General features: G+C 57.8%; 8 protein-coding genes and 1 long non-coding RNA gene across 29 annotated transcripts; 3 read left to right on the forward strand and 6 right to left on the reverse strand.

The window, feature by feature from the left end:
• Positions 1-2,818: 2,818 nt before the first annotated feature.
• NES (nestin) lies at positions 2,819-10,921 on the reverse strand. Of its 2 annotated transcripts, none has more exons than XM_074318545.1 (4): positions 9,995-10,921; positions 8,850-8,974; positions 7,095-7,168; positions 2,819-6,833 (listed from the first exon to the last, which is right to left on the reverse strand). In XM_074318545.1, the coding sequence occupies exons 1-4, from the start codon at positions 10,775-10,777 to the stop codon at positions 3,289-3,291; spliced, it is 4,527 nt and encodes a 1,508-aa protein (XP_074174646.1). In that variant the 5' UTR covers positions 10,778-10,921; the 3' UTR covers positions 2,819-3,288. The 2 variants fall into 2 exon arrangements, with proteins under 2 accessions (XP_074174646.1, XP_074174647.1); XM_074318546.1 differs by lacking the exon at positions 9,995-10,921 and adding an exon at positions 9,070-9,331.
• Positions 10,574-29,594, forward strand: LOC141568460 (uncharacterized). 6 transcript variants are annotated; one of them, XR_012491598.1, is made up of 8 exons: positions 10,574-10,711; positions 11,283-11,401; positions 11,847-11,928; positions 23,100-23,234; positions 24,520-24,635; positions 25,015-27,043; positions 27,211-27,283; positions 27,459-29,594. It is a non-coding gene; the product is annotated as an uncharacterized LOC141568460 (long non-coding RNA). The 6 variants fall into 6 exon arrangements; XR_012491597.1 differs by having other exon boundaries at positions 11,283-11,928; positions 27,208-27,283; XR_012491600.1 differs by having other exon boundaries at positions 11,283-11,928; positions 27,208-27,283; positions 28,316-29,594.
• On the reverse strand, positions 24,087-28,670 carry CRABP2 (cellular retinoic acid binding protein 2). The gene is made up of 4 exons (XM_019711184.2): positions 28,538-28,670; positions 25,221-25,399; positions 24,901-25,017; positions 24,087-24,512 (listed from the first exon to the last, which is right to left on the reverse strand). The coding sequence occupies exons 1-4, from the start codon at positions 28,605-28,607 to the stop codon at positions 24,462-24,464; spliced, it is 417 nt and encodes a 138-aa protein (XP_019566743.1). The 5' UTR covers positions 28,608-28,670; the 3' UTR covers positions 24,087-24,461.
• A 10,877-nt stretch (positions 29,595-40,471) lies between the features above and the next one.
• ISG20L2 (interferon stimulated exonuclease gene 20 like 2) lies at positions 40,472-45,487 on the reverse strand. Of its 2 annotated transcripts, none has more exons than XM_019711182.2 (4): positions 45,235-45,487; positions 43,816-44,645; positions 41,822-42,022; positions 40,472-41,208 (listed from the first exon to the last, which is right to left on the reverse strand). In XM_019711182.2, the coding sequence occupies exons 2-4, from the start codon at positions 44,530-44,532 to the stop codon at positions 41,095-41,097; spliced, it is 1,032 nt and encodes a 343-aa protein (XP_019566741.2). In that variant the 5' UTR covers positions 44,533-44,645; positions 45,235-45,487; the 3' UTR covers positions 40,472-41,094. The 2 variants fall into 2 exon arrangements, with proteins under 2 accessions (XP_019566741.2, XP_019566740.2); XM_019711181.2 differs by having other exon boundaries at positions 45,228-45,487.
• Positions 45,488-45,564: 77 nt separating this feature from the next.
• Positions 45,565-51,309, forward strand: METTL25B (methyltransferase like 25B). Of its 8 annotated transcripts, none has more exons than XM_019711163.2 (8): positions 45,565-45,925; positions 47,867-47,991; positions 48,222-48,329; positions 48,701-48,842; positions 49,078-49,221; positions 49,656-50,137; positions 50,496-50,680; positions 51,001-51,309. In XM_019711163.2, the coding sequence occupies exons 1-8, from the start codon at positions 45,815-45,817 to the stop codon at positions 51,120-51,122; spliced, it is 1,419 nt and encodes a 472-aa protein (XP_019566722.2). In that variant the 5' UTR covers positions 45,565-45,814; the 3' UTR covers positions 51,123-51,309. The 8 variants fall into 8 exon arrangements, with proteins under 8 accessions (XP_019566722.2, XP_019566721.2, XP_019566723.2 ...); XM_019711162.2 differs by having other exon boundaries at positions 45,583-45,925; positions 48,137-48,329; positions 48,780-48,842; XM_019711164.2 differs by having other exon boundaries at positions 45,589-45,939; positions 48,177-48,329; positions 48,780-48,842.
• Positions 51,310-51,624: 315 nt separating this feature from the next.
• On the reverse strand, positions 51,625-55,585 carry MRPL24 (mitochondrial ribosomal protein L24). Of its 2 annotated transcripts, none has more exons than XM_019711165.2 (6): positions 55,453-55,585; positions 52,810-53,053; positions 52,640-52,735; positions 52,358-52,461; positions 51,968-52,098; positions 51,625-51,866 (listed from the first exon to the last, which is right to left on the reverse strand). In XM_019711165.2, exons 2-6 carry the CDS (start codon positions 52,990-52,992, stop codon positions 51,730-51,732), a joined length of 651 nt encoding a protein of 216 aa, XP_019566724.1. In that variant the 5' UTR covers positions 52,993-53,053; positions 55,453-55,585; the 3' UTR covers positions 51,625-51,729. The 2 variants fall into 2 exon arrangements, with proteins under 2 accessions (XP_019566724.1, XP_019566726.1); XM_019711167.2 differs by lacking the exon at positions 55,453-55,585 and adding an exon at positions 55,319-55,446.
• An 898-nt stretch (positions 55,586-56,483) lies between these two features.
• HDGF (heparin binding growth factor) lies at positions 56,484-65,954 on the reverse strand. The gene is made up of 6 exons (XM_019711183.2): positions 65,561-65,954; positions 59,491-59,567; positions 59,216-59,354; positions 58,397-58,585; positions 57,978-58,201; positions 56,484-57,814 (listed from the first exon to the last, which is right to left on the reverse strand). Exons 1-6 carry the CDS (start codon positions 65,645-65,647, stop codon positions 57,808-57,810), a joined length of 723 nt encoding a protein of 240 aa, XP_019566742.1. The 5' UTR covers positions 65,648-65,954; the 3' UTR covers positions 56,484-57,807.
• Positions 65,955-74,478: 8,524 nt separating this feature from the next.
• Positions 74,479-94,011, forward strand: PRCC (proline rich mitotic checkpoint control factor). Its single transcript, XM_019711149.2, has 7 exons — positions 74,479-75,216; positions 83,535-83,582; positions 85,968-86,534; positions 88,817-88,912; positions 90,378-90,521; positions 92,291-92,356; positions 93,641-94,011. The coding sequence occupies exons 1-7, from the start codon at positions 74,755-74,757 to the stop codon at positions 93,725-93,727; spliced, it is 1,470 nt and encodes a 489-aa protein (XP_019566708.1). The 5' UTR covers positions 74,479-74,754; the 3' UTR covers positions 93,728-94,011.
• A 3,874-nt stretch (positions 94,012-97,885) lies between these two features.
• On the reverse strand, positions 97,886-104,984 carry SH2D2A (SH2 domain containing 2A). Of its 6 annotated transcripts, none has more exons than XM_074318835.1 (10): positions 104,852-104,984; positions 104,095-104,255; positions 103,255-103,439; positions 102,579-102,668; positions 102,223-102,391; positions 100,836-100,985; positions 100,411-100,716; positions 99,623-99,805; positions 98,786-98,929; positions 97,886-98,431 (listed from the first exon to the last, which is right to left on the reverse strand). In XM_074318835.1, the coding sequence occupies exons 1-9, from the start codon at positions 104,883-104,885 to the stop codon at positions 98,789-98,791; spliced, it is 1,419 nt and encodes a 472-aa protein (XP_074174936.1). In that variant the 5' UTR covers positions 104,886-104,984; the 3' UTR covers positions 97,886-98,431; positions 98,786-98,788. The 6 variants fall into 6 exon arrangements, with proteins under 6 accessions (XP_074174936.1, XP_074174935.1, XP_074174934.1 ...); XM_074318834.1 differs by having other exon boundaries at positions 97,886-98,197; positions 100,836-100,988; XM_074318833.1 differs by having other exon boundaries at positions 100,836-100,988.
• Between the last annotated feature and the right edge of the window lie 7,139 nt (positions 104,985-112,123).

Raw genomic sequence — 112,123 nt, forward strand, 5'->3', positions numbered from 1 at the left:
GACAGCATCAGGCTGGGCTGGATGGAAGCTCAGCCCTGACCTCACCATCCACGGCCATCAGCCTGACAGCCTTATAAGGAAGTGCCCCAAACAAACGAGGAAGCCACCTCCGGCCCCCCACCCTGCCCCCACCCCACTCAGAGGCTATATTTATGCAGAGGAGGCCCCAGAATAACCTCCCACTTGTGCTCCTGCTGGTGGGGGGAGGGTGCTGCCTCCTTGTTCCCTGGGGTGGGGGGGACTCCACCCTCCAAAGTGCTTCCTGTTGCCAGACTTCATTCATTTATCCGGTCCATGTTTACTGAGCACCCTCTGGCCCCCAGGCACTGGGCTGACAAAGGCCTTGCTTTCCAGAGCTTTCTACAATGACAGGGTCTTCCCAGATGCCACAGCCCTGGGTCCTCCTGCTTTCTGGCCTCTCCTTCACCAGCAGCTCAAGTGTCTCCTTTCCGCCCAGAGCTCCCTGGGGACTCTGTCTGGGTGATATCTAAGCCAATGATCCTCCAGTTCTGGTCCCCTGAGCTGCACCCTCCCGAGGGCAGCCCCCCTTGGAGCTCAAGGTTTGCTGCTGGGTCCTCCAGCTCAGAAGATGGAACTGGGGTCTCCTGGCTGCCATGCCGCAGAGAATCACAAGTCCTGACACTGCTGCCCTTCCATCCTCCCCCAGCCCGGCCCCCAGCCCCTGCCCGGACCCCTGCAGGAGTCTGCCGGAAGCACTCCCATCCACCCCAGGCCAGCTCACAGCAGCCAGGTTTTATTTGAAAAGCATACCTGGCCAGGTCACCTCAGAGGCTCCTCATATCCATCAGAAAGTAGTCCCTATTCCCTTGGCGCCTGACCCCCACTGTGTCTCCAATCTCACTGTCAGCCGTCTCTCCTCTCCACCCTGTGGCCAGGCAAGCGCAAGCGAGCCTTCTTGCTGTTTGTTCCTCAAATGCCCACACTCTCCTCTTGCCCCAGGATTCTGCACATGCTGTTTCCTCTGACTAGAAGCCTTTTTCTTCCCACCCCGCTTGCTTCCCCCACTGGCCCACTCCTCCCATCCTCGCCCAGCCCCGTCCGTGAGGTCTTCTGCTCTTTGCTCCCCTAACCTCCTACACTTCTCTGTTTCCAATAGGCCCTTGTTCAGTCAGGAGGTAAAGCTCCCGGAGGGAGGGGCCCTGGGCCCCCTGTGCACACTCCATGGCCTGTAGTGGACGCTTAGTCGGTATTTGCTGGAAAACGAGAGTAACTCCTGTTATCACCACCGGGAATGTTTCTGTCCCTGTCCAGCCTGCATTTCTCTCGCTGTATAGACAGATGACCATTTCCAGAGAGGACACACCTCCCTCTCCACCCCCAGCCCCCGGGAGGGTCCTCAGACCTGTCCAGCTCACACCCCAGCCACTGGGGATAGGGGAGCAGAATCTGCTGGTTTGGTTAACTGTAGGGGTCAGGGGCCTGGGTGTGGGGGGCAGGACGGGCACGCGGCACGGGGAGGACTGCTTGGCTCGGCCTCTGTCCTTGGTCCCTTGCCCAGGCAGGGGTGCCCAAGGCCTCCTGTGTCCCACAGAGGGCCAGGGAGGGGTGCCAATGGGCTGGCCCCCAGCCCGTCAGCCTGACGCGATGACACGGGGCCCTGTTAGCAGCGGGCCCAGGAAGGACAGTGGAGGCTCAGGCTGCCAGAGGGTGGGGAGACACAGGATCCTGGCCGCCCAGGGCAGGGGTGTGGGTGAAGTGGGGCCTGAGTGCTCAATGGGGAAAGGAAGGAGGAAGGCAGAGGCAGACAGTGAGACTCTGTCAGGGGCCTCCTGTCCACCCCTCTTTGGCCAGGAGACAAAGGGGGGCCGGAGCGGCTGGGACGGCATCCTGTCATCTTCCCGCTGCTCTCAGCCTGAGGCCTGAGGGGGAGGAAGAGCCTACTCTCAGCTTTGAGATTGTCTCTAAATGTGGAACATTTGTTTGGCAGGCCTGACCCCCCACCCGGGATGTTTAGAGGTGTCGCCAGACCTTCCTTCCTGGCTGAGCTGAACTGGGGAGTGGTTTCCATTTGGGTCTCCTGACTTCAAAGCCTTCAGCCCCTCCAATCCAAGAACCCAGAAAACTCCTGGGGAGGGGGGTGGGGAGCTGTGGCTGGGGGGCCCTCCCCCATCTGACCCGTTATCCACACAGCACAGCTAACACCCCCCCAGCTCTTCTCCCACCCCTGCGGCTTCAGTCTATCCCCTCACTTCCACTTTCCTAGCTTCAGCCTGAAAGGAAAGCCCCGCTGAAGATCAAAGCTCAGTCCCCCCGCCTTCCTCCTGCTCTCCCTGCCCTGGGAGGCCCCCACGTTACCCAGCCCAGTGTCCCTCACTGTGTGGCTGGCTGAGATCCAGAGAGGTTCAAGGCTGACCTGAGGCCACACAGCCAGGTGAAGACAGAACAGGCCTCCCTCCCTCTCCACCCCACCTGCTTGGCCCCAGCCAGTCGGAGCACACGGGCACACCCCAGACAACTGTTTGGGTTTGGGGCAAAGGGGCTTATTATGCTGGCGGCACTGAGGGGCCAGGCTGGGGGTGGCACAAGCCCTACCCCCTGTAATCAGGCCTGTGGCAGAGATGATGATAATGGCCGGGACTATCTCAGGCCCTGAGGTCACCTGGATTGGAAGCCCCAGCCCTCCCGGGAGCCCTAGCACCGCTGCCTGCTGCCTGAGTCTGTCTGCCTTTGTCCCGCCCAGTAGTCCCCCAGGGACTCTCCCCTCAGGAAGCAGCCCTTCCCTGACAGCAGCATCTCCTGCCTCCCCAGCTCCCATGCCCCTGAGGACCCCCTGAATTGAGGAAGGAAGAGTCCAGACTTTGCAGGTGGAGGCATTACTTTATTTAGGCAGGGCCGAGCCAGACAGGGCCATCAGGGCAGGAATATGGGGAGTCAGGCCGTAGGAGCACCCCCATAGGGTGCAGTGAGGAGGGGCAGGGCTGGTGAGCCCCCTTGCCTTAGAGGAGCCACCGGCCCAGGCCTTTCCTGCTGAAAGGATGGGGAGGAAAAGGGGTGCAAGGAAAAGGGGCCTAATGCTATAGGGATCAGCTGGCTTCAACTTCATGGGACACTGCAGGCACGGTGTCCCCGTTTGCATGGGCTGAGGGGCTGCTTTTATTCCTGGAGGCTCCATTCTCAGGACAGGTCCCTTTGTCACACCCACTCACCTTGGCCACCCAGGCCTTTCAGACAGAGACCACAAGTGAGATCATTTGTTAAGGTGCTAGCCCCGAGCCGGGGTGCGGGGGCCTGAGGACATGTCCCCACCCACGTCTGTCTGCACTGTCCCTAGTCCTCCCCCGAGGACCAGGAATCTGTGTCTCCTTCCCTCTGGGTGAACTGCAGGAACTGGCCAGGGCCCAGGTGAAGAGGAGCACCTGCCCAGGGGGTCTTCAGGGCACCCCCCTCCTCCTCCTCCAAAGGGCTCCCTCGGTCCCCCCCAGGGGCCCCCAGTTTCCCCTGCCCTGCTGTGTCAGGCTGCTCCAGCCAGCTCACCACCCCCCCATTCACGTGCTCCAACTCATCCTTCAAGCTGGGTCCCTGGCCATTGACACCAGGGGTGTCCATGGTCCCACTGAGGGTCCCCAGAGGGCCAGGGACTGGGTCCTCCCTCTCCAAGGGAGCAGCCTCAGACTCCTCCTCTGAGCCCGAGGGTTCAGTGCTGTCCTGGGACTCAGCCCCCAGGGCAGTCACGGGGGGACAGGCCGCTGCGCCCCTCAAGCTCTCGTCCCAGGGGATGCTGACATCCACTGTCTCAGAGCCCAGGAGCTTCGCTCTCTGAGGGCTGCTCAGGGCCTGGAGGCCGCGGGCAGAGGAGCTGGGCCCCCACTGCCCAGCCCCGGGCTCCCGCCCCTCCTCCTCCTCTCCCTCCTCCCCACTGGCTTCCTCATCAGCAAACCCATCAGACTCCCCATCCTGACCCCAGGCTGCAGGCTGCAGTAGCAGCTGGGACACCTGGCCCAGAGGTCCCATCACCTCCCCGGGGTCCCCAGGAAGGAGAGAAGCCTCAGTGCCCAGGTCCTCAAATTCCTCCAACAGGTCAGAGTCCTGGCCCCGTTCCTCATCGTCATCGTCATCTCCCCTCCCCTCCTCCTCCTCCAGGTGGGCCCCTTGGCCCTCAGAGGCCAGGACAGCAGGACCCCAGCCTTCCTTCCTGGTCTCCCCTTGAGGGGAGGGCCTCTGCTCTCCAGCCGGGTCCCACTGGGGTGAGGCAGGGGACTGGAGGTAGAGGCCCAGGGGGGTGGAATGAGGAAGGGTCTCCCCCAGCCCATCAGCCTCACTCTCCTCCCTGCTGTCCTCGCCCTCGCCCTCGTCCTGGAGGCCCTCAGGGAACTCCCCGGAACCCAGCTCCTCCTGCTCGTCCTCCACCTTTCCCAGGCCTCCGGCCCTGCCCTCCAGCCCCCAGATAGCCTCCTGGTTCCCCTCAGTGGGGGGCTGGGACCCAGGGGCATCTTTGGGGATGGGGGTGGGGGCCCCCAGCACTGGTTCTGCACCCCCCTCAGTTCCCTCTGACCCCGGGGGCCTGGGTAGAGGGGCATCACCTCCATCATGGCACAAGTTCTCAGCAGGGAACACCGTCTCTGCTCCCCAGGAGACCTCAGGCTCCAACCCCTGCCCAGCCCCAGGGGACTCCAGGGGGGCTCCGCTCTGCATGGGCAGCATGGAAAGTTCTGGTTCCAGAGCAGCTGCCTCCTCTAGGTCCTTTCTGGGCCCTTCCAAGCCCTGCACCCCCTGTGCCTCCAAACATTCCTCCCCCAGGAGTGGCTCTGTCACCTGCTCTCTGCCCAGGTGGCCTGGGTCCTCCAGCCCCACCGCCTCCTGCTCGGGTCCCTGCTCGGCTCCTGCAGCAGACTCACCCACGGCTGTCTCCAACCCCAAGGTGACCTCTGGGGAGGCTCGGCCATCCCCTGGGGCCTCATCCTCACCTTCCAACACAGGCTCTGTCACCTCTGACATTTCCCAGGGAGCTCGGAGACCTGGGTCCCCCACCTGCCCTGGCTGCCCTTCAGTGTCCTGGAGGCCCTCAACGTCTCCCTCCCCACTGGATCCCTCAGCTGGGACCCTCTGCTCCTTGGGCTCAGGGCTCCCTGGGTGCTCCTCACCTGCACTCCACGCCCCCCCTGCGGTAGTCAGCTGCAGCTCTCCCTCATCCACACAGTCCTCCTGTGCAGCAAAGCCACCCTGCTCCCTCAGGTCCAGCTCTGCGTCGTCCTCTGTGTCCACTCCAGCCCTCCCAGGGGGCATTTCCTGGCCCAGTTCTTGATCCCCCACCACCACACCTTCCCACCTCTGCTGGTTTGCAGACAGCGGCAGCTCCTGTCCTTCCTCTCCCAGAGATCTCAGTGATTCTTGATTCTCCTCTTCTAGAGCCCTCAGGGACTCTTGGCTCTCTTCCACAGATTCCAGCTGTTCCTGAATTTCCTTTTCTAGAGGTTTTGCTGTCTCCGGATTCGCTTCTTCTAGAGACCACAATGGCTCTTGAGCATCTATAGATTTCAATATTTCCAGATCTTCTCCTGCAGACTTTAGTGGTTCTAGATTCTCAGTTTCTAAACATCTTACTTCCTCTACACTCTCTTCTTTTAATAACTCTTGATTCTCTTTTTCAAGAGGTCTAAATATCTCCTGGTCTTTTCCAGGAGACTTCAGTGGCTCTGGTTCCACCTTTTCCAGAGGTCTTAATGTTGTCTGGTCTTCTCCTAGAGACCTCGGTGGCTGTTGAATCTCCTTTTCAACAGGTCCCATGATCTCCTGGTTCTCATCTCCTAGCGACCTCAGTGGCTCCTGGTTCTCTTTTTCTAGAGGTCTCATTGTCTCTTGGTCCTCTTCTTCTAGAGACCGCAATGGCTCTTGATTCTGTTTTTCTAGAGCTGTCAGTGTCTCAAAGTTCTCTTCTAGAGACCTCACTAATTCTTGGTTCTCCTTTTCTAGAGGTTGCAATGTCTGTGTGTCCTCTTTTCCTATCGGCTTAAGTCGTTCTAGAGTCTCTTTTTCTAGAGTGTTCACTATCTCCATCTCCTTTTCTTCTAAAGACTTCAATTGCTCTTGCTTCTCCTTTCCTAGACTCCGTAGTGTTTCTAAGCTCTCATCTTCTAAAAACCTCAGAGATTCTTGAGTCTCCTTCTCTAGAGAGCTCAGTGTCTCATGGCTCTGTTTTTCCAGAGACATCAGGGGTTCTTGAATCTCCTCTTCCAGAGACTTCAGAGTTTCTTTTTTCAAAAGACCCTGGGCATCCTGGATTCCCTTCATGCCCATATCCCCCTCTGGCGGTGTTTCCTGTTGCAAGCTGCTTACCACTTTGACCTCCATGGCTGTTTCTTTCTCTGCCAGCTCCCAGATTTGCCCTTCACCTTCCTCCTGGAATCTGCTGCATACTCTAGACTCACTGGGTTCTCCATCTTTGGCCTCTAAACTGGGGTGGTCAGGACCGAGGGGTTGGGCCAAGGAAGCATGATCCTCAGGGGACTGGCCTGTACTGGCCTCTTGCTGCTTGCCCCCAGGCTCCTCTGGTCCCGGCAGGATGCTGGCGGGCATGGCCTGTGCAACCTGTCGACTCCCAGCCTGTGAGTGGAACACAGAGGGAGGGCCACCCTGGGCTCTGATCTCTCCATCTGTAGCAGGGAAGGGGGCCTGATGTGTGGGTGGGATGGGAGTGCTGGCCAAGGTGGGGGTACGGGCCTGGAGGGTTTCCCGGCTCTTCAGAAAGGTTGGCACAGGTATCTCAAGGGTATCAGGTAAGGGTGAGGACAGGGGAGTAGGGCTCAGGACAGAGAGCAAAGGACCCAGACGCCGGCTCTCTGGGGTCCTAGGGAAATGCAGCTCCAGCTTGGGGTCTGGAAGGGCAGAAGAAAAGAAACAGAGTCAGTACGTCCTGGCAGGGGGCATGGTGTCACAGATGAGCGACTACTTCTGGCAAGAATGCCCATGGGCCCTGCCCTCGCCCCCTCTGTCTGGGCTGAGTCAGCCTGAGCTGTTGTTGGGGGGCAAGGACTCGAGACTTAGACTGGTACCTCTCAGGAAAGGCGTGACTCTGGGGTGTAAATAGCTAAGGAGGGTAGAGTTTCGGGGAGGGGGAACCTGGCCCCAACTCTTACCCTGGAAGCTGAAGGAAGCCTTGGAACCACTATCGGGTGTCTGCAGCCGGGAGTTCTCAGCCTCTAGGAGGGTCCTGGGGGTGAGGAATGGAAAGCTGGGTCAGCTTTCTACCCACAGGCCTGTGGGCAAGCGCACCAGGGAAAACCCTGGCAATGCAGGCCTCGTCATTTTCACAGCACCGCACAAAAGCCACAGAGGGGGCTCTACGGGCTGTGTACACAAAACCACAGGGTCACATACCCAGACATCACATACTTGGTCACACAGTCACACATATTTGGGACACACAGCTGGGCTCACAGACACACAAGCAGATTCCCACACAGCGGACACAGTGTACACACACCCACATATTGCTTAGGCTTGTTCCCCCCCTCCCCACCCCAGGCCAATGACCTCATCCTCGGTGTGGGGGGGCCATTCTCATGCTAATGGCTGCCATTGTCCACAAGCCATCTGGAGGGTCTGAGGAGGGGGCTTCCCAGGGGAAGTGGGAATTCTCAGGCTGTTCCCATGGGATAGGCTCCCTCCTCCTTCCCCAGGGCCCCCAGAGCTAGTCACAGACAAAAGCAAAAGAATTCAGCTCCCTCTCTCCAAATCCTTTTCATGCCTCAAAACTCAGAGGTTAAGCTGCCCAGACCCCTCCCCTGAGTGGTTTGATTGGGGTCAAGGCCCTCATCTTGGGGACCTCTAAGTGCTCTGGAGCCCAAGCCTCCCAGCGCAATGGAGGTCTTTATGTCCATGTCCCTGCCTCAGTGCCCCATGGGGACTGAGGAGGAAGGGACCAACAGGCAGAGGGGGAACCAATCAACTCGGCAGGGTCCACTCAGCAGCGGCTCTCAGCTTTTCCTCATGACCAAGTCTGGCTGGAATTGTCTGCGGGCTCACCTCCCTACTTCCGCGTAGCACCCTGCCCTCTGAGCTCCTGCAGCTGCTCCTTCCTCCTCTCTGGGCCCTGCCTCCCCTCCCCATCCCAGGATGCCTGCCTTTGTTTGCCAGTGGATTCTGGGGGCATTTCCACATAGCACGTCCAGCCCTGGGCCTCGCCCTGGGGGCTTGGTAGATGCAGCCCTTCCCAGTGGCAAGGCCCCTTCCTCAGGCTCCTTCACTGGAACCTCAGCCAACCAGGCCAGTTTCCCAGAAGAGGCTGTGAGTTTGCGCAAAGCCACACAGCTAAAGAAGCAGCACCTGCTCAGTCGTAGCCTTTCCTGAGCCAACTTGGATGTGGCCAGAAGAGCTGGGCAGGGCCAAGGGACTCGACAGGGCTCAAGAGGAGTCAGGACCCAAGACATTCAGGATGGAAGGGGCCTTGGTCGTCACCCAGCCCGTCTTCTGTCAGTGCAAGCCAGTGCCACTGCCTCACACCTGCAGTTCCTCCCTTCTGAGGTTGCCCAAGGCGGTACCCCGTTGGTGCGAGCACACACATACAGATGGGGCTTTTCAGTCCCTGGGGGTAAGGGTCTGGATGCGGATGGCCCACACGTGCCCCGTCTCTCCTCGGCCGTTTCACTCAGCAACATCACCTCTCCTTGGGGGATTTCCTGGGCACAGGGTACTTCCCTGGATCTGACCCCATGGGGAAGCAGGTGGGCTCAGGTGGGACCTGTCTTGGTGTGGAAGGGATCAGCCTGGCGTCACAGAACCTAGTGGTGGCAGAGCCGCTGCCCCTGTGACTCTGGGCCCAGTCGCGGAGGAGCCTCTGCCCCCACATGTGTGTGCACCTGTGTACCGGGCGGGTTGGGGTCAGCCCGTACCTGTACGTGGCCACCTCCAGGCTGAGGGACATCTTGAGATGTGCCAGCTGCTGCCGACCTTCCAGGATCTGGGCAATCTGACTCTGGAGGCCCTGTTTCTCCTGCTCCAGGGCCCCCACGGCCAGCTGTAGAGCAAGCCAGAGGCAGTCAGTGAGGGCGGGGGCCTGCCTGCTGACTAACCTGCATCCCCCCCCCCCCCCCCGCCCTGGGGCTGCTGCACCTTATGGATTTGTCAGCCCAGCAGATTCGAGAACCCCCTCGCAGCCTCCCAGAGAGCAGGGGCCCCTCTCAGCCTCCCACGGCCAGGATGCAGATTAAGGGGCTGCACATGCTCTCGGAGTTCCGCTCCCACAGGAAGGGGGGGCGTGAGGGAGGAGAGGAGACGGGTTACAGAGAGCAGGAGAGGAAAAAAAGTGGGAGCAGAGGGAAAAGTGATTAATCAAGAGGCTTGGAGCCTGCAGCCTGGGAAGCCAAACCGCCCTGGTCCCAATCACTGTCCTTTGCTCCTCACACCAGGCCCCCACCCCCGCCACTTCCCACATGTTCTGGAATCTGTCTCTTCTGAGAGGAGGGGTGGGGAGGTGGCCAAGGAGAGATCTGTCTGCCCCAGGCAGGGGGCTGTTTTCTCAGCTGCTGGTCACATCTGTGCAGTGTGTGTGTGTGTGTGTGTGTGTGCAGCTGTCCCAGGCTTCTGGAATGTGCTCAGGGAGTCCAGAAGCCATGACATGGACAAGCGCGGGTGGCCCCTCATCCAGGGCCCCACAGCCCCACCTGTCATGGGAAGGAGGGCGGTTTGGAACTCGGAGATTGATACTCAGCGCTGAGAGGGAATCTGGGCATCTTGCAAGTGACAGCAGAGCCTCGGGAAGGCCCCAGGGGCGTCTGAAGGGGCCATCTGGACAGTGGGGGACTGCTGCACCTTCCAGGGGGTGTGATTTGAGAAGGCTCTGAACCTCATCATTCATTCCCACCCTACTCTAAAGGGAGTTGTGAAAGTCTAGGGCCTCTGGCACCGGCCCTGAGTTTCCTAAGAAGTGGTCCCTGAATGGCCAGCCACCCCACCCCCCACTCTCTACCCCAGAAGGTCTCTGAGCCCCTGTAGGGACTTTTCCAAGCCTAGTCTCGCCGGCCCCCCACCTCCTCACCTGGAACTTCTCAGTGGCCTGCAGCCGCTCCTGCCAGCGGCCCTCCAACCTCTGCTCCAGGGCTGCCCTGCGCTCCTGGAGGCCGCCGCGCTCGGCCTGCAGCTGCTGCAGCTCCAGGCGCCCCTCGCGGGCGCCCTGCACCACGCGGCCCAGCCGCTGGCGGGCCTGGCCCAGCGCGGTTTCCATGCGCGCGACGCGCTCCTGGTAGCCGCGCACCGCCCCGCGCCACGCCTCGCCCAGCCGCAGGGCCAGCTCCTCCACGTCGGGCCCCGGCGCGGGCGACCCGCGGGGCGGCACCGGCAAGCTGGGGGCCCCGGCGGCGGGCGCCGTCAGGTCGATGCGCTCCTGCTCGTGCGCGGCGCGCAGCTCCTCTAGCTCGCGCTCCAGCTCCGTGGCCCGGCGGCTCAGCCAGGCCTGCGCGCACTTCTCCGCCTCGACCGCGCGCCGGCTGCGGGCCACCTCCTCCGCCGTCCGCTCGCGCGCCAGCCGCTGCTGCTGGCACCGGCCCGCCACGCTCTGCACTTCTTCCTCCAGGTTGTCGCGCGCCACCTCGGCCGCGTGCTTCTCCCGCCAGCGCTGGTCGACGAGAGCACGCAGGGCGGCCAGCTCCTCGTCGGCACGGGCCCGCCAGGAGGCGTCCCCGGACTGTGCCCGGAGACCGACGAGCTCCGCGCTGAGCAGCTCGTAATGCTCCTCCAGCGCCTTGACCCGGGCCAGGTAGGCCTCCAGGCGCCGGTTGAGCCCCCACATCTGAAAAGATTCCTCCCCCAGGCAGCCCTCCATCCTGATCCACCGAAGGTGGAGAGACGCGGGATACCGGGAGAAGCCAGCGGTTCTCAGAGCTTTTAGGACGAAAGGGAAAAGGGACCGATGGGGACAATGAGAAGGAGGGGCAAGGAGCAGCCCTAGCGACCCAGAGTCGGGGGTGGGAGCAAGGCTATTCATACCCCCGCCAGCCTGGCGGGGGGCTGGGGGGAGGGGCGGGACCCAGGCCTTAACCCCTTAGAGGTTGGAGGAACAGCGGCAGCCTGTTCCTGCCACAGGGTGTGCCGGATGGAGAGTGGAACTGAGGGAGAATCTGATCCGATGGTGGTGGCTTTCTGAGGGAGGGCGCGGTGAGGACGGGTCATAACCCCGGGTAAAAGCAGATTATGCACAGAACTGAGCGGGGTGGGGGTGGGGGACCAGGGGATTCAGGCTGGGAGAGGACGCGAGTATCAGTTACTCAGCACACCCAAGAGAGTATCACTTGCTGAATTCCTCTAAGACTCAGTTTCTTCATCCACAGAATGGGAGCAATGATGGAAATCTCACGGACTGTAAAAGGATAGATGTGGCCATGTTTTTTGTAAATAGCAAATGCTCACCCTCCTGAAATACTGGCAGAAGGAAACGTTGCAGAGAGAGGTAAAAGACACACTGCCTGGAAAACGAGAACAGATAGGTCATATTGGGAGACGCAGCACACACGCCCTATGGCCTGTCTCCATCAGGAAATGGAGAGATTGGACAAAAGGATACTTTCCTCATTACTCACCTCCATCCTTCCTGCAGCTATTCCACGTTGCCTGAGGTTCACCCACCCACCTCAGGTAGTTCAAGGCCTCCGCCAGTTCTCAGGGAGCGGCACCCCATCCTGTCCTGGGTGTCCAGGACTTTTGGGCAGAGGTCGCCCCCTGGTGGCTAGCAGGACAGGCCAACAAGAGGAAGCAGAAAGAAGCACCCCTTTCCTTTATCACAACTTGCCCAGATTCATTGAGCCTTTGTGATGGGCCAAATCACCTTGTACCATTCTGCTTACGTTATCTGACTGCATCCTCAAAGCATCCCTTTGATGGCTCTACACTTTCAGGAAGCGGACAGCTCGCTGAGGATAGAAATACCTGGGAAGACCTGGAGAAGGAGGGGTCCTTGAGCTGGATGGTGAGGGACAGGTAAGGTTTGGGGCATGTAAAGGGGAAGCAGGACAGGAGGGGGACAGTCAGAGATAATGAGACCGAGGGGATCTTGGGGAAGGAATTTCTGCTCACATCAATCCGCTATAGCACTACAGGTGTTCACTGAGCACCTACTATGTGTCAGCCCTGTGCCCCAGCCCTGGAGGAGCTCACATTTTGGTGATGTGAGGGCAACAGTAATGGGCGCTCATAGTCTGGGGGTGGGGTAGATATAATAAGATGATTGTACCACTTAGTCAGTTACCAGGGTGTTGTCAGCGAGCTGGGGGAGCACAGAGAATGGAGAGGGCTTTTGGGTAGGGGGTGGGGGCGCCTACAGCAAGGTCAATGCCTCATCCCCAGGCCAGCTGGGCTTCGGAATTCTTTACAGGTATGCGGAATGGAGGCCAGGAGGGCCCATGGGGGCGGAGTGGGGGGTGGCTGAGGCTTCTCCAGCTTCACATCACCTCACAAACCCTGCCGTTATGTTTGGGCTCGGGGCTCCCCAAGAGTTGTGTCCAGGAGAGGTGACTGGGGTCCCAACCTCCTCTTCCAGCTCCTCACTATGGGAAGAGAGAGGCTGAATACTTGGGATCCCTGGGGTCCTCAAGGGGGTCCCGTGGAGAGAAGGGGTGACATGGGGGTGAAATTCTCTCCTGGGCTCCTCAGTCTCACGCAGAGGAGGGACACTTGTGTGTCGTGCAAAGAGCAGTGGGTCTGACTTTTGAACTGTCTCGCTGAATGACCTTGGGCAAGTCACGGGACTTCTCTAAGCGAGCCTCAGTGTACCGACTTGGTCAAGGAGGTTACTACTTACCCAGGCCCATAAGTTTGTTCTGCGAATCCAACAAGACCAGCTGTGGCGGTCTTTGCACATAGCCTTCTGAGGTTCATCACCACGAACGCCATGAAGCTGGAGCAAACCTGAACGCGCCTCCCATGAGCCACTGTGGGCGAGGTTTGGAGCTCATGGGGGGCAGCAATGGTCCAGAATGAGGGAGAAGAGTTGGTTGTCCCGAGGCAGGAGAAGGTGGGTTCCAGCAAACACTGCATCAGTGCTTAGCACATTCGGAGTGGATAACATGTGAGGGCATTTGAGGCAAGGAGGAATGAGGAAAACAAGGCCTTGCAGGGGGCTGGCCGGCACTCCACAGGCACAGGTGGCCCCGGTGGCCTCGCTCCCCCACGCTTGCACCAGACTACAGGGACTCTTGTGAGGCGTTTGGCTGCACATCCTGTGTCCCTTGACCAGGTGACACTACACTGGCGGGTGCCAGGGATGTCCCCAGAGGTGTCCATGAGCCAGCTGAGGAGAGCTCTGTGGACTGCCCCCCCCCAGGTTCTGTCCTTGGTCCTGACTGTCACGAGTTTTTATTCAAGACTGGAATGAAAACATAGAAGCTGCATTTATCAAATCCATAGATTATGCAAGAACTGAGGCTTAGATTTTGACAGAATAGGAAAAAAAAACCACCAGATGACATTTAATAGGGATAAATGGAAAATTTTACTTTTGGCTTAAAAAAAAAGCATAAAAAGGAAGAGTAAAGAGTACGGCTTTTCTAGTGAAGAAAACCTGCGGGGTTAGCAGCCCACAGCTTGTTATGGACTGGCACGGGAAGTGGCTGCCTAAAAAGTGAGAAGGAGGGCCGGCCCGGTGGCTCAGGCGGTTAGAGCTCCAAGCTCCTAACTCCGAAGGCTGCCGGTTCGATTCCCACATGGGCCAGTGGGCTCTTAACCGCAAGGTTGCCAGTTCGATTCCTCGAGTCCCGCAAGGGATGGTGAGCTGCGCCCCCTGCAACTAGCAACTGCAACTGGACCTGGAGCTGAGCTGTGCCCTCCACAACTAAGACTGAAAGGACAACAACTTGACTTGGAAAAAAGTCCTGGAAGTACACACTGTTCCCCAATAAAGTCCTGTTCCCCTTCCCCAATAAAATCTTTTTTTAAAAAAAAAAGTGAAAAGGACATAAGTGACCAATAGTTGGACTGTGTCCAGATCAGAGGCGGTGACAGTCCCACTTCCCGCCACACCTGGAGTGTTGTTCTGGATACTGTATTTAAAGAGAGACCTTCATGGGTTGGCATTGACCCCAGAGGAGGCTAACCGGATGGTAAGGGAACTTGTAATGATTTTCGATGAAGACTTTTGGAATCTATTCAAGTCTCAGGATTGCAGCTAAGCGCCAAAACTAAACATAGCAGCTTCTGATGCCAGCATGTCCCAAACAAAGTCTCCGGACCCACCCTGTAGGACTTACCTCTGTCCCATTCTAGGTGAGAGAAGGCAGGTGGGATGTGGAGAGGCTGAGAGAGAGTGGTCAGCCTAGCAGACAGAAGGCTCAGCCCCCGCCCCCCCAGAAGTCCGGCTTTCCCTGAGAACTCTGGGTAGGGGCTGCCTTTCCCTGCTGCTTTTCCCTGTCCCCAGGAGGGAGGCTTGGAGCTGGTGCTCGAGGACAGAAGTGCTTCTTCTCTCTTCATTTTCTCTTTCCCAACTGGAGGGATGGTGGGGCTGCCTTCCCTTTCTCTCATGTTCACAGCAAGGCAGTTGAGGTTTTAGCCTGAATTGAAGGGTAACCGGGTAGCATGGGGAGACATGAGGGCTGGAGCCACAATTTAGAAGGATGATGCACGCGTGGGTGGATAACGGAGGGCCTTGAGCATGGACGAGGTTGTTCAGAAGGATGAGATGTCCCTCTGGGTCTGTGATTTGGATGAGCAACCTGCAAAGAAGCAAGCTGCCTCATCCTGCCTCAGTTTAGGTCTTTCCATGTTGCAGCAAGTAGAAGGGACTGCAGCGGGGCATGGCCACCAGGGGTCGCTATTGGCCCAAGAAAAGCTACGTTCCCTGGAGAACGGGATTTTTTTTAAACTTCGAAAGATTTAAAGTAGGGAGGCAGGTGTTATCATTGTCTTCTATGGTTGTCTGTCTGAGGAAACAACTCAGAGAGGTTAAGTAACCTGTCCAAGATCACACAGCTAGGACCTTGAACTCAGAGTTCAGAGTAAGCCTGGGAAAGAAGGTGATGATGGCAGGAGGAGGACGGGTCGCCGAGAACCTGGTAGGAAAGCATCCCACTGCTGCGCATGGTCTTGGCACTGTCAGGGTTTTTAATTTTTCACGATCAGAGGTGCGTTTATTCAGCGTAAGTGTGGAGACGCATCAGATGAGGCTGGAGGACGTGGTGCTGAGAAGGGAGGCAGCCACAGTAAACACGCACAGCAGACGCCCGTTGACCTGAACGCTGCAAAACAACGTGCTAGTTGGAGATACGTACAGGTGTAGTAAAAACATTTCTGAAAGGCGAAGTACTGATGAAGGTAAAGGAGAGTACAGTGGTCTGGGGAGGTGGAAGGGGACGCAAGGGAGTAGAGGTAGCCCCTGTGTGTAATATAATTCTTTATTGATAGAGAACGTGAAATGTTCGAAAATAAATACATAGCGTGAGGCATCTTAAGTATCTGAACGGCCCTTGGGTAAAAGGGCCCAGGCTTCTCTTATGTGGACCCAGGAAGCAGAACATGCCTGCGCGGGGGATGGTACCCGGCCCAGGTGCCAGCCAAAGGAGATTCGTTGCCGCTCTGCGCAGGCTGCCACCAGAGGGCGCACTCGCCCTGTTACTGGAGCACGGACCCGCTAGCCACTCGGGTGATTCGTTTTAGGGGCTGTCCTAGTGGATCTTGCTGGCTTCTTCAATCCCAGGGACTCCAACAATGCAGGATGAACAATCCGTCTCGATCCCAAGGTACCTCTCTGTCCTTCCTGGAGAGCTGCGGTCCCTGCCCGGAGCCATTGCCTGAGGGCCAAAGCAAGAGGCCTGGCGATTAAGTCCGCGAAGAACTTGCCTGCATCCCAGGATCAAAGTGAAGTGGAGTGGGGCAAAGGAGAGGGAGAGGCAGCAGCCCCCACCCCCTGGCCAAGGAGGCAGGTCCCCTGCAGGAGAGGAGCTTGTCCAGCGCCTCCTCCCAGGGCTGAGTCCTGCCCTGCCCACGCCCCCCAGGGATGCCCTTTGCTGGATGTGAAGTCTAAGGAAGGCACGGGGTGGAGCCAGGACAGCAGGACACCTCCCACCTCATCTGTGGGATTTGGGGGTCCAGGGCCAAAGGGGGATCCACAAGGAGGGCATGTGAGGAGAAGGATTAGAGCTGAGTCGGGTGTGAGGAGGCTGGATGAATGTTGGGAGAAGGAAGGAATCTGTGGGAGTGGGGGCGGGGGTTGGTCTGTGCAGGGCAGCTGGGGGAGGGGAGGTATATTTATCTTCTGAGCTGGTGGCATTAAAAATAACCGGGGGCCCTGAGTAATCCAAGCTCCCCGGCCATCTATGGCGGGGTGGGGGCCATCAGTGGGGGCTAGAAGGGCGGAGTGATGAGGAAGCAGCGGATGGGACGAAACAGGCCCCCACCCCCAGCCTGGGCTACAGCAGCAGCGCCTGGCCTGGTGGTACCCCGTGGGCTGGGGGCGGGGGAGGGGACGGGAGCCAGGCAGGAACAATGCTGGCTCCCAGCCAGGAGCTGCAGTGGGGACTGAGGGGAGAGGAGGGAAGGGGAGAGCATGAGGGGTGGAGGAGAGGAAAAGAGAAGAACGGTGAGAGCGAGAGCAGCGGAGAAGTGTCCCCACCTGGGTGCATCCACGGGCCTCCCTTCCTCGTCCCTGAAGCCCCTAGAGGAAAGGAGCCTGTCTTCTGGGTTCCATCCCCAGGGAGCTGAAGCTACAGCAGGAGGGTACTTGAGTTAGCCCTCAGGAAGGACTTCCCTGGAGGAACGGGGGCAATGGGGAGGCTGTGGAGGGTGGACTGGCTTCTCTGTTAAGCTGTGGGACGCAGCTGGGTTATCATGAGACTGCCAGACATGGTGACCTCGCCTTTCTGCCTCTGTGTTTCCACAGGTCCTTGGCTGGCTTCTCAGTCAGGCTGTGATGACAGAAGGACAATCACAGGAAAGTTTCACTGAAAGATTTAGCCTCTGTACACAGCTGTGAGGAAAGGGGCTGGGGCTAAGACCTGAGCAGCCTGAGGCTGGCAGAGGGTGGCAGAGTCTGGCCAAGGCAAGAGACGGCCCTCCTGGCCTCCATGTCCCACAGAGCTTGTCGTGGAGGTCCCATCCTGGCTCTGGGACTGGGGGCAGTGTGAGACGACACACATGGCACCCAGTAGGAGCTCAGGAAACATCCCCTCAATGGATGGAAGGATGGAGGGGAGGAAGGATGGAGGGGAGCTAGCTCTGTGTCAGCGATGGATGTGTGGGCCCCGCTCACCAATGTGTCTGGCACAGAGCTGAAGCTCCATAAATGGTAGGTGGAGAATAAGTGCTGCCCGCCTGCCCGAGCCCAGGCCTGGGCCTGGGTCCTGCCTTTGAAGGACCCTGAAATCAGTGATGACACCTGTAGGGGAGGAGCTGGCCTTGGGTCTCCTTAGACTCAGGCACACCCCTGTCTCTGGTGGGCTGAGGTGGGTTGGGGGCTGGGTCCGGCCCTGAGGAATCTCCTCCAGGGTCCCTCCCCCAGGCTGGGCCCTGGATCACTGGGCTCTCAGGCTCCTGCTGAAACCTTAGCCCCTAATCGCCCACCTGAGCCGGAGGGCCCCACACCTGGCCTGGCTTTCTAATCTGCAGCCCGGAAGGAGGAGAGAGGCCCAGTGAGGGGCAGTGCAGGGTGAGAGCTGGAAGACAGACTCTGGGACTAACATTTCTCTCCACACTGAAGGAGAGGGAGAAGATGTGGGAGGGCCATGCTGCTCTGTAGGGACCCCAAGCAGCCGCCCCCACCCCCCAGGCTACCAGGGATTTCCCCAGGTGCACCACACCCTTTTCTGGTTCTCAGTTTCCTCTCCAGGCATGATCCCCGAGGGCCCCTCCTTCTGGGGCTCTGTTCTCTGGTTCTAGAATTCCCAGCTTCTAAGGTTCAACCTCGGTGTCCGGAAGGGAGGGCCTGAGGTGGAGGACGACGACGGCAGCTGTCAGGCTGCTCCAGCTTGAGTCACCAGCTTGAATCCCAGCCTGGCTTGACACACCTGCTCACCTCCAGGGCAGGGGTGGGAGCTGCAGTCTCCTCCTGCCGCCCCCAGAGCTCCCCTCCTCTCTGCTTTTGGATGCCCCCTGCCCCTCGTAAGTGGCTGGATCCCTGGGGGAAGTTGGGAGAGGCTGGCCAAGCCTACGGCTGGCTGGGAGCAGTGAAGTTTCTGGGACGCTGGGTAGGGGCAGAGGTCAGGCAGACGTGAGATGAGGAGGCAGAGGAATGGAGGAGATGACCTTTTGGCGTCCCTCTAGTTGGATGAGTGGGAGGCTGCAGCTCCAAGGGACGAGAAAGGGACCAGAATGTCCCAGCAAATGAATGGTCCTTCCAGGGGAGGCCATGGGCTGGGGTTACATGGGGTCCACCCCCTCTCACCCTACCCCCTGCAGTGCCAGTGACTGGGCAGAGGGCAGGGAGTGATTGTCCAGGCCCTGTGGGGACCCCGGGGAGGGCGAGGGGCAGAGATGGTGCAGGGAATGGGAAACGGGAGTGGGGTGGGAGGAAGGGGACCTGGCTCCTGGGACACCCAGAGAAAAAGCCAGGGGACAGACCCTGCCTCCTACAAGGCTCTTCTGAGGAGAACTTCTCCAGCGAGAATGGGGCTGGCAAGGCACTCTGGGGGGTCCAAGTGCCACTGGGGGAGAAGGGCTTGGACACTTACTGGGGGCTGGAGCCAGAGCTGGAGGAGGGGTTCCTCTAGGTCCCCTCGTTCTGGAGGAGCTACAAAGCTCGGCCTGGAGCAGGGCAGACTAAGAATAGACACCCAGGGAGTCTGCCCAGGGGCTGGAGGAAGGTGGTACTGGACGGGGGAGATGGTGAGGGAGGGTGGCCCCCTCGGTGGGCCTGGAGTGGGGAGTCTTGGCAGCCAGGCGGGGGGCGGGGGCGCTGTCAGCCTGCCAGGTTTCTGCCGCTGCCTGGGACCAGCCCAGCCCAGAGATCTTTATCCAGGCAGGAACAGAACTGGTTTCTCGACTGGCAGCGCCAAGGGGCCAGGGGCAGGAAGCAGCCAAGAGGTCAGGAGGGCAATGGCAGGCCCAAAGGAGAGGTAACACGGCCTGAGCAGGGGACGCGGGCCTCACTCCGAAGTCTCAGGCACCTCTGCTCGGCTCTATAGGCACTGTGTTTGCATCTTATTTGCACATGACTGATTCACTTCCTATACAGATGGAGGGAACCCCAGGTCCCCCTCTTTACTCTGTCCCCCGTTTTTCTCAGGCATGACTGGCCCAGCCAGGAGAAATACCTGGCTGGACTTGGCTCCTCCCTCTCCCCTCAGCCTCTCCCCCACCCCCACTAACACTTGAAGCCTCCAGAAGTCACCACAGGGAGGGGAAGGGGAGCCAACCGGAGGTGGGGGGCCCTGCTCAGAGCCTGCTCCCTTTCATCGCCCGCCACAAAGGGCAGGGCGGCCCCAGTCCCATCCATCTTGGGCCTGAGGCAGCCTTTTGTGAGACCTGGGGTCAGAGGGCCTGACCAGTACGCCCCCTCCTCTGACCCCACCCCTGGGGCCCTTTCTTCCTGGTCCTCCTCTCCTCCTGGCTGGTCTGCACCTCCTCCCCCTCCTCGCCCCCTGCAGTCTCCCGTGTCCCCATCTCCCAGCCTCCTCACTTCCTCTCCTCCCAGCCTGTCTCTCCCTCAGCGACTCTCTCCTTCTCTCCTTCCCTCTCTCTCCCCCTTCCCTGTCTCTCCCTCTCTCCCCTGTCTCTCTCCGTCTTGCTCTCTCATCCTCCCTGTTTCTCTCTCTCCATCTCGCTGCCCTTCTTTCCCTCTCTCTCCCTCCCTGTCTCTCTTTCTTTCCCTCTCTCCCTCTCCTCTCCCTGTTCCTCTCTGTCCCTCTCTCTCCCCTCTCCCCACCCCCGTCTCTGGCCCCCGCTTCTGCCAGTCCCTCCCTAGTGGGTTCCTGTAACTTCACTCTTCCTGCCACATATAAGCATGGACTTGTCCTTGGGTTCTGGGGGCCTCAGAGATGATGAGACAGGATTGTAATGGTGGCACTAAATCCTCTATTTTGAGATTTGGATCTCTGGTATAATTAGAATGGTCAAAATAGAAGACTTAGTGCCACCATTACAATCCCGTCTCATCAAGAGGCACCACCCTGGGCCTGGGGCTCCCCTCAGGCTTTCTCCTGTCTGGTCTCAGCTGTGCCCTGAACCCCTTGGTTGTGGCATTGCTCGGCCTTTCCCTCAGCACCATGCTCCTGTCCTGGGTGTGTGTGCCCACACGTGCACCTCAGTTTCTGGAAAATGTTGGTCAGACTTTCCCAGGGCCTGTCCGTGCCCCTCCCATGTCCGTGAGCCCCCAAGCCCGGGGCAGAATCACACATGCCCCAGTGTATTTGCCCCCTTCCCCTGGGCTCAGTGCCCAGGCCTCCCTGCTGCCTGCTCAGCCTCTTGGTGTTGGGCTCTGAGAAGTTAGGACTTTAGAGAAGATTGCCCGCCCACGGAGCTCTCACAATTTGGGGGGTGTAGGCTGGGGATGGAGTTTCCTGCATGTGTCCTCACAAACGCACCCCTGAGCAATGCAGGCCCAGGTAACGGAAGAGAAGCCCAAGAGGGCCTTGGGGATGGGCGGGAAGCTGGAGGGCTTTTCTCACGGGCGGGGCCAGAAGGGTGAGGTGGCCCCACCCTGATCCAATCTCTGGGCCAGGACAGTCACTTCCCTGTCTTCTTGAGGAGCGGGGAAAGTGCTGGAGAACTAGAGCCAAGCAGGGAACCCGTCTCAGATGGGCCCTACAGCCACTGCCCTCAGGTAACCCCCACTCTGATGGGGAGACCCAGTCCCTGCCTTCTGGGATCTCCCTGAAAAGAGCAACCCACCTCTTCTCTCTGTCCTTCTCAGCATCTTTGGTCCAGAAAGAGACAAGCTAGGCAGACAAACAAGAGCGGGGAAACTCCTGAGCACACTGGCAGACAGCTGCAGCCCCCTGGGCCCGGGAAGGGGCGGGGCCTGAAGGTCTACTGGATGGAAGGGGCAGGTCAAGCTACGGTAGGAAGGGGGAGCCTGGAGCCCGCAGCCTGGATGGAAGTCAGATGGAGCTGGAGTCAAGGAGAGGGCGACAGACAGGGGAGGAGGGAAGCACAAAGGACAGAATGGGGGCTCAGACCCAGGAGTGAGGGGTCTTCAGGATTAAAACGAACAGAAAACTCACATCCAGAAAGCCCAGGCAGGCCAGGAGCCTGAGAGCCATGTCAGCACCTCCCTGTCTCTCACTCCCCTCACCTGCTCTCTAATGCATCACTGAGGCCGTGCTGCCCCCCCGCCCCCGCCGTGCCCCCCCCCGCCCTTCTCCCCTCTGCTGAGCACCTCACCAGCCTCCTGCTGGCTCTGCCTTCACCCCCCCTTTCTCCCACCCATCTCCACCAGAGACCTAAAAACACAAATGGGATGCCAGCCCATGTTTAAAATCCTTCGATGGCTTCTCATTGCTCTTAGGATAAAGTAAGAAATACTGTGGGCTTCAGATCAGTCTGGCTGCTGGCAGTGGCACCAGCCGCCCTGCACCCCTCAGACCTTTCTCCTGGGGTTCCTCTGCCCAGAGGACCTTCCCCTCTGCTGCACCCCCCCAGCTGCTTCAGGACCCCTGAGTGCTTCTTCCTCCAGAACACCTGCTCTCGCACCCCTCTGCCCACCCCCAATCTAAATAGGTCCCCTCTATCATGCTCTCCCTCTCCCTCACAGCACCCAGTGTGCAATCATTTATTGGTGCACTTATTATTTTTTTTTTTTTAGATTTTATTGGGGAAGGGGAGCAGGACTTTATTGGGGAACAGTGTGTACTTCCAGGACTTTTTTCCAAGTCAAGTTGTTGTCCTTTCAATCTTAGTTGTGGAGGGTGCTGTTCAGCTTCAAGTTGTTGTCCTTTCAGTCTTAGTTGTGGAGGGCGCAGCTCAGCTCCAGGTCCAGTTGCAGTTGCTAGTTGCAGGGGGCGCTGCCCACCATCCCTTGTGGGAGTCAAGGAATCGAACCAGCAACCTTGTGGTTGAGAGCCCACTGGCCCATGTGAGAATCGAACCGGCAGCCTTCAGAGTTAGGAGCATGGAGCTCTAACCGCCTGAGCCCCCAGGCTGGCCCCGGAGCACTTATTTTTTAATTGTCTATCTTTCCCCCTTCAAGGTCTGTCTCCCCCACAGGCCCCATGAGGGCAGAGATCTTGTCCATTTTATTTATTTCTGCTCCCAGCACCTAGCAGGGTGCTCAGCTTCTATAGCGGGATGAATAAGTGAAAGGGCCCCTCACCTCCCTCACCTCCCCCACCCCACACTCAGAGAGGGCTCTCAGTTGCCCAAAGACTCTGGAGGCTGTCTCCCCAACTCCCTGGCCCTGACCCCCCCGGGCACCGCATCTTGCAGGCAGCAGCTCACCTGCTAACACAGGCTGTGAAGCATGACCACTGACTGTCAGCCCAGTGCAGTCAGGGAGAGGCCGCTGCAGGCTGCGCGGGGAGCTGAGCTTTGCAGCAGCCGGGGTGCCAGTGGCCAGAGGGTGGATTGCATGCAGAGCAGGCTGTGGGGGGGTGAGGCCTGCTGGGAGGGGCCCATGCAGGAAGGGGTAGGGGCCACTAGGGCCAGTTTGGACTTTGTTCTGGACAAAGAGGGGCTGCAGCTAAGAGAACTTTTTATTTTTGAACGCGGCACTGACATCAGAAAACTTATGTTTTAGAGTACACCCCCCCCCCCAAACACACACAGGCCACACGGTGGAGGGTGCATCAGAGAAGTATGACCGTCATTTTTGGAGGGTTCTCTATTGTGAAGTGCCAGGTACCTAGTGATGTTTATTTAACTATTACATCACCCTCATGAGGTAGTTGTTAGATAGAACTGCTATTTTATAGATTAGAAACCTAACTCATGGCAGCCCTCTTCATTGGAACAGCTCCTTTCCTCTGGTGGGGCTTGGCTGGGCTGCCAGTCAGTGCCCCGCCTGTGCCTTGGCCATGGCTGTGCCATGAGGTCCAGGCCTAGCCGGTCACTCGGCCCCTTGCCCGTCCAGGAGGAACTAGTCCAAAGGATGGTCATGTGATTTAAGCAGAACCAAACTGAGTTCGTTTGGACCCTGGGAGAGTCCTTCTTCCTTTGGAACTCATGCGTACGATGTAAGCCTAGGGCATCTGAGGCCAATTTCCCATGACTTAGAGGCAACGTCTGTGTCACAGGACTGGCTATGGCCAATGCACAGAAGAAACAGATGAGCAGGACTGAGCCAGAGGGAGAGGTTGACAACCTTCGTCGAGGCCCTGGACTTCAGCAACCCGGAAGCCACACCCAACCAAACTGAAACTTCTCAGTAGGTAGGCCATGAAATCACATTATTTTGTGTTTAAAAAAAAAAACCACACACACACACACACACACACACACATACAACAACTAAGGCTCAGAGAAACTAAGTAACTTGTCTGAAGTGACATAAATAGCAAGTGGCAGAACCAGAATTCGGAACTCTTATTCCAACACTTGTGTCCATTTCACTCGATCCCGCCACATAAAGGGAAGAACAGGACAGAAAACCAGTCAGAAGCTGCTGCTGTGTAAAACATGACGGGCGATGACAAAATCTGGCCTAGGGCAGTGGGCCTGGGCAAGGAGGGCAGGCATGTGAGGCCGGGATGGAATCTGGGAACACGTGGTGTAGACCTGTGTATGGAGGTTCAGGGAGACGGGTGGGAGGAGGCCCCAGGGGCCTGGAAGACGGAGGAGCCAGGCAGAAGGTGTGTGGGAGACACAGCAGAGACCTGGGCAGGGGGCAAGGCCAGCTGGGGTGTCGATGAGCTCATCTGGGACACGTGGGAGGCCGAGGCCAGGCCTGGGTCGCCACCAGACGGAGGCCAGAGGAGAGAGGAGAACAATTGGAGGAGGAAGCTGTGTCACCATCATGGAGAATGTGGGAGGAGGTGGGACTCAGCTCCTGGGTGGCCAGCGCTCCCTGAGAGGTCAGGGGGAGGAGGCCCTGGTGACCTTGGAAGCCAGAGGGGGGACCAAGGAAGCCATGCTCATGGATGCTCATGGATTCCGCAGCAAATGAAGGGGTGGTGGTGAGAAGGGGGAGGGGAAGGGTTGGAACTCATCCCTGCTGCTGGGACCTCAGTTCCCACACTGCAGTTCAGAGCCAAGGTTGAACTTGCCAATGAGCCAAGGACAGGTTATATTTTTTAAAACATTTTAATAAAATTATCCAATAAATATCCTACACGGTGCAGGCTACAGGAACAAAGTGTAGAAGCCAGAGGGCCCTCAGAGAGAGGGGCTGTGCTCTGGGCTGCTTTGGGGCTGACGTGGACGGGGAGTGGGGGGACGGGGAGTGATTCCGGAATGGGTGATCTGGGCTCTTGCAATCCATCCCTTTGTTGGTACAGGGAGGGCAGGAGGGGCCGAAGGAGCAGAGCCCCTGAGGAAGCTCCCAGCACCCTGGGCATGTGATGGGGTGGGGGGAAAGCTAGCCTACAAGGAAGGAATGGGGCAGCGGAGCAGGAGCGTGGGCTGGCGGTGTGTTCGGGCGTCTCTGCACGCACTGCCACTCACTCTCGGACGTACACTCTGGTGCACACAATATCGTCCGCTGTCATGGTCTGGAAGAACAGAGTCGGTGTCAGCCTGGGAGGCCCCCAGGCTTGAGGGGAGGAAGAGAGCTGACCAGAGCTACTCTGCTTGGTCTCCAGACCCAAACCTGCTTCTGGGCTCAGGACTGACAGGTAAGAACTGGTCCCCAAATGCCTGGGAGGGAGGATGGCAACAAAGCCCAGGGGTCCATCCTCCACCCACCAGGGACAGCCCCTGGAGAACTGTGAGGGCCCCTCAGTGTGTGTCTATTGTTTCCCTGAGAAGGGCACCGAACAGGGCAGGGATGGCAGCCCCATGGGGGGGACCAACCAGAATTGTCTTTGAACCCCCTGCACCCAGAAAAATCTCTGCAGGGAGCCACGGGCTCTCTCTTAGCGGGGAGGAGACAGGCCTTACCAGGATCAGCTCCCCATCATTGGTCAGCTCTCTGGTCCACGAGGTCTTGGGACCCTCTCCCTTCAAAAGCCTCTGCTCACAGACCATTTTGTTCTCACTCTCCCATTTCACCAGGCTCTGCAAGAGAGGGATGGCCACGTGCGCTGGGCCCACAGCAGGGACAGTGCAGCGAGAGGGCTGGGAGGTACCCCCTTTGTACGTGCCACCACTACCTGGGGACTTTCTCCCCTGGAAATGGAGAGTGGACGGAGTCCAGGAAAAGACCCAGAGTGGCATGCTGATAGGCGGGGACAACAGACGCCATGTCCCTGGAGCCTCACCTTGCAGGGTCTGCCATCCACAGTCTGCTCCTCGAATTCTTCTCCGATCTTGAAGTTAATCTCCGTGGTCCGCACGGTGGTGGAGGTTTTGATGTAGAAGGTGTCCCCCTCCTGTTTGATCTCTACTGCTGGCTTGGAGGCTGCAGCCACAGCGATCTTCCTCAGCATGACATTGACCCCTGCAGGGGACGACAGAGGCCCCCAGGCATCAGTCACACCCCCAGTGGGACAGCTGGGGCAGGGGACAGTCTGCCTGGGTTTCCCAGAAAGCACCCTGAAGGGAGGGCAGGTGGTGCAGGTGGTGGGGGTCAGGGAGGAGGGGCAGCAAGGCTGTGTCCCGCCCCAGGAACCTGCTCCTAGCCACACCCCACCTGATGAGTCAGCAGGCCCATCGCAGCTTCCACTCTCCAGTTCCCAGGGCAGTTTTCCCCTTCCCCTCGCCCAGCAGGCACCCTCAGCATGGCTCTGTCCACCTCTCTTTTGGCCCTTGGTCCACCCTGCTTGAGCCCTTCTGCTGGGGTGCGCTCACCAGAGCCACTGTGTGTTCACCCCTCCCCAGGCAGGCCTCACCATTTGTGTCCCGGTAGTAAGGACCACTTCCCTCTCCGCCCTATCCACCCGCCCCGGCTGGTGCTAGCTAGGTAGGCCTTCATTTGCCCAATCTCTGTCCTTCCCCAGGGTGAGAAGGAGCAGGGAATTTCAGCAGGGGAAGAGGTGGCCCGAAGCCTGGGGAAGCCAGAGGCTCTGCAGTAAGATGCACTAGGCCAGCTTCCATCTGGCTCAGCCTCCCTTGCAGGCTGGGTGACCCTGGGCAAATGGCTTAACCTCTCTGAGCCTTAGATCCCTCAATTGTCAAGTGGAAACAAAAGCTTCTTCTAAAGCCCAGCAAACGGGATGAGGCGTGTTTAGGACCTGAGGCGCACTGCCAGGCATATCTTTAAATTTCCAGGCAACGGTAGCTATTCTTACGGTTGTTGTTATTTTCACTGATCGAAGGAAGGCAAAGCAAAAACCAGAGCCAGGGCTGAAAGTTCCCTGCATCAGACTCCTGCTCACCTGCCCCCCTGGAAGGCTCCCACGCCCCTCTCCCCTCAAGGAACAGAAAGGGACACGGCCCTCCCCTCCCTCCCCTCCCCTGATGCGTCCCTGACTCCAGGATCACCCAGCTGGGGCCTTCTCATTCAGAGTACCTGAGCCTGTCCCCCATATCCTTTCCTAGATTGGACCCCTTCTCTCTGCTAAAAGGGGTAGGGGAGCCAGGAGCCCCCCTGTGACAGGAAGAAAAGCAGGCAGGGAGGCACCTCTGGCCAGAGCCCAATCTAAGCTCCACACCCCTTGGCCTGTTCCAGCCTCTGGCCCTGTACTGGAGCAGAACCCCTCAGAGAAGCAGTGGGTGGGGACGCGGGGGCAAGCTGGGCTGGGCCAGGTGAGCGGGAGTCTCCACCCTGATCTGGCCCAGACTTCCCGGCCCTTCTCCAGACCTGGGTTCCTAGAAACAAATCCTCTTTCCCCTCAGCCGCCACAGCAGACCCACTATGGTCCAGACAGAGGGAGTGGGAGGGAGGGAGGCCCAGGAGCCCGCTTCTGGCTCAGGCCCAGGGAGAAATGACTGGTTCCAGGTCCGACTGACTTGGTAGAGGAGACACGACTCACTCCATCCCTCTCTGTGGCCACCTGGTAGGTCCATCCTGCTAACATCTACCTGTCCTGTGGCAGAGGCAGAAGCTGCTCCGTGCCATGACCACCATACTGGATGGGCTGGTAACCCTCCAAATACCTACGCGTCCCTCACCAGGAGAGCGACCCGTGACTAGGACAAAGGGGTGAGAAGGGACTAGGGTTTGCGTGGACGCAAGGCTGCTGGGCTCCGAGGAGCCGCCCCTCCAGCTAGCCTCTGTGGCCTGTGGAGCGGGGGCCGGGCTCAGCAGACCTTGGCTGACTCGGGACTGTGTTTGTCTAACGGGTCTGTTTTCAATCTGTCCCCCAGCAGGACCTGAGGAGGGCACGTGGCTCTGAGAGACCCTGCAGGGAGGACAAACAGACGAAGACAGACAGACAACAGGGTTGGGCTTTACATCTTATTCTCCAGCTGGGGCTGGGGGGGGTGGGGGTGGCGGGCAGGCCACTGCCTCATCCACTGTGGGGAGAGGCCAGAACCCAGAGAAGAAGGGGGAGGGAATGGTATCTAGGCTTTCTGAAAGGAAAATTTCTGTCCTTTCGGTCTTTAATTTCTTTAAGGGCGGAGCAAGAAAGACTGCCATGATTGCAAGTACAGTGGTTAGAGTGCAAGAGGAACTAACAGCAAGGAAGGATGGAAACGGCTGCTTCCCCCATAGCATTTCAGACCCTTCCTAGGTCCAGATTCACTCCTACAGCTCCCAGCCCACTCAGCGCACCCCTGCCCCCCGGCCCACCTGGCATCTCCCTGTTCAGTCCAGAAATGGATGGTTCCAGCGCTCCCAGGGGCCCTCCCAATTGCTTAGCTAATCTATCTCTTCCCAGAGCCCCTCTTCAGTCCTTTTCTGCTTTCGCCCCTTCCCCAGACCCCAGAGGGTACAGTTGGGAAGGGCCTTCTGGGTGGGTTCAACTTCCCCCACCCTTATCCAGCACACCCAGCTGGGCTGCAGTGTGTCTCCAGGGAGGGAGGGAAAAGAACTCGGATTCAGAAAGGGGGTGGGGTGGGGGGTTTACACACGAAGCCATTTGTTGAAATTGAAGAAAGTGATAATTATCCAGAGCGATTTTAGGACTTTGGAGCTGCTCACTGTAGGAAAATATTTGTCTCACAGATGGGGTGGGAGGAGCAGAATGGAAAGTGCTGAAGGGGGGAAGAAGGGGGACCAAGAGGGTGCTGGGGTACCGGATCTACCGGGTCACCTGATGGGTGGAGAGGGGAGAAGAGAGGTAATGAACCTGCCCTGGGAACGGGGTTACCGGCAGAGACAGGGGAAGGAGGCTGGGATGTGTCCGAGGGGGCCCGGTGGGGTAGGGACCCAGGCTCCCTGCCCGGATGCAGGGTTTGCAGCTTCTGAACTACAGAGGGCCCTCAGCCCCACCCCAAGGGGTACCGACCTCGGGCTCTGCTTGATTCACAGGCTGAGTCACAGCAGGAGCTGGCATCGGTGGGCGCCCCGCCGGAGAAGGCAGCATTTGGGCGTCCCGGCCCCGCGCCCCGGGACCCAGGTGTGCGGTTCCTTTTCCTGAGGATGCAGGCGCCCAGCCTCCCACGCCCTGCTTCCAGCCCCCCTTTCTTTCTCCTACCCACCTCCGAGGACTCCGGCGTCCCCACTCCTCTCCCCGGCGCTGGAAAATCTTACCCAGCACTTTGAGCAAATCCTCGAAGTTTTCCGATCGAATGATCTTCCAGTTGCCAGAGAAGTTGGGCATGGTGGCGGCGCTGGTGGCGGTCCCCTTAGATCCTTCGGCTGGAGCACTGGACGCTGAGTCTTTTAGTCGAAAGAGATGCGGCCGCCTTCGCCCGATCGTGAGGCTCAGGAAACAGGACACGTCCCAGGACAACCCCGAAGCTGGCCTGGTCTCCCGTGTGAGCAGCTTTTATACCCTGCGCGGTCCCGCCCCTGCCCAAGAGTGAGGTGGCCCCGCCTCCCGCCCCGCCTCCCACCCCACCTGGGGGGCCCCGAGCTCGGGCCCTGCATTCCCACCACCACCCTCCGCCCCCCCCCCGGCCTCAGTATCTGGCCCCGTGGGTGGGTCCGGGGTTCGTTGGGCGCCCAGATAGCTTGCCCCGCGCCAGCGGGAGGATGGGGAGGCGGACAGAGCGCTAGCGCTAGGATTGGGCTCTCAGGACAGCGGGGCGCCAGGCCCGAGGCGCACACGCCGGAGTCTCAGGTCCTGCAGTCCGAATCCCAGGGTCAGGTCATGCAAGTTTCCACCCCTTCCCAACCTGACCGGGTGCACTCGACTCCTTGGTGCCGGACGCCCGGCGACACCACCAGCGGGTGAATCCCTGTTCGCAAGCCGGAGCTGGGGAAGAGAATGGGCGGCCGAACTGCGGCTCCACTGAAGCCTGAACTGGATCCAGTGTGACCCCTACGAACTCAGGGACCCACTGGGAGCCCCGGGGGTTCGGGGCCTGGCACCTAAGTGAGGCAAGGGCGCCCCCTGCTGGAACAACTCGAAGGGGCTGGGAGGGGGCGGCACCCTACCCAGCCCCCAGCCCTGACTCCCCACCGGGTTTCGGGCTCCGGTAGTGTCTGCGGACACTGGAAGTTGGCTCTGGGAGACTCGGTCCTCTTAAAGCGCAGGGTGGGCATCGAAGGGTTAAGCAGGAGCCCGGGGCGCGAGGCTGGGGAGGGCAGAGGTCGCAGCCAATCACTTGACACGAGCTCTTTATTAAAGCGCTTTCTCTGCTGCTCTGCTGCGTAGACCCCCGAGGGGATCTCAGTAGCGGCAGGGAGGGGAGGCGGCGACAGGCGCGGAGCCCCGGCGCGCCGCGTTGCCACGGAGGATGGAGGGAGGCTGGGTGCCCGGGGAAGGGGCGGAGCAGGGTCTCAGGTGTCACCCTTCTCAGCCATAAAACGGGCGGAAGGAGCGGCCGCCCCTCGGTGAGAGGCTTTGAAGTGGGAGATCAAAGGAGGGGGCAGGGCACTGCTTCCCGCGGAGCCCCTTGCGGAGAGGGCCGGGGTACCGAGAAGTAGAAATGGAGGCCTGGCGGGGAGCCTCGGAGACAGGCGGGAGCCCCGAGGCCGCCCACTGCAGAGCAGTGGAGCGGGCCGGGATGCGGCGCCCTGAGCGGGCCGAGCCGTCCCGGTGGGTCCCGCGCGTTGGGACGCTACGGCTCAGGTGCCCTCGGCGAGTCCGCGCACGTGGCCCTGCTGCCGGTGCACCCCTCCATCCTCCCGGCTCCCCACGAGGCCGGGACGAGAAGCCCCACATCTGGCCCCAGCCCTGGGTCTCTGCCCTGGCCCCTCCCTGCCAGCGTGGCCATGGGTGGAGCAGAGGACAGGCTCTGAGATTCTGAGCTGTCACTTACAGTCTTGAACCGGGTCTAGGGGGTTGGGGGCCTTAGCTGGGGAGGAGGCCGGAGGCCTGGAGCCAAAGGACGGGGGCTGGAGGATTTGCCAAAGACTGGAGAACGCACTGGGGGTCGAGCTTGTGCTGTAAGGGAGGAAACTCTGAATAATGTATCTGTAGAACAATAAAGCCCCTAGGGTGAGTGCAGCTGCAGGGATGCAGGTTAGGCTGTAGGAAGGACTTCGTGATGGGGGCCCCACCCAGCAGTAACCAATAAAGCCAGATTTGAAGGGAGCTGGGTGCTTCTGCCTGGTTTGAGGGGTCCAGGTTTCGTGTGGGAGAGCTTATTTGGGGGTGGGGGACCTGGGCTTCTGGAAGTAAGAGGGCAGCAGGCCAGGGAGCTCTCTGAGGCCAGACTGACAGAAGCAGGGGTGGTATTTAGGGCCTGGGGGTGCGGGCTCCGCCTGTGCTCCTCCCCCACCCGCCGGCTCCGGCAACGCTGTAGGTAAAGGGAGCGGTATTAGGTTCTGACAGTGAAATCCGGCTCCCAGGCGAAGGGATCAGGAGAGGCTGGGGGAGGGAACATGGCAGAAACCAGACTCCCGCCGCCCCTCCTCCGCCCCGACGCCCGCCACCTCTTCCACCCAGGTCACTGTGTCGTCTCCACTCCAGCCCTCTTGAGCCCCCAGCCAGAAAAACCCAGTGTCCTGCTCAATAGTCATCCTACTGCAAAGCGTAGGCCCTCGCCTCCACAAGCCTGGTGACTAAGGAGGTTCAAACCTCACCCAGAAGATGGTCACCAGGATGAGGGAACCCAGACCTACAGGAGCATGAGGATGGACATAGTCTGGCTGAGGGTACTTGGGAGGCTGTTCAGGGGCTCCCTGGGGTAGGAGCAGGGAGGCCCGGGCCCACTCCCCTCCCTTTACTTCCGCACTCCCCCCACTGGCCAGCCAGCCAGAATTTCCAAAAAGACAGAAGTAAGACAAAGGGAAGTCCGGCTGGGAGGGGAATTTTTTCCAGATGTGAGTGTTTGTGGTTTGGCAGCTCTGGGCCTGAACTCCAGCCCCTACACCCCAACCCCAGCTGAGGAAGGTGGCTCCAGGGTCTGGGGCAGGGTGCTGAGCAGCTGGCTGGGGGTCTCGGCCTCCAGCAGCCCTGTTATCCCACAGGAGCATGCAGGGGGCTCAGAGCTTAGGGAGGATGCAGGGGAAAGGGTCTGGGGGATGGGAAGAGGAGGTGGGAGGAGTGGGCTGGGGGATGGGCAAAGGGGGATGGCCGAGGAGAATGGGAGAACCTGGAGCCTAGGAGCAGGGGGCAGGGGCGAGGGCCGAGCAGGAGCTTCGCCTGCATCAGCCGCTCAGTGAAAAACAACTGGCTTTAATTTCCCGCCGGGATCAATAAGAAGGAATTTCCCAGTGTCGCTGGCCATTTAATTATGACCAAATCTGCTGCAACCCGTTCCCCCTTTTCTAGGAGCCAGTCATACCCCTCTTGGGGCTCCCCCAGGAATTTGGAGACTCAAGTGGGGGAGGGTGCAGAGTTGGTGAGAAAAACGGGGGGGGGGGGGGGGGGGAGCAGAGGCAGGATGGGGGTGGGGTGAGGAGGAAACGGGCCAGGGTTAGGAAAGGAACTTTCTGGGGCTTTGTTCCCATTGCAGTGTGGCTAAGGAAAGTAGCTGGGTTTACAGCAGAAGGAACGGAGATGAGCAGGCTTCTGAGCGGCTGGAGGAGGGACTGAGAGAGGGTGTAGAATGTACTTGATTGAGGGGTCTGGCTTGGTTAGAGGAGACACCCCCACCCCATCCATCACTCCCTTGAGGCGGGGATGGGAAGGACGGGACTGTCGTGAACCCCTCGCCCTCACCCCCAGCTGGGACCAAGGAAAAGCTCCGGCCAAATTCAGCGCTGTGGCAGGGCCTCGCCCTGAGCCGTGTTATTGCATCTGCTGGGTTGGAGAGTTTGTTGGCTGGGAGTCATGTAGAAATGAAACCCAGGTGGAGCTGGACCCTGGGTCTCTGCCACTCCGAGTAGGGGCAGGAAAGAAGGCAGGACTTGGACAGGGGTGGGAAGTCAGAGTTGAGGAAAGGAGTTGGGAATGTCCGGGCCTCCCTGAGCCTTGTTAGTATTCCACTCGTACAGAGTGGGTGGGCGCATCCCCGTCTGGTCTGACCCTCCTTCCCGATGGGAAGGTTCCGTTCCCGTCTCCCAGCCCTTTTCCAATCTGGTAAGGCCTGGCTCCAAGTCTCCCCAAATAACTCTGCCCTTGCAGCAGGATGGATGGGCCTTAGAGGAGAAAGAGTCTCCGGCAAGCCGCAGTGCGAGCTGGGAGCCAGGGCCAGAGAGCCAGAAAGGAGGCACCAGGGAGAGACCCTGGGCACTAGGGGGGTACGGCTAGAGAGTCTGGGTGACCAGGGGAAAAGGGCCAGTTCCAGCCCTGGCATGGGGGGACCAGTAGGGTCAGAACCACAGAGTGGGAGGAGGGGCTGGCTGCAACGCGAGGCGCTGTAGGACCAGAGAGGACCACACAGCACCCAGACTGCCAGGGCCTGTTCTGTTCTTGGCTCTGCCACCTGGCTCCCAGCTCCAGCTGCCAGTGTTCTCCGAGGGCTGGGCCCGGGCACCGAGGGGGCAGGCTGAGAGGAGAGAGAGGAGAGGGAGTACCAGTGGCCACTGACTCTGTCTCCGGAGAGAGCCCGGCTCTGCTGGCCTCTTGGGGGCGGGGGCCACCAGTAGTCATTGAAGAGCCTGGAGACCCGCATAGGGGCTGCAGCTGCCGCAGGCACCTTGTTCTCTGTCCTTGGGGTTTCTGCTTCTCTGTCCCTCTCCTGCCCCCACCACCCACACTGGGGCTTCTCACCAGCTGAACACTGAGGCGGCGGTGGTGGAGGGTCACCTCTTTCCCCACTCAGTGTTCTCTCTACTACAGCGAAAGGCGCCAGTTTGACTCCCCTTCTTCTGAGCCTCCCCACTTCTTGGAGAACCTCCAGCATGAGATGGGGGTCCATTGTGTCTGGACTATTGGGGGAAGCTGCCAACACCTGAAGCGGGACAGCCTGGGCCCCTTCTCCCCCTCCTGAAGGACCGCCCAGAGCAGCAACGCCTCCTGCAGTTGAACTCCCCTTGGTTTTTATGACCCAGTGACTGGGGCCTCTGCCACTCCCACCCCCTGCCCTGCACGGGCCCCTGAACCCCTGGCAGCCCAGGGCAGGGGGGAGAAGGCTGTAGCTGTGACAAGTTTGGCAGACTGGACACCCAGCTTTGCACGGCAACTGGGGGCAGTGGTGAAGAGCGGCAGTCTAGCCTCGACCCCTGTCTTGTTGCCCAGGGTGCTGGGCCTGGGAGCCCAAGCCCTCTTCCAGCTGCCACCTCTCCCACCCTCTGCGACTGGGGAATGGAGGAAGAGCAGGGGTCCAGGGAAGCCCTCCCCCATTGAGATGAGCTGGAGTTTCTGGAGGAGGAAATAAATCAGCAGGGCTGCAGACGAGGTGGGTGATATGTTCCTCCTGTAGCCCAAACTGCAGAGGTGGGCACTGAAAGAGGAAGGCCAAGGTCCCAGAGAGGAGATGGACGGTTCCCAGGTGTGGGCTCTGAGGTTCTGCCAGGGGTCAGGGTACGAGGGGCTCAGGGTCAGCCTCAGGGAGGGCTCAGCTGGCTTTGGGAGAAGTCTTCAGGACTCCTGAGTGCTTCCACTCCCCTCCTCTCTGGCCCCCGATGCAGCAACTGTCCCCAGACACAGTGGTTGGCTCCAGCCTGGCTCCTAGGGGCCTATAGAAACCAGCTGTGCTAGCAGCTCAGGGAAGGAAGCTGGGGCCCCAGGACGCAGGTAATCAGGAACAGCTTTGCCACCCCAGGGCCTTTCCTGCTGCAGTCCCGGCACGGCCGGCCAGACTCCCTGGAGACAGAATGAGAGGTGCAGAAGGATTTGAGCGGAGTGGGAGGCCCCAGCCGCCTATCATGAGTGGGTAGGGCATTAAGAAGGGGGTCTGGCCCCCTCACCAGGCGAGGGCCTTGTCCTCCCTGTGACCCCCGCCGCCCCTCCTCCAGCAGGCCCCCCTGACCTAGCCCTAATGGCTTTCCCTGGGCAGCCCGAACAAAATGGGAAAAAGATGTGTGAGGTGGGAAGCTCTGATTTCCTTTCCCCTGCGGGCGCCAGCTCTGGAAAATGTTAGCTGTCAAAGAAAGAGCCTGAACAGTCTCCCCGCCTCCCCCTGCCCAGCACCCCCTACCCCGTCCCATCCGCCAGGGTCCCTCAACCTGCCCTCATTCCCAGAGTGCACCGGGCTAGGGCCAGTGAATCTCAGTGAGCCAGGTGGGCACGCCCACTGCCCTGAGCAGCCCCCCGCCTCCCTGGCCCGTGTCTCCTCCACCAGCCTGGGGAACACATGCAGGCGGGAGCTTTGGCACTTGGGGATCCGCAGGGACATGTCCCTGGGGATCAAAGGAGCCAGCAGCTCCTAGATTCCACAGCTGCCAGCCTACGGGCCACGGTCTCACGCCTCCTAAATCCCAAAGCTCTGGGACTGTTGGCCGCAGGTTTCCAGATGCTCCAGGTTTTGGGTCAGTCAGTCTTCCCACTGAGCTGGAAGCAACTAGCCTTGAGAGGGAGTCGTCCTGAGTCCAGGACACGGGGTGGACCCTTGTCGCTGCTTGCGGACGGTGGTCTCGATGGACCGTGGCCTCTTATACGCTCCCTGACGCCCTGGAGCCAGGCCTCCAGGAGCCCCAGGGAGTTGGTTCCAAAGCTGGGAGGAGGCAGTGCCTGCCTTGGAATGGACAGTGTGTGGGGGTCGGGTGGGGTGGGGGTTCTAGCCTCTGAGGAAGGCTCCAAGGCTGCCCTTTCCGCAGCCCCACCCCTTTGCTCCTACCCAGCTCCACTCCCCTTCAGGAAAACTTCCCAGCTCTCCTCAGCCTCAGGCTGGATTGCCTGCCTCTGCCTCCCTGTGGGTCCTGGGTGTGGGCCCCAGCTCCCACGGCAAGGCCCTCTGCCTTCTTCCTCCTTCGGTCTGGATTGGATCCGTCTCATGGAATCTTTCCAAAGAAGCGACCAAACAGGATTCCACAGAGTGGAAGGGAGTGAGGGCCTGGCCTTCGCGGAGGCTACCTGTAGCCAGCAGATGCCAGTCAAGTTGCGTCCTGGTGCTGCGGAGCTCGGGACAGGGTGAGGGCCGGGCACAGGGCCTGAGGGAGGGGCACGCCTCAGAGCCCTCCCTGCCAGAGGGCTCCTCTGCTGCTCGGTCCCTCGGCTCCCAAAGCTTTGCTCTTAACACTTCACAGTGGAGTTTGGTTGGGCCTGGAAGGGGAGTAAGGTGTGCTTGCCTTTCCATGCCAAATTCTTAAGAACACCTTTTCTGTCCGCCTCTCCCCCACGCCCACCTCTCTAAATCCTATGCGTTCTGTATACCCTTTCAAAGAAAGCATGGTGCCGCTAACTAAGGCTAGAAGCCGAAGGCATTAAAAGGAAGAAAGAAACAAGACCAGTAAGTCAGCACAACCAGGACGGGGAGGGCAGAGGGGGCAGGGCGGGGAGTGGGAAGGCCTGGCTCACCATGAGCCCTGCCCTCCAAGTGCCACTACATGTCACTTACCCACGTCATCTCTGCCTGAGCAAGACCATGCTACCTGTTTGCCCAGAGTCTGCAGCACACATGGGTCCCCCACTTTTGAGGGCATATGTACTCCCTGAACACTCTTTGGGGGGCCAGTGTGTACAGGCGCTTGGGTGGGAGTTGAAAGGCCAAAGATATAGGCCTTGATTTAAACACTTGTCCAGGGATATACCCATCAAAGATCATCTGTGTATGTCCCCAGCTGGGCCACTTACCATGTCCACTGCCTTGGCTCCTGTCCCTTGCCTAGGTCACAGCAAGAGACGGCATGACTTCTGTCCCCATTCTCTGCCCTCACAGCAGCCACGGGGAGTCCCTTCAACTGGAAGTCAGTTCCCACCAGTCCTCTGCCCAGATGGCTGCTCCCCGCTTCCCATGAAGCCCTTGCAATTGCCCCTGCGGCTGTCACGGCTGTTACACGCCAACCTCTCCCCCGCTCTCTGACCCCTACTGCAGCTCCCCCCACCCCGCTTACTCTGCTCCAGCCATGCTGGCCTCCTTGCTGCTTCCGGAACACACCAAGCACACTTCTGCCTCAGGGCCTTTGCACCTATCACTTTCTCTGGAATGTTCTCCCCCAGATTCTCATATGACTCTTGTCTTCACTTCTTTCAGGTCTCTGCTCAACCGTCACCTCCTCAGAGAAGCCTTCCTTGAACAGCCATCTAAAATCTTAGGTACATATGTCGCTCCCTCATCCCCTTACTTTTCATCTCACTCATCAGCCCCCAAAGGAAGGGAGTCCCTGGAGACTTTGCTGGCCTACAACGCTGTCTGGTGCATGGTTGGGGCTCCATAAATATTTCTTGAACAGACGAATGAAGTGTCAGTGAAGGACTTCAGCCAAAACCAGTGATTGAGCCTGGAAGAAATACTTGGGTATCTTCGTGAGTACTCGTTTGTGATCTGGTCATTTAGTTAGCTGTCCTTCCTAGGTGCATGAAAGAGGTACTCGGACAAAGGTCAGGTCTGAAAGCGAGAGGGACACAGCCCTGGCCGATGCCGAGACCGCTGGCTGGGAGGGCTCAGAGCTGTCCATGCTTCTCAGTGATGCCTCAGCCACCCTCAGAAGACCCCGGCCCCCAACCCTTTAAGGTTCAGGCTATGTGCTTATTACATCCCCTCATGCCCCCTGTGCGTCTAACCCAGGCTCTGATCTACCTGTTTCTCATCCTGTGGCCACCTGGGGGCCTCCCCACAGCTCACTCAACAGCTTAGCCTCTCAGGAACTGGACCCTATCCTTCAGCTGAGCCGATCGGACGCTCCCTGGGGACCATAGCTGGTCCTCCCGCAGCCGGCGCAGCCCCAACCATTCTGCATTTGGGCTGCTAAATGATTCCGGGGAAACATGGTGAGCAGCCTGCAGTGCCCCTGCAGGTTCAGGTTCTGGCCTCAACCAGGAACTCCGCTGTCGCTGACGGCCTTCCCTGGGTTCTCTGAGCTCACTCTCCCATCTTCTCGGTGGCCCCAAACTCTTTATTCTTTCCAAGTTTCTGCCCCCTGGCCTCCCCCTCAAACTCAGCAAATGACTGCCTCCAATTTAACAAACAATCAAGGTCACTATCCCACTGCCACCCAGGAGCAGCTCCAGCTGCCGACCTTTCCTCTGTCCTTTCTGTCCCAGACCGGGGGTGCCTACTGCTGGCCAAGGCTAAGCCTGGGACCCCTCCCCCTACGCCTTCTGGACCCACTGTAACCTGCCCCTCCTCAGCCATGTGCTCTCCTGGCTTTGCCTGTCAGCACTTCAGGCTTCTCGCTCCGACAGCGACCCTCATCCACGTCTCTTCAGAGCCAAGAAAGAGCAGTGGGCACCCCCTTCTCTCCTTCACCTCCAACCCCCACTGAGCTTCTGCCACTCTCCCCACCCCCACCCCGACATTGCTCAGATGCAGGGCACCAAAGGGCTACAACCAACAGACCCTTCTCTTTGCTCTCATCTTCCCGCCCTCTCCGTGGTGTTTGACACAATCTCTGCCCTTCTCGAAAGTCTCCCAGGTCGTCCTCTTCCTCCTGCAGCTTGTAAGGAGGTGTATTTCCCGAGACTGATCTTGACCTTCTCTTTATATGTATAAAAGCCTCATCCCACTGCTGTGCCGTTGTCTCTAAGGCTTCGTTTCCAGCCTCAGCTCCCACTCTAAGCTCCAGTCTGGTGTCTCCAGCTGCTGGTTGCACGTCTCCGTTGGCTTTCTCCAGGCAGCTCAGTCAGCCCAATCCACACCCACGTCACCTTCCTCAAAGACCCGCTCTTCTGCCTGCCGTATTCTGCCCTGGCCAATGGCACCTCTGCTGTCCACTGTAATTCCACGCCCACCGTTAGCCCTCTTGCCCTGACCTCTAGTCTTGCTGATGCCATCTCCTCAGCCTTCAGATGCCTCTTCCCACTTCATTTCTCCAGGCCCATGTCATGGCTCATCCAAACTATTCACAGAACTCACCCCAGGCCCTTCTGCAGCCCGGTTTCCATCTGGCTGCCAGAACCATCTTCCTGATACACATCTGACCACATCACTCCTGCTTTAAACCCCAGTGACTGGACAGCCAGTGCCCTGGCATTGGCTCACTGGTTTCTCTTCTCCAGGTTGCTGTAAGCAACTCGGGGGCAAAGAACATGCCATCACCCGAGTGCCTGGCACAGAGGGTGCTTCACGACGGAGAGGAAGGACCCGTATCCCCAGATACGTTGAGCGTTAACAGCAGACTAGGGCAGTGGTGGGGAGCAGAGGTCTCAGACGGGCTGACTGGGCAGGGCTGACTGCCAGCACCACCGACCACCAGCTCTGTGGCCTGGGGAAGATTTCTTACCTTTTCCAGCCGCAGTTTCCTCAACTGTCTGATAAGACCATCACCTTTCAGAGAATGGGACAAGGTACCTCAAGGACTAAGCACAGTGCCTGGCGCTGGCGCTCAAATAGTTGTCATTGTTGACAGCCATCACCAGTGCAACATCAAGGTTAGAGAAGAATCCAGGCCCTTGATGCCAGAAACACTGAGGCCCCAAGCAGCAGTGACTTCATGTCACCAATGTGTTTAAGTGGCAAAACCAAACTTAAAACCTAGTGTCAAATGAGGCACCTTGCCGTTCCTCTCCCGCTGCCTGGGGTACATAAGCCCTTCGTGAACAAGACAACCATACATGGATGAGCCTGGCGTACAGAGTACGAGCCTGTCTGTCTCGCTAAACGGACTTGGGCTGGGCTAGTGTGCCTTGGGGCGAGGTCGTACAGTCCTGTTGATGGTTCCTATGGTCAGCCGTCCTCACGTTACACTGGGAATTAAACGATTCCCCCTTGGAGCCTTCACTAGGTCAGTACTTGCTGAGGGCGCCCCCTTTAAGGACCTTGAGTAAGGAAATGTTAGACTACCAAGTGTTAGGTGAACAGTTCCCACACTGTGTGCTGCAGGGGACCTCAGCGCTAGAAAACGTCATTAAGCATGAGGAGAATGTTATGAGGACACCTTGTGTTTTGTTGCAGCATGTGCTCCTCTGAAGGCTCTTGGATTTAAAGCAGGACTTGCTGACAGGAATTCAGACAGCCGTCTGCGATGGGGGTGGTCCATCAATTGGATGAAGCCAGGACCGGGGGACAGAAGCGTGGAGAAGGGACTCAAGGACGAGGGATCCCCAGGCACCCTTGCAGGAGGAGCTGGGCTCTGCCAGCAAGTGGGATGAGAGAAAACAGTGAGGAAACGATTGCAAGGTCTTCTGCTCCCCACATTCTTCCTGGTGAGTCAAGTGAGCTCTTTCCAACGCTGGGCCGAGACCAGGGGCTGTTCAGAACATGTGGTGGGGGGAGGGATGGAGCATAAAAGGCAGGTGCTACTTCACCAAGGCACACAAAGCTAGGTTGTTTCAGCAACAGGCACCCTGAAAACTGAACTCGAATGAGAAGTTCCAGCTCGCTGATCACAATGTAATAAAGACTGACTTTTATGTGTGTCATCTTGGGTGTGGACTTTCTAGATTCTTCCCACCTAGAGGTGTGTAAGGGCGCCTGGCACCTCTTTGTGAAGTGTCCTGGACGTTTCCTGTTGGCTCTGCAGGAACCAACTTGTCAGAGCCCAACAGCTGTCTGTGCGAGCAGGTCCTGTGGCGCAGGCCACGACAGCGGCCGTGTGGGTCCAGTGGCTGCAGAAGTCCCCTGCTCAGGCAGCCATGACAGTGACTCCGGGCCCTGGAGCCAAACTGGCCACTCAAGAGGGCAGCAGTCCCGGTGTCCAGTCTCAAGACAGGACACCGACAGGACGCCCGACAAGGTCAGGCCTGTGACTCACCCGCCCGAGACCCAGCAGTGTGTGTACCACGGAGGAAGGGCAGTGGGAGCTGCCAGGCCAGTGTCACTGAGCACGCTGTGCCTGCCCCCCTCGCCCACTCAAGTCGCTCTGGTCACAGACCCTACCCGTGAAGCTGCTTGTGTGGCCCTCGATTTGTCGTAGCGACAGGGATGAGGCACCAGAGCACAAGCTGCCTGATGATTTCCAGCGAACAAGGGCTGTTAGTGCCACCCGAGCGTCTGCAAGCCCCTTGCAGGACAGTCTACAAGACCTTGTGACAAAGCGATCCAATGTGAACGCAAAAGGAAAACCCCACACAACTATTTCTCCATTATAAAAAATTTTCAAGGGAGTAATCTGAATTTTCAGAGGCTTGCTTTAGCAAAGTAGACTAAAAACCATTAAAACACTTTTTCTTTTTTAACCTACCAAGTGGGATCTAAGTTAAATAAACCCTCGATTGCTTTAGGAGATTGCTTTCCTCAATCAGAAAAGTTGACTTCCACGTCACACACTCTAACCCCAAGAGCTAAACCTCAGCAGGGTGGTTCCTCTGGGAGTCGGGGTGGGAAGAAAGGGGTGCCGTGACCCAGGCTGGATGAGACTCTGAGGTACGTAGTATGATCACACGGCTTCTCACCCCAACAGGGTCCTTGCGAGCGTGAAAGAAGGTGCTGTTAATCACTCAAGAACAAAGGGCGTATAGGGGACATGGAGCCACCCTAGTGGTAAGGCCGTTGGGGGACTACATTTCCCAGCATGCCCTGTGGCTAGCACCATTTCAGAGGTAAACAGTACAGGGCCCCTGTGGATAGGGACACACCCTCCTTTCAGGGGACACTTAACCCGACACAGGACACAACACCCGAGGTGACGTTTCAGTGGGTATTAGCATGGGGTGGTGCCTCTGTCCCAGCCAGGCTAGCTGTGAAGGTGCGGAGCTGGTGGGGCCGCCCACTGCCCACGGCTACTCCCGCTGTGCCGGCGGCTCCTGCCCATCACCGGTACCCCCACTGCTGCTAGTCTTTTGGGGGGTTTTGGGCCAGGTACTCTTCCCACTCGACTTCAACCAACTTGTACAGCTCCATGGTGGCCTGGGCGTCCTCTACAGAGGAATGTCCACTCTTCCCGACCTGGATGGGGCAGGAAGAGAAGAGCATGAAGCGACAAGAGACCGTGTTCTCCCTTCCCGGCGGCTGCCCGGACCCTGTGCTGCTGCTCCTGCAGTCAGTGGGCTGAAGGCAGGTCTACGGCTCCTCTGATCTCCAGGGGTCAGTGCTGGACGTCCTGGCTACTGCCTGCTCTGTCCACATTCTGCAGGACAACACCCGGGGCACAGCCGGGCCTTCTGAGTCGCCGTCCTCCCCAGTTCCTTAACTCTACGTACGACGTGTCACCCCCTCACCAGGCAGGCCACCCCCTCCTCGAATGCCAACGTGTGAAATGCACACGAGGTTCCTGCACCCACGGTGGGGCCCGACCAGCACCGCTGCCTTTCTCCTCTGCTCGGGCTGCTACACCCGCCAGGGCTCTTCTCCCTCCAGGTGCTCCAGACACTGACAGGCAGAAGACACGACTGCTCCGCTGTGCACTGAAGCTACCGGGCCCTCAGACCAACGTGCTCCCGTAAGAGTAGCCCGCCTGGATCTCTCTACGACTGAAGGAACTCTGGGGCCAGAGCCCCGAGAGGCAGCAAGCATGGCTCCACTGCAAGCAGGGGACTGGCAGCATTTGCGGACACGCTACCTGGATGTCCCGGTTGAGCAGCTTCTTGGTGAGATGCTTCAGAGACATGGTGGCATTCTCCGGGCAGTCGGCCTTGCGGTTGAGGGGTGGGATGTGGGAGGTGTCGCGGGTGAGGGCCTTGGGGTGGACGTACTGGAGGGCCTTGAAGTCGTTGTGGACAGCATGCCCCACCACGATCTTCCCTGTGAGTATCTTCAGGATCTGAAAGCAGCGCAAGGGGGTGAGCAGGGCTCGGAGGCGGGGCCCTGCCGCCCAGGTCCTCCCAGGCTCTCTCCAAGAGCCCGCCTGCCGCGTCCTGAAATGCCCCCCGACCTGCTTTCTTCCACCTGCACTCCATCTCCACTTGAGGTGAAAGCAGACTTTTCACAGCGTAACCCTGTTTGGCCTGATGTCGCAGTGGTTCCTTCCTCACCTGCTCATTAATTTCCACCCGAATGACGGCTTAATTTACCCCCAGTCCCAAGTCACGCTCCCGTGTGAGATGTTCATGTAACTATCCAGTGCCGTTCCGACTTGCTACGTGAAGTCCTTTACCATTATCGTTACGTGGCCCTAGGGACAAAGCTGGGACAAATGGAGTCACGATGGACTCTAGGGCGCTGATGCAAGCCCCCCAATTTTATGCAAACAGATACGGATTTTTCTTTTTCGGCTTTCATCAGACTCTCAAAAGGCCACGAAAGGTTAAGAAGCACTTATGGACTAAACTGCAGACGGAACTGGTCAGGTGACCCACGCGTGTGCTGCTTTAACGGTCAGTCCTGTGGCTTTCTAGCGCCTCCTGCTCATAACCAGAGGGTACCTGCCAGCTGTCCAGGAACCTTCCTCACAGTAGACGTGAACCAAGTAACCTCTCACCATTTCAGCACCTCAGAGTATGAGGACACCCCACCAGTGAGGACATCCAAAGGATATGCCATGGACCGTGAAGCCACAATCGTGGACAATCAGGGCAGGGCCTCCCGGGGGACCCTGGGAAGGGGCCACACTCACCTGGATGGCTTGGTCCCACACCCCGGCGTGGGCACTGGGGCAGTGCGTCAAGCGAAAGCCACGTGCAGTGCACCAAGCAGGTATTCAGCGGCCGACTTCACCTGCCCTTTACCGTCCCCCAGCACAAAGCCCTGTGAGAGCTGAGCAGACCCGCCCATCTCCTGCCCACCACGCCTCTGCCGGCTGTGCCCCTGGTGACGGGGCATTCTCCCACTCTTCCTTCCAAGTTCTTTCTGAAATGCAACTGTTTCACCTCTGATGAACCTCCAACGGACTGTTCTGGCATACAAGGAATGATTGGAACAGTGTCTAGAGAAGGTGAAGAGTGTGGAGCTGACATTACAAGACGTAGGCCACGGGCGCCCTCTGGAGGCGTCCCAGGACCAGCCCGCCACCCGCCTTCACTCCCTTCATCTCTCCTTTCCTGCAGTTCATTGGCTGTGCTCCCAGGATCCCGCACAGGGCACAGGAGCAGGTCAGCTCGCCATACCAGCCCTGTGTCTTTTATCCCCGCCACTGCAGGCGACATGTCCCACTTATACAGCTAATGCCCAGCTTCTTCTGTCCACACCCTGCCCGCTTCCACACCAACTGTTCACACCGCCACAGGCTACTTCTGGGTTGAGAAGCCCTTTCTTCCTCTGTTCTGTCCTAGGCTCCAACTGTACAAAGCGTTCCCACACTGAACCCTCTTTCCTGGCGCTGATGCCCGCTGCTCTGTCCCTCGCTGCCTGTCACTTCCCTACACAGCTTCCCAGTTCCCCAGATTAGTATCCAACTCGGGACCTAAAATAAGTCTGAGCCAACGAGGTTGGTTCCATCAGCTACTTGGAACTTTCCAGACTTTCACCACTCCCTACCTGTTCCAACAGGGAGCCTCTTCCTCACCTGATATTCCACTTCCTCCTTTGCTCCCTCCACAATCCTTTGGTGCCTTCCCAGGGCGATAGCCTTGGCTGAAAGCGACGTGGACCTCTCTCCACCCACCCCGCGCCTCTCACCTGGCTCCGAGCAACCTTGAAGGGCGTAGCATTCACCATGTGCTGCCTCCGGATACCACTCCACCGGGTGCGGTAGTCCACGATGTGGCAGGGGGGAAGGACGTACTCGTCGTAGAGTACGTCTCCGCTGTAGTTGACGATGCTACAGCGAGCCAAGGAACTGACATGTCCCTTGGGTCCTGTGCCCACCATCTCGCAGTCAATCGCCACCATCTTCGTTGGCACCTTCTGGGATGCTCCAGAGCATGTACTCTCTGGATGCGCCTGGGTGGAGTTCTGGGCGGCATTCTTCTGGGGGCCCTTCTTCCGGGGGCGAGCTGGGTGGCTCTTGATCTTCGGAAGGGCACTCTGGAACTCCCCCAGCAAATCGACTGCAGCCACAAGAGAACCAGCCTTCTGCGAAGGGGCAGGGGTCAGCCAAGGCACAGTTTTCTTGTCCAGGAACTGCTCTGTCCCACTGCTGGAGGCAGCGGTCTTCTTCTTTTTTGCAAGGGGAGGGACCTTCCAAGTGCCATCCACCTGAGGGCCTTCCCCTTTCCTTGGAGGTTCTGAGTGCGGCTTCGGCACCTTGTTGGGGCGCTGGTTCTTTTTGTTGAGAAAGCCTCTCCGTTCCAAGAACCGCCGCTTCTTAACAAATTTTTGGTGCTTGGCATTCCCCTCTACTGCCTTTTTGGGGGGAGGTTCCCCAAAATCCAGGTTGAGCAGTAAGGTAGACATGAGGACGGTGGCTGGCGGGTCAGCAGCGGGAAGCGAGGCTTACGGAGGCAAGGGCAGACGACTCATGCTCTGCCGAATCCCACACACCAACACGGGGAGGTTGGTAGCATGCCCTGGGGAAGAGAGTGAACCTGATAACGGGGCCCGCCGGCGCGGGAGAACAGCCAGACCCATCTCGGCAGGACTCAGAGCAGCCTCCCGCATGGAAGGGGACGGATCTGCAGTGTGAAATGACGGAAGGAGCACGGTCTGGGCCAGGAAACCCCCCAATTCACCAGCCGTGCGGTCTTAGGAAGGTCGTTTCCTTTCTCTAGGTCTGTGAACTGAGGGGGCTGGAGGGCCACCCAGCGTGAACTCTGAGAGTCTGGGAAGCCAGAAAAGACGAGCTCTACCTCCTGCCCAGCGAGGGGACGGCTAAGTACGCCCGGAAGCCGCGCCGCGCAGGCGGAGACGACCTCGGGGTCGCCCAGGCAGCCCCCGCGCGGGCCCCACATGCAGAGATGCAACGGCAGGGACCCCTTTCCCTCGTCTTCAGGTGGAGGGCTCTCCACGTGCGCCTCACCCACGTCCAGGACGCGCCCAGGAGAGAACCGCCGACAGCACGGAGCGGCAGGCGGGGAGCCGGGGCGGGGACGGCCTACGCCGGCGAGCACACGGGCGCCGGCCGCGGAGCCCACCCCCCGCTGCCCACCTACCTCCTACCTGGGCTCGCTAAGGCCGGAAGCGCCCGGAGCCGGATGCGGAAGCGCCGACGAGGCCCGGGCCGGCGGCCGGTGCGCGCGCTCCCGCTCCCGCTCCCGCAGCGCCCGCGCCTCCAGGAGCGCGGCCCGGGGCTCGGGGCGTGCGCGGCGGCGGCGGCGGCGTTGGCGGGGGCGGGATGCGCTCCCCGGCCCCCCAGCCCCGTGGAGATACAGCTCGGAGGGTGTGGGGAGCCGGCGACGGCCGAACGGGAACTGCCGTGCGCCGGGGCCCCGGGCCTCACTTCCGGGAGGGGCGGGAAGTGCAAGAGAAGGGGCGGGGCCTGGGCGCCGTTGCCCGGCTCGGCGGCGTCACTGCCCCGCGCCCCGCCCGCTCGTCTCCGACGCCGGGGGCGTCGCGCGCTGTGACGTCAGGAGGGCGCCCCGGGTTGCGACCCCTACTGGACCCCCCGGAAGGCGGCGTCGGGGGCCCGCGCTGAGCGCCTTCCTGCCGCCGCGCCCGCAGCGCTGAGCTCCGCCTGCGGTGCCGACCCCGCTTCCCTCCTCGCCGCGTTCTCGCCCCGGCGCCGCCGGCTGCACCCCGGATGCCGGGCGTCTCCGTCCGGGGTCTCTCTTACGAGGGGAGGAGGCAGCTGGCGGTGAACCTCACCCGTGTCCTGTCGCTCTACCGTCCCATCCTGGACGCCTACATCATCGTGAGGCCCCGGGGGTGCGGGCGGGCTCCCGGTTGTGCGCTTGGCTAGGGGCCCACGACGGGGGGAATCTGGAGAGGGAGCTTCTGACCGCTTTTCTCCCAGGAGTTGGTCAGTCTCTACGAGGAGGGGTTAAAACTGGGGCGACCCCCCCTTTTTTTTTTTTTTTTTTTTTTTTACAAATGACACAAATGTTAACATTTCTAACATGTAAGGTGTTTTCCTAACCTTTCCAAATCCAGAGTAATAAAACGCGTGGACATTTGAGCCATGCTCAGCTACGTGGGACTAGCCTGAGAACATGTGAGGGGTTCCAAGAACCTACATGTTCGTTCCTTCACGCTTTGAATAAATCCCTGGTTTTGAAATGTAACGGAGCGTCCCAAGTTTGGAGTCAGACAGACTCGGTCTAGAACCCTGCCTCCCTTACTGTGCTCACCACAGACATTAAAGAAAAATTCCTCCTCGCCCCATTTTCTGGGCTGTGAAATGGATCCCTGTTTGCAGGCTCATTGTGAACAAGAAATGAGATGCTGTGTCAATGGCACCAGCAATCCCCTGGGTTTGGGCCCCCAAATCCAGAAGCCATCCTCGATTCAGCTCCTCATTGATCTACAGTCCAACCTTTCAAGTCTCGTTGGCCCCCCCTCCAGAGTAGATACCAAATTCACCCGTTTGTCTCCATTTCATTGCTGCCACCCTGGGCCACGCCACCGTCTCTCTCCCAGATACTTTCTAACTGATCGCTTGTTTACTTCAGTCCCTACACACTCAGTTCTTCAGAAGCATCCAGACTGATGTCTTTAAAATGTAAATCTGATCATAACACTCCCTTGCTTTCTAGGTGCTTTGATGAAATCCTAACTCCTTACCTTCACCCACAAAGCCCTGGGGGAGCCCGTTCTCTCCTGCCTCTGGAACCCCGTCATGTTTCACTCTCTCCCACATTGTCCACACTGCACCTCCACGGGCCTGACCTGCCACAAAGAAGGCAGGCCCCTGGGCCTTGGCACTTACTGGTCTGCCTGGAATGCTTTTCCTCCGCAGAAAGGCAATGGAGTACAGTGGTTAAAAGCAAGAATTTCAGAGTCAGGTTGATTTCAAACCCCAGCTCTGCTGCATATTAGCTTATAGATTTGGGCAATTTACTTAATTGTTGTGTGCCAGTTTCCTCATCTGTAAACTTGGGGATAAACATGGTATCTATCTTATAGGATTATTGGGGGGGGGGTGAATTGTGTTAATCCATGTAGAATGTTTGGCACAGTGCCTGGTATATTAAAGTACTTCATAAGTATTTGCTATTTATTATCTGAATTGTTTCACATGCCTGTTTCCTGTTCATCATTCAAGTGTCAGTTTGTGTGTCGACTCCTCAGGCAGTGTCCCCTCATTATTCTCTCCAAAGTAGCAGTTTCTCACCCTCTCACCCTCCACCCTTAGTTTGGCACTTGATGTTACCTGATTTTTTTTTTTTTTTTAAATGTAAACTGTGCAAGAGCAAGAGTCTTTTTGTCTGTCTGGTTCATTGTAGCCCCTGAGTCTAGAATAGGGAAAGCGTGATACCTAATCCAAGCTCCAGAATTTGTGTTGAACCAATGAATGAGTAAAAGTACTTTCAGGCATCTCACGGGTCTGGCACGTGTAATGGTAGGTTAGTAAATGGTAACACACTAACACTGCGTGTTAGTCACTGGGGTTGGCGGTGACACCCTCCCTGCCCTTAGGTTCAGTTGAGTGGAGAAAACACACATAAGTAAGTGGGACCCTGCTGAAAGGAGAGGTGTGTCCAGAATGCAGTCTGGGCTCCGAGGAGGGAGGGGGAAGCCAGAGCAGGCTTGAGAGAAGAGGGGACCTGCTGGCTGCAGCCAGTCGCCCTGTGCTGAGAGTGGGTGGGAGAGAGTGGGAAAGGTGTTGCCTATTGATGGCTTCTCCTGTCTGCAGGAATTCTTCACAGACAACCTGTGGGGCACACTGCCCGGCTCATGGCAGGAAGCGCTGGATGGACTGACACCGCCACAGCTGGCTACCTTGCTACTGGAGGTGCCCAGGGAAGGGGAAGTGGTCAGGTATGGTGGGCAAGGGACCCCGTACTGGGGGGCTCGGCACTGAACCCCAAAGCCTGCCACTGCTCAGAGTCTCACAGGGGCTTCCTGGGCTGTGCACTTGGGACGCAATGGGACTTCACTAGGGGCCTGGGCCGGGCTATCTCAGGTACAGGTCGGTGTGGCCACTCACCCTGCTGGCCCTGAAGTCCACAGCCCGTGCGCTGGCCTTTACCCGGATGCCTGGGTTTCAGACCCCCTCCGAGTTCCTGGAGAACCCCAGCCAGAGCTCCCGACTCACAGCTCCATTCCGAAAACACGTCAGGCCCAAGAAGCAGCATGAGATCCGGAGGCTCGGAGAGGTGAGATGGCTGGGTTTGGGTGGTGTCTGGGAGCCTGGGTGCGTTACAGAGATGTGTGCACCTCGTATCACCTGCCGGACCCCAGGCCCCGGAAGTTCCTTTCCTTGGCAGGCATACGAAAATCATCTCGAGGCTGGTTTGGGGTGTTTTTGGGTTGGCTGGTGGCTGTGTGTGGATTACTGTCTTGTTCCTGTGTTTACATCCTTATCTGCTTGTGGCTTCACTGCGGGGCTCTTGTCCTTGTTCTGTGGGGAAATTGAGAGGAGCAAGGACAGTAGCCCGAGCCTGGGGCCACCACCCCCGTTTTGCTTTCCCTGTCTCATCTCTTCCACGGCACCTTCCCTCTACCCCTCTTCCTCTGCCACCTGCAGCTTGACCACCCTCATTACGGGTGAGGGCCCCGGGGATGAGAACCAGTGGCCAGGCGACCTTTGTTCCCTCCTCTTTCAGTTGGTGAAGAAGCTGAGTGACGTCACGGCCTGCACCCAGGTTGTGGATGTGGGCTCAGGCCAGGTGAGCCAGAAAGACCCCTAACGTTCTGGTGGTTTGAATCGTGGGGATAGAATAGGTGGAAGGCAGGTTGTCAGGCCCCAGACCCAGGGACGCAGGTGCCAGGAGTGGGGAAGTAAAAGGCAGAATTGAAACCTTCTGGGGGCCTGGGACCCAGATGTCCAGGCCCCTGATCGAGAAGGTGACAGTGGGGAAGAGCACCGAGCAAGGCTGTCTACCCTCCCTGCATTGACTCCAGGGCCACCTGTCCCGCTTCATGTCCCTGGGGCTGGGGCTGAAGGTGAAGAGCATCGAAGGGGATCAGAGACTGGTGGGGAGAGCCCAGCACCTGGACCAGGAGCTGCTGCAGACCCTGGAGAAAGAGGACAGGAGGAACCCGCAGGTAGGCCAGCCCTCCCGCCGGGGCCACGTTCCCTCTCGTTTCCACGCGTGAACCAGTGTGGTCCCTATTTCCGCTTCCCTTCTCCCCGAGTCCCCCACCTGCCAAAGCCTCTTCAGCTCTTACGGCCCCGCAGTTACAAGTGCTGTCCACACCGCCACGTTCTTCTCACAACCACTTGTGAAGTGGTCATCAGGTCTTAGACTCGTTGTAAATGGGGAAACTGGGACTCAGAGATTAAAAAACTTGCAGTTAGTAACGATAGACCCAGAGTTTATCTCCTGCCCTGGTTCACGGTCCAGCTCTCTCTCACGCCCCAGCTTTTTTCCCACCTGCCTCCCTGGGAGGGAACAGGACAGACCCTTTCCTGCAGCCTGAGGTGGCTTGGGGACAGCCAACAGGCTTGCCACCTGCCTTGTCCTTTCCTGCCTCCACAGGGGGTGCAAGCCAGCCCTCGCCGCTCTCCACACCACGTGGTTCGGTGGGTAGACCCCACGGCCCTGTGTGAGGAGCTTCTGCTCCCACTGGAGAACTCGCCTCGGGGTGGGGCCCGCGTGCTGCTGACAGGCCTCCACGCCTGCGGGGACCTGAGCGTGGCCTTGCTGAGGCACTTCTCCCGCCCGGAGGTGGCGGCCCTGGCCTTGGTGGGTTGCTGCTACATGAAGCTGAGTGACCCTGGAGGCTACCCACTGAGTCAGTGGGTGGCTGCGCTGCCTGGCTCCCAGCTGTCCTACAGGCTGCGGGAGGGGGCCTGCCACGCCCTGGAGGAGTATGCGGAGAGGCTGCAGGACGAGGCCCCCGGCCTCCGCACCCACTGCTACCGAGCAGCCCTGGAGACTGCCATCCGTGTGGCCCGGCCTGAGCTGCGGCGGCCGGGCGTGCAGGGGATCCCCAGGGCCCACGAGATCAAGATTGAACAGTGAGACTGGAGGGGGGGCGGGGGGAGGTCTGATCCCCCCCACCTCTGGTTAGCGCGTCAGAAAGAAAATCAGGCACAGTTTCTCAAAGTTCCTTTAAAAGGGAGTTGTCACTCTTTTATCAGGAGACCATCAAGATTTTTAAGTGCTAAGAGTATGGCTGAGTGATTGGACCGATCTGGCTGAAATACATTTGTGGATCAATCTGCCATTGGACAGACAGCTCACAGCCAGAGAAATGTTTAAAATGCAAATTAGGGCAGCAGATCAAGTGATGCTGAAATGACATCAGGAAGGGCCACTTAGGAGGGGGAGGGGAGGTTCCCCAAACCAAACTGAACGCACGCGGCTGACCCACAGGTACGTGCGGCGCGGACTGCAGCGCGTGGGGCTGGATCCCCAGCTGCCCCTGGATGCGGCTGCCCTCGGAGCCCAGCAGGCCCAGGAGAACCGGGTGGTGGCTTTCTTCAGCCTGGCTCTGCTGCTGGCCCCGCTGGTGGAGACACTGATTCTGCTGGACCGGCTGCTCTACATCCAGGAGCAGGGTGAGGGTGACCTGCAGCAGGGACCCGGGCCCATGGGCTCCTCCTCCAGGCCCCACAGGTTGTCACTGGCTGGCGATTGTCAGGCCACCTGCTTCAGTCACCAGTGGGACGGGAGTGGGATGCAGGGCCTGTTCAGGCGGTCTCTGGTGTGCATCCCTGGGGTGCATTGTAAGCGAGCTCCCCAGCATTGAGAAGCTCCTCCCATGTTCCTGGTCCCCTGGGGCCTCCGTGTGGGAGAGGGGCCATGCCTGCCTGCAGGCTGGGCCAGAAGTGGGGCTCGGGGCTCCACCTCTCCTTCTGAGCAGCCCTCCTCCTCCCAGGCTTCCATGCTGAGCTCCTGCCCATCTTCAGCCCCGAACTCTCGCCCAGAAACCTGGTTCTGGTGGCCACCAAGCAGCCCCTGGGCCAGGCCTTCTCTGTTCTGGAGACTGAAGACGGCTGAGGCAGGCCGGGAAGGGCCCCGTGGCGCCAGGATGTGGCAGAGCATGTGTGTCCCCAAGAGCCAGCCCCCTGCATCGTCCCTGGGACCCTGGGTCCCCACAGACCTCGGCTTCATCCCCTCTCCCTCCACGTGTTAGGTAATGCCATGTAAGAGTTTATTTTTAATTTATTAAAAAAGAAAATTGCAATCTTTCCTTCCGTTTTTATTAGGCACAGAGAAGCATCTGCAGACGTGCATCCCCCTCCCCTACTGAGACCCTGCCGAGGTGTGACATTAGGGCTCACGTCCCCATCCCCTGCCCTCCAAGACAGACGGTGCTTGTTACTCAGAGGTCCCCACTGGAGGGAACCTCTCCCACTCGGTTTCCACCCTGGAATCTGCAGGCCATGCCCTGGGGAGGTCCCCCCTAAGGCTCGCTAACTTCCATCCACGTTCTGTCATAACATCAGGTCACAATGCCCCCCCACCACTTCGGTCCTTGAAACAAGCACCAGGCCACCAGTAGACAGCTGCTCACACGGCAGGACTCAGGGCTCTTTATTGATGTCTGAAGAAGAGGTGCCCAGCCTTCAAGGCTACGGCGTGTGGAGGGACTGCTGCCCCAGGTTCAGTACCAGTAGACTTTCCTGTGTCTCCGAGTCTCCTGGATCCCCATCGCCTCCATCACCTCCTCCTCCAGGGTCTTCAGACGGGGTACATAGGTTCTTTCTAGAGCATCTTCCACTGACGTGTCTTTGGGGCCATCTGTTGAGCCAGAGGAAATAAGGGGTGGGAGGGACTCTTAACACCGCCCACTCCCAATCTTACCACCCCACCCTGCCTTCCTGCCCCTCGCCCAGCCTCACCAATCCATGTTTCAGGGATGATGCCGTCAGCTCTGGGAAATTCAGGTTTGGGGATAATTCTTCCTGATCTTGTGGAGACTCGGACCCGCTCTCCTGCCTCATTGAATCTCCACTCCACCTCAGTGGATTTCCTAGTGGATAGAAAAGGTGAGCCCGGCCTGGGAGCCTATCTCCCTGCCGCCCTCCAACCCAAAATTCAATGGCTGAAAACACCGATGTCCCCATCTTGTTTCTCTGCTACCTCTGTGTTGGGGTTGCTGACTGGCTCATGTCCATGAGATGGCCCCTCCCTCCCAGTTTCCAGAGCATCCAACCCGGCATTCCCCTTGCATAGTGTGGTTGACACCTGTGGACTCAGGGTGGCCCCTGGCCAGAGCCCCATGTGCTTGCCTGTCCACAGGATCCACAAGTTTGACCTGGTTGTGGAGCAGGGGTGCTTCGCTAGGGACCATGTTTCCCCGGTCATCCTTGGTCTGGCGAATGTAGCGGAAATGCTGTCCAAAAGGGGGGATGTCAGAAACCTCGGGGTGTGACGGGGACTTAACCTACCGCAGCTCAGCACCCAGCCCCGGTGGAAGACAGAAGGTGCTGTCGTCCCATGTCCCCTCCACCAGTCTCCTGCCTCCCTGATGGCACAGACGTCCCGGCAGCCCCTCCTCAATCCTCACTCACGGTGTTCAGTCCCTCCACGACCACCCAGTTTCGTTGCCGGATAACTTGAACGACCTTGCCTTGCTTGCCGGCATCCTTGCCTTCCAGGACTTCCACCTGCGAAAGGCACGGAAGTCAGGGAGCAAGGTCCTGCCAGGAGCGCCCCCGTTCACCCCGCCTGAGGTCCTCACCCTGTCCCCACAGAACAGATGCCAGTCTTCATCAGAGATGGGCTCCACAGCCACTGGGCGCCGCCGGGTCCCTGGAGGGTTCTTCCTCTTGTCTGCCAGGCTGCCTGGGCGGCTCATCCCGTAGCGGTAGTTGGGGGGCAGCGTGACCTTGGACGCCAAGGCCAGCAGGGCAGAGAGACGCATGGCCGGAGGCTGTGCGAAATCCCCTGGCCAGGGGTAGACCCAGAAACCTTCCTAGTCAGCTCTGGGTAGACGGAGAGAAACAAGGGAGCAAAAAAGCAAAGGGAAAAACGTTTTTTTAAGCACTTACTCCACTGCTCAGTGGCCCTCATCTCACTGAATCTCCACAAGGTGCTGTCTTCACTTTACAGGTGAGAAATAGCGGTTAAGTGACTTGCCCATGGTCATAAAGCTACTACGGGGAGAATCAGCCTTCACACCCACGTGTAACTGACTTCAAAGTCCAAAAGTTCCTTGAGGACAGGGACCGAGGTAGCTAGCTGACCCCTGAATCGGCAGGTCCCAGCAGAGCTGCCTCATAGCAGGTGCTCAATCAAGTCCTTAAATAAATGCACGAACAGCAGGATAGGAAGGAGGCAGGTAATGGGATGAAACACCGGCACAAGGCCCAGGTGCAGGCACTTACACAGTCAAACGGAACAGAGACAGAAACGGGGAACGAAAGGTTCCTACACCACTTCCAGTGCCCATCCTGTCAGGGAAAGACCAGGCCTCCCTAACGTAGCCCCAGGGCCAGACTTAGGCTAACTGGGTCCTAAACGTCTCAGCCAAGTATCTACTAAGCCTCCCAATTTTGGATGGACTAGATCAATGGGTGAGTGGTGAGAGAACTGGGCACAAAATAAGAGCTTCCATTTAATGGGCACCACCTCCCTGTCACGTGCCATGCTGAGTGCTTCCTGTACCATCTCATTTACGCCTAAGGACAACAGCTGAAGAGGTACCATTACTCTTGATTGACAGCTAAGAAGGAGCCTCGTTTCAAGCACAAGCACAGCGCACTGTACTGGCCTAAAGAGCTCTGGGCTGGGAGTCAGATGACCTGGGTTCCAGTGCGGCCTCTCCATCTCTTACTCTGTGACCCTAGGCCACTTCACTTCTGAGCTTCTGTTTCACCATCCAGAAAACTACAGGGTTGCTGGTGTCATTCAAGTGACTTAATATTTCAACAAAGCGAGGTACAGAATAATTTGAGTAGCAGTATCCATTTTGAGTAAATTTAAAAAATATATATTCTGGCACAGGCGTAAATATTTACGGGCAGGAAATAGGAAACAACTGAAGTACTTGTTTTGGAGAGGAATTGTTTGGGAGGACTGTTACTTTCCACTTTGTTCCTTGCCATAACGTTTCCTTTTTTTTTTTTTAAATTTATTGGGGTGACAATTGTTAGTAAAAATACATAGATTTCAGGTGTACAATTCTGTATTACATCATCTATAAATCCCATTGTGTTCACCACCCAGAGTCAGTTCTCCTTCCATCACCATATATTTGATCCCCCTTATCCTAACGTTTCCATTTCTTAACCCTGTGCATTAAAAAAACAAACAAAAAACCCCGGCTTATCTGAACAGTGAGATATTGTGTCATTTTTCATTTTTATACTTCTCAATATGGAAAAGGCCTAATGTTATTTCCAATTAATGCTGGTTGAATGTAAGGGCCTCAGTGTTCCCATTCAGACTACGTGACAGATGTATTGCTGGGAACGTCAGTCACTGGCATGTGATCTTCCCTGTGAGGGAAGTGGACAGGAGACGAGGAAACCAAGGCCTGAGAGCTGAAGTGACTTGTCCTAGTTCATACAGCTCTGTGGGGACAGAGTCCCAGGGAGCAGTTTCCAGGCTCTCAGCCTCACGTGGAAAGGTGCTGGCTTGGGTAGTAAATGGCCATCAGCGGTAACCAGTTAGCCATTAGCCACTGATATAACTGCCGCGGCTGAGCTGGCAAAGGCGGATTGCAGTTAGCAAGCGGGTTGTGGCTATGCTAGGGGGTCGGGTGGTTGGCAGAGAAGCGGCAGATTCCAGATCCTGTGGCTCCTGCTTCCTGTATCTCCAACGCAGCCATCAGTGAGACTATAGTGGTATGAATCTCTCATCCATAGCTGTTGGTCCTTTTTGGCCTCACCATATCCTGCGTTCTTGTGCGGGGAGTGGGACCAGGGACCCCGCATGACAAGCTCCACAGGAGCAGCGCCAGTGTAAACACCCACGACTCGTGCCTGACTCCTGCAGGAACCTCAGCCATTCTAAATCTGAACTCTGGAAATCCCACAAGCAGCCCCCTAGATCTTTTCCTTCTTTCCCTCCAAGCCCTGGCGAGGCCGGTGTCGCTCCCACAGTGCGGCTTTCGTGGCAGGCTCCGGAAGGGCCGTGCAAGGTAGTGTGGCGGTGTCTGCCTCTCACGCCCCGGCTCCAAAGGCTCCCCCACCAGCCCCTTCCCAGGCACGGACGAAGTCCAGGCCCCAGCCATCTGCAGCACCCACCCGCTCGAAGCTTCCGGTGCAGGGCAACCCGGGGACAGACCGCTGAACCACCGCCGGGGAAAAGGAAGGCCCTTCCCGTCCCCGCCTCCCGGGACAGCCCAGAGCCGCCCAAACCTGCTGCCCGAGGCCCTCACCTTCTCTATCCCCTGCGCCGCGGACATTCGGCCCGTTACTTCCTGCACGTGGGCTCCGAGCCCCGCCCATCCCTCTCCCTCGGCTTTCTGGGAAATGTAGTCTAATCGTAAAACGGCTCAACAACCAACCTAGCCTCTCTGCATGCTGGGAGTTGTAGTCCGCCGCTACGAAGCACGCGGGAAACCGGAAACCGGGTGGGTAAGAAGTCAAAGAAGCGTAAGAACAGCGCGAAGCACATCGGGAATCGGAGGCAAAGCGGGATAGGCTGCCGCACCTGACACATTCCTGCACATGCTGTGTAGGGGCTGCTGGGAATTGAAGTTTCTAGGGACGATGGCTCCATTTTCTAGGTAATTGTGGCTTCCTAGTCAAAACACGGGGCCTCCCTTTCCAGGCAAGGCTACAGCCTATATTGTCCACACCCGCCCTCTCCGTTGAGAGGGTCCCGGACAGGTTAAAAAGCTCCTAAAGGAAGGGATGAAACGTGGGCGCTTCCAAGATGCCAGTCATTGATCTAGTCACAAAATGTCAAATCCGGTAGGAACCTGGGGCGATCTAATCCAGCTGTTTCACTTGACTCAGGGAACCCTGGGAGGTTTCCACCCGATCAACCCCCTCGCCCCTAATCACCAGTGAAGGGTGCCAGCAACCCCTAGCTCTAAACTTTGGGGGGGGGGGGTCAAAGTTGTTTTTACAACTAACCCAAATACCCCCCCTTCCACGGCCATCGTAGGCGCGGCTGACACTGGCACCCTCACACTCCACTTCTGGGCAAGCTTTTCTTTAACCTTCCCAGGTGCTTATGAGGGGACCTGTGTTAAACAGTGGCCGGGCACAAGTAGAATGAATAGTGTAGTTTATTCTGACTTTTCTGCATAGAATTTTGGCTATTTCTAACAGTCTGAGAATGGAGGAGAGGCTGACACCCCCAACCTCAATCTGAAAAGTTGATTTAGAAATCATTTGCCCTTTCCCACTCCCCCTCTTCAGTTAACCAATACACCCCCAAAGAACCAGTCGGAATCCAATGTAGTAATCAACAGGTTTATTTTCCTAGAACTGAAATCACCTACGCTTCTCAGAGCTAAACTTCCAAAGCTACAGTCAGCAATTTTTCATCAGAGCCCAAGGGAGAGGGGCAAAAGTGAAAGAGACGAGATGGAGGAGAGGCGTGGAGACCACTAACAGATGTTGGGAAAGGGCACTCATTTCCCTCGGTCCTCTCAGTGGCTTACTAATCCATCTGGTGACAACACTGAGGGGACCAAGTGGGAGTATGTGGATGGGAAATGACACCGGAAGAACACCCAACGCCCCAGCTACAAAAGAAAAAGTCATCAAGCCCCAAAGAAGAGGGGAGCCTCCCAGTGCACCTCAGAAATGGGGCAACAGTGGGAAAGAAAGGAGCAGAATGGGGCGCACACAAAGGGATAGGTGTCTTTAAATTTTTTTTTTACATTTTCTTTTATTAAAAACATTTCCTAAAAAATGTGTCTTTCCTTTATGTCTGGGTGACATGTGACTGTAGGCTGGCCTTCAGCACTATGGGGAGAGGAAAAGGGGCAGCTAGAGGTCTCCCCAGGGCATCCCATCTCTGTCCAGAGATCTAAAGGGGGGCAGCTATTTCTCAACACTCCCATCCAAGTTGAGTAGGTCAACGCTTTAGATCTCAGGTGCTTGGCCCAAACTGGGAAGCCCCAAAATCTTCTGATGAGTAACTACAACTCCCAGAACTCCTGGGGTTAGCAAAAGAATGGGTGTTGTCAATCAAGAATTTATGGAACAGAGTCCCTCCCCCACAAGCTGTCCCACTTTCCCTAAATCTACGCAGCTGGGATAATAGGTGAGGGAAGAAAGAACAGGAGCTCAAGAAGATGCCGTCCTCCTGCCCGCCCCGATCTGAGGACTGACCCTCCTAGGCCCCAGACGCTCACCCTGCTATTTAGTCTCCATCCTTTCCACTCCTACCCCTGACCCCAACCAGCCCAGAGGTCCAGAATGCCTGGGGAAGGGGCAGAGAGGTGTCAGGAGGTGGAAAAGGCTGGTCCAGGCCCCAACAGAAAGCCTGGGAGACAGCTCCAGGCAGGGAGGGACACAGTGGCCTCATCTCATCGCACGGAGCAGAAAACACAGCCCGAACTCAGACAACGGGTGTGGGGACATGGAGGCGAGGGCCAGGTGGCCTGCCCCATCCAGGTCAAGCTCTAGGGGCTGGGCTTGGGGATGGAGAGTGAGTGAGAGAGAGCAGGTTGGGTGGGGAAGGGGTTCCCAGTTTGCAGGCCATGGCCAGTTTCCCCAGTAGCACCCAGACAGCAGCAGGAACGGGGCGGGGGCTCCTCTTGAAACATTGGTGGCTACAGGCTGCGGGGGAGGGTTGGAAGGGAGAAGGGTTAATGGTGTGGCCTTGGCCTAGCCTCACCCCAGCCAGTGCCGGTCTCCTAGGAGAGCCCACCCGGCCTCCCGAGAGGCTGACCGCTTGCTGCAGGCCCTCCCAGCCCAGCTGCTGGGGCGGGGGCTTGCTCACCTTTCATGATCTCTCATGCCCGGGGCCTCAGCATCCTCCTCGGCAGCCCCCTCTGCCTCCTCTTCTTCCTCTTCCTCTGGAGGGGGCCCCCGGCCAGAGCTGGGCTCAGAGGGGGTGCTGTTCTTCTCCACCTCCACAGCGAGGGGCCGCTCACCCTCCAAGATGGCCACCTCCTTCTCCTCCCCTTCAGGGTCTTCTGCTTCCTTGGGACGTTTTGGGGAATCCTAGGCAGATTGATTGGCAGAGACAAGGTGGATTGAGGCTGGGGAGGGCAGATGCCAGCCACCTGCCTGTGCCCCCCCCCCCAGCCTTCTGCTGGCTGAGATTTGGTCTGTGTCCCATCTTCTCGGTAAGGGACTCCCCAAGATGATCCCTCAGACTGGGAGCCCTGCTCCGGGCCGCGGGGGAGGGGCAGTTACCTCCAGCAGGTCCCCTGCTCTCCTCTTCAGCGCCCCCTTCTCATTCTTCTCCTTGGTGGGTTCGTCGATAACCAGCTTCCCTTCCTCATCACTGCTGCCCTCCGCGTTCCCCTTCTTGTCACCATCGCCTTCAGCGGCTTCAGGCTCGGGCTCTGGTTCCTCTGCCGTGCAGCTCTTCTTCTGGGAGGACTGCGGCAGACAGCACAGGCTGAGTGGCACCAGCCGCCGCCACGCAGGCCCCTCCCAGACCCTCCCTCAGCCACTCACTCCTTCCTTCGCCCACCTCTCCCCCGCCCCCACCCAGATGCCCAGTCTCACAAGTGATTTGAGACCCACCTCTGTCGGATTAGCCCCGGGGTAAACCCACTGGCCGGGCAGGCAGGGCTCTGTGCAGGAGGGGGGAGGGCTGGAGCAGGAGGCAAAACCTCGGGTCAACTTCTCCCAAAGGGAGCTGGGACCCTTTCCCCGCCGACCCCCGCCCCCCACCCTCCCGCCTCATCCTGCCCGGCTCTCGAGCACCTCCTCCTGGAAGCCTTTGGGGAAGAGCTAAGGCTGGGCCCAACGAAGGCCTGTCCCCACTTACCGCCTCCATCCATCCAGGGGTGGCCCCCCAGGCCTCACACCTGCAAGCCCATCCCTCTGGCCGGAAGCCCCGCCCACGCCCCGCGAGCTCCGCCTACTCTGAAAGGCCCAGCGGCGTTGGTTCCTGAGACCCGGTCCTGAAGACTAAGCTGCAGGGTCCTGTGTGGCCCGGGGCGCCCCGCGCCTGCGGCGGCCACACCTGCTCTCCGGGACTCTTCGGGGCAGGCGGCAGCTCACCTGGTAGCCGGAGGCCTTGACGGTGGGGTTGTTCTCGATCTCCCAGAGCCCCTCGCTGAACCCTTTCCTCTTGTTGGGCTTGCCGAACTTCTCCTTGGACTCCTCGTAAGGGAAGAGGTCTTTGGGGCCCAGGAACGCCCTGGGGAGAGAGGCGAGGCTGTGCTCCGGGGCCCCTGCCGGCCTCCGAGTTGCCCGGCCCAACAGGGAAGGGGCGCCACGACCACCCAGTTCCCAAAGTGGCCTTGGGGGCCTCCCCGCCTCTGCCCCTCACTCACGTCTCGTGGGTCCCGAAGAAAAACACTTGGTATTTGTTGGCTGTTGATTTCACCGCAGCCTCAGGCATCTCGTCAATCTGTAGGTAAGATGAGGGCAGCGGGGGTGAGCCAGAGGCCTGAGGCCGCAGATTTGGGGCTGGGGGGCTGACCTCTAAGGCACTTTTGTGTAAAATCAGACTGAGAGGGACCCAGGAGATCGCCAAGGTGGTTTTAGAGTCATTTTCTTCACTTTTTATTTTTACATTATTATTTTGTATTAATTTCAGGTGTACAGCATAGTGCTTAGACGTGTACAATTTAAGAAGTGATTCCCTTGACTAATCTAGTACCCCCCCAGCACTAGTTATTATCATATTATTGACTATATTCCCTATGCTGTACTTCACAGCCCGTGACTACTGTGTAACTACCAGCTTGTACTTCTTAATCCCTTCCCCTTTTACACCGTCCCCCAACCTCCTCCCATCTATCACCCCATAAATCTAGTACCCATCTGACTCTAGTTATTACTTAGAGTCATTCTTAGCAAGTGGAACTTTGTTCAAACGAAGTCAGACATGATGGCCCAGCAGACACCCTGGAGTCACCACCACCCACCACCCCAGCTCCGTCTGTCCCGCCCATATCATGCCCAGATCCTACCCATAAGCTCACCCCAATTCAGCCACTGTCAGCTCTGGCCTGGACTAAAACCATAGCTTCCATCCTCGCTGCACAACCCATTGTCCGCACTGCAGCCAGAGGGGCCCTCCCAAGTGTGGAACCCAGTGAGCACTTCCTACTCCGGCTGGAAACCTTTCCATGGCTGCTTTTCAGGGCTGTAGGGCCCACCCGTCCACCTTTTCCATGTCAAGATCTGAACCCCAACACTGCCACCAATATTTGTATGACATTGGAACCTCTGCCTCAGTTTCCTCCTCTGTAAAATGGGGGTAGTCTCAGTACTTAAGTCGTGGAGTTGAGTGCAAAATGACCGTGACCTGGCACAGTACTTCCCATGTCCGTGCTTGCTGTCTGTACTCATCCTGAGAGGACGGCCCTTCTGCTTGCTTCTCTAGTCAAACTGACCCTCCAGCCTCCGATACTCACTAACTCCTAACCAGCCTTCCAACCTCAGCCCCATCTTCACCTCCTCCAGGAAGTTGCCCGTCTCCCCCGGCCCGGTCAGCCTCCCAGATAACTCTCAGCACCCCTGCTTCAGTGCTTTCCCTAGTTCCCATTTTACAGCTATTCATGTTGTCCTCTGATTAATGTCTGCCCCCAAATCAGACAGCAGGTCTGCTTTTATCCCCAGCAGTGCCGGGCACAATAAAGATGGTGGAATCAATTTCTGAAACCGATAGCAGCAGACTGCTCTGGTTGAAGTGGAGGCATGAGGCCGAGGGGCTGCCTATTCCACCCCCCCAGTAGCAGCCCTAGAAAGCTTCTGGGGAGCACTGTGAAAGTCACTTGATGTAGTCAAACTCTCACTTTACAGATGGGGAAACTGAGGCCCAGAAAAGAAAAGTGATTTGCCCAAAATGACAGGGCAAGTTAGTGAGGGCCAGGTCTCAGAGCTAGATCTTCGGACTTCGTCCCCTGCCCCACATGTCCTGGGGGCTTGAGCACTGTGGCGGTGAAGGTGCACAGGTCCAAGGTCAGGGAAAGGGAGAGAGTGGCCCAGCCAGCCTCTCGGATCAGGCCCTGGAAGCCCAGGCCAGGCTGGGGGAGAGACTACAACTCCCAGCAGCACTTGCAGCAGCCCAGCAGCCGGGCTTCCCACGGACAGAGGCCAGGTGGCCATGTTGACTGGGGCCCCAGGCACAGCTAGGAGAGACAGGCCAAGGCAGTGATTAACGTCCACCAAGAAGGGGACAGAGGGCCTGCCTGGGAGACTGGGGAGATATGGAAGCTGGGAGGATGGAAATAAGCTAAGATACACCCAGTAGATGGGGTGGGAATGGGCACGAATCTGAGGGGCATCTTGCTCAGACCGGCAGTCTTCAGGCTCCTGGGCACCTCCCCCCTTGCCCTGTGGCCTCTGGGGACAGAGGTCCAGCCCCTCCCCCCAAGAAGGCCATGCACCAACTGGGCCCTCCGGATGACCAGGAGAAGCTGGGATTTGAGTGCAGGGGGTGGAAAGGCACACCGCCCCCCCACAAACAGGATCTCTATCACCATGACAACCCAACCCCGCCCCCGGGGCCACTCAGCAACCAGGAATGTGACCACCCCTCCCCCCAGGCCCTCTCTCCAGATTGGGGAGGAGGGGATGCTGACACAAGCCCCACCCCCAAGCCTGGAGTCTGGCACCTGGGTCCCCCAGCCGAGCTAGAAACCACAGTTAGGGCTGGAGGGCCAGGCCTTGGCCAGGACACCTGGGTCTAGTTACCCGCTAGCTCCCCACCCTCTTCTCAGAGGGAGAAGCAAAAAAACAGAAGGAGAGCCTCCAGGGCTTAGAGATCCCAGGAGGCGGCACAGCAGCAAACCCCTTCTCCGTGGGTCTCTGCACTAGGACAGGGTAGGGTCCCGCCCACCCGGAGCGCAGCGGGAATGTGCTCTAGGACATGTGATGAAAGGGGGAAAACTGAGGCTCAGGAGCAGACGGAGCAAGTGAAGACCTCCTCTCCAAGAGCACTGGTCTCTTTCCCAGGGAAAGCAAACTCGGAGAGGGGTAGCTGACCAGTGTGACAGAGGACCCAGGAGGCCACCGGCTGCCCAGCTTCAGGGGTGGGGAGAAACAAAAGAATGGACGGGAATTAAAAATAGACAGGAGACACACCAGACACACCAGCCCTGCTGGCCTCTAGCCAAATAAAGGGTGGCCCTAGAGGAAAGAGGGGGGTGGGGCCTGGACAGATGGGCATCTGCCCCCAAAGCGTCACCCCGCACCTTGAGTATAGGCACCAGTGGGGGACGGGCCAGGAGAGATGTGCTCTTTTTATTTAATGGAATTCCCAACCCTTCACCCTAGAAAGGGGAGAAATCCCTTCTGTAGTAGACCCTTATCCTTCACGTTACAAAGGAAATGTCTTTTCTTGCATTTGGAAGCGAAAGGTGGCTCTTCCTAGACGTAGATACGTCTCTGGGGAGGCCGGTACCCCCAGTACAGACAGAAGTCTCCCAGGCGGTGCCTTTATAACCAGGCTGTGACTCAGAACAAGTGAGTCAAGGCTAAATGGGTCAGGGTGGGGACCCTACTGCACCCCACACACTGGCCTAACAGGGAGGGGGACCCTGCTACTTCTCATCCATTCCAGGTATCCAGGCAGGTTACTTCTCCCAGGCCAGGCCCACCCACTCCCACCTGTCTGCATTTGCAGGGCTCCATCCCACCAGCCCTAGAATATGAAACCCTGTCCTCCCAGATCCCAAGGACACCCTGAGGTCTGAAGAGGGCTCTGAAGTTCCCACGTGAAGAGTAGGGGAGAGGACCTGGTCCAGGCCGAGGGGGGCCTGCCCAGCTCAGAGGAAGGCAACAGGGAAGGCCAAGGCCACACTGCCTGCCAAACAGGGTTCTGACCACCACACCCAGGGCCCAGGCCCCAGCTGCCCCAGGAACCGGAAAATCTGGGGCAGGAGACAGTTGGGGCCGGGAAAGTGTGGCAAACTCATGGCAGAAAAGAGAAGGTGGTGCCTGGGTTTGGGGGAGGGGCAGAGGGAGGAAAGATGGGTGAGGCCCTCTGGCTGCTCAGGTTTTCTGGGACTGAAACAGGAAGGGAGAAAGGAGGAAGGAACGTGTGTGTGTGTGTGTGTGTGTAAATCCCTGAGTCTTGGAGGTTAATTGTGAAGTGCTTGGAGATCCCCCAGGAAGTCAGGCAGGAGGAAGAGGGAAGGAGAAGGTTAAGGTGGAGTCACACCATCCTTCCAGGCAGGTCTCACCTACCACGTGGCCCCTCTGGCTGGACTCGCCCAGCATTGGGCTGTTCTAGTCTCACCCAGTCAGCCATGCTCCCCAGACGCAGGGGCCCTCACCCGGCAGAGGGGAGGCCCCCACTCCTACTCCATCCATCTCAGGAGGGGCCAGGCCCCTTCAGGCTCTGCCACGCTAGGGATTAAGGCCACACGCAAGGCATGGTGAGGGGACTGATTTATCTGTTCTTTCGGCGGTCCAGGGGGATGCCTGCCAGAGATAAGAGCCTTGGGTGTGCAGCTCCCCCAGTTGTGACAGTCCGGAGCCAGAGCACAGGCCAAGGGGGAGGGGGACAAACTTTATCTGAAAGGTCCAGGCCACAAAAAAGGAAGAGACTGCTCCTTGTCCCCCCCCTGTGCCCTGGAGGCCAGCGGGAAGACGAGATGGATGGCACCCTCAGCCCTCACTTCAAAGGCCACCAGAAACCTGATGGTCTCCCCCACAGGGAACAACATAGGCCCATTTGTATCTCCCCTGACCCCTTCTCTCTTCCCTGGTGCTAAGGGGTTCCCTGCAGCCCATATTCTCGCTGTGCCCCCACCCTGGGCCTAAGGCCAGCCTCTGGACTTCGTCCCATGCCAGGAGGCCTGGGCAGTCAAGACTGGATTCAGTTCTTGCCCTGCCCACCAGGGCCTTGGCATCTGGGCCAAGAAGCCAGCTGGACCAAAGGTGCAGGGTAAAGTACATGCGTGTTCACACGCCTGACGCACACATGCACACAGGCTTCAGTGGCTCTGGCCTCCCCCCACACCCTCCCCCGGGCCCCTAGCAGGCCCTGGAAGCTGGGAGAGCCTGCTTTTCCCTACTTGACTCCCCTTCTGGAGGCCCGGCATCTAGAAGTTCCAGGAACAAGGAGCTCAAGGCCTGTGTGATCAGGCAGACTGCTCAGGACAGGGTCCCGAGTGGGTTTCTGACACTGAAGGAGGGGAACCTAGGGCCACTTCCTAAGCTCTGAGCAGGGTCTGGGCCCCAGAAGACACACACTCACGCCAAGAGCAAGCCAAAGCCCTAAGGCAGCTCTGCACTTGGCCCCCGGGTTCCAGAAGAGGTCCTGGGCTGCCTTGGACTTCACTCTGCAGGCCTCCTACAGCTAAGCACCAGTCCGGCAGGTACCTAGTACCAAGGCCTCCCGACACCAACTTTGAAATAAGCTGCCAGAGGCACTGCCCCCCTCCCTCCGTGACACCCACAAACTCTTTGCACCCTGTGGCCCCCCCCCTCCCTCCTTACTTCACCTGTCTCAGCCCTTATGGAAAACAAGACTGGATACTAGACTGGGCTTTTGGGCCCCACCCTCCCACCTGGCCAGGTGGTGGAAGGGGGGAGGGGCCCTCATATTGGCGGGCTGATCAACCACATGGCAGACTGGGCCTTTCTGGCGGGAGAGACTCATATGGGGTGGGGGGAGGGATTAGAAACTCCGGCACCCCCGCTCCAGTAAGAGACAGTCTGGAGTGGACTTCCCAGTCCCACAGGGCCCTGCCACCCTCAGCCTTAAATCTGAGTTGGCAGCATGTAGAGGGACATTTTTGTGGGGCTGAGGAGTGAAGAAGGGTTCTGGCGGTTAATTTCCGAGCCAGGTAGACCCGTCTTACGCCGTCCCCAGCCGTTCCTCGACCCTCCCAACTTCAGACCTCGTTTACCGCCGCCCGGAACCAAAGTTTTCTAGAGGCGAACTCCGCCTCCATGTATTCCTTTCTGGGCTGGGATTCTTCTTTAACCCTTTAATCCAGTAAGAAGTTAGAGCTGGGGGCAACAATCAATGAAGAAACTGGGGGTCTCTAAGGGGGTCCCAGAGGGGGTGGCGGTGGCGCCTGGGGGGTGGGAGGAGTCACACGACTGGCCCGAACCCAGGCAGCCGGCCCAAACCGCGGGGAGTATGGGGGCCGGGGGCGGAACTGAGGACGCGGAGCCGGGCCGGGAAGTGACCCGCGCCCTCGGGTCCCCACGCCGCGCACACGCCTCTACGCGCGGACGCCGTCTCGCCGGGTGTTCGCCGCCCCCACCCGGTCGCCTCCCCCATTATATAACCGGCGGGTGGGCTTGGAGGCGTCGGGGAAAGAGTCGGGGGCTCGGGCGCCCCCCGCCCCCACCCCTCCGCGCGGAGCGCTTGCGCCCTCCGGGGTGTTATGCAACCCAAGCCCGGAGGGGGATCGGGCGGCTGGCCGCGCTGCTCACCCGGGCCGGCCAGTGTGGGTAGCCCTTCATCTTGGCGAACACCAGGTCCCCGCATTTGTACTCCTTCTGCCGGTTGGATCGCGACATGGCGGGGCTCCGGGCGCCCCGGGCTCCGCGCCGGGCCGGGAGGCGCGAGCCCAAGTTGGCGCGTGCGGCGGTGGCGGCGCCGCTCCGCTCCGGCCCTCGCGCGGCCCCTGCCTCGATGGCGGCCCCCGGCCCGAGCTCCGGCGCGGCCACGGCGTCTCCCCGCGCGCCGCACGGACGGGGCGGGCGCCGATCGGGGGCGACGCTCCGGCGCGGTGGGTGCGCGCTCGTGCGGTTGTTTGTGTTTGAAATTCAATTGCTCCCTCTTCTGCGCGAGGCCTCTTCCTCCACCCCCCGCCCGGTCCCCACTCCTGCGCCCTCCTCCCTTTCCCACTCCGCCTCCTCCCTCTCCGCGCCCCCTCCCGCCGCGGTTCGATGCGCGCAGCTTCCGGACGCCCGGGCCTGCCACCGCCCGACGCCCAACCTGGAGCCGCCTGGCGGCGCGCGGCGACACAGGCGTGCGGAGCCGATCGCCGAGCTCGCCGAGCCGGCTTTGTGTGCCCGCTGTCGGTGGGTGCCCGCCGGGCGGGAGGAGCTGGCGCCGGGCTGGACGGAGCGGCGCCCCTCCCCCGGCTGCTCACCACCGCGGCCCCCACGCAGTCAAGTGGCTGCGTCTACTCACAGTGTCTTTCCCTGCCCTCTGCTCCCTCCCAATCCACGCGCGTGTGCTCGGCGCCCGCCGTGCTTGGCAGCGTGCTGGGCGGCGGGACTGGGGTGGGCACCGGGCCGCCGCGCGCAGAGGTCCGCCCTGGACCTCCACGTGCTTACAAAGTGTGCGGGGTGGCCGCGGAAACGTCGGGGATTGGCGCCCCGCGACGCGTTTGGTCGCCAGGAGGTGGCCGAGGGGTTGTGGCACAGAGTAGCCACGTCCTGGGTGCATTATTAGATAGATCTCGGTTCTCCATGCTACTTCCTGGCAAAAGACGTGGGCTCTACGACTAGCTAAGCCCGCGAAGATGAGCTCTGTTCTAGTGGGAAGAGACAGAATGCCAGTAAATCCCAAATCATCATAAACTGAAGACCAGGAGCCAGGCACTAACTACCTCGGGGTGGGAGTGGGGGACAATCTGGGAAGGCTTCCCAAAGCTGGCTGCTTCAGCTGGGCCTCAAAGAACCAGGGTGACTTTGCTGGATTCCAGAGTCTGCATTTTAGCCTGGGTCATATGTTACCGAAGGATGGGGCCAAAAACTTGAACTCGGGTCTCTCCCCTCTGAGCCAAACGAGACTTCATTGTAATTTCTCTCTTTGGTTTGCTGTGACTGTATTGGTCTTGGATTTGCCCAAATTCTTGATGTGTATGGTTTCTCAGATTTGAATCTTCTGTTTCAGCGTGGCCAGATCCCTAAACTTTTGCCACAAAACATGCTAGGTTCGAATAGGTAAAACGCATGTTTTTGTTCTAGCGTGTTTCTTGATCCTACCTCAAGCTCTGGAGGAAGTGCAGGCCCACATCCTACGCCACTGCTCAACAGTCCCGAGATCTGGGATGATGCCTGGACTCCACATCAGTGTCCTGAAGTGTAAGATAGGGTGACATAACTGCCCGCCAGCAGCAGACGCCAGGTGTGGTTGCTGATAGCTGAGGCCTGCAGTGGCCCTCAACAGCCTTTTGTATCAGTCGGTTGTTGTCCTGCCCATGGCAACGACTTCACAAGTTTTGCCTTTGTATGTGTACTCTCTCAGCATCTTCCCCTTGTGCCTGGACTCCCTCTGGCCCTGTCCACAGGCACTCCAAGCCCCAGGCTGGTGGCACAGCCGGCCACTCTGCAGGTCCTGTTGCAGGATGTCATCAGCCATACACCTGTCAGTTTGTTCAATAGCACATCCAAACTTGTTGCAACAGACCAGCTAAGCTACAGTTGGTGTTTCCTCTGTGCTGCGTTCCACTGAGATGTGGTTCCTGTGACAGTCCAGTCTGTTGCGCTAATGCTTTCCTTTGTTGTTCTTAGGTCTTTAGGAGAGACTTTTTTGGTCGCTTGCTTTTTGGTGGAAAAAGCAAGTTGATTCAAAGTCAGACTCTTAATTATTTTTTCAATTACAGTTGACATTCAGTATTATTTTATATTAGTTTCAGGTATACAGCTAAGTGGTTAGACATTTATATAATTTATGCAGTGATCCCCCCAATTAGTCTAGTACCCCCCGGCACTATACATAGTTGTTGCAACATTACTGACTATAGTCCCTGTACTGTACTTTTATATCCCTGAAGGAGAGACTCTTGTCCTTGAATATATTTCAGTAAATCCAGTGTCACAGTAGGTGTCCTATTAGTATAAACATGCAGTTTCAGTGCAACAAACATTTGAAAACTATTTTCCAATTTGGCACATCCCAATTTAGTTAAAACCGAGAGTCCCATTCATTTTTCCACTTCGTTGCGTCCTAATGCCCTGTTTGGAGGTGGCAATAAAGGTTTGTAACTTCTTTTTGCAGCAAATCTCTTGGGCCTGTCTCAGTCCACCAGCGCATGCTGGCTGCCACAAACCAACCAGGGTTCCCTTTGTCGCATTAATCTCCCAGGCCTTGGTTGCAATTTAATATCCAAGTTCTCCTTACAATAGCATCAACCAACTCCCAGCTGCCCCTAACAACCGAGCCAAGAGCCGCAGAGGGTCAGTTACATGGGCAGGTGGTCAGTTACACGGGCAGGTGGGCATAAGCCCGCTTCCCTTGGGATTCAGGTCTAACTTAGTGCTGTGCAGACTGTAACATGCAAACAAATCACCTGGGAATCCTCGTAAAAAGCAGGTTCTAATTCAGTAGGTTTGAGGTGTCTGCATTGGTAACAAGCCCCAGGGCGCTGCTGCTGCTCCTGCTGCTTTAAACCACCATGTGAGTGGGAAGATCTGGAACACAGGTCGCAGGCCCCCAGACTGCCAGCCCGGCTGGGACGCAATCCACAGATGTCTCAGTGAAATGACCTTGTTGATGCTGGTGCTGCCTTCCACACACGTGTAGGGAGATCAGACAGGAGCCAGGGGACTTGGGGCCCCAGAGCAGAGAAGATTTGCGGCTGCAGATCTGGCCGTGGGGTTCTGAAGTGAGGGGCAAGGTCAGGGAAGGTGTGGGTGGACCTGCTGTCCAGACACAGCAGGAAGGCGGAGTGGCGGCAGCAGGAGGGACTGTGGTCCAGTGGCAGCGATCTGGGTTTGCATGTCAGGGACCTGAGTTTGAATGTGGCTCTTGGCAAACAACTATAACTTCTCTAAACAAGATTTTCTTCCACTGTAAAAGTGTGAAAGCTAATGTCCCCCTTATGGGGTGGTTGTGAAATGAAAAGGAGATGATCTGTGTGCAAACTTGCACCTAACTTCTAAGGAACTTGACCTACCCCCCACCTCCCCGCCCCAAAAACTGCGTCTCCATGGCCCCTTCCCCGGCATGCCACCCCCAAAAAAGAACAGCCATGCTTTTATGCATTTTAGGGGGAGTCAGAGTGGGTAAGAATCAGGTAATGGTCTGAGTGCCTGCTCCCCCGCTAACAGTCATTTTAGGAAAGCGACTTAACTGCCCAATCTCCGTCTGCAGGTCCGTAAAAGGTTGCGATGAGGAAGGAAGGAAAGAATGTACTACAAGGGCTCTGAACAGCCTGGAGCCTAGTAAGTGTTGGATAGAACTGAGATTTTGAGGGACATTTAGTTAGAAAATGGCTTCCTTTGCGGCGAGCATTATGCCTCAAGAGAGATGGCGTGACTCCAGTGAATGAGGGCGGCTGGCATGGGCTGGCTTTGAGTCCCACCTGCACAACCTAGCAGCCCTGTCACCTGCTGTAGTCACTCAGTCTTTCTGTGTCACTTTTGTCGTCTGCAAAGGGGTTGTTGATAATCAGTTAACGTGATAGATGTGTCGGTAGGAGGTACTGTTGGCTACTGAGTGTTCAGTATTAGCTGTTAGTGTAGTAGCTGTTTTTCTTACACGTGCCTAAGTTTTATAACCTCTATATGTAGAATATCCTCCATAAAAAAATACCATTTTTTTTAAAGTTATTTTTTTTAAGTGAAACTCATTGGATCTTTTCCCTAAGACTGTATACTCTCTAGCATAGGTGACTATTATGGTGGCCTCCTGTGGCGAGTGGCTGCCGTACCGGGCAGTGCATATAGGGCTTTCCATCATCACGGAAAGTTCTGTTGGACAGCGTGCTCCAAAGCAATGACCTTCCACTTGACCTGTACATTAAATCACCTCAAGAATTAAAAATCGCTAATGCCTGGGCCGGACACCCCTGAGTTTAGATCGAATTGGTTGACAGTAGGAGCCATGAAAGGGTTTGGGCAGGAGAGAAACATGAGCAGAAATGAACTTCCAGAAGCTTCTTCTGGCAGCTGCACAGATGGACAGATGTGGAGAGGCCTGGAATTGCCAGATCAGGAGACAGTGGTGGTCCCTGCTGAGAGAAGCTGTATTTCTGGGTTCTTTTCTCCAAGAATTGTGGCGAGAGCTCCTGAGGGGAGAGGGCTTCAGCCTTCACAGCACAGGAAGGGGTGACGTGTCCAGATTCCCACGTTGCTGTTTAAAAATTCAGCTTCATTTTTCATAAAAGTAATTGATACATGTACGTATAATACACACACACACACACACACATATATATACACATATATATTTAAATAAATTAATAAGAGTCATGTGTGGACAGATGATGAAAGGAAAGTAAGAGCCAAGGGTTACGGGAATCCCACTTCTGTGCATCTGAGTTTGTCGCAGTTGTTTTAGTCATATGTGATCTGAAGAAGCAGAGTTCTACAAAGTTTTGATGAAAAATAGTGGTCCCGGCTCCCGCTTCTCTTCACTCCCTCTCTCCAGAGACAATATTCAACATGCAAACTGTTTTAACTAATTTTTGGTGATTTACCGCCATATCTCTAAGCAACATACTTCTTGATTTATTCCGTTTTAGGTATTAGCTGTTGATGGAAATCTGTGGGAGAGATTGAGTTCTTTCCTCTGTCCATGTCAGCCTCAGAGACTATTCCTGTCCGTCAGACACTCATCAGTCATCCCAATAGAGTGATACTATGATTTCTGTTGTACTAATATTAGGCGTTCACATATCAGTCACGTCTGAGCTGCAGTGACTTCTGTGCATACCATTTTTCTTCCCCTGTTGATTATTTTCATTTTTTGTTTAGTTTTCTAGGTTCTCATTTGCTAACTTAGCGACACATTCTCCACCATTTCAATTTCTTCTTAAAATAGTTAGGCACGTCCGATTTACTATCAATTTCAAGTTCTTGTCGATGTCACTCAGAAAGCCCTGTGTCCTGATACAGCCTGACTGGTGGCCTTCTCCTCCTGGCACAGCTGTCCTCCTGGAATCTCTCCCCCCCACCCCAGCATCCTGGGAGTCCCCCCTCCTTTCTCCCATGTTGGGGACTGTGCTTCCTAAATTCTAGGTGTTTCTCTTTCGTGGTTTAATCCTCCCCGCCTCGGCCCCTTTTGAAGCACATCGTCTAGTTGCTTCCTGAGAAAAAATGCTTAGAACAGAAATTTTTGAGAATTTAACACGTCTGAAAATGTCTTTATTCTGCCCTCCCACTTGATTGAGAGTTTGGCTTGGAGTTGAATTCGAGGGTGGAGATACATTTCCTTCGGATGTTTGAAGCACTCGCTCCATTGTCATCCAGTGTACAGTGTGGCTGGTACGAAGTTCGGAGCTATTCTATCCGGACCCATTTTGAGAGATCTGTCTTTTCCTCGGGAGCTTGTAAGATCTCTGTCTCCAGTGTTCTTAAATTTCATGATGGTGTGGGTCCATTTTTATCCATTATGCTGAATGATTGGTGGATCCTTTCAATCTGAAAAGCTGTCTCTCGGTTCTGGGAAGTTTTCTGTAATTATTCCTTTGATGAATTCCTCCCCTCTGTGTTTTCCTGCACTCTTATTATTTAGATATTTCTGGGCTGGTTCCCTGATTTTCTTAACTTTTCTCTTCTTGTGAGAATTTTATTTATGCTCCTGTGTTTTTATTTCTCAAGAGCGCTTTTATTTTTATGTTACTTTTTTATGGCATTCTGTTCTTGTTTCATGCATACAGTATTTTTCTCTTGGTCATCTGAGAAAATTATTGGTAGGTTTATAAAGTTTTCTTCTCCCTGCACTTTCTATATTTTTGTTTGTTTGTTTTGTCTCTGTCACCCATGTCTGAGGCTTTCCTCAATATACACCTTGGTACCTGCTTATGCTTAAGAGCGAGGGACTCAAACACCATCTGGTACCTCTGGGCATGTGGTTGGGGCTCGTCAGCTGAGAACTTGCCAACGATGTTACCTGCTTGGAAAGTTTGTAGGGGGACCCCTGATATCAAGCTCCATAAGTCTTTCCTCTTAGGCTGAGCAGATTTTCCAGTGATTTCCCCAATATCTAGTCTGGAGGGTAAAGGCCAGTGGCCAGTCTTCTGGAAGAAGCCGGGCTGTGGGGGTGGGGGTGGGGTGGTCTCTGTGTCACACGTGTATGTTGCTTTAATTCCCCTGATTTCTGTGCAGTGCCTCTGTCCTTGACTGTGTCTGGTTTGCCCCATAGCAGAAGCCCTCTGTTTTATTCCCTCTCGAGGAAAAAACAAAAAACCTTCCTTTATCTTTTCTGGGGTTGGGGAGAGGCAGTCTCCTGCTAGCAGACTGGCTGGGGGAGGGCACATAGCTGTTTCTTAAACAGCTTTTGACCAATCCTCATTTTGGTTCCCTCCCCTTCTCACTCACTTCCAGAGGTACTTGCTGCCCCCGCTCCTGAGCCCTTAGAGGCGTCTACAGGCGATCACGTGGATTCTCACGTCCCCAAGGCCAGCTTGGGTCTCTTAGAGGATGTGCCCAGTCGGTTATCATTGGGGCATTTGCATCCATCTTCCAAAATGTTGTCACTGTGGTCTCCTCTACTCATCGCCCCATCTTTATGGGGTTAAATCTTCAAAATGGTCTTTAATGCCTTTTCAAAAAAAATTTCCTTTATTGAAGTTTTTGTAGGATTTCAGGAGGGAACCCCATTAGATATATGTGTTCAATTCACTATCTTTTACTGGAAGACTTTATTCCTGTTATCGCTCCGTGTGAAGGAGTAATATGTGCACAGGTTACAAATTTCTAAAGGTATAAAAGGGTGCACATAAGAGATAAATCCCTTCCCTCCCTGTCCTGAAGTTTCTATCATCAACTTGCATGAAAACAACCTTTTGAGGGCAGCGTATATACCTAATAAATGAATCTTTGATCTTTACAGGAAGAGGACCCAGCTTTGAAAATCCGTGTCAAAGACAGGTCCCTGATCTGGTGGGGCTTCTCTTCTCTGCAGGGCAGCAAGGCCAGGAATGAGGATTGTCAGATCCCTTTGCAAGTTCCTTATTCTCTTAGGGTTCTAAGTCCTTCCACTGTGTTAATAGCAGGTGTTTGCCACAGTAGTCGGACAGGACTCCTTCATACTCCATCCATTTTTCAAAGGAGAAAAATAAGAGAGAAGAGAGGGGACTGCCGAAAGTCGCCGGAGACTGGGTTGGGGCACCTAGCTTAGAAAAGCAGGTGTTAGAGGCCAGCACTGTGCAGAGCGCACCTGCTGTAGGTAGGCCTGGGAGGTCTAGCTCCTCGGGGCACTAGCACGCTTGGGCCTTTCACTGCCCTTTTCGTTGTCGCGAGCATCATTGCCCCTCGTCTTCCTGTCCAGCCTCCTCCCAAACCTCAACAGTCTTTCCGGGCTGAGCTCTGTAGGCTCTCCTGCTCTCATGGAGCAGGGAGGTGGCGCCCACGCAGAGGTGGATTAGCATGTAAAGGACATGGAGACAGAGTTGACAAGCAGAGGGCAGCCGGTGACAGGCAGACAGGAAGGGGCAAATATGGGTAAAGGACACACAGAAAAGCACATAGAGTCACAGGTGGACAGGGGAGGACAGGTACAGACTCAGGGGCAGACGTGAGCAAGAGGAGGACACAAACAGGGATGGAGATAAAGGGCACACCCAACAGAGCGATACTAGTGTGACACACACCAGGCACACACAGAGCCGGACACGGAGGACAAATGCGGATGGACAGGTGGGAGGCGCAGGCAGGGACGGACTCAGGCGACGCCCAGACCTGGGAAGGGGCCTGAGATGCCCGGGCCGCTCTGGGCGAGGGGGAGGGATTAAGCGCAAGCACCCGGCGCCGACTTCCAGGGCCCGCGCATCTGTCTGCCTCACGGGTGGCCGCCGAGGAAGGCCAGGCCCCAGGCTGGAAGCCAGGTGTGCTCCTGGGTGTGCACCTCGGTCACGGCGCGGGAGAGCGCCTCCCTCTTACGTCATCTTTACTCAGCTCTCAGATGTTTATTGTTAGGCCTGACGTCTTGCTTCTTTCCGGCCCGCAGCCCAATTTCGCACAGGTCTCTCAGGCCCTGGCTCTTTTTGGGGTGTTTCATTCAAACTCCCGCTTCCAGCCGACTCGGGGGCTTCGTCCGTTCATTTACAGATCATTTTCCCTTTAAGCCACTTTCCTCAATCCACCACCTTCCCAGACTCCCTCTCATTCCCGGCATCACTTGCAGTTTCTAAGAGCACTACATCTCCCATAAATCTTAGCGCCCTAGAGGCTACCCTAGGGAACTTCAAGTACCGAAATGCTCTTCTACCCGCCTCCGTGACTACCGCGGTGACCGATGGGGCTTGTAGTCACCCAGGAATTGTTAGGCGACCAACGAAACCCAAAACTACTCATCCCAGGAGACCTCGCGCCAGAGGCGGGTTGCCCGTCTGTCTTTCTGCGCGCCCCTTAATCCTTCCTCGGACTCTGATTCCCGTCGTGCCTTGCACCGAGCTCCCTGCGGCGCAGAATGGGGCAGTGCCCTAAGTGTTCTCTGGGAGTTGTAGTTCCTGTGTTAGTGAGGCGAGGAGGAGGCGGAGTGAGTCGGCGGCCATTAGCTGTGTGTAGTTGCCCGGGACTGGGAGCTTAAGTGAAGTGGGAAGCCTCATTCGGGGGAATTCTGCCGTGGCCATGGGCTCTTGCCAGGGCCAGCCCTAGAGCACGGAGAAGGTGGACTTTACGGTTGCCCGCCCCGCCCAGTGGCGGGGCCCACTAGGCCTCCGGGCATCCCCGGTCTCAAGTAGGCCTCTTCTGCCGGCCAGGGCGCCCCAAAAGCGGGAGGCGCCATGTCGCTGGTTGCTTACGCCAGCAGCGATGAGAGTGAGCCGGACGAGGCTGAGCCGGAGGAGGAGGAGGCGGCGGCCCCTGCGTCTGGGCCCACCTTAGGGGGCTTGTTCGCCTCTCTCCCCGCGCCCAAGGGTCCGGCCTTGCTGCCTCCGCCCCCTCAGATGCTCGCCCCAGCCTTTCCCCCGCCGCTGTTGCTGCCCCCCCCCGGCGGAGACCCCCGGCTCCAGCCGCCTCCCCCACTGCCCTTCGGCTTGGGAGGCTTCCCGCCGCCTCCGGGAGTGAGCCCGGCGGAAGCCGCGGGAGTCGGGGAGGGACTGGGCCTGGGGCTGCCGTCGGCCCGAGGCCCTGGCCTCAGCCTGCCCGCGCCTGCGGCCGCTGCCGGGCCCCCCCCGGGGCTGCCCAAGCCAAAGAAGAGGACCGAGCCCGTGAAGATTGCGGCGCCCGAGCTGCATCAGGGGGAAGTGAGTATCCGGGGAGGGCGCCCCGAAACCGCCCGCGGCGCGGGCCTGGGCGCGGCGGCGGGAGGGACCCCGACCGCTGGGGTCCCGGTGCAGCGCGGTCAGCCGAGCTGCGGTTCGCCAGCTTTGGGGAGTGAGGATGTTTGTCCGTGCAGGTTTCTCCACGCTGGACTCGCCGGCACCAGGGCCACGTACCAGCACCTGGCGTGACAGGCCCAGGCCCAGGGACACTGGTTCTGCTTCCTCCTGTTGCATCTTCACCTCAGGCCGGGTTTTGTGTGTGTTTTCCCCTCTTATCCTGAGAACAGCATAAAATCTGGCACCCGAAGAAGTGACAGGAGACAGGATCCTTGAGCCCTGGCTGAACACTGGAGACTAACCTTTTCCTTTGCCTTTGAACTTGAAAGCATCAGGGTCTGGAGGAAAAAGATAGGAGGCCTGCGTCTCTTTGGGAGGGGAGTTACTGAGGGTTTGGCCCTTTCCTCCCGGGAGATAACCCGACTTACAGGTGACAGACGTGTTGTTGAGCGGGTGAGAGCTCAGCTGGTCCAGGGCAGCGTGGTTAAGAGCTGGGTCCATCCAAACTCCAGGTCTGTGCCTCAGTTTCACCGTTTAGGTACTGTCCAGCCTAGGGGAATTAGGGAGCCTGGGTACTCTTTCCAGAAGAGGCAGCCGAACTGCTGTTTTCTGGATGTTGGAGCAAGAACTAGAAGGCTTTTTCTGGAGCGAGTACTTTGGGGACACGGAGCCACTGAGCCGGAGCCACTGAGCCACTGAGCCACTGAGCCGAGGGGCAGGTAGGTAGTGGCTTAGAGTTATCCTGAGCTGTTTCTCTTCTGGAAAGTTACCCGGTCGGTGCCTGGCTCACCTTCGGTAGCCCTGCGAGACACGGTTGTTCTTACTGCTTTTCTTGAGACATCCCGCTCTGCCCAGGGGCTGTTTCCACTCCTGGTACTCGCGGTCCCCAGTTCCTTGCCCACATCTCCTAACGTTCTCTCCCTCGCCTCTTTCAAGTCTTGGCTTGAAAGACGTGTTCTCAGGAGGACTTCTGGCTTTCCTGTGTACATTGCAGCCTCCTGTCCCCCATTCCTCCCAAGCCCCTTCTTTGTTTTATTTGCTTCCACGGCACTCGACATCCAACACACTGTATGTTTTACTTGCCTCTCTTTCTGCTGGTATGTGTGCTCCACGCAGGCAGGGCCTAGCGTTTGTTTTAGTCACTGCTGTCCCCAGTGGTTAAAACAATGCCTGACACATACTGAGTACCACCTAAATATTTTCTGAGTGAATCGACTCGCGTGGACGTGGATTATTCAGGGAAGCAGGTTCCAGAATCTCCCTCACTATCCTGTTCCAAACCTTCTTCCTTATTATTTTCCTTCTTTCTCACCTAAGTCTGTTATTTTTGTCTGGGATCCAAGAAAGCCTTCTGTTGCCCCGCTCAGATGTACTTGGCCTTGATTTAATCCGAAACAAGGGAAAGACAAGGGAAAACAGGTTCGTTTCCACGGCATTCTCTTTTCTCTCCTCTTCACAGTTTTCTTCCCAAACTTGACCTCAGCCCACTTGTGATATTTGGGGGAAGATGACACTGTGAGCCAGGCCGCACCCTTCCACAGTGACGGGGGAAAGGCTCACTTCTAGGTCTGTGAAGGTAGAACAAGGTGCTGGTGGAGGCTGTAGACGCTTCCGTTTAGGTTGGCTGCAGTGGCAGAAAACCCTGAGAACGCCTAACTCCATCCCTGCTTTGTAAGTAGACTTCACTGAATTCCTGGGAACTGGGACACGGACAATTAAAATTAAGTCACATGCTAGCCCTTAGCTGGTTCGGTTTCCCGTGTTCTGTTCAAGTTGGTGTTTCTGTTCTCTGAACACGTAATTCCCGGGGAAGGGAGGCCGGAGGGAGCTCAGGATGAGCAGGTGAGGGGGACTTTGCCTTGAAAATAGTTGTACATCCCGCCCCCCCGCCCCAGCTCTAAGCCCCTCTGGATCCAAACTTTGTGTCTTGCACTTAGTAGGCGCTTAGTACATGTTTGAAAAAATGAGTTAGTTTTCCTTAAATAATTTCCCTTCAGAGTTTGGTGCTAAAGTAGAAGTAATTAACTCTGAACTCTTATTAACTAATTGAATTAAGTCAATATTGAGCTACTTCTCTGGGTCAGGAGCTAAGAGTACAGTAAGAGTCAGAAGGAGCTTATGGTCTTTGGTGGAGATCGTCAAGGCGACAGATTTTAGGTCACGTCAGACAAAGCCCAGGATAGAGCTGGTGCCCCGGGAGACCCCAGTCCAGAGGTTGGGGGTGCTTCCAGAAGGAGGAGATGTCTGAACAGAGCTGAGACAGATGAGGAGGTAGCCAGAGGCAGAGGGAGAGGCGGAGCGATGAAAATGCTGTGGGGAACCCGGAGTGGGCAAGGCACAGTCCAGGAGCCCATGGGTGGGCGGGGTGGTGAGAGACGGGGCCACAGAGAGAGCTGAGGCCACGTGTATGGGATCCTGGGGAGCGTGCAGCGCCTTCCAGCCTGAGTGAGAACCCTCTGATGACAGCGGGCGCAAGGCTGGCAGGCACCGCGAGACATGAGGGCCGCCTGGGTGAGCGAGTGGCCGGCGATGGAGGCAAGTGGAGGTTCCGTGTCTTTGGGAAGCAGAAGTACAAGAGTAAGGGACTGACTGGAAGTCACGGGTGAGGCGATGAGTCGGTTGAGCTCCTGCCTTTGGCTCAGGCAGCCAGGAGCCCAGTGGTGCCATTTAGAGGGGAACACAGGAGACGGAGCAGATAGGGATTGCGGTTACCTGCTTGCAGGTATCAGAGCAGCTAGGGCTGCCTCGGTGGTAGTGCCTCCTGATGTGCCCAGGGCTGGGAGGGGCCTGGGGCCAGGACGTGGACAGCCCTGCGGCTTCTCGCTGCGCGTTTTCTTCTTCCTGTCTGTCTGCAGACCGCTTTCCTCTGCTGCTCGCTTAGCCTTCGTTGCAGGTGAAAGATGGCCACTCATACCTCCTTGTTTTTATTCCCTCCCTGTTGGTGATCAGCCCAGACTAAACTACGATCTTAGTCCCAGTTCTAGTTTTCCAGGAGAGATTGGTTTGATCAGCTGCAGTCGGGGGACAGGTTAATACCGTATTCTCTCTCCAGGTGCCAGGTCAAACTCCATGTGAGGAGTCAGAAATGGCCCATAAAGGGGACACCCGTCCTCCTCTGTCTCCTCTTACTCTTCTTGCTGCGACCCAAGCCACCTCCAGGTATTGGTCCGTTGTCGCTTTCATGGGCTTAGGGGAGGCTGACTCTAAGATCAGGAGGTAGGAAACGCAAATTGGAAGAGTAAGTACGGGAAGAGTTTCCTGTCAGAAGTGTATTCCAGAGCAAACAGGAATTTCGGCTTGTTTGCATGAGTATTACCCACACTTTCGGATTGTTGACCGAGGTAATGGGAAGTCTGAAGCCGGGGGATTGAGGTTTCACCGATTTGGGTCATTTCTGCTAACCAAGTAAGGAAGAGCTGACTGTAGCGGCTCAGGAAGGGGAAAGTGCGCGGACACTTGTGGGGCGCCTCCCGTGACTGTAAGCTGAGTATCAGCCACGTTTGCAGGTGGGGAAACAGGAGGTAGAGGAGCAGTGACTCGCCGAAACCCCTGTTTGGAAGCCGCAAAGCTGTGTTTGCATGCAGACAGGTTTTGTTCTGTCTGAAAGACAGAGCCTTGGGCAGGCAGCAAGGGGAGAGCCATCCGATGAGGAGACAGAAGTGGCAGAGAGAGCGCCATCCTGCCGGAGGGTGGGTGTCAGCGCGACACGCTGAGACCCACGAGGACACAAAGTTGACGTGTCCAACTCATTGGGATCATGGCAGAGACGAGTGTGGTGGTGATTTGAGGTTGGAGCCTGGCGGTGGTCGCGGCGTGCGTGCCACGTGTGTGCATGTGTCTGTGTGCACGTGTGTGCGTGACGTGTGCTCATACCTGCTGCGCCTGCGCCCGTGCCCTCACTTCCTCCCTGGCTCCTGGCCACTAATGAGGGCTCTTTGGAGGGAGAGTCTGTCAGAACCAGAGCCTGGGAGATAAGGGGAGGCCGCCGTGGGGAGCGAGGCTCCGATGGATGAGCAGATCCCACTGGGCCCAGCTTAATGGAAAATGTCTGTTTCCGTTCTTGCTCAGCAGCCTCGGGGGGTATGTGTCTTGTCACTCCTGGCAGCTGGAGAAGAGAGGACAGCGGTGGCCATTGATGTTCAGGGCCTGTGAGGCCACGAAGAAGTACAGTGCCTTCTTCTGAAGAGACGCAGCCAGTTGGTGCCTCCCGGACTGGGGGCGCCAGTTTGGCCCAGCGCTCATCTCCCCACCCTGTGCTCGGCCCCATCTCTCGGGGCCCGTGGCAGGTGCCCCCGCTGGCCATAGGCCCCTGGGAGTTGACTCCACAGCCTCCTGTGGAAAACAGTTTGGCAGTTCCTCCAAAAGTTCATTAGAATTGCCAGGCAATCCCGCAGTTTCCTACGGAGCTGAAAAGAATTGAAAGCAGCGACTGGAACAGACACTTGTCCTCCAGTGTTTAGGGGGCACTACTCTCGGTAGCCACACGATGGCAGCATCCACGTGGCCGCAGGCAGATGAGTGGACCGCGTGTGGTGTGTGCACACAGCGGAACACTCCTCAGCCCTCAAAAGGGAGGAAATTCTGACATGTGCGGCCGTGTGGATGGGCTTTGAAGACTTTGCGCTTCAGTAAGTAGCAAGCCAGACACAACAGGGCACCGTGCTGTATGATCGCACTCGTGAGGCGCCCAGAGGGCACATTCGGAGGGAAAGGAGCATCGCCGTCACCAGGGGCTGGGGCTGAATAGGTAGAGTTTCTGGGATGATGAGAAAGTTCTGGAAATAGACAGTGGTGATCCTTGTACAACCTCGTGAACATACTTGGTGCCACTGAATTGTCCACTTAAACATGGTTAACGTGGCCAATTTTTTGTTACACGTGTTTTACTATGATAAAGGAAGAACCCCACTGTGTCTGCACCTCTCGCGTGAGGGAAGTCCTCCTCGGTCTCAATGGAGTGCTGTGTGCTCAGGCTAAGCCCACTGCTTCCGGCGCTTCTTGACAGAAGTGGCATTGATTTTCCTTTGAGTGCTCCCGGCAGCTGTACCCCTTCCCGCCCTCCCCCCTCCCGCCAGGGTGATTGGAGGGCACGGCTCTTATCACTCGGATTACTCATCTCCCTGCCTCTGGGACTCCACACCGAAGTTTATTGTCTTTTGTGAAGTGTTTGGATAGTTCCCTCCCAGCTCTCCTGGGCGCTGCGTTCAGCCGGGCCCTGCCTGCCCAGAAGTGCTGCGTGGTCTCTTCACAGCGACCAGTGGGTCCCGTGCTCCCAGCCTCTTCTAGGATGGACGTGACTCAAGCTCTGGGGTCCTTATTCTGTTTCCCCACCTCGCCACCCCGAGCGTCTCTGTGGCCCCAGGTCCGTGATGGACTGTCTCAGCGCTCTGTCAGCTTTAAAGAGCTGAAGGGTTGTCTCTCCCCCTGCTTCACAGATGAGTCGTCATGACTTAACAGGGGTTTAGGCGCTCAGCAGTTTTCAGGGTCTCATTTTGGTGTTTCGTTTTAGGGAGCCTGTCCGACTTGGTGCCCATGACGAGATGGTTTATAATGGGGTTCAGTAGATTCCTGTAAGATGTTCAAAGACAGACGGATGGGGAGTAGCCACAACAGTGCCCAAAGTCCAGAAGGAATGAGGTGTCCCTAACGTCTTTGTACATTCGTCTTCTTATTAATGTGCTTTTAAACCCGAAACTCAGGCTGTCAGGGTAATGGAAACACTCTGTGACATTTAAAGAGAAATTGGATTTCCTTCCCACAGCTGATCTGGTCTTAGTTCTATTAGCTGTAGGACAGTTTGCCTTCACTTTCACAGTAGCCACTGTCTGTCTGGCACAGGGTCTGAAAAATAAGAATATGCTTATACAGTTTTGTAAACGTGATCGTCTCCAACTTGGATAGTTTATTTTCAGATCATTTCCATTGGGCCTATTGCCTGAGACGTTCCCGTTTAACCGTGCCTGGGACGGCTTGAGAAGCGTGTATAGTCCAGAGTGAGGTGTGTGGTCTGCTGGGAGGGAGCCAGGTCTTCCCGGGAAAAGGTGGGAGGTGGTCAGGAGCCCCGGCGGCAGTGAGAGTTTGGAACAGAGAGAAAGGCTGAAGACGCTTAGGCGTTTGGGCCTTAAGGCTTTTTCTTTGGATGAGTTTGGCAGACCAGAGAGAACAATAACCTTGCACTCTGTTTAGGATTTTAGTTTGTATGCATTTTCATGCATAGTAGCTTATGCAGTGTCTAGAACGTCTTCGTGAGGTGCGTAAGTGCTATTTCTAACTGAGGCTTGGGGAGTTGAAGGGCTTATTGGGGAGTCCCCAGCCAGTAAATGACAAAGCTGAGCCTCAAAGCTGTATTTCTGATTGTGTGTCTGGTGCTGTTGGCTGTGTCACGGGGACCCAGCGCATCTCAGGCCTGGCAGCCATGGGCAGCTCAGCACGGCAGCACGGTGTTGCCCCAGAAACTCGGAGCCAGAGCTGGGGCGGCCGTTGTTTATGGTCCCTGAGCGTTGCTTTCCTTACCTGTAACGCTGACATACTGCTGCCTCCCTCGAACGTTACGTAAGGACTGAATGGAAGGCCGGAAGTTGCCTGACACACAGTAGGTACTCAGCAGGTACCACCCACTCTTATCCCCCACATTTAAGTATCAAGACAGGTTTCCCGTGTGGGTGGTTTTCAGACATTTGGCAGCAGCTGGTCGTTGAAATCATGGTGTCCTGACTGCTGTGAGGCAGCACTGAGCTATAATAAGGAAGGGCCTTTGCTGTCAGAGCGAAGGTGAGTGCACGCGTGTGTACGTGCCGTTTCCATAGCCGGGTTAGTGATGCTGCCCCACCCAGCGTGGGCCGTGGGGACACGGAGCAGCACAGCAAGGTGAGGTTCAGCAGGTGGCGCCTCTCGGGAGTTTTGGGTCGGGAAGTCCAGCGTGCAGGCCGGGGGAGAGGGAGCGGCGCTCGCGACATGTGACGCGGGTGCAGGGAGAGGCTGTGCGTGAAGGAAGGCACCATGCTTTGGGGCGTGTCTGGACCCCACTCTGCCCGGGGCTCCTCCTGGCTTATTGTAGTTTGGGTTCTTGTCACTCTTCTTCCTGGACTGTGAGTTTCTTGAGGGCAGGGCTTTTTTCAGGTCATGCCACACACAGGTCTTTGAAGCACAGTAAGTGCTCCAGGGTTGTACCCCTTGGAGGCCAGCGGGCCGGGACTCGACCTGCCCTGAGCCCTGTGGGCCGAGTGGACCAATGTCATAGCCTGACCTGCCGTGGACACCCGTCGGAAGCCCCGTCTACAGTACCTAGCACAGAGTCCTGCGTAGAACAGCTCAGTCACCACGATGAAGAGATGCTGGGAGCAGACAAAGCCGGAAAGGAGCTTGGCGGGGCGGGGGTGGGTGCACGGAAAGGGCAGGGAGAGGCCTGGAGCGGAGTCCTGCCCATCACCTGTGCTTACAGACACCCCAACCACGGTCCTGAGAACAGGTGGGAAGCTTTGAAGGCTCTTGGTGAGGGGATTGATTTGAAAAATACAGTGTTAAAGCTTGCTGGTGATGTGCCGTGCATCTTTCTGAGAATTGAAGATGCTAAGGAACTGGTTCTGAGCTAACAGTTGAGCTGTTTCTCAGCGCGAGAGCTTGTGGAGAAGCAGTCCTGGGGTCAGAGGGGTAACACAGAGGGCGTCCTGTGCTGCCCAGACTCGCACAGTCGTTCGTCACTCGCTCGCCTGCCCCCTGGACACGCACAGCTGTCTGGCAGACAGTACATCATGCTTGGAATGGATTTCTCCAATGGCCTTGACCTTTACTGCCTCTAGAAGAGTAGTTAACACACCGCGTGGTCCCACTGGAGTCCCCAGCCCTGTGGTTAGGGCATCTGTGCGGTGGTTTAGATGTGAGGCTGAGACCGGGTGGGATTGTGGCCCAAATCCCGCTCACCTGCCAGTGGACAGATTTATAGGCAGAAGCGTGCACACAGCCTTTTGTTCCATTAGAGATTAAATAGAAGGAAATAGTTTTAATTTAAAGAAACAGCAAGTGATGCCAACAAGTCTGTGCGACAGGTCGGGCGGGGAGGGGGCACCGGGGGCCAGCGCACCCCGTTCCTGGGGCCAGCTGAGAGCAGGGGGGCGGCGCTGCTGGGCTGGGCCCCGGGGCACGGACCGCCCCGCGGCCGGTGGTCCTGTCCACTTGCCTCCCTGCATGTGTTTCCTCCTCTGTCCTCCACCAGTGAGGCCTTACTCCATTTCTTTTTCTCTTAGTCAGATTCCGAGGAAGATGAACCCACAAAGAAGAAAACTGTCCTTCAGGTAAGCGTGGGGACGTAATAGAAGCCGTTTCTCTTCCCGTGTTCCCCCCGGAAGATGGGCTTGAGACGGCAGCGTTTCCCAGTGAGGCTCTGAGGATCGGCTCTTAGGTCTGACGCGTTTTCCTTGACAACGTCAGACCGTGTGCCTCTCTGCCCCCCCCACCCCCCCGCACTGTCCCCTGGCTTCTGTGTTCCCTCTTACAGGACAGGGGGGGGGCGTGGGGGGGGGCAGAGTGCAATCTGATTCATTACTTTCCAGTAAAAGGATTTCTTCAGAAGGGTAAACAAATTGGTCAGAATGATTTAGGGAACATCTGCATTTTATTTGTTAAATTTAAAAAAGTTGTTCAATTACAGTTGACATTCAATATTATATTTGTTTCATCTGCTGAGACACTTATGTAACTTACAGAGTGGTCCACCCGTTAGTCCAGGCCCCACCTGGCTCCACACACAGTTACCACGATGCTATTGACCATCCCCTGTGCTGTGCTTTACATCCCGTGGCTGTTTTATAACTGCCAACTTGGACTTCTAAGTCCCTTCTCCTTTCACCCTCCCCCAACCCTCCTCATCTGGCAACCCTGTTTGCTCTCTGTATCTATGAGTCTGTTTTGAGAACATCTGTATTTTAAAATTACCCATCTTCTCCCTGTCTCATTTCTAACCTGGACAGTGAGCGCTGAAATAGCACTTACTGTGTACCAGGCGCTGTTCTAAGTGCTTTAGCGGCGTTTAATTCATTTACTCTGGTAAGTGCCTAAGTCGTCGTGTCCTCATCATCCCTGTTACATGGGAGGAAGCGGCTTAAGGAACTGACTCGAGGTCAGACAGCGGGGGCAGAGCCGGGGTTCAGGCCCAGGGGTCTGCTGTCATGGCCGCTGCGCCATGACCGAGACCAGGAGTCCTGAACTGGCAGTGCCAGCAGGTGACCTCTGCTGCTTGTCTGTCCCTCCGTGTCCCACGTCCTGCATTCGGCTCCCAGGAGTCTCTTCCTGTTGTACCCGGCACATGGTGACTTGTACACGCCCTGACCTCGTGGTGATCAGACGTGGTCCTGCCTGGAGGTTTTAGGTGTAGATGCTGAAGCTGCCCCGTCCCCTGACTGTTAGGGTGTCACTTCCCCCTTAGCTGAGAGGTCTCAGAAGGACAGTCATGTGGAAGTTAGACAGAAAACTGTCCCTACTGGTGGTGGGTGATGAAAGAGTCATGGAGGAAACTGCCAAGCTGAGACCGAGCGGGGCGTCGTTCCTGTTATCAGAAGGGCTTCCTGGAGGAGGCGGGCTGGCATCTGAGAGGTGGGGGGACACTGGCTCAGATCAGAAGGCAGCCCAGGAAGAAGTGTGGTCTTCCCATGGTAGGAAGACATAAGTGGTAGGGAGACTGAGCTGGTCGGCAGGGTGAGGACCAGCACGGGCGGAGGGACGCAGCTGTGACCGCAGGTGTCACCTGGGAAGCCGAGCCTTGCCAAGGCAGCCTGCAGGTGTGCTCCACTCGGCCCCCCAGTCTGCCTCCTGCTACCCTGAGCCTCAGGTCAGCTGGGCTAGAGGGACCCCAACCTATGCACACACAGCCGGGAGAGGAGCCCACTTTCCCATGAGCGGTTTTGTCTGGACTGCTTGACCCAGAAACAGTATTTATGTGTTCTGGGCATTTCTTGGCCGAGAGGCTGCAGCGCACTGGACTCCAAGACACAAGGTGACACAGTGACCTTATTCCATTCTCCGTTTTCAGGCTGGCGCTTCCTCAGCCCTAGTTAGGTCTGGCTGGCCCGGGAGCATCCAGAAAGCAGGATCCGGGGGTTCCTCTTAGGGGCACCTTAGGACCAGCTGGCGTACACATTGATCCATTAAATGCTGGAATCGGGCATGAACAAGCCGAATGCACCACATCTGTAGGACTTCCCTGGGGCAGCGCAGGGGACTCGTGGCAACACGTGTGAGCGTCTCTCTTGGACAGCACCTGTCCTTGACTTTGAGTAGCATCCAAAGGAGCAGCATGTTCCCACGAAGGGGAACCTTCAGGACGGGGACAGGTTGAGTGAGCAGCTGGAGAGCCCTGGGCTTTTTGGGAAGAAGGGAGATGTGACAGGAAGAGCGTCGTGTTTGCCGAACACAGAATCAGGGACGGCCCGGTGGCAGAGGGAGTGGGGCTGGCTTGGGATGGAGCCGAGGAAGACGGATGGTGTGTTACCTTGGGAGAAGCAGCAGCAGAAGGGCCTGAGGCAGGAGGGGTCGGCCCACGTTGGGTGACCTGCGTGGGTGGAGGGCGTGAGAGTCAGGCTAGAGCACATAACAGTTCTCGTTCTGTGGTCCGTCAGTAGTACCTGTCCTAACATAGCACCTGTCATCTTTCTTCCCTCCTCCCCCGAACCCGGGCTCACCAGGGATCCGGTGAGGGGACTGGTTTGTCAGCCTTGCTCCCCCAGCCTAAAAACCTGACTGTGAAAGAGACTAACAGGCTGCTCCTGCCGCATGCCTTCTCCCGGAAACCCGCGGACGGCTCCTCTGACACCAGGCCCCCCAGACCGGCTTCTAAGTCCAAGCCGTCCGCCCTTGCGCCTGTTGTGGGCACCACAACCACCACGCCGTCACCCTCGGCCATCAAGGCTGCTGCCAAGAGTGCCGCCCTGCAGGTGACGAAGCAGATCACGCAGGAGGAGGACGACAGTGATGAGGAAGTCGCCCCCGAGAACTTTTTCTCCCTCCCCGACAAGGCCGAGCCTCCTGGAGTCGAGCCATACCCCTACCCCATCCCCGCCGTCCCTGAGGAGCTGCCTCCAGGCACGGACCCGGAGCCGGCCTTCCAGGACGACGCAGCCAATGCCCCCCTGGAATTCAAGATGGCAGCAGGCTCAAGTGGGGCTCCGTGGATGCCCAAGCCTGGGGACGACTACGGCTACAGTCAGTTCTCCGCATATGGCGCCGCCAGTGCCGCCGGTGCTTACTATCAGGTGGGTGGGGCCGGCGTGGCGGGCGGAGGGCTCGGAGCCGCTGATGTGGGCAGGTAGGGCCTTTCCTCTACCTGTCCTGCCTCCAAACGGCCGACCTCTGTTCTGAACAATGTTGGGCTAAGATTTCCTGAGTCTTGAAGTCTGACCAGTGGGACCATGTAAGTGATCCCTTTATTCTGGAAGCAAAAGCTCACCTTGGAGCTGGTGGGAGGTGCAGGGAGAGGGCGGGAGGGAGCGGTCTCTGACCTTAGAAATCCAAGATGGCCTCCGCGGACGTGGGTGACGGCAGCGAGCCGTGGTCTAGGCTTCTAGCTGCTGTGAGCCCAAGGGGTTTCTGGAGACACGCAGCCCTGAGCACACAGGGGAAGGGGTGGGAGGGAAGGGCGGGGTGCGGGCGGGGCGGGGAGAGGAGGCACAGGCCGCTGAAAGGACTGGAACAAGGCCCTGGAGGGGGGAGGGGGGCCATAACCTGGGCAGTGATGGAGTAGGAGGTCTGAACCCCAAGCTCTGTGGGTGGCAGACCCGTAACCCTCTCCGAGCCACAGGCCCCGCAGCTGTTAGAGGCAATGGCAGTGGCAGTGACGGGGCTGAGGGAGAACTGTCAGCGGAGCGTGGTGCCCAGAACCACAGATGCTTGGTGAGCGGTGCTGGCAGCTTTTTATTCAGATGTTTGGTGGTGTGTGTGGCCTCAGAGCGTGAGGATAGGATGCCAGGTTGTAACCGGGTTTAAGAAAGACTTTCCCAGCAGCCAGAGCCTCCCTGATGGAGAGGGTCCCAGGAGGTGGGGGCTTAGAGCAGTGGTGGCCCAGCAGAGGCAGCTGGCAGGCCCGTCCCAGCAGCTGCCTCTTCAGCCACCGCGGCCCTGAACGGTCGGTGTTCATCTTCTCTTCAGTCTGGGCCTGGGTTCAGATCAAAGGCTGAAGTGTTGCCCACATATTTGCTGTTGAACTTTCTTGTATCTTCTTGTATCCTTGTATCTGACCAGAGACAGTGTACCTTCCCTAAACGTTGTTAGGAGGAAGGAGGAAGATGAGGGTGTTTTGATCTCTTGAGCAAGAAAAGATGCTCTTTAAATCTAAGAAACCACCGGTTTACATCCTGCAAATGACTAACAAATTGGAAGTCTGTATCCAGTTACAAACGGGGCCGTTGAGGCAGTCTATGCAAATGAAGGCACTTTAAATACCCCAGGGTACCCTGCAACTTAATGTATCTTATTGTGAATACAGTTGGCCCTTGAACAATGTGGGGTTAGGGGGCCAGCCCTCCCCTCAGCCCTCGGAAACCTTCTTGTAACTTCTGATTCCCTCAAAACGTAACTAACAGCATAACTACCAGCCTGCTGTTGACCGGAAGCCTTACCAGTACTGACCAGTGCACGGACGCATACTGTGTATGTTACACGTATCACGTATTCTTACAATACAGTGAGCTGGGGAAGAGAAAAGAGCGGCAGACGTGGGGAAAAGCCACATACGCAGCTCAAATTCATGTTCAAGGGTCAGCTGCACTTTGATGGGAAACCATGCTCTAACCGCGCTGGGTTTCTATATATTCTTCTGATTCAGTCAGTATTAAACCTTATTTCCCACGTGGCTCACTATAAAATGAATGTTCCTAGAGGGGCGTTACTTTGGAGTTTTGGGCAAAGGTGGAAGGATTGGGGGAAGTGTGACAGGGTGGGGACGGGTTATCAGCCCAGGGGCAGCCTGGCTTGGCCCCGCTGGTCTGTACCTCCGCTCGGGTCCACAGCGACGTGTGGACAGCACACCCCTAAGGGGGACCTGAGCTGAAAGTCTGGTAACACACACCTGTTTGTTCCCAGCTCTGGAAACCCCATACCGCTAGGCAGTGGCTGGGTGTCCATCGAGTCTGTAGCCCCCCTGCACGTTCATTAGCGGTGGTTTCCCTGAGTCCACAGTGGCATGCCCTCACTTCACCCTGCTCACATCGGGGCTTACTGGGGTGTCACGAGCAGGAGGAGCAGAGCTGGGGCACGGTAGATGGAAAGGGTGGCAGCGCTCTCGGGAAGCAGCCAGGGGTGCAGGGTGTAAACGAGCAGGAGAGACTGTCTTTATCTCTTGTCACCTGTTCCTAAAAAGGACCCACCTGTCTGGACGGCACAGACCAGAATTGCTGCAGGGATCATCCTGGGAACTGGGGGCTTAGGATCTGTGCCTCTCTGGTCGGTGGTATGGGCGTCACACTGCCCCTGTGACGAGGATTCCTGTCCCCTCTCCACTGTGCCCTCAGATGCTGTATTTTTCCCTCCTTGGCTGCAGGATTATTACAGTGGTGGCTACTACCCCGCACAGGACCCAGCCCTGGGCCCCCCCCAAGAAATCTCCCCAGACGCCTCCTTCATCGATGACGAAGCAGTAAGTTAACAAAGCGCAAGTGACTTTCTTTGACCCACAGACAAATCAGAAACTAAGGGACAATCTGAAGGTAAAAGATTTCTCTTTATCAGACTATACACTCAGTGAGGGTCAGGTGCAGTGGCACATAACAGACTGCGAGTGACAGTGGCTCGTGTATGAAAAGGTAACTGTTTTTCTCATAAAAGAAGGCTGGACACCGGCAGGCCAGGCACAGCTGGTGGGATGGCTCCACCAAGTTGTGAGGGATCCAGTGCCATCCTGATCACTGCTCTGCCATCCCTAGGCTGTGGCCTGTGTTCTTAGGGTCGGTGATCGCTGCTGAGGCTACAGCTGTCACATCTGCAGTCCAGCCAGCCCTCTGCAGCAGCGAGGAGCAAAAGAGAGGAGAGACATTTCTCTCCCCTTTTAGGGACTTCCCCAGAATTCCTGCGTTCACTTCCCCTTCTGTCTCATTGGCTAGAATCTGGTCACATGGGCGTATTTAGCTGCAAGGGAGCCTAGGAAATGCAGTCTTTTCTGTTGGGTGGTGACATGCCTAGCCAAAATGTTGGGTTCATTCACGTGTCAGGCAAGGGGAGAATGGATTTGGGTGGAGGGGCAGCAGCCTCAGTAAATGGCCCTTGTGTGTCACCTGACTGAGCTCCGCAGTCTCAGCACAAGGGAGAGAAAACCATCAGGCCACACACAGGACATAAAGTGCTGTCTCATCTGCAGGGATGTCGCCGCCTGTGGGGGGTCGGAGAAGCAGAGGGTGCGCCCCTTTGCACACTTACACCTGTGTGGTGTCCAGTCACCATCCTGTGCGCGTCCTTGGCAGGTTCCATAGTCAGGCCCTTTTTGTCCTAAGCCTCCTGATGCTTCGACCAGGGCCCAGGGCTCACCGAAGTTCCGCAGTGTTTGGATTTGACCGCCCTGCACCCACAGCCCTTCCGGGCACGTCCTTGGGTGGCTGTGCCGTGGTCCGCGTGGTCTGTGAGGAGGAGGAGGAGGAGGAGGAGGGAGCAGAAGCGGGCTCCTGGGAAGTGGGCCAGGCCTTTCCTTGTGACACTCCCTCTCTACCCAGCTCCATGTCTTCCCTCGCTGGCGTCTGCTCTGGTGTGGGGTCTGCTGAACCAGCGCTGCCAACCAGTGAGGGCACACATATGTACAAAGTACTGATTTTTAGAGGACAATTCCTAGATGCTTTACCCCGAATTCTTACTCAGATACAATTTGCATGTAATAGAGGACGGAGCCCTACCAGTGGCCGCGCCCCCTCGTGTTTGGAGGTGCCTCCTTGGCCTGCCTTTCCCTGTGTCCGGGAGAACTGAGGAGCTGGCCTCGGGCCTCAGGTGGAGAGCATGGCCAGAGGGCAGTGGCGGCTGTAGCAGGACGGGCTCCAAACCCCGTGGCCTGTGGGTCCTTGCCGACGTCTCCGGTCCCCACCCAGGTCCCCACTCCTGCTTTGTGTCTCCTCTTCCAGTTTAAGCGGTTGCAGGGCAAGAGGAACCGGGGGCGGGAGGAGGTCAACTTCGTGGACATCAAAGGTGACGACCAGCTCGGTGGGGCCCAGCAGTGGGTGACCAAGTCCCTGACGGAAGAGAAGACGATGAAGTCGTTCAGCAAAGTAAGTGGCAAGGTCGGCGGCCGGCTTGGGGGCCCACAGCACACGTGGCCCTGCTCCCACTGGTGCCGGCGACGCCCTGCGCCTAGGTACCGCCCCTGCCTCCGCTGCGTCCAGACAGCGGCTGTTTCCCATCTCTGATGCGCTGTGGCTCCGCCCTGGACGAACCCACAGCCTCTCACGCCCTGCCTGCAGCCACCCCGTCTGCAGCCCTGCTAAGCGGGGACGTGGCTCAGCGCGTCTTTGAGGTGTGGGCACCACAGCATCAGGAGTCGGGGGGACGGGGGTCCTAGCCTCTGAGTGTTCAGCCCCTGCCCTCGCCTCTCCATCGTCTGCCCTGCTGCCTGCGGTCCCTTCTCGTGCTTTATGCTCACGTCCCCCACCACTCCCGCCTCATCCGGGCTAGCTGTCTCAGTCAGGCGAAGGCACGCCTTTTCACCTAGTAGCTGAGTGCAGCAAGCGTGGACATTATGGGCCTGCCCCGGGGAGCATGGGGGGGCCCTGGATTCCAGCCCAGCACCAGCAAGGCCAAGGTCGGGCATCTCATTCCTCCTGCTCCCCCGTTGGCTCCGCTTTGTTCTGTGGCCATCTGCACCCCAGCCGTTTGTATGAACTGAATGCTGGCGGTCACACAGGACAGACCAAAGGATTGTGGTCAGAGCAGCACAAATCCATCACCGCTGCCCGGGAAACCACTTAGGAGCACGCGCCTAGAGCGCGCGCCTGCTCTGCTGGCTATTGGTCGGGAGGCATCACCACGTGGTAGTGACTGCTTCAGTGCCCGGCGTGGGCCCGCCATGGGGCTGCATCGTCTATGTTTGTCATCTTGAACTGTCATTAAATGACATTAAATACCAGCAAGGGATTGGACTTTGCTGTTGTCCCAGGGCCAAGCTTTCTTTCCACCATCTCGTTGTATTGAGCTAGAATTTAAAAAAAAAAGACGCGTTTTCCTGTCCTTGTGTTTGGACTTGACAGTGTTGTGGGGAAGAGATTGAAGGACGCTCGCGTGTAAGCCACCACCATGCAAATTGATCACATAAGCGCCGAGGAGACTCCAGAGGCGACTGGGCAGGGGGTGGGGCTGAGGGGAAGCTGCTGGTCTGAGGCAGCGCTGGCCGAGGACAGGAAACCCACAGTGAGAGCCAGAGCACACAGGCTCTGACAGGAAGCCATTGGCATCCGAGTTCTGTTAGGGGGCTGTGCCCGTTACAGGTGGAGGCTGAGATTGGAGCAGTGGGAAGCTGCTGGCAGGGACTAGAAGGGGGTGGGGGTTTCAGGCAAATGTGATTGATGAGGGAGAGTTTGGAGCACAGGAGGCAGGAGGCAGACTGGGCACCTGGCCTGGCTGCGGGGAGGGGCTGTGAGAGGAGGGAGGTTGCCAGCCCTCAGGCACTTACCCCGTTTCAGACTGACCGCAGGCCGTGCAGCTGCTATCGAGTGTCCACTGTGGGCAGAGCCCCGGGCTTGGTGCTGCGGGGGTGGGGTGGGGACCAACAAATAGAAGACACACCCCTGACCTCAGAGTATTTCCAGTCTAATGGGGTATTAGCAGGCTATTTCAGGCAAGTACTCTGAGCTTGCGCTTTTTGCATAATGGCTTTAATAAAATAACTTCTAAGTCCATAGGCATAGAAACGGCTCCAGGCTCACTTTTCTCCCCCAGGATTTGGGCTTTGTTGCCGGTTTCTCCCCAGTGTTGCACCACCTGGGCATGTGAGGAACTTCTGTGTTTCTTTCTGTGGGTTAGTGATTGTTTTCTTCCCTTGCAGAAGAAAGGTGAGCAACCAACAGGCCAGCAGCGGCGGAAACACCAGATCACATACCTGATTCATCAGGTGAGAGCGCTGAGGACCCTGGCCTGTCCGCAGGTTCCCCGGGAACCTGAAGGCTGAGACCTGGGCTAGGAGCCCAGGTGCGGCGCCTGCGCCCCGCAGGTGGCCCCCTGTTCTCCATGTGGCCACTAGGGGGAGACGTGTCCCTGAGAATCACCCACTGTATCAGTGGCACTTAGGTGAGACCAGGTACAGACGCCCCAGAAGTACCTGTGAGAGCGGCGTGGGATGGCTTAGCACAGAGTTCTTTTAAACAGCAACTTTAATAATTAAAAACTACTTAAAGAAAAAGTTGGTTCACCAGCTTTTAGCAAAACATCCAGCGATGAGGAGGTTGGTTTTTATGGTGGGAGCGTCAGCACGAATAACTCAGAACACAGATGACCCAGAAATGTCTTCAGGAGTTAGAGCACGTCTTGGTATTTATCTGCTAGGATCCGGTAGCTTTCGAATACTCATGCAGTCGTTAAACAGCCCCCTTTTCCAGACGAGCTGTATGAACTGTGTCACAGGTACCGGCAGGGAGAAGACTCCTGGGGGGTGTCTGCTTCTCGGGGATTTCAGTGGCAGATCTGGCTTTTGCTGTTTTTGTCATGTGTTCTCACCTTCCTCTTCAGGAACTCCTTTGTACTCTGTCTTGTTATTTGAGGAAGATTTGGAGGGTAGCGTCTTTTTTTAAACCCAAACTGTTAGCTGCCCCCCCTCCCCCCCGGTTCCACGGGAAATGAGCAGGCGCCTGATGACTTTCCATGGGGTGGGGTGGTGTCTGCATTCCCAGAATGCACTGCAGAGCCGGGACCTGTGGACGTCAGAGGGGAGGCAGGATTCTGGCCCCTTTCAGGCCATCTCAGTGGTGTGTTTCTGGGGCCCCACGCACACTGCATTGAGCACCTCAGCAAGCCACGTGTCCCCACCAGGATTACTGCCTGGTGTCCTGTTGGATCCGTCCATGTCTTCGAGGCCGTTCCCTCCCACTGGGCTGGCCAGGTACCCACAGCAGCTGAAGTGTCACCTTTCAGATGCCAGATTCTAGCTGTCATTTGTCCATTTCCCACCTGAGGATTCCAGTTTTCATTCTAGCAGCTGAAGGTCCAGAATTCTTGAGTTTTTATTCTGCTGAACCCGTTAGCTCCCCAGAGAGATGTCTTCCCCCTACGCTTCAGTAAGAGAAAAGGGGTTTGCTATTTGCCCATAACGGTTGTGCTGGGAGAAAGATTTTAAATTGCGCAGCTTGGGGGCCAGAGACAGGTCAGAGAGCCCCGGCTGACTGGTCCTTTCCCGCCGCAGGCCAAGGAGCGGGAGCTGGAGCTGAAGAACACGTGGTCGGAGAGCAGGCTCAGCCGCCGGCAGACCCAGGCCAAGTATGGGTTCTAGGCCACGCGCCCGGCCTGGACCCCGCTCCTTCCTGAGGGCCTGGCCTCGCCACCGTGAGGACGGACACATTGGATCAGGTTTTCTTACCGCGAGTCAGAAGATGGGGCTGTGTCAGCTGGCAGACTCGCGTGACGCTCGCAAGGGCCAAGTCCTGGACGGGAGCTTCGCCTCGCTCCCCGTTGGATGTGATAAAATGTTGATGCCCTCCCTTCGCCTTTTTTTTTTTTTTTTTTTTAACCAGGGATGTCTTGAAATAAAACATTCAGTCTGACAGATGCCACCTGCCCTGCCCCCTTCCTACTTTTTCGCATGGTCTCCTTTTCCATTCTGGACCCCGTCGTCTGTCGTGCGTCTCTGGGCCTCGGTGTTGGCCTTGGATAAAGCACCCTCCCACCCGTCGGGGCTGCCTGAATGGTGGCTCTGCCTTGTCCTCTGTACCCACCTGTCCATCGAGGACCCGGGAGTTGCATGGACAGTGAATGGGGCAGGGGCCTGTGACCCCACGAATGGGAAATCATTGCCCTTCTCAGGTGTAGACGACGGGGAAGTCAGGAGGTCTTCTGTGACAGGACAGATTGTTAGAACAGTCCGGCAGGAGCAAAAGTGGCGAAGTGACTCTGGTCGTATCCAGGGTTACGTTGGTCGTTGGCCTGGACTGGCGTGGAAGCTTGGCATAGAGCCTGGGGGCTCAACTGGGCTCCTGGGAGGCTCCTGGGCCCCTCGCCTTTTGCTGGTGAGAGAGGGGAAGGGTGGTGGCGGGGTCCGTAATGCCCAGAAGCGACGGGATGGAGGGCAGGGCTCAGGTGGGCACAGAACTGGGCAGCTCTCCCTGAGCCTGCTGCTGCGGTCATGGGGCCCAGTGGGGCTCCCGCCATGGCTTCTGCAGGATGGGACGCTGAAGAGGCTCCTGTAAGAAGATGGGCGAGGCCTTGGCCTTGGGTGCCAGGCGGAGGGGCACCAACGACCGGACAAAACGCAGAGAAGGAGTTACTGTGTGACCGCCCCGGCGACAGAGAGGAAGGGTAAGGCCAGAGGGGCAGTTCGAAGGGTGTGGTGGGCCTTGGGCTGAGATGCAGGCGGCAGGGGCCAGCCTCTCACCTTGCTCTGGGCCCGTGTCCCCGGCTCATCCAGCCTGTTTGTCATTAAGTGCGGAGGACGGCTTCATCACTTCCAGGAAAACCACCGCTTATCTGAAACCTGACCTACTTCGGGTTGGAGCCAGACAGGGCTCCTGTGTCCCTTGGGGACACTCGGCCTGCAGTTGTCCCAGTCGTGCCTCCAGCTGGTCGTCAGCAAGGAGCGCCAGCACTCCCACCGCCCACTGGCCCCAGGCCGCAGGGGGCTGGTCTGGGCGGCTCAGCAGGGCCAGGGAGGATGCATCCCGGCCAGTCCACAGGCCACTGGGCAGCCCTGCCCTCCCGGGGCTCAGCACCTTAGCTCTCTCCTCCCCAGGGCCTGGGCTGCATCGTGCTGTGGGAAGGGCTCTGGGCTGGGGGGCAGAGCGTGGTCCGCAGGGAGAGTCCAGTCTCCTGGGAGTGGACAGTTAGGTCAGACGTCTCTAAGTTTCCTCTTTGACTCCCGCCGCCTCTGATTCTCTGTGAGGAATCTTAAGCCATGTTTCTTTTTAAGTTACTTTTTAGTCCTACCAACGATGACATTTTATTTAGTGGGTGGAATTTCTCGGTCACCAGGAGAAATATTGACAGGGTAGAAAATCGACAGGCTATCTAGGAGGGCTTCCTGGAGGTGGTAAATAAACAGGAGAGAAGACAGGCAGGGGTGAGGGAGAGCAGAGGAGGCAGGAATGGATGGTGCTTGGCTAGCAGTGGCAGGCTGAAAAGCGGGGTGACAAAGGGAGGAAGGGGTACAGGCCTCGGGTCCAAACCGCCCTGCAGACCTGGGCTGGGGGGGTGCACAGATCCAGTGTGGCTGCGCGTTGATCGGGACCAAGCTGGGATGCACAAGGGCCCCACTTAGGAATCGCAGACGGCCAAACTGCCATAAGGAGGTGTCGTGACTCTGGGGAGGGCCCCGCGGGTCTTCAGTCCAGCCGGGCGCTGAGCTTGCTACCCCAGAAGCTGCTGTCTAGAGGGGTGAAGCCATGTAGGGCCTGGGGGAGCTCTGCTGCCGCCCTAACCTCTCCCTCCACGCGCCGCGTGCCTTCAGGTAGGGTCGGTGTCCGGAGGCCGGTACAGCTAGTTAGGGGAAGGCCTCAGCGACAGACAGGTGGGTTCCCAGGGCTGATGTACGGTGGGAGGGGGCAGCTGAGGTTACGGGGTTCATCGCTTTCCAGCCCCCTTTCCCCAGCCAGAGGCACAGGGCACCTTATGAAGACTGCTTTGCTGAGGAATGCAAGGGGGCGCTCAGGGGGGAGAGGCTGGGCCGGCAGGCTCAGGGCAGCCATGTGCTGCAGGGGCTGGAGCTGGGCCAAAGCCGGACCCTCCACTCAGCCAGGCCTTCGCAGGCTCTGAAGGGGCAAGGCTGAGTCAGCTGGGACGTGCCCCCACCCTCCTGGCCCGCTGCTCCCCGGCTGGGGTGCTACCTGCTCAGCACACTGGCTGCAGCTCCTTTTCCGGTACAAGTTACCCTCTCCACCCTGAGGTGTCGCCAGAGCCCAGAGCCCGTCATCGAGGTGGTGCAGGGGCCCATGTGTGAAGGGAAGCCGGGCTGCATCACATCACCTTAGTCTTCAGGGCGGGGCCTGCAGCTGGAGCCCTCGGGGGTGGGGGGGTCTTACCCTTTTACTTGGCGGGGGTGGGGGGCCGTGCTCTAAGGGGAGCCCGGGATTGAGGTGACAAGATCTGGGCCTGACTGCCTCCAACTCCCTGTCACCTGCCCTCTCTAGACCTCCCTTTCCCACTCAGTTGGACGGAGAGCAGTCACAAAGGGTCTGAAGCCCTTTCAGCCCTGCAGCCGTGCTCTGCCTTCATTTGGGTGGGAGGAGGCGATGGCCTCCGCTGATCCGTGCAGCGGCCCTGTGTGCAGATAAGCAGGCATTACCCCCATTTCAAAGCTGTGTGGGGAACAGTGGCTCCGAGCAAAGGTCTGCCCACCAGAGGCTGCAGCTGGTTAGCGCGGCCAGAGCCAGGCCATCTGGGTCTCCCACCACCCCTTGGGTGAGCCCACCCCCAGCTGTGTGGAGCCAGAAAGACTGGACGTCACCGGGTCCCACTCTGCCCCCTCTAGTCACTGGTCCCCACACCGCCCATCCTGTCACATCTCAAAGTCCAAGGAAATCCTGTTTTCTGATTGCCAGCTCTCTCTAAACAGGGATCTTTTTTGGCCTGCTCCCCTGCCACGAGGAGTCAGCCTGGAGGTGACTCCTCTCCCTCTGATTTCGGCAAACCATCTGCTCCCCTCCCTCCCGCCCCATCTCTCCTCTTGCTCAGGAGGCAGCCCAGACCTACAGCCAGCAGGAAGTGGAACCCCAACTCTGTTGACTCAGCAACCCTATTTCTCCCTATGCTGATTAGCACTGGAGTGGAAAGGAGGGAAATTTGCTTGTCACTGGGCTGGCACCTGCGCCAGGCTGGGGGTGGTGTGGTGGTGGCGGCCCCTAGGCCTAGGGGACATGGCTTCAGGGAAGGGTCTGGAGGATTTCTGTGCCTCTGACGGGCACTGATGGCCTTGGACAGGCCACAGAGGGGACCATAGGGGTACCTGGGCCAGAGGGCAGTGCAGGGGCAGACCCAGCCCTGCCGCAGGGAGCCCCCACCCAACCTGAGACAACAGACACAGGCAGACCCTCCCTTCAGGTGGCTGAAGCCCCAGTGGAGCTCAGTGGGGAGCAGGAGGCTCCTGGGAGGGAAGGGGTCCTGACGAGGCAAAGGCTCATGGGAAGGCACAAGGGAGGGGCTTGGAGCCACTGCAGGGCCACCCCTCGTGGAAGGGCCCACACCCAGGCTAATGGGGCACGCCCCCTCCCAGTCCTGCGCTCGGCAGGGGCTTGGGGCTGCTCCTCGACCACTCCCCTCCTTGCCTGGCAGCCCAGGATACCTGCCCAGCCAGCCCGTTAGGGAAGGAACACTGCAGAGAGCAGTCTGTTTCCCGTGTCTTGATGTCTCTCAGCCCCCGGACCCCTCCCCACACTGCCGTGGTGCTTCAGGCACCTGCCTTCCACAGTATGAGAGATGGAGACAGAGACAGAAGGAGCCTGGGTCCCGTGGGGGGAGGTGGTTGGCGATGATTTATTAGCCAGACAAGAATCAACAAACAATTCTAACATCTGTTCTCGCCAAATCCAATCCTCAGACAACAGCAGCATTGGACCAGGGCCCAGACCCAAAGGCTCAGAGGGCCCAGGAAATGAGCCTCCAGGAGGGGCCAGGGCGAGGCTGCAAGGGCCCACGTCCTCAGAGGGGCGCCAACCACTGAGGGCTCTGGGAGGGCACTGAGCTGTGTCCCCCTTACAGGGAGTGGACTCCACATTTGTTCCTCTGACCTCCAGGCTTCTTTATGGGGGTCCCAGACCTGTCGGGGGAACAGGGCTAAGCTGGGACCTGGAGGAGGGGAACCTGCACCCAGGCCCCCTGCAGCGGAACTCTGGAAAGCAGCAGGGTTCCCTTCTGAGGAAATTTCTGACATTTCCCGTAGAGAAGACTTAGTGGGTGTGGGGCCAGGAACACCGCGCTAAACCAGCGGTCAGGAGGCTCGGGCTCTCGTCCTCGACCACGTCAGCAGCCCTCTCTGGCTTTGTTTCCCCATCTGCACAGCAAGGGAGGGAGTTGGACTTGGTCCAGAAGGGCAGAGAAGAAGCTGCTCCTCTCCCTTCTCTCACCCATAGCAGACATCACTAATCAATCACGTGCTCTTTTCTGCTGAGTTCAGACACGACCTTAGCATCCTTCCCATTGCAGCGCCCTGGGCATCCAGGACCAATGGATTGGAGCTGGCACACAAGGTGACACCTTTGTGCCATCTTTGCAATGGATGAGGCTGAGGTCCTTTCCAGCCTCGATCACTGACAGTTTGTGCCATCCACATTTCCCGAGAAGGGCATCTGGCTGTGTGCGTGTGTGTGTGAAGGTCTCTGGTTATCTTTCTCCAGCTCAGACTCACCAGCTACTGAGGCGGCCCCTGAAGCACCTGTCTAGCAAAGTGGTGAGGGAGGGTGTGCCCCCAGCGAGGCAGGGGCTGGTGGGGCCTGGGAGGGCCTTGTCCAGCCACAGAGTCCTCAGGATGCAGTCGCTGACCACCTGGGTTCTGCAGAGAGAGGGACAGTCTTAGGTCACACCTTCTCCCCTCTCGGGCCCACCTGCAGCCTCAAGGACCAAGACATCTGGTCTTAACAGACGATGGCCTGCACAGAGCAGGGCCAAATCCCTCTCATTCATTCAACAGACGTTTCCTGAGTACCTGCCCTGTGCCAGGCACTGTGCTGGGTGCTAGGCAAAGAGCTGAGTCCTAGCCCTGCCCTCAGGGAGCCCACTCTGCTCCGTCTCAGGTGCTCAGTGGCCTGGCCGGTGTGTACAGAGCACAGAGGATGGCCTCTGTGGCCAGGTCCGGGACGTCTTTCCAGGTGAAAAGGGCAAGCTAGTCTGCAGGGTGCTTAGAAGGTTGCCAGGCAGCAGGGAGTCGCTGGAGGCCAAGGGACTGGCACGTGCCAACCCCAGCAGGTGTGAAACCACTTGGTGTGTTTGGAGAAACTGCATAGCTCTGGGAGGATGAGTGGTAAGGCTGATGAGGTGACACCCCCCACCCCCTCCGAGTATGGAGGGCCTCGTGGGCCAGTCGGCTGTTTTAGAAACACCTTTGTGGCTTCCTGGGGCGGAGTGTAGCAGAAGTGGCAAGACTGGTGGCTAGAGACCAGTGAAAAAGCTCTTGGAAAAGTGCCCATGAGAGATGAGGGGGCCGAACCTGGGGACAGGAAGAGACCCAGTAGAAACAGCAGCTTACATGGGTGCGGGGGTGGAGCAGGGACGTGTGGAGGGAGCCCAGCGTTCTGGCTCTGCCGCAGGCGGCCAGAGGGTTATGAATCCAGGTAGGGAACACCCAAGGAGCAGTGGTGGAAGGGTGAGGGCAGTGCTGGCTGTTACTAAGTTCCAGAAGCCGGGGGACGCTGGGGAGCTGAGCGGGAGCCTGGAGAGAGGATGGGATGGAGACACGGCCTGGTGATGTCAGCTCTAGGATAGCAGCAGGTGGCAGGGGTGTGGGTGAGTGGGGCAGACACAGGGCCGAGAGCGAGTGGGGAGAGAGGCTGGGGAAGGGCCTGAGGAGGGGCAGAAGCAGCTGGTGGGCCCAGCACCTCCCAGGAGATGCTGACTTGAACTGATCAGTGAGAAGACCGTAGGTGGGGACAGAAGAGGGAGAGGGGGAGTGCAGGAAGGAGCGGGGTGCAGGTGCCCCCTCCCTTAAGCTCTTCTGAGATGACACAGGGACTCCAAACCCCTCCTTCAAGATGGCAGGACCACCAAGGCTAAGGGGAGGGAGCCAGAGGCAGGGGCCGCAGTTCAGACTGGGGAGGAGAGGCTGGGCGGGCCGAGCTCAGGTGGGTCTGAAGAGGCCCAGCTGGGTGAGAGGGATACCGACCAAAAGGCAGGCTCCGGTGGGGGAAGGCAGAGGATGCTGGCAGCCTGGACCCTCTGATCTTCACCCTGACCCAGGTATCCAGCTACTCTACCCTCCCCAACTAGCTTTCAGGAAGTCCTTCTCGTGGTCTAGCTTTTCCCTGCACCCCCATTTACCTGGCCTCCAGGGACAGGCCTGGACCGGCACTTCCGGAGGACCGGGTGTACGGGGATGCTGGGCGGGCCGTGACCCCCTGCGCACAGCTCCATCTCCACCTCGGCATAAATGTTGCTGGGGGCTTCTCCGGGGCTGCCCCGGCCCATGGCATAGAAAGCTATGGGCTCCTCAGGCTCGTGGTAGATGGGGTGGGAGGGCTTGAGGGGCGGGGCCGGGCGGGGTCTCGGAGCTGGGCTTGTGCAGACTTCGGGGGGCAGCTGAGGCTTGGCGGGGACAGGAGGCTTGGGCCTGGGCGGCTGGGAGGGCTAGGAAAGAAGCGAGGCGGGAGGCCTGTGGGTCACAGGGACGAGCCCCAGGGCGCCCTGCACGCCCCGCCCCCGCCCCGCACGCCCCGCCTCCTCGCGGGCCCCTTCCAGCAGGATACCTCCTTTGGCTCGCAGGCCCCTTCTTTCTGTGTGGGGGCTGCGGGCTGCTCCTTTTTGAGGATCGGGCTGTACTGGGTGTGTGAGTCCTGGCTTTTGCTTCCCGAGTCTGATTCTTCAGTCCTTAGCGAAAGTCCTGTTGGCTCAGGAGTCTGCTGGGAAAGAAGGAGACCAGAGGAAGTTGGTGCGCGGCGGGAGGGACGGCGTGGAGTGGGCAGGTGATCCAGGCGGACAGAATAACAGGGTCTGGGGGGGGAGGGGCACAGGAATGTGGCGTGCCCTGGGTCCCCTGGATGAGGACCGGGGATGGCAAGGATACCAGGGAGAGGGCAGAGCTGGGGTCACGGGCGATATCAAGCATTAAACTTAATTTCCTCTGAAACACAGGGCAGGCCATTCTCTATTTGTGCCGGTGGTTGTAAAAATGCAACAGGCTTGAGAAGTCTTTAGCTCAGAATAAAATCCCAAATCCACACAAGAGTGCATAGGGCCCCCTCCCTTGACCTCTCTGCCCTCATCTCCCACCTCACCACCCATGCTAGCTTCCTCCCCTGCTCTCACTCTTCTCCAGACACATCAAGCGTCCTCCTACCTCAGGGCCTTTGCACCTGCTGTTCCTTCTGCCTAGGATGCTTTTCCTTTAGTTGTCTGCTGTGACTCCCTCCCTCCATTCACTCAGGCCTCCATTCAAATGTCCCCTGACCAGAGCAGCCTTCCCTGATGTCTCCATGTAGAAGAGCCCTAAACCTGTCACTCCCTGTCACAGCTTGGTTTTTCTTCCCAGCACTTACTACTGGACGGATTATGTGTTCTCTGTATTATGTGTTTGTTGTCTGTCTCCTCTTATCAGAATGCAAGTTCCATGAAGGCAGGGATGTTTTGGTTAGTTTTGTTTCCTGCTCTTTTCCCAGTGCCCAGACCGATGCTGGCATAGAGTGGTCCTGCCTGAACTTCCTTCAGGAGACATGGCTGCCAGCCAGGTGAGTGGCGGCATCCTACTCTCTATTTCCTCCCATCACCCTCACTATTTGTGGGTTTGGGACCCGGCTGTCTTGTCTCTGGCTCTTTTTTCAGGGCCTGCCAGCATCTGGTACATGCGGGCACTTGGTAAACAGCTTTTAATATAAACAACAAATGACCCATGCGCCTGTCTGGGCACTCTCACTCAGCCCCTCATGGCTCTGTGCGGCGGGGATGGTTTCTTAATGCCCCTCCCCTAGCGTGCATCTTTCTGGAAGGGCTTCCTGCCCAGACGTGTGGGCAAGAGGCATGGCTGGGTAATCTGTTGCGAGGAGAAAGGGCCTCGTCCTGCGGCCTGGGCTCTGCGTGAGGAGGGGCACGGCCTAGGTCCCTGGCTGAGAGTCAGGGGTGTCAGGGGGTGGTTCATACCTGCCGGGCGAGGGGCTGGCTGAGCGTCTCCCCATAGGGGCTGAGCGGGCACGTGGTGTAGTGAAGCAGCAGGTCCTGCAGCCGCGCGTGGGCGCTGTCCTCACCCAGCACCACGTGGCGCCCGTCCTCAAGCTGGGCCAGCAGGAAGTGGCGGCAGCAAGTCCGGCTCCTGGAGGGCGCCAGTCTGGATGCGACCAGGGATGTGACCCGCTCCCTTTCCCCGGCCAGGGCCACCCGCCCTGTGCCAGGGTGTCCCACTCTCAGTAGCAGGGGTGGGGAGTGAGGAGAAGGGGGGCAGAGCAAAGAGGGGTCGACAAGTTCAGCCCCTCGGATTAGCGGGACGCCCCGCCCCTCACCTGTAAGTCAGCACAAAGGTCACGGCGCTCTCGCTGAACCGCACCAAGTAGCACCCCAGCGGCCTGGTCTCCAGCAGCCTTTCGGCTTCCCTGGGTGTGGAGAAGAGACAGTGCTGCTCTGACTCTTCCAGCCTCCGCTGTCTCCCAGCTCTCATGGGGGACCCTTACCCCCAACCAAGCAGGCTGAAGTGGCTAGAGAAGAGTGGAGGTGGGAGAGGGGATGTGGGCCCCCCAGGACAGCTTGCAGCCCTGCATCCTGGCCTTATCCTGGAAGGGCCGCGCAGCACCAGGGATAGCAATAGACTTTTAGATGTCACACGTTACAAGCGGAACAGAGGAGGCAAACAGGTACAGGAGAAGCAAACTGAGGAACTGCAAGGGAGGGAAGAGAGAGCAGAGGGCTGGGCGAGCCCGAGGGACACAGGCGGAGACCAGGAGGAGCGAGGCCTTAGATAGGGGAGGATAACTGAGCCTAGAGAGGGGAAACTGAGGCACTGAGGGGGTTGGGCTGGAACCTCTCCGGCGCTCTCCCCCAGGAGAGGTGCCTGAGTGAATGGCCCCAGGAGCCTCCAGGAGACATACCTGCACTTGTAGCCTCCACCTACTCCTGACCCACCGCGAGACCCAGGACTTGTCCCCACGCCTCTCTGGGCCCGTTTCCTCCTCCGTGACTCACCTCCGGGTGATGAAGCCATGGAACCAGGGAGGGGCTGCCCCATGCTGCAGGAACCCGTGGGCCTGGGTCTTCTGGAACCAAGCCCGGGTCTCGGCCTGCAGGGGCTGGTCTCCTTCCCTAGGCACCTCATCAGCCTTTCCAGCGTCCTCTGGGCTGGCGGCAGCGCCTGGGGCCTGGGGAGGTGCCTGGTTAGGGGGAGAGTTCCGGGAGGGAAAGGAGCCATGACTAGTGGGCCTGCTCCTGACTCCACGCCAGCGGCCATCTTCTCATCCTCAGCCCCAGCCCCTCCTGGGCGTGCGGTGGAAACTCCCAACCCCCCATCCTACTTGATTGTTTTAGGGTATAATTGCCCAGAAAGCCCTTCCCAAGGTCTAACTTAAGTCCCCTCTTTAGCTCCAACTGTCCTGGTTTCCCTGGCAGGCCTTCTTCTCCCCACTTTGCTCCTGGGCCTTTGCTCCAGCAGCGGCCAGTGGCAGGCTGTGCTTAAATGGGGCGAGGCTTTCCAGTGTCCAGAAGGTCATTCCCTAGGCTGAGGAATGACGCAGGAGGTCACCCCCCAGGCCAGAATGAGGGAGCACTCACCCTCTAGGAGGGGGGACTGGCGGGGCCAGAAGACCAGGGTGTGCTGGGCAAATGAAGGCCGTGAACAAAGACGTTGATGGCTGCTTCCGGACTCAGACACTGTGCCCTGGTCACCTGGGCCTCAGCCTGAGCTTCCCAGCTTGTCTCCTTCCCTCCTTCTGTGCCCCACATCACCCCTGCCATCTCCCAGTTGGCCTGTGTCCATCTGTGAGTCCTCCCCCAGGGGAGGGCTCGGAGCAGATGAAGGCCCCCACTCACCAAGGCGTGGACAGCGGGGGCTCTGGGGCTGGGCTGGGCCTCCTCGACCTTCAGGGCCTGGAGCCTGGCCCTCGGAAGCAAGCCCAGGCCCTGGCAGCCCCTGCTGGTGATGTCCAAGGGATGGAAGGTGCTGAAGGTTGGCATGGGGTCTTTTCGGTTCCCTGTGAGCAGAAAGAGTACAGCTGGGGCTTCTCAGTGAGGGGCTGCCTGTCTCCGTGTCCCCCACCACCACAGGCTTAAAGGGGCCCTGCATGCCTCTGACCAGGGACCTGGAGGAAAGGGATGGTTATGACAGTAGGAGAAATGCAGGTGGAACATGGGGGACTTTTCAGGGAGGAGGAGTAAGGGGCCCAGGGGGCACAGAAGGGCTGAGGCAGCAGAGAGGCTTGTCCTGGCAATGGTACCACGAAGGGGAGCTGAGATGTCAGCTGGCCTTCCGGTGGCCCGGAGTCGAACCCACAGTCAGGGAGGGAAGGCAGGTCCTCCTTTGGCCCAGGGTTCTGCGCCTTCCCCTTTCCCTCCTGCCCCCTCCTTCCTCCCTGAGAAGCACACAGCAGACCCTGTCACCTTTGTTCTCAGGGCTGAGTGGACCTGCAGCCCCAGAGAAGGAAAGGGGTTGTGGGCACCAGCAATCAGCCTTGCCAGCTCCGGCTCCTGCTGGGGCCCCGTCCTCTGAGTGGGGGCTCTGGCCCCAAGAGAGAGCAGGGACCTGGTGGTCTTGTCCCCTCCCACACACATTCTTCAATGTCACACGTACCTTGGGGGCCTCCCTGGGCCAGGGGGAACTCCATGGGTGCAGAAGGAGCCTGGGAGCAGGGCGTGTGTGTGTGCTCCCACAAGGTGTGCACACTCAGCAACTCGCTTGTCACCCCAGCCCCCAGGGCAGGAAATGTCGCCTCCCCACAGCCCTGGTCCTGGCAGAGGACCCACGTCATGGAAAGTCGTAAGACACTGGTCCCTCCCCCGGAAGCCAGGCAGCTAAAGGTGGTGGCGGTGTGGTGGTGGGTTTTTGTGTCACTCTGTGCCTGGCTGTTGGGGAGTCCTAACTGCTATCTGACCTGGCTCCCCGATTCTCTGTCCATTCCCTGCAGACTAGGACCCCCCCGCCCCCTTTGCTTCTGTCCTGAGCAATGGTCAGACAGGTCAGCCTCAGGGCTGCAGGATCCTTGGAGGTTTATATTCAGGCCTGTGCTCTTAGGACACCTGAGGAGGGAAACTAGGACGGGAGTGGGCAGGGCTGCAGCAGGAAGTGTGCAGGCAGACTTCTGGAATGACCTTCTGAGGTCATATAAAATCTGAGAGGAGGGGTGGAGAGGAGGGGGCCTGGCTTCATCCTCCAGCAGATAAGGAGCTGAGTCAGGGCGGGCAAAGCCAGCAATCCTGGGGGAAGGCGGGAGGGAGGTGTCCTCCAGCTGGGCAGGCCCCTAGTAGCTGGGCCACTGTTAGCCGTTGTTGTTCTTTACTTCAGTGCTGGTCTTGAATGCCACCAGAGGACTAGTTTCTCTCTCATGTGATCCTCTCACATGAGAAGGGGACTGGGAACATTATCCCCATTTTCCAGAAGGGAAAGCTGAAGCTCAGAGGGGCGCCTTGGCCAGGGTCCGTCCATGTCTCAGAAGTTGGTGACAGTTGAAGCCGAACCTAGATCTCTCAGCTCGTGACAGCCAATGGTCCATGCTCTGTGCCAGGCACTGTTCTTGATGCAAAGAACCAAGAGAGAAAAAGGATCTTGTCTCAGATTGTGTGGGGCGGGATGGATGTGCCCATGAATACTCACGGTGGGGAGTTAGTGGTGTGGGCGGCTCCCGGGAGCCCCTGGTGTGCGTGCGTGTGCATGTGTGGCTTGGGGTGTCAGAAAAAGATACTGAGCTGTGCTGTGGAGGAAGACGGGGAAAGGTGTTTCTAGAAGAGGGGTGAAATGCACGGAAGAAATGGCATGCTGCAAGGTAGCTGCTGGGGACAGTGGCACTGGGGCTGCCACCAGTGGTCATGCAGCTGGAGGCGACACCCCCGGATTGGATGGGTGCGGCCTTGAACCCAGGACAGAGTGTCACAAGGAATGGCACACTGCTTCCTAAATGCCCTCCCCCACCCCGCCCAGAATGAAACGCGCTCCTTCTGCTAACACATCAGTAGTGAAAGCAGGTCTCGTGGCTGGGCTCATTTCTAGAGTCAAGGGTGTGACTTCTTCCACACGCCCCGCAGGGGAGGAGAACCAGCTCGGTGGGAATCTGTGCGTCTACTGTCTACTGGACAGAGGAAGCACCCAGCTCATTTTTCCAGTCGGCAGGGCAAGCTTAGCAAGTGTCTTAGCAGGTCCCAATGCAAACATCCAAGTGTGACCCTCTCCTTGGGAGGTACATGCTCAGGGTGGGGAGGGCGAGGAAAAGAGGGGCGACCCAAGAAAAAGATGCAAAACAACATTGCTGCTTCGGTTACCACTTCAAAATGAGCTGCAATCAGACACCATGGCTGCTTGATGGGCTTCGTTCACTTGGCAAAGGGGCCCTTGTCCAGACAGGGTACAAGGTGGAACCACACCTTGGAGTAAGGAGTCCACAGGCGGGAGAAAGGAGGGGACTTACCTCCCCAGCTGCCCGTTCCCTCCCACTGTCCACTGGTCAAGGTTATGCCACAGGCAGGGACTTAGAAGTGCTTGCGTCTTTTGGACGCAGTGTACGCTCGGGAAGCGGGTTCTGTGGCTCCTGCGTGGTGCGCTGTTTGGGATGAGTCAGGATTACGGTCGGGACCCAGAGAGACGGCTCACGGTGTGCTCTGTGAAGACCCAGGACTTCACCTTGGACTTCAGTCAGCTCAGGCCGCATGGAAAGTGCTCTGAGGAAGGTAGCAAGACTTTGGAAATAAGGAGTCGACGAAGAGAATCTCAGGACATGTACACGTGTGTCCCACACCTTCCAGCCAACGCTCACACCACAGTGCAGGGCAGACATGTGTTCTGTGCAGACATGTGTTCTTATTCCCCAAGAAGGGGGCTTCAGGTCCGTTGGGTCACATAGCCCCCTTCAAGGTGGAGGTCGAGTGTTTTTCTGAAAGACTAAAGCAAGAGGATTAGTGAAAAGAACAACAACCCTCCCAGCTGTAACTGGGGCTGGGCCTGACAGGTGTTGGGGAAGATGGGAACAGGGGAAAAGGCAGAAAGGAAGGGTGTGAAGGGACTGCACAGCCCCTGCAGCCCACAGGTCCGCCTTCCCAGCCCAGATTCTGCAGAGAATCCAGAATCCTGGTCACCCCACCTTGGGGTTCTGCCTATTGGACAGGGAGGAGCCTGGAAACGGCCTCTGTCTCCATCCATCCCCCTGCGAAGGAGACACCAGGGGATTGGTGCTGCTTGGAATTAGGTCCCCACCCCTCCCGCCTGATTGTCCTCTGCTCTGTAACCTGCCCTGGAACGGATCACAGCGGCAGGAGCGTCCCTGCAGCCCCGTGATACCCAGGCGTGGCCACACCGCTCTGCTCTGCGCACTTCTGGAAACCATGCTCAGTACTCCATACACTTTGTGGTAATCGCAGCGGAAGCAGTTTTCGTCTTTAAAATGGAATCACTCGCTGTCTCTGTCTGGAGGCCTGGGCCCAGGCCGTGGAGTCCCCAGGCACCTGGGCTGGAACTTGATTAGAAGTCGAGGGTGAAAAGGGTGCCCCAAGCACAGGGCCACGCCTCGGGGCCATGTGAAGAGCAGGTGGGGTTTGGGTTGGACCCCCTTGCCGCCCCACGTCTCTCCTTCGCTTCTCCCCTGCCTGGGTGATTTGGGGACGTGTGTGCTGCCAGAAGTTTCCTCAGGCTGAATCCCAACACCGCCCAGGAGAGAGCTGGCTGGAGCAGCAGTGGCAGGAGGGTTGTGGGGAGTCCCCGTGCCAGGCAGCCAGCAGCCATGTGTCTGGAGCGGGCAGTGCCCAGAGGGGTGCAGAGAGATTGTGAGGACACTGGATGCTGGGAGTTTGCACAGGCTGCAGAGGGAGTTCTGGGTGGCCCGAGGGTCAGATCCCATGGTGCTTGGAGGCCACCAGGAGGGGGACCAGTGGACAAGTGGAGAGGATCCTGGTGGTCTCAAGGGTCCCCAGAGGAGCCAGGGACGCTCCGGGTGCTCTGCGGCATCTGTGAAGCTGAGGGGGCGTCTTTGGGGTCAGGACAGGAAGACGTTCAGGGGAGTCGGCACCTCATAGACTCTGGGGGCTGGAACTCGAGGTCTAGAGGGAATGGGGCTCAACGGGTCCCCTCTTCTCTCGTCCAGCATGGTCCAGCGTGTAGACGCTGTGCCTGAGAGGGAGTCATGGCTCAATGATGCAGGCTCCTGGTCCTGCCTGCGTGCAGCCTGAACGTCACCCATGGCCACTGAATGAGGAAGCAGATAGGCTGGCAGATGTCCCAGCTCACGCATCCTGCCATGAGCCTGGCAATGGACTTTCCATTTGACAGATGAGCTAAACTGAGGCCAGGAGAAGCAAATGACCCTCACTGGTCAAGCAGACTAGGAGGTAGGCTTCCCTAAGATTTGGTTCAGTACTTTTTCCTCTCTGCCCTCTGCCCTGGCTGGTTTGCTATCATTCATTCATTGAGCAGCCACTGAAAATCAGTTATGTGCTGGAGTGTGAGGTCGTGTCAAGGGCTACGAGAATAAGACGTGCGGGTAGGGGAGATACACAGGTAAACAATCCTAGACAATTCAGAATGACAGGAGCTAAGCTAGAAGCATGGGGTCCAGCGGGTGTAGGAAGGAGTGGTCCTCCTGCCTGGGACAAGGGGGTCCGGGGGAGGGAGGTCAGGAAAGGCTTCAGAAGCACCAATTAGCTGTTACACAGTAGTCGTGGGATGTGGGGTACAGCACAGGGAATAGTCGATAATATGGTGACAACTGCGTGTGGTGTCAGGTGGGGACTAGACTCATTAGGGGGATCACTGCATAAATTATATAAATGTCTATCCACTCTGCTGTATACCTGAAATTAATATAAAATAATACTGAAAGTCAATTGTAACTGAAAAATTAAAATGACTATAGTTGTTTTAGTCAACAATATTGTGACAGTGTGGATGGTGTCCGATGGTTGCTGTATTTGTCATGGAAATCACTTCTTTAGGTATAGAAATGTTGAATAACTATGGTGTACCCCCGAAACTCATAGTGTATGTTAGCTATATTTTAATAAAAATCTTGTTTAAAATAAGAAAGCTTCAGAGAGGAGGCGATCCTCGGGATGGAGGAGAATGGAGGCCGTTCTGGGTGGAAGGAACAGTGACGGCGTGGAGGCTGAGAGCTGCGGTGGCCTCTGGGGTGGCGTGGGTGTGCAGAGCAGAGGACTGGAGAGCGGCCGAGGGGCAGCCTGCGTGGGAGCTTTGTCTTTAGCTGGTTAGCACCAGGGAGCCACTGAAGGTCTGAGAAGGGCAATGCTGAGGTCCAGTGTCACCTCAGTCCTGTTGCAGCAGTGGCCCTAACACAGTTCCTGAGGGGGCCGCATACTGTCTGCGAGCCTGCGCCCAGCACATGGGGCATTCCTCCGGGCTCAGCCCGGCTCTTGCCCCGCCTTTGTGACTCGTCACTCACTGCAGGCCCTACTGTGAGCAAGGGCTCAGTGGGTCCCAGCGTGCTACAGGCAGTTTGGTGCTGGGGCTGACACTTGCACAAGCCACCGTCCCTGCCCACAGGACATATGCCCACCTGTTGCCAGAGCTCCTTAGCCCAGTGTGGGCACCTTGCAGACAGCAGGACATAAGGGACGAAGCTCTTTGAGTCCCGTCTCCGTCGTTTATTAGCTGTGGGACTTTGGGCAAACTCTCTCACTTCCTCGTGTAGAGTGTTGGATCGTCACAGCGCCCCCAGGCTGCTGTGTGTGTGAGAATGCGTGCCAGGAGCAGCCGTGCTCAGTGCATTTCGGTGCTATAACGATCGCGCTGCAGGTCATTTGCCTGTTTGCTCCCAGCTCTAACCCCTCCCTTCTGTGCTCTGTGAGGCAGTGGCTGAAACTCCGCAAACCAAACCATGTTTCCAGCAGGCTCTCCATCGCAGAGGGACACAGTTGGGGGCTTGCTGCTTCATTTGCTTCTTTTCCACGTCCCTCTTGCACCAGGTGGGTAGCACCACCTCCTCTGGGACCTGGTCCCACCTCTATGGGAGGCCTTCATGAGTGTCCAGGTGCTGACAACCCCCAACTCACCCGCCTGTTCTCCGAGCCTAGGGGTGGGGCTTCTCCTTGCGGTGATCTCTGTGTGACCATGTTCCCTTTGTACTTTTCAGCCCGCCCACACCAGTCAAGCCAGTCCCTTCTATTCAATACTCTCTGTGCAAATACCTAGCGTGGTTTCTGTTCCCCTAGGGCGCTCCTGACACTAACCCCATGTACACAGCAGCAGGTACACAGTGCCCAGTGGATGGTGCAGAGGTCAGAAAGGGCATCGGGGAGCCTCAGGGACCAGGGGTGGGCTGGGGGTGGGGGCAGGGAGAGCAAGTCCCAGCAGCACTGGCCAGGTGATGGGCAGCTGGGTGCCAACCAGTGGGTAGGGAAGAGTCTAAACTGATGGAATCATGGCATTTGTATCAGGCTGGGGTGGTCCTGACGCTGGAATGGCAGGTTGCAGCTGGAAGTGGAAGGCTGGCAGGGAAGATGTAATTTCAAGACAGAGGAGGGATGGAAGGACCAGTCAACTTATCTCAGCCTTTGAGGCAGGGTGGGTGGGTGGTGGAAGGGGCGGGACCTCCAGGAACTGGCTGTGGGATCTCAGGTAAGTCGTGGTGCCTCTTGGATCGCTGATGCATCTTCTCTAAAGTGGATTTTAACATACGCACACTTTGGAAATAGAAAGCTCTTTGTCAGAGCAAGGAATTATTGATATTAAGTACTATTCTGAGTCGGGGGGGGGAGTGCAACTCTGGGGGAGGGGCTCACCGGAGGGGGAGGGTATTTCCAGGCTGGGAAAGACAAGATGGGGGAGCCCTGGGGGGCTCCAGGGGTGTGGCTTTGTGGTGGGCCCATAGCTTCCAGGAGTCTCCAGGAAGTATCTGCTTTTCTCTGCTCCCACGGGGTTTTTTTTTTGTTGTTGTTTTAATCTCCTCAGATGCAAACCATGATGGGGTCACAAAAAAGCATGCTGTCCACCCTAGAGTCACAGACACCGAGTCTGGCCCAGCCTAGAGCACGAGGAAAAGATGTTCTTGGAGAACGTGTGGGGGTCAGACTCCTGAGCAGGTGCAGCAGAGCCAGGTGAAGAGGCACTGTGAGTGCCCCACCGTCCTGCCCCACCAAGGCCTGGCCCAGGGCACAGCTCGCGGGCCCCAGGCCACATGCAGCCCGTCCCATGGCAGTAAAAGTTGCTTTCTAGCATCCCCACAGCCTTCTCCCAAAAGTTCTGGGCCAGCCTTCACAGGCCTACGATCCCATCCCGACACCTTTGGAGAGGGGCACAGACAGCATTTTCTGAAGCGCTCTTTTCTTCTACTCCCAATCCCTTCCTGAAGCCCCTCTCCGTCTGGATAACCATCACTTCCTGAGCCCGCAATGTCCAGCTCTGTGGAGGGAGCGGGTGTGAGTGGAGGGGAGAAGTCTTGCCCCACGGCTGCCCTCTGGGCCTGTGCAAGGGCAGGGGTGCCTGCGTGCTCCGTGTGAGTGGTGGTCTCAGCCCCGGGCCGTGGTGTGGACTGTCTGCTCCCTTCCACCCGCTGGAAGCCAGAGACCGGGCACACGGGAGGTTCCTCCCCAAGCTGCGGTCCCGCCAGCAACCGTTAGGGGGCACTGTTGCTTCAGCCACCAGTGACGGTGGGAGGGGGGCGCGGCAGGGGTGCGGAGGGACAGGTGGCCCCAGCTGCCCGCCCGGACCCTCTCAGGTGGTGTAGGTGAGTTGTAATTGCTGTCACAGTGGTGGCCTCTCACAAACATGCCCACAGCACTCAGGCCCTGGCCTTAAGGAGCTGTGGTTTGTGGGTGTGAGCGGGCCCCCCAGGCTCCCAGCGTGTGGCAGCGTGTGGCAGGCAGCGTGTGATGCCACAGGAGCTGAAGACAAGGAGGCCGGTGCAGGATG

Source organism: Rhinolophus sinicus, linkage group LG14, assembly GCF_036562045.2.
Source record: "Rhinolophus sinicus isolate RSC01 linkage group LG14, ASM3656204v1, whole genome shotgun sequence".
Lineage (NCBI taxonomy): Eukaryota > Metazoa > Chordata > Mammalia > Chiroptera > Rhinolophidae > Rhinolophus > Rhinolophus sinicus.

What these genes read in the sequence shown, in the direction of transcription:
- CRABP2 (XM_019711184.2), bottom strand. Translation starts at nt 28,607, where the DNA reads ATGCCCAACTTCTCTGGCAACTGGAAGATCATTCGATCGGAAAACTTC. An exon ending in GGATTTGCTCAAAGTGCTGG is followed by an intron (nt 25,400 to 28,537) that starts GTAAGATTTTCC and finishes CGTCCCCTGCAG; the next exon opens with GGGTCAATGTCATGCTGAGG. An exon ending in TGGATGGCAGACCCTGCAAG is followed by an intron (nt 25,018 to 25,220) that starts GTGAGGCTCCAG and finishes CCTCTCTTGCAG; the next exon opens with AGCCTGGTGAAATGGGAGAG.
- SH2D2A (XM_074318834.1), bottom strand. Translation starts at nt 104,885, where the DNA reads ATGGAGTTCCCCCTGGCCCAGGGAGGCCCCCAAG. An exon ending in CCCCCGCTGTCCACGCCTTG is followed by an intron (nt 103,440 to 104,094) that starts GTGAGTGGGGGC and finishes CCCCCTAACCAG; the next exon opens with GCACCTCCCCAGGCCCCAGG. An exon ending in CATGGCTTCATCACCCGGAG is followed by an intron (nt 102,669 to 103,254) that starts GTGAGTCACGGA and finishes CTCCACACCCAG; the next exon opens with GGAAGCCGAAAGGCTGCTGG.
- MRPL24 (XM_019711165.2), bottom strand. Translation starts at nt 52,992, where the DNA reads ATGCGTCTCTCTGCCCTGCTGGCCTTGGCGTCCAAGGTCACGCTGCCC. An exon ending in TCGTGGAGGGACTGAACACC is followed by an intron (nt 52,462 to 52,639) that starts GTGAGTGAGGAT and finishes CCTTTTGGACAG; the next exon opens with CATTTCCGCTACATTCGCCA. An exon ending in CTTGTGGATCCTGTGGACAG is followed by an intron (nt 52,099 to 52,357) that starts GCAAGCACATGG and finishes TCTATCCACTAG; the next exon opens with GAAATCCACTGAGGTGGAGT.
- PRCC (XM_019711149.2), top strand. Translation starts at nt 74,755, where the DNA reads ATGTCGCTGGTTGCTTACGCCAGCAGCGATGAGAGTGAGCCGGACGAG. An exon ending in CCGCCGGTGCTTACTATCAG is followed by an intron (nt 86,535 to 88,816) that starts GTGGGTGGGGCC and finishes CCTTGGCTGCAG; the next exon opens with GATTATTACAGTGGTGGCTA. An exon ending in TCACATACCTGATTCATCAG is followed by an intron (nt 92,357 to 93,640) that starts GTGAGAGCGCTG and finishes TTCCCGCCGCAG; the next exon opens with GCCAAGGAGCGGGAGCTGGA.
- NES (XM_074318545.1), bottom strand. Translation starts at nt 10,777, where the DNA reads ATGGAGGGCTGCCTGGGGGAGGAATCTTTTCAGATGTGGGGGCTCAAC. An exon ending in CTGGAGGTGGCCACGTACAG is followed by an intron (nt 7,169 to 8,849) that starts GTACGGGCTGAC and finishes CCTCACCCCCAG; the next exon opens with GACCCTCCTAGAGGCTGAGA. An exon ending in GGCTTCCTTCAGCTTCCAGG is followed by an intron (nt 6,834 to 7,094) that starts GTAAGAGTTGGG and finishes CTGCCCTTCCAG; the next exon opens with ACCCCAAGCTGGAGCTGCAT.
- ISG20L2 (XM_019711182.2), bottom strand. Translation starts at nt 44,532, where the DNA reads ATGTCTACCTTACTGCTCAACCTGGATTTTGGGGAACCTCCCCCCAAA. An exon ending in TCAAGGTTGCTCGGAGCCAG is followed by an intron (nt 42,023 to 43,815) that starts GTGAGAGGCGCG and finishes CGCTGCTTTCAG; the next exon opens with ATCCTGAAGATACTCACAGG. An exon ending in TGCTCAACCGGGACATCCAG is followed by an intron (nt 41,209 to 41,821) that starts GTAGCGTGTCCG and finishes TGCCCCATCCAG; the next exon opens with GTCGGGAAGAGTGGACATTC.
- METTL25B (XM_019711161.2), top strand. Translation starts at nt 45,815, where the DNA reads ATGCCGGGCGTCTCCGTCCGGGGTCTCTCTTACGAGGGGAGGAGGCAG. An exon ending in AGGGAAGGGGAAGTGGTCAG is followed by an intron (nt 47,992 to 48,176) that starts GTATGGTGGGCA and finishes CTGGCCCTGAAG; the next exon opens with TCCACAGCCCGTGCGCTGGC. An exon ending in GCTCTACATCCAGGAGCAGG is followed by an intron (nt 50,681 to 51,000) that starts GTGAGGGTGACC and finishes TCCTCCTCCCAG; the next exon opens with GCTTCCATGCTGAGCTCCTG.
- HDGF (XM_019711183.2), bottom strand. Translation starts at nt 65,647, where the DNA reads ATGTCGCGATCCAACCGGCAGAAGGAGTACAAATGCGGGGACCTGGTG. An exon ending in TCAAGGCCTCCGGCTACCAG is followed by an intron (nt 58,586 to 59,215) that starts GTGAGCTGCCGC and finishes TGTCTGCCGCAG; the next exon opens with TCCTCCCAGAAGAAGAGCTG. An exon ending in GAGCAGGGGACCTGCTGGAG is followed by an intron (nt 58,202 to 58,396) that starts GTAACTGCCCCT and finishes CAATCTGCCTAG; the next exon opens with GATTCCCCAAAACGTCCCAA.